This window comes from Bubalus kerabau, chromosome 19 (assembly GCF_029407905.1).
Source record: "Bubalus kerabau isolate K-KA32 ecotype Philippines breed swamp buffalo chromosome 19, PCC_UOA_SB_1v2, whole genome shotgun sequence".
In the NCBI taxonomy this organism is placed as follows: Eukaryota; Metazoa; Chordata; class Mammalia; order Artiodactyla; family Bovidae; genus Bubalus; species Bubalus kerabau.
In genome coordinates, this window is record NC_073642.1 from 13,051,741 (window position 1) to 13,195,919 (window position 144,179).

At 41.9% G+C, this 144,179-nt stretch overlaps 1 long non-coding RNA gene across 1 annotated transcript; it reads right to left on the minus strand.

Moving 5' to 3' along the window:
* Positions 1-54,348: 54,348 nt before the first annotated feature.
* On the minus strand, positions 54,349-89,853 carry LOC129634303 (uncharacterized). The gene is made up of 4 exons (XR_008705547.1): positions 89,566-89,853; positions 78,623-78,724; positions 56,257-56,298; positions 54,349-54,704 (listed from the first exon to the last, which is right to left on the minus strand). It is a non-coding gene; the product is annotated as an uncharacterized LOC129634303 (long non-coding RNA).
* Between the last annotated feature and the right edge of the window lie 54,326 nt (positions 89,854-144,179).

Here is a 144,179-nt window from a genome sequence, read left to right on the forward strand (position 1 = left end):
TTTAATATCTAAGTATTTTTCTTCTACAGATTCCAGGGGTGGGTGGGTGCCCTTTGCCCTTCGTATAGCAATTGGATGCAAGTGTGAAAAAACAACTAATGTTGTCAGTTTCTGTAGATATTTCATTTAGATATGATGGAAGATTCCTGAAGCTTATGAGAATTAAGCAAAAGGAGTATTGGGAATTTGCTTGCCACCTTATAATTCTACAGGCTTCCCTGGTGGCTCAAATGGTAAAGAATCCACCTCAATGCAGGATACCTGGGTTAGATCCTTGGGTTGGGAAGATCCCCTGGAGAAGGGAATGGCTACCCACTCCAGTATTCTTGCCTGGAGAATTTCATGGACAGGGGAGCCTGGCAGGTTACAGTCCATGGGGTTACAAAGAGTCAGGCACGACTGAGCTACTAACACTTTATAGTTTTACATCCAGGCATCTTTACTGTGATCACATACTCTACACCCAGGAAGAGGGAGAGGTGAACATTAGTCTTCCCAGAGGGGACGACCCTGCTCCCATCCTGACTTCTCATTTTCCACATGGTCCCTATGACTGTCACTCTAATCCCTTGGCTAAGAAGACAGAGTCAGCTTGTTCTATTTACCCTCCCAGCCTTCTTTTCAGACATTGCTTAGTACTCACAGTTTCTAAAAATATTTGCTTGTTTCCGGCTATGTCTTCCTTGCCGTGTGCAGGTTTTCTCTGGCTGTGATGAGCGGGGACAGTGCTCCAGTTGCAGTTCTCAGGTTTCTCTTGGGGGTGGCCTCTCTTGTGTGTGTGGGCCCAGGAGCTGTGGCCCACCAGCCTAGATGCCCCTCTGCATGTGGAATCTTCAAGGACCAGAATTGAACCCTTGTCCCTGCACTGGCAGGCAGATTCTTAACCACTGGATCATCAGGCTAGTCCAGGACTCACATTTTAACCCTTTTTGTGCCTATAGATGACTCAGAGCAGCACCAGACTCTATATGCTCAATTTGCTGCAGCTGGGGCATTCTGCTGACCTCCCTGAAGTACCTACTGCTGGTAACTGCTCACCTTAATTTATTGTTTGCTTTATTTGTTTTGGCATATTTATTTGAAATACTGTTTCCCTTAGAGTGATTAACAAACAGATATACCATATGAAAGATTCTTCATCAGCTTGTGCTTTTACATGAATTTAACTCCAGCTCTGAGATGGTTGAATGACATCACTGACTTAATGGACATGGGTTTGGGTGGACTCCAGGAGTTGGTAATGGACAGGGAGGCCTGGTGTGCTGCGGTTCATGGGGTTGCAAAGAGTCGGACACAACTGAGTGACTGAACTGAACTCCAGTTCTGTTTTTTATTTTTTTCTCACACTTATATTGTAATAGGAGGGAAGAAAAGTAATCCATCTTTAGGTTAGTAACAGCAAGCTTCCCCCTTCTGGTTTGTCGTAGGGCCAATACAGAAGTTTGCTAAAGTGTATTTTAGAAGTACGAAAAGAACTTCAATATTCTGGCAGCTATTAGTAGGGTGCCCTTTGCTGAGATTCCCTGCACAGGTTTGAGTCAGGGAACAGCCTTGTGTACCCCTATTGCTGTTGCTCATTTACAGAGTACTGGTGCTTACGGGTTTGCTATTGTTCAGTTGCTAAGTTGTGTCCGACTCTTTGTGAACCCATGGACTGCAACACGCCAGGCCTCCCTGTCCTTCACTGTCTCCTGGAGTTTGTTCAAACTCATGCCCATTGAGTCAGTGATGCCATCCAACCATCTCATCCTTTGTCGCTCCCTTCTCCTCCTTAGGTGTTTAGCGTTCAATACTTTTCAAAGCACCTTCACAACTTTATTTTTTTTTTTTTTTTTTTTTAATTTTATTTTATTTTTAAACTTTACATAACTGTATTAGTTTTGCCAAATATCAAAATGAATCCGCCACAGGTATACATGTGTTCCCCATCCTGAACCCTCCTCCCTCCTCCCTCCCCATTCCATCCCTCTGGGTCGTCCCAGTGCACCAGCCCCAAGCATCCAGTATCGTGCGTCGAACCTGGACTGGCAACTCATTTCATACATGATATTTTACATGTTTCAATGCCATTCTCCCAAATCTTCCCACCCTCTCCCTCTCCCACAGAGTCCATAAGACTGTTCTATACATCAGTGTCTCTTTTGCTGTCTCGTACACAGGGTTATTGTTACCATCTTTCTAAATTCCATATATATGCGTTAGTATACTGTATTGGTGTTTTTCTTTCTGGCTTACTTCACTCTGTATAATAGGCTCCAGTTTCATCCACCTCATTAGAACTGATTCAAATGTATTCTTTTTAATGGCTGAGTAATACTCCATTGTGTATATGTACCACAGCTTTCTTATCCATTCATCTGCTGATGGACATCTAGGTTGCTTCCATGTCCTGGCTATTATAAACAGTGCTGCGATAAACATTGGGGTACTCGTGTCTCTTTCCCTTCTGGTTTTCTCAGTGTGTATGCCCAGCAGTGGGATTGCTGGATCATAAGGCATGTCTATTTCCAGTTTTTTAAGGAATCTCCACACTGTTCTCCATAGTGGCTGTACAAGTTTGCATTCCCACCAACAGTGCAAGAGGGTTCCCTTTTCTCCACACCCTCTCCAGCATTTATTACTTGTAGACTTTTGGATCGCAGCCATTCTGACTGGTGTGAAATGGTACCTCATAGTGGTTTTGATTTGCATTTCTCTGATAATGAGTGATGTTGAGCATCTTTTCATGTGTTTGTTAGCCATCTGTATGTCTTCTTTGGAGAAATGTCTATTTAGTTCTTTGGCCCATTTTTTGATTGGGTCATTGATTTTTCTGGAGTTGAGCTGTAGGAGTTGCTTGTATATTCTCGAGATTAGTTGTTTGTCAGTTGCTTCATTTGCTATTATCTTCTCCCATTCTGAAGGCTGTCTTTTCACCTTGCTAATAGTTTCCTTTGATGTGCAGAAGCTTTTAAGGTTAATTAGGTCCCATTTGTTTATTTTTGCTTTTATTTCCAATATTCTGGGAGGTGGGCCATAGAGCATCCTGCTGTGATGTATGTCAGAGAGTGTTTTGCCTATGTTCTCCTCTAGGAGTTTTATAGTTTCTGGTCTTACGTTTAGATCTTTAATCCATTTTGAGTTTATTTTTGTGTATGGTGTTAGAAAGTGTTCTAGTTTCATTCTTTTACAAGTGGTTGACCAGAGTTCCCAGCACCACTTGTTAAAGAGATTGTCTTTAATCCATTGTATATTCTTGCCTCCTTTGTCAAAGATAAGGTGTCCATATGTGCGTGGATTTATCTCTGGGCTTTCTATTTTGTTCCATTGATCTATATTTCTGTCTTTGTGCCAGTACCATACTGTCTTGATAACTGTGGCTTTGTAGTAGAGCCTGAAGTCAGGTAGATTGATTCCTCCAGTTCCATTCTTCTTTCTCAAGATCGCTTTGGCTATTCGAGGTTTTTTGTTTTTCCATACAAATTGTGAAATTATTTGTTCTAGCTCTGTGAAGAATGCTGTTGGTAGCTTGATAGGGATTGCATTGAATCTATAGATTGCTTTGGGTAGTATACTCATTTTCACTATATTGATTCTTCCAATCCATGAACATGGTATATTTCTCCATCTGTTAGTGTCCTCTTTGATTTCTTTCACCAGTGTTTTATAGTTTTCTATATATAGGTCTTTAGATTCTTTAGGTAGATATATTCCTAAGTATTTTATTCTTTCTGTTGCAATGGTGAATGGAATTGTTTCCTTAATTTCTCTTTCTGTTTTCTCATTATTAGTGTATAGGAATGCAAGGGATTTCTGTGTGTTGATTTTATATCCTGCAACTTTACTATAGTCATTGATTAGTTCTAGTAATTTTCTGGTGGAGTCTTTAGGGTTTTCTATGTAGAGGATCATGTCATCTGCAAACAGTGAGAGCTTGACTTCTTCTTTTCCAATTTGGATTCCTTTTATTTCTTTTTCTGCTCTGATTGCTGTGGCCAAAACTTCCAAAACTATGTTGAATAGTAATGGTGAAAGTGGGCACCCTTGTCTTGTTCCTGACTTTAGAGGAAATGCTTTCAATTTTTCACCATTGAGGATAATGTTTGCTGTGGGTTTGTCATATATAGCTTTTATTATGTTGAGGTATGTTCCTTCTATTCCTGCTTTCTGGAGAGTTTTTATCATAAATGGATGTTGAATTTTGTCAAAGGCTTTCTCTGCATCTATTGAGATAATCATATGGTTTTTATTTTTCAATTTGTTAATGTGGTGTATTACATTGATTGATTTGCGGATATTGAAGAATCCTTGCATCCCTGGGATAAAGCCCACTTGGTCATGGTGTATGATCTTTTTAATGTGTTGTTGGATTCTGATTGCTAGAATTTTGTTAAGGATTTTTGCATCTATGTTCATCAGTGATATTGGCCTGTAGTTTTCTTTTTTTGTGGGATCTTTGTCAGGTTTTGGTATTAGGGTGATGGTGGCCTCATAGAATGAGTTTGGAAGTTTACCATCCTCTGCAATTTTCTGGAAGAGTTTGAGCAGGATAGGTGTTAGCTCTTCTCTAAATTTTTGGTAGAATTCAGCTGTGAAGCCGTCTGGACCTGGGCTTTTGTTTGCTGGAAGATTTTTTATTACAGTTTCAATTTCCGTGCTTGTGATGGGTCTGTTAAGATTGTCTATTTCTTCCTGATCAAGTTTTGGAAAGTTGTACTTTTCTAAGAATTTGTCCATTTCTTCCTCGTTGTCCATTTTATTGGCATATAGTTGTTGATAGTAGTCTCTTATGATCCTTTGTATTTCTGTGTTGTCTGTTGTGATCTCTCCATTTTCATTTCTAATTTTATTGATTTGATTTTTCTCCCTTTGTTTCTTGATGAGTCTGGCTAATGGTTTGTCAATTTTATTTATCCTTTCAAAGAACCAGCTTTTGGCTTTGTTGATTTTTGCTATGGTCTCTTTTGTTTCTTTTGCATTTATTTCTGCTCTAATTTTTAAGATTTCTTTCCTTCTACTAACCCTGGGGTTCTTCATTTCTTCCTTTTCTAGTTGCTTTAGGTGTAGAGTTAGGTTATTTATTTGACTTTTTTCTTGTTTCTTGAGGTGTGCCTGTATTGCTATGAACTTTCCCCTTAGGACTGCTTTTACCGTGTCCCACAGGTTTTGGGTTGTTGTGTTTTCATTTTCATTCGTTTCTATGCAAATTTTGATTTCTTTTTTGATTTCTTCTGTGATTTGTTGGTTATTCAGCAGCGTGTTGTTCAGCCTCCATATGTTGGATTTTTTAATAGTTTTTCTCCTGTAATTGAGATCTAATCTTACTGCATTGTGGTCAGAAAAGATGCTTGGAATGATTTCTATGTTTTTGAATTTACCAAGGCTAGCTTTATGGCCCAGGATGTGATCTATCCTGGAGAAGGTTCCATGTGCGCTTGAGAAGAAGGTGAAATTCATTGTTTTGGGATGAAATGTCCTATAGATATCAATTAGGTCTAACTGGTCTATTGTATCGTTTAAAGTTTGTGTTTCCTTGTTAATTTTCTGTTTAGTTGATCTATCCATAGGTGTGAGTGGGGTATTAAAGTCTCCCACTATTATTGTGTTATTGTTAATTTCTTCTTTCATACTTGTTAGCATTTGTCTTACATACTGCGGTGCTCCCGTGTTGGGTGCATATATATTTATAATTGTTATATCTTCTTCTTGGATTGATCCTTTGATCATTATGTAGTGACCATCTTTGTCTCTTTTCACAGTCTTTGTTTTAAAGTCTATTTTATCTGATATGAGTATTGCTACTCCTGCTTTCTTTTGGTCCCTATTCGCATGGAAAATCTTTTTCCAGCCCTTCACTTTCAGTCTGTATGTGTCCCCTGTTTTGAGGTGGGTCTCTTGTAGACAACATAAGCAGGGGTCTTGTTTTTGTATCCATTCAGCCAGTCTTTGTCTTTTGGTTGGGGCATTCAACCCATTTACGTTTAAGGTAATTACTGATAAGTATGACCCCGTTGCCATTTACTTTATTGTTTTGGGTTCGAATTTATACACCATTTTTGTGTTTCCTGTCTAGAGAATATCCTTTAGTATTTGTTGGAGAGCTGGTTTGGTGGTGCAGAATTCTCTCAGCTTTTGCTTGTCTGAAAAGCTTTTGATTTCTCCTTCATACTTGAATGAGATCCTTGCTGGGTACAATAATCTGGGCTGTAGGTTATTTTCTTTCATCATTTTAAGTATGTCTTGCCATTCCCTCCTGGCCTGAAGAGTTTCTATTGAAAGATCAGCTGTTATCCTTATGGGAATTCCCTTGTGTGTTATTTGTTGTTTTTCCCTTGCTGCTTTTAATATTTGTTCTTTGTGTTTGATCTTTGTTAATTTGATTACTATGTGTCTTGGGGTGTTTCGCCTTGGGTTTATCCTGTTTGGGACTCTCTGGGTTTCTTGGACTTGGGTGATTATTTCCTTCCCCATTTTAGGGAAGTTTTCAACTATTATCTCCTCAAGTATTTTCTCATGGTCTTTCTTTTTGTCTTCTTCTTCTGGGACCCCTATGATTCGAATGTTGTAGCGTTTAATATTGTCCTGGAGGTCTCTGAGATTGTCCTCATTTCTTTTAATTCGTTTTTCTTTTATCCTCTCTGATTCATTTATTTCTACCATTCTATCTTCTAATTCACTAATCCTATCTTCTGCCTCTGTTATTCTACTATTTGTTGCCTCCAGAGTGTTTTTAATTTCACTTATTGCATTATTCAATATATATTGACTCTTTTTTATTTCTTCTAAGTCCTTGTTAAACCTTTCTTGCATCTTCTCAATCCTTGCCTCCAGGCTATTTATCTGTGATTCCATTTTAATTTCAAGATTTTGGATCAATTTCACTATCATTATTCGGAATTCTTTATCAGGTAGATTCCCTATCTCTTCCTCTTTGGTTTGGTTTGGTGGGCATTTATCCTGTTCCTTTATCTGCTGGCTATTCCTCTGTCTCTTCATCTTGTTTATTTTTTTTTTTTTTTTTTTTTTTTTTTTTTTAATTTTATTTTATTTTTAAACTTTACATAACTGTATTAGATTTGCCAAATATCAAAATGAATCCGCCACAGGTATACATGTGTTCCCCATCCTGAACCCTCCTCCCTCCTCCCTCCCCATTCCATCCCTCTGGGTCGTCCCAGTGCACCAGCCCCAAGCATCCAGTATCGTGCATCGAACCTGGACTGGCATCTCATTTCATACATGATATTTACATGTTTCAATGCCATTCTCCCAAATCTTCCCACCCTCTCCCTCTCCCACAGAGTCCATAAGACTGTTCTATACATCAGTGTCTCTTTTGCTGTCTCGTACACAGGGTTACTGTTACCATCTTTCTAAATTCCATATATATGCGTTAGTATACTGTATTGGTGTTTTTCTTTCTGGCTTACTTCACTCTGTATAATAGGCTCCAGTTTCATCCACCTCATTAGAACTGATTCAAATGTATTCTTTTTAATGGCTGAATTGCTGAGTTTGGGGTGTCCTTTCTGTATTCTGGCAGTTTGTGGAGTTCTCTTTATTGTGGCGTTTCCTCGCTGTGTGTGGGTTTGTACAGGTGGCTTGTCAAGGTTTCCTGGTTAGGGAAGCTTGTGTCGATGTTCTGGTGGATGGAGCTGTATTTCTTCTCTCTAGAGTGTAATGAAATGTCCAGTAATGAGTTATGAGATGTCTATGGTTTTGGGGTGACTTTGGGCAGCCTGTATCTTGAAGCTCAGGGCTGTGTTCCTTTGTTGCTGGAGAATTTGCTTGTTATGTCTTTCCCTGGAACTTGTTGGCCCTTGTGTGGTGCTTGGTTTCAGTGTCGGTATGGAGGCGTTTGATGAGCTCCTGTCAATTAATGTTCCTTGGAGTCAGGAGTTCCCTGGAGTCAGGGTTTGGGCTTAAGCCTCCTACTTCCAGTTATCGGTCTTAATTTTACAGTAGTTTCAAAACTTCTCCTTCTATACAGCACCACTGATAAGCCATCTACGTTAAAGATGAAAAGTTTCTCTACTGTGTGGGTCACTCAGAGAGGTTCACAGCGTTACATGGAGAAGAGAAGAGGGGGGAGGGAGTTAGAGGTGACCCAAATGAGATGAGGTGGAATCAATAGTGGAGAGAGTGGGCTAGCCAGTAGTCACTTCCTTATGTGCACTCCACAACTGGACCGCTCAGAGATGTTCACGGAGTTATACAGGGAAGAGAAGAAGGAGGCAGGAGACAGAGGTGGCCAGAAGGATAAAAGGGGGAAATGAAAAGGAGGGAGACAGATCCAGCCAGTAATCAGTTCCTTAAGTGTTCTCCACCGTCTGGAACACACAGAAATTCACAGAGTTGGGTAGAGTAGAGAGGGGTTAGGGAGGAGATACAGGTGACCTGGTGGAGAAAATGGAGAGTCCAAAGGGAGAGAGAGCAGTCAAGCCAGTAATCTCGTACACTAGTGAAAAATGGGTCCTGAAGATTGGGTTCTTAAAGGTACAAAATTGGTAACAAATACATAAAAACAAAAATTAGAAATCTAGAGTAGAGTTTGGAATTTCAAAAATGCGATGTTAATGAAAAGAAGAAGGAAAAGAAAGAGAGAAAAAACAAACAAAGAATAACAAAACAAGGTCGTGAAAATTATAAAGAAACTACAGGTACAAAATTGATAACTAATACCAAAAAGCAAAAATTAAAAATCTAGAGTAGAGTTTGGAGTTTCAAAAATACAACGTTAAAAAAAAAAAAAAAGAAGAAGAAGAAGAAAAATAAAGAGAGAAAACAAACAAACCAACAAAAACAATGTCGCAAAAATTATAAAGAAAATACAGGTACAAAATTGATATCAAATACCAAAAAGCATAAATTAAAAATCTTGAGTAGAGTTTGGAATTGCAGATATACGATGTTATATAAAAGAAGAAGAGAAAGAAACAGAGGGAAAAAAAAGTCACAGAAATAATGAAAAAAACTATAGGTACAAAATTGATAACATATATCAAAAGGCTAAAATTAAAAATCTAGAGTAGAGTTTGGAATTTCAAAAATACAATGTTAAAGAAAATAAGAAAAAGAAAAAAGAAAAAAAAAAAAAAAACACGGTCAAAAAATTATAAAATATATATATGAAGTTTGCTGAAGAAGAAAAAAAAATAGCGTGTTTTTTTTTTTTTGCAAAGTAATAGTTATAAAAGTGAAAATTAAAGGACAATAGAGGACTTAAAAAAGATTTTTTTTTTAATTAAAAAAAGAAAGAAAGATTGATCGTAAAAATAGTAAAAATATATCTAGGTCTTTCTCTGGTTTTGTTGTGAGTATTGTGGGTTCAGTTCATTTTTGGCAGTTCCTTAGTCCGACTTATATTTCTCAAGATCTATAGGCCCCTTCCTATGTAATCCGTAGTAACCACAGGGTTTTAATCTATGGCCTGTAGCTTCCAAGGCGTTTCCCTCTGTTATAGCTTCTTCTGTTTGCTGGTCTCTTCAGTGTCTGGTTCCCGCCCTGACACAAAGGGGATGGTTGAGGACACTATTTTTTTTTTTTTTTTTTTTTAATTTAGGCTCACTTGTTCAGCCGCGCTGTGGGGAGGGAGGGAGGGATGCTGCAAACAGATAACACTGGCCTGCGCTCGCAGTGCCTCAGCCACACTGGGTCTGCCCCCGCTCACGGCGCGTGTAGCCTCCCTGCCCACGCTGCTTGGGCTCTAGGTTGTTCCGCCGGGAACAATCAGAGGCCGGCCCTGGGCTGAGCTCCCAGGTCCAAGCCGCTCAGGTTCAGGCACTCGGGTAGTCCTCAGAGGTGCAGACTCGGTTGGGCCTGCATTTTGTGTTCTTCCCAGATCCGAGCAGCTCAGGTGATGAGGTGTTTGGCGGGCGCCAATGCTGCGACTTATCGCCTCCCCGCCACTCGGTTATCTGGGTGTAAAACCGGCGCACCTTCTCAGGCAGATGACCGTCCAGACCCCCAAGAAGTTTTAGTTAGCAAAGAAGCCTGCTTACAGTTGTATAGATAGGGTCTCTGGGGCTGCGATTGCCCCCTTCCGGCTCTGGCTGCCTGTCACCGGAGGGGGAAGGTCTGCAGCCGGCTATCTCTGTTCAGTCCTTTGTTCTGTGCGCGGGCCTGGCGGTGTCTTAGGTTAGGGCTGGCTTTTCGCGTGGTAGATATCCCACAGTCTGGTTTGCTAGCCCAAATTATTTCGCTCAGATAGCGCTCAGGACATTCGGCCCGATTCTTAATCTAAGGGACACAGCCCGCGCCGCACTTCCCTGCCCAGCCCCCGCTTGCTAATGCCGTGTGCAGGCGTCTGCGCTGCTTCTCCGCTGGGGGAGTTCCCGTAGGGCTCACAATCCGCGATTTTTGATTGTTTATTTATTTTTTTTTTCCCTCCCTTTTATGTTGCCCTCTGTGCTTCCAAAGCTCGGCACAGATTCGGCAGTGAGAGGGTTTCCTGGTGTTTGGAAACTTCTCTCTTTTTAAGACTCCCTTCCCGGGACGGAACTCCGTCCCTCCCTCTTTTGTCTCTTTTTTTGTCTTTTATATTTTTTCCTACCTCCTTTGGAAGAGTTGGGCTGCTTTTCTGGGTGCCTGATGTCCTCTGCCGGCATTTAGAAGTTGTTTTGTGGAATTTACTCGACGTTTAAATGCTCTTTTGATGAATTTGTGGGGGAGAAAGTGTTCTCCCCGTCCTACTCCTCCGCCATCTTGGCTCCTCCTCCCCACCTTCACAACTTTAATATTGTCTGGTTTTTGTGCCCAAAGTCAATATATGTCGCAATAAGGAGGGACTCCTAGGATGGATTGGTAGGAGAACATGATTGACATAAAATGAGAAGTTCTAAGTTCAAATCGTGGTACAGGTACAGTAAGTGAGAAACTGGACCTACCTGGCTTAGGTTTCATGTGTAAAATGAGAGTATTCAAGTTCTCTCAAGTTGCATTCAGCTCCAACATTCTTTTCTCACTTGAGATCATGTAACCAAGGGTAGGCAGAGTCCCCATCGGGGATCTGGTGTCTTCATTCCTTGCACCCATCCTTGCTATGTTAGACAGTATTGTCAAGATCAGGGTGGAGTATGCCAGCACCTCTGATGATGTTTGAGGATTAAAAGTTTCAAAAATGTCAGATCAGAGGAGGGAGAGAAGAAGGAAGGGGAGGGCAGAAAATGGATTATAGACCAGGGTTTTGAGACAAGGTTATAAAGGCTGCATATAGTTGATGAGGACACAGAGAAGGAAAAAGCATTTTGCCTGTGGGTGAGGGAGAGGAAAACCAAAAGAGCTGGGGAAGGAAAAGAATAATTGAACAGAATCATGCTAACTAGACAGAAGGGAAAGAATAAGTTGAAATTAAACCATGAAATAGTTGATCTGAGCATAACCAACAAATGTCTATGAACTTCTTCCTTTATTCTTTGATTTACTCTAAGGAGAACAGTCACCCTTAATGGAAAAAGAAAAACTATAGACTTATGCACATAGAAAAAAAAATCAGAGAAACCCCTCTCTGTTCTTAACTTCCTACATAGTCTATGTTTATAGTAGTAAGTATCAAGATTTCATATTCAGAAAATGGACCCTGGAGAACGGTAAGAATCCAAACCATCAAATAAAGCACAAGGCAAGTTCAGCTCACTATGATTTGCTGAAGCAGGGAAGTGGATTTATCTCTTTTGAGGGAAAAATGTGGATAATAGTGACAATGAAAACAAGATATTTTGAGGCTTTGTGTTTTTTCTTTTTTTTTATCATCAATAAACAACAACAAAAATCCCAATTTACCCAGAGGTCCCCATTTCCTAAGCATTCAGGTTAATGGACATTTTCCACTGTTTGAGCAAAAGGCATGCTACTAAGGAGACGCAGGGCATTGTAAAATTATATCCACCCACTTAATCACATGTGAATTTTATGAGGTAGATTTTACTACTGCTTTCTACCTCAGTGTGAAAAGCTCTCTCGTTCTAAGTGAATTTGGTGGAACATTTTCCTGATCCCTGTAGAGAGATGTTATTCACTGAAAGGAATACAAAAATGTAGGTATGGTGGATGGTCAGACTGGGATACTGGCCAGGCCACATGGCACTGGGTCCAGGTCCAAGGGGCTGAAACCCAAGCAGAAGATAAAGGCTATTGAGGGTGAGGACTTCCTTCTTGAGTCTACAAGGAAGACAGAGTGAGAACTTCAGGTGTGCAGTTCACTCACCAAGTCCATCCGTGATCTTGGGGACAGAAATAAGAACAAGACTGACTGAGAGCTTCAGCACTGACATTAGACGCCTGGAATCAAACCCCATAACAGTGCATTCTCGAGGTACAGCTTGGTCCTTACCTCTAGATTTTTTACAGAGCTCGGTTTCCTCATCTGTAAAATGAGAAAAAGAATAGTACTTACTTCATAAGTTTTGAGGGAAATTCTCATCATAAATGCGATGATGCACATTTAAACATCCAGCCCATGGTGGAGTGTGATAAATGTTAATAGTCACATTAATATTTATAAAATGTTACATTCACAAATGAGACAAGAGACCAAGGATTTCAATAAGACTTGACCTAGAAAGGGATAGAGAGATGGAAGTAAGAACAGGATAAAGCAATGAAAACTTAACGACATCCCATCAAACAGAGTGGGAATATACATGGCAGCCTAATTTATCATCCAACTGACTTGCTGGGTGGATAAATAAGAGTAATAATAGTATTATTATTAACAACAGCTATCATTCTGTAGCCTTTACTATGTGCCAAGCACTGTTCTTAGCCCTTTACATATATTAATCCATTTTATCCTCACAACTTTATGAAGTCAGTGGAAATAACAGGGCTGCCATTCCTTAGATTTCAATTAAAGTCTACTTATATAGTAGGAAAACTTCAGGGAGAATGTTCTATAACTATTATCTTAATTTAGACATGTATCTTGAAACCAGAACCTTAAAGTAAATAATCACATCAGGATGGAGACTGAAAAGGTCAACTTAAAGTTCACATGAACCACTTGATATTAAAAAAAAGAAAATTAGGAAACTTTCCATAAGCACACCTCTCCCTGATCAATGTCCTCAGCTGGAGAAGCAATGAGGCTTCTGACAGTAGCTGAACTGGGACAAAAGATAGGAGCAGAGCCAAATCTGGAATTGACTTCAAGTTCTGTTCCTCAGATGCTGTGATGCTTGCCAGTCTGGGCATTTTATTTCATCTGATGTGGCTGCCAGAGTTGCCCAGATTTGATGCCAAGGCAAAGAGAAAGCTTTTAAAAGAGATTTGTTGAAATTCTATTACAAGGTCCTATAAACAATTCCTGTCTCCTTCCTGTCTCCTGTTATAAATTGGAATCTATATTTTACCTACTGTACAAATATCATTATTCTTTTGTATAATACTCTCAACATCTTCACTTGATTGCTTTTAAATACTTTCAGCTTATTATGATGTCTTATCTATTTTTTGGTTTTGCTTATTTGGTTTGGTGGCACCTTCCCCTTTTAAGAATCAGATAACCTTTTTTAGCTTTTAGTCACCTCCCTCTTAACTCAAATCTCAACAAGGACCCTCTTTTTTAATATATATATTTTTATTGTGGACCATTTTAAAAGTCTTCATTGAATTTGTTACAATATTGCTTCTGTTGTTTATGTTCTGATTTTTCAGCTGTGAGGCAAGTGGGCTCTTAGCTGCCCGACCAGGGATCAAACCTGTACCCCCTGCCCTGGCAGGCAAAGTCTTAATCATTGGACTGCCAGGGAAGTCCTCCAAAGACCCTCTTTTAATAAGCAAAGTGTGTGGATTGGTTCCAGGTTGTGTTTTAAGGTTTCAATAAAAATCAGGAAAACAATAACAACAAAAATCCCCTCCTCCTTGATAAAGGTGATATATTCAATGTAACGATTGCTTTAGTCTTCTATCAATTTCTAAAATTATCCCATTGTATAACATTACACTCTTTTAGGACAGTAAGAATAATAATTATACTTTGCAGTTATGAAAAGAAATATATGGCAGGGAGAAAAAAAGAGATTCAGTTGCTCTTATACACTTAGTGTTTCAGCTTCTGTACTTTAACCTCTTTTCCAAGTGTCACCAATATATTACTTTCTCACTCATCATATGCTAACATACTGACCTCAAATTAAATGATTATTAGGATATATCTCTCAGGATGTTTACATATCTAGATGAAAAGTGAATCATCTCAAGGTATTGTCTAAATGATGACAAACACGGAAATGTTTGGAAACAACCCTGCTGTTTGGTGTCATAGAAACAAAACAACCAGTTGACAATTGAACTGTTCATTTTTCCGTGAAATATTTTGGCATCACAAGGACCCCCCTCAAATCACCTCTTCCTCTAGTGGGCCTTGAGCTGTGATTTCAGTGTCAATTATTGTTCAAGTCGACCTCGAGAAGTTTGCAAAGCCAGAGTTCTTTTTGGATGACTTTAGAAGTTAAATAGCAGTACAGCTTTTCTTGGTCTTATTCAGGAATTTTGCCTGGTTTTAAGATAATGTAAAGCTCACCAGCTGTTGGGTATCTTTCTTTCTCTTTCTCTCTCTCACACACAAGTCATTTCTTTCCTTTGCTGCTTGTTCATTCATTCATTAGGGGAACCAGTCCATTGATTTCAAGGTTCAGGGGTCCATTGTAGTGAAGGTCCCTTAGAGAATTCTGAAATAGATGCCGGTTTGGATTGGATAAGCCCAACCTACGTTTTTTATGGATAATTTTTAATTATTAAATTAATAATTAGTACCTGCACACAGGCTTTCTCTAGTTGCAGCGAGTGGGCACTCTCATCACTGGGGTGCTCAGGCTCTAGGCTCATGGCTCAGTGGTTGTGGCTTCCATGCTTCATTGCTCCATGGCATGTGAAATCTTCCCGGGCCAGGGGTCAAACCTGCGTCCCCTGCATTGGCAGGCAGATTCTTAGCCACTGTGCTACCAGGGAAGTCCCCAAGTTACTTAATAGATATGTCTGGAAGGATCCCAAAGCTGACCACCAAGTGATTCTCCAGTGCTGCAGGAGGTGCCAAGGAAGTAGGGACCAGAGTCTTCACACTGCCCTGCCTTTATCCAGGCAGTCTCGTCCTCCAGGAGCACCCTTGACTCTTATCCATCTGGCCAGAGCTTCAGTTTCTCCCTGCAGACTTAGCCTCACTTTTTCTGTCAAACCTCCTCGAAGTCTCAGCACATGGTCGGCCTCTGCTCTCCCATCACTCTCTGGTCCCAACCTCTATGGCTGTGGATTCACGACTGCTCCTGCCAGCCTGCAGACACTCTGTGGCACCAGGGAAGCTCTTACCATCTTTGGAGCCCTGAAATTTAGCTCAGGACGTGACCACTAGGCAGTCTTGAAAGTGAAAGTGTTAGTCGCTCAGTCTGCCTGACTTTTTGCAACCCCATGGACTATACAGCCCACCAGGCTCTTCTGTCCATGGGATTTTCCAAGAAAGGATACTGGAATGGTTTGCCATTTCCTCCTCCAGGGGATCTTTCCAACCCAGGTATCGAACCTGGGTCTCATGCACTACAGGCAGATTCTTCACCCACTGAACTACCAGGGAAGCTAGGCAGTCTTAGTAAGTGCTAACTAAATGCTCCTCTTACCCCAAGCTGACACTCTTCCTTTGTGGATAAATTTCAGCAGCTGATGACAGTTGGTTTGTATATGTGCTTGTACATTATACACACTTCCAGTCTCAAGTTCATAAGGTGTGCCTCACTTTAAGAGGGAAGTGTTCACCTAAAGTGGCTGGATGAGTGTGAAGGGGAAGAAAAAAGAGTCCGTGCCAGAGCCGCTGAGCATCGTCCAGGAAAGCCGCTCACAAAATTGCCACCCTGCAACTCCTTCCAGAATCCCTAAGGAAGAGCTTTAATGGTGTCTCTTGTTCATTCACTCAACAAATCATTTGAAGGGCTCCTGTGAGCTGAGACAACAGTGATGAGCGAGACAGGGAGAAGATTACAGTCTTGGGAGATAACGTAATAAGCTACGAAAATTAATACTGTGGTACAACTGTGGTCAGCCCCATGGAGAAAAGGTGGCCATGCAAGGTACAGGGGAGGACGAGGAGGGCAAGTGTGAGCTGCCCTGATGGGGTGGTGGGAGGCATGGTGGGAGGAGAGGGGCTCAGCTGTTTGGCCACAGGGAGGAAGGGAAGCTGGTAGAGACCAAATATAAACATGTGGGCAGGAAGAGGGAGGCTGAGGAGAATGTAGGAGAAATCTACTTTTAAACAAAAAAATTTTAGCACAGGGAACTCTACTCAATACTCTGTAATGGCCTATACAAGAAAAGAATCCAGAAAAGGGTGGCTATGCGTGTGTGTATAACTGATTCATGTCGCTGTACAGCAGACATGAACACAGCATTGCAAATCAACTATACTTCAAAAAAAAATTTTTTAAGGGAAAACACATTTTTAAAATTCTATTTATTTTATTAACAAGAATTTTTCACTGAAGTATGGTTGATTTACAATGTTTCAGGGGCACAACAAAGTGATTCAGGTATACATAAATATATTCTTTTTCAGATTCTTTTCCATTCTAGGTTATTACAAGATTATCAAATATAGTTTCCTGTGCTATACAGTAAGCCCTTGTTCCTTATCTCTTGTACTTATAGTAGGGTGTATCTGTTAATCCCAAACCCCTACTTTATCCCTCCCTCCCCTATGTCTCTGCTTTGGTAACCAGAAGTTTGTTTTCTGTGTGTAATTTTAAAACCAGAGTTCTGACTCTTCTTCACAGAAGGAAATATACAGTCAAGGGTACTGGTTTAAAAATAGCTAGCATGAGGGCAAAACTGGCCACGAGGGAAGGTCACAATAACTATTTATTGCAGCTAACCTATTCTTAAAACTTTTGCAAATGCTTCAGCCCAAGTTTCCATGAACTGCTGAGCCCTTGGGGGTGAGGCCCACTGAGATCAGGGGCTGCTACCTGGTGGCCCCTGGTCCCAGGTCTTTTACAGTAAACTGCAGAGAAAAAAGTTTTCAGGGCCAAGTTCAAATCCCACCTGGCTTAGACGATGGCATGAAAGGAGGACTCTCCTTTGGAAGAGCGTGCTTTGCAAGAAGGACATGGAGTGGCTCCGGTCCGTGTGGCAGGGGGCCAGTTAGGGCTCCAAATGTTCGCATCCTGCCCAGGATGCCGTCTGCTTGGAAACAAAGCCAGGTTGGTGCTGACTTTAATGGCCTTTTCCGTTTTTCTCTCGACAAAGATGAAAGTTTATAGTGGTGCATTCCGATCTTATTAAACACCGAATGGTCCCCATCAGAAACCGCAGGAAATGAGGGACACAGCGTTCAACACAACACGCCTTCTTCTGTGTTTCTTCTCCTGCAAAGGGGTGAGTTAGACCTTCAAAAAGGGGATGAGGCAGCTTTAATAATAAGGGAAAAAAATGAAAGGAGAAGGGAAGAAAGGTGCCTCAGTTGTCTCGGCAGCTGATCAACAAAGGAGCAGTCGTGAGCTGTAACCTCTCGGAGCCGCAGTCTGGAACATGACACATGTCAGCCTATGATAAATGGTGCAGAGTGTGTGCAATTTCAAGCGCAATGCCCTTGAGATGCGCAGGACCTCGATCGCAAATGTTATTGTTAAATTAAACCTTAAAGGAAGGATTGGAAAGAGGAGAGGGGGTGGGGTGGGAGATATTTTATATATATATATATATATGAAATAAGCAAAAGGAAAAAGAAGAGAAGAAATAATAGATAGGAAGGTGAAGAAATAAAACTTTCTCTCCTCACCTAACAGAATTAAAAAAAAAAAAATCATACCCTGAGACCTAATTCAAGGTATGAGGCGTCCGTTTGTTTTTTCCCTCTTATTCTATGGGCATAGCTAACTCACACCTGTAGTTTGTATGTTTGCCGTGTTCTTTTTTCTCATCTTTGGTCATTTTGACAGCGCTGGTTATCCATCCTGTTTTCAGTTCTCTGTGTGTACATGTGCAGGTGTGATGTACCTGAGTGTGTGTGGGTGTGGTGTGCTTTTATCTAGCACTAAAGGCTAAAAATCTCTCTCCATCCCTTTTTGACACAGTTCCAACACCTGAGCTAATTAATTTAATGCAGGAAACGTGGGATGGGATGGGACTGGGTAAAGGAGGCAGAAGAATGTTGGAGAAAGAGGGAAGGGAGAAAGGAAAGGGGCATGAATCTGAAACTTGTTCAGCTACAAAGGTTCAAAGTCATTGATGACACACGAGGGACATGAAAAATTAGCTAGAGAGAGAACAATGGAAAAGCCACAGAAGTCAACAGGAATCAGGATGGCAAAACTGCAGAGTTGTTGTCATGTAGAATTTAGAGTAAAAAGAGATGTAGGATAAACCACTGAGTATCTTTATCACATGACCACACCTGCCAATCACAACCCAGAATTCCTCTCTCATGGATTCAAAAGTCTCATGATTGGTCTAGAAGGGATTGAAGCTCACGGATTGGGTAGTGAAGAGAGGCATGTAATTGCCTTCTGGAGAAAGTCCATGCTGAAGGGATTTATTTATTTTCCCCTCCCTGCAACACATTTGGATGAAAGAATGTTTAATAGAGGGGAAAAAACCCAAATCACAGAAAAAAGGGTACCCAAGGCTTGTTTTGTACATTTTGGCCAGCGGTTGCCTAGCATCTTTAAAAACTAGAATCTTTTTTTGGTCTTTTGGAAAAGTTCACCCAGGTTTCTTGTTATGAAAGAAAATAAACATCAGACAAAACAGGACTTTATCAAACCTATAAATAATTCAATGCAGATGGATTTAAAAAGCAAGCAGATTTTCAGAGTGTGGAGCATGGCAGGCTTTGGGTAGAAACCGAGGGGGAATATAAACAGAAAAAAAGAAATGAAATTATGAACTTGTTGAGGAAAATAAATAGACACATAAAACTAATTGAAAAGAAAATAAAGAGGGAACACTCTGAAAACAAGGCAAGCTTTCCAGAGTTTGTGTGGTGGCACGCTGCCTGGGGCCAACGACTAAAGGCATCCCATCTGAGAGCCGCCATTGAGGGCAGGCTGCTGAGCCCTGGAGCAAAAAGAGGCAGCAGAGAACGAAGTCCAGTGACATTTTCTCTGCCTCAAGTTAGTGTCAAACTGCAGCTAGAACCCAATGGTCTGGGGGTCCCTGTCCAGAGCTTTTTCTACCACATTGCACCAGAAGTGATGTTAACCTCTATGGAGCATCTCAGCTGAACACAAACCCAGCTCACCCTGGACCCAGGACCAATCTGTCAAGCAATCAAATGGTCTCAAGTCTGCAGCTCCTTGATTCCCCAAAACAACACTACGGGAAATGCCAGGAGCTAAAGGAAACTGAATCATGCATTTAATCAATACTTCTGGAAAGATTCTAAGGGGAGCCTGAAAGTCTGATGATCTTGGAAAATGTCCTAATTCTTTGAATTGGGAGGAGAGATTGCACTTTCTGAATTACTCAAAAAAAAAAGCTTTAGCCTCTACAAGGTTGGGAATTTCCTTCATCAAGCCACTTCCATTCTACTTTGTAGACAGAAAGAGAATAAAAGAAAGTAACCTGATGGAGCTGTCCTGAGTGAAACAGAAAGCAGCCTTCAACTGTTGCCATGTTAGTTGACTTATTTCACTGGTGGTTTCCTCCCTGCCTCCCTTGCATGAGCCTTTGTGAATGTATAAAACTTACTGACAGTCCTTTACTGATTTATTAAAGGTGAATTTATCAAGTCTCACTTTGAGTTATTTGTGCCAGGTAACCACAGAGAAGAATTCTGCTTCCAAACAACGTGAGTAAATCTTTAAGGAAAGTCATGAATTGGATGTAAACAAGTTTGCAAGAAATGTGGAATCAGTTTTTAATCAGTCAACAAACACTTCCCACACAATTATTGGTGTCTTCCTTTGGTGGCTCCTGGAGACAGAAAATGAAAAATTCCAGTTGAGATCATACAACTGGATCCCACAGTTTGGCTGGTGATTACCTAGTATGCTCACAACCGTAAGGGTTCTCCCCTGATAATCATGACTGTCTCCAAAGAAGTTACCATCTGGGTTAGCAACTGAGCCAAGAGGTGTCTACTGAAACTAAGACAGTATCTTTCTCTCTCCTTTGGAAAGTTATGGGCTCAAATATGGGAAAGACTGTGAGACATAATCAACAATGTGGAAGAGTTGCTTTTGCATCTCTGTTCATTGTTGTTCAGTCACTAACCAACTCTTTGGGACCCCATGGACTGCAGCACACCAGGCTTATCTGTCCTCCACTACCTCCCAGAGTTTGATCAAATTCATGTCCATTTAATCAGTGGTGCTATCTAACCATCTTGCCCTCTGCCACCCCCTTCCCCTTTTGCCTTCAGTCTTTCCCATCATCTGGATCTCTTCCAATGAGCTGACTCTTTGCATCAGGTGACCAAAGTTTCGAAGCTTCAGCTTACAGCCTCAGTCCTTCCAATGAATATTCAAGGTTGATCTCCTTTAGGATTGACTGGTTGGATCTCCTTGCCATCCAAGGTACTCTGAAGAGTCTTCTCCAGCACCACAGTTCGAAAGCATCAATTCTTTGGCACTCAGCTTTCTCTGTCTTTATCTTTGCATCTTTAAGGGGAGACATAAGTCTTTTCTCCACCAGGTTAATCATGTCATTTTCCTTTATTTCATACACAAGTCTTTTCTTTTCCAGTATCGTAAAGGTAAGCTACCTAAATATGGTTGATACAGAAACAGTAGAATCTATATCATAATTCCTATTCATATGGCACAAGCTTCCTCCCAGGGAGCTTCCTACATCTGGAATCTCAGATCCAGCCTTTCAGGGAAGAAAGTGCCTTGGGAGTGCATCCTTTCTTCAAAATAAATGACTAGGGTAATTGCTACTAGAGTGTTTTGAAATTACATATTTGCAATCAAACTCCAATTTCAAATTACCCCAACAAACAACCCCACCTTATAACAATTTAGAAAGCCTAGTATTACTGACATGTGTATGCATCATTTGAAAGAGAATGAGTAAGGGGACTTCACCAAGAGCAGCTTTTACATGGCCAAGACTTGATTATCGTTCACCCTAGCTACCTGCCTCTATTTTAAAGTTTTATTTTTGCCATGTTCTTTGTTCCCTCTTTCTCTCTTACAGCCACTATGGAGAACAGTGTGGAGATTCCTTAAAAAACTGGAAATAGACCTGCCTTATGATCCAGCAATCCCACTGCTGGGCATACACACTGAGGAAACCAGAAGGGAAAGAGACACGTGTACCCCAATGTTCATCGCAGCACTGTTTATAATAGCCAGGACATGGAAGCAACCTAGATGTCCATCAGCAGATGAATGGATAAGAAAGCTATGGTACATATACACAATGGAGTATTACTCAGCCACTAAAAAGAATACATTTGAATCAGTTCTAATGAGGTGGATGAAACTGGAGCCTATTATACAGAGTGAAGTAAGCCAGAAAGAAAAACACCAATACAGTATACTAACGCATATATATGGAATTTAGAAAGATGGTAACAAAAACCCTGTATACAAGACAGCAAAAGAGACACTGATGTATAGAACAGTCTTATGGACTCTGTGAGAGAGGGAGAGGGTGGGAAGATTTGGGAGAATGGCATTGAAACATGTAAAATATCATGTAAAAAAAAAAATCTGTTTATTAGCTTCAGCCTGGTCTTGTGCATTGTCAGACTGACCCTAAATCTAAGGCCAATCTGAATTCTACCCACTTGTCTTGAGCCACCTAAAATTTGACTCTTGCTTCCCTGGTGGCTCAGATAGTGAAGAATCTGCCTGCAGCGTAGGAGGCCTTGGTTCAGTCCCTGAGTTGGGAAGATCCCCTGGAAAAGGGAATGGCAGCCCCCTCCAGTATTCTTGCCTGGGAAATCCTATGGACAGAGGAACTTGGCAGGCTACATTCCATGGGGTCACAAAGAGTCAGACACCACTGAACGACTAACACTTTCACTTTCTCAGGTTAAGGGAAACTCATCCTAGCAAGTTAAAGAGTCAACTTTGACAGATGAGAGAGCTGCTCAGAATGGCCTTGAGCTTGATTGTTATTCTTGTTTTCTATAAGTTAATGTTCTGAATCTTAGCACGGCTTATAAGGACCTTCATTCTCTAGTTTTTACAATTTCATCTACTAGTTTGCATTGCCAACTCCACCCTCTGGTCATGGTGAACTTCTTACTTTACAAACTCTCCTTACTTCTTAACACAAATTGTTTTCTCCAGAATGATCTTTCCTTCTGCTCCTCATGTTCCAGGAGAAATCCAAGGTGCTTGGAACTTTTTGAGCTTTGACCACCCTTCCTCCCATTCTCATTCTTCCTCCCACCCTGTTTACTGAGCATCTGCTATGACCCAGGCATAGTGTTGGGTACTGGCTACAATGGTTAACAGACATGACCATTATTCTGATGGAAACTCTAGTCACCTTTGGTTCCCTCTTCCCTCCATACTGCTACTGTATCTGGATCACATCACATCGAATTAAAGTTGTTTATAGTCCCATGTTTATAGTCAAAGGACCCAGTGGACACTGCCTCGCCCAAGTCCTGCTTGATTCAATGCCATAGCTTCTGTACCTGGCACAACACCTAAGTTTGTTGAATAGTTACTTTTTAAATCTATAATGTCAAGATAGAGAATAAAGTCTTGTCTTGAATTAATTAAAAAAAAAAAGAATGTAATTCATAAGCAAGAGAATAAACAAGAAGGTTGAAAAAAAATTGGCTTAAACACTGTATACCAGACTCTCTTCCCAGGATCCAGGCCTGGGTCTCTGATTGAAGGAACCAGAGAAGGGTTCCAGATGCTTTGGCTCATCTCTATAAACTCTGCTTCTTCCTATCACTGTTCTGCTGATGATGGCCTTATATTACTAGGGTTGACTTTCAATTACTGTCAGTTTTCCAAAAATAATATTTTCAGGAAGCTTCTATTCAGATTCCAAACCAACTTACCACTGAGATGAAAATGCTTGGAGAGATTCCCACCACCCTCAAAGGAAAAGCTTTGATAAAAGTAAACAAGAAAGCAATAAACATACTTTTTAGTTTTTTTTTAATTAATTGTAGGACTTTTCCTTTCATATTGGAAATATGAAGCTGATGTTGGTTTATTTACTCAAGTCTATAGAGATGGCTGGATGGCATCAATGACTCAATGGACATGAGTTTGGGTGAACTCTGGGAGTTGGTGATGGACAGGGAGGCCTGGCGTGCTGTAATTCATGGGGTTGCAAAGAGTCAGACAGGACTGAGCAACTGAACTGAACTGAACTGATATGCTGATTTTATAAAGTCTGCATATTACAGTGCAAAATGACAGTCCCATTCTGACAAAAGAAATTCCATCTAAATTGGATCAAGAATGAAGCATAGATTTATTGTGATTAGAGAAGAAATAACCAAGAAATTGCTTTTCACTTAGAGTATAAAATCATTGTTAAAAATTTAAGGGAAATTCAAGTGAGGATCCATATGGAGGAAAAGTAAAAGAGAAAAAGGGTGTGTGTGATATGTGTGTATATACATGTATATACACACAGGGCTTCCCTGGTAGCTCAGCTGGAAAAGAATCCGCCTGCAATGCAGGAGACCCCAGTTCAATTCCTGGTTCAGAAAGATCCCCTGGAGAAGGGCATCGCAACCCACTCCAGTATTCTTGCCTGGAGAATTCCCATGGACGGAGGAGCCTTGTGAGCTATAGTCCATGGGGTTACGAACAGCCAGACACAACTGAGCGTCTGAGCACAACACAGGACAGCATACACACACACACACACACACACACACATAGTGTGTGTGTATATATATATATAAATATATTCATATATACAAATTAATATATATTCCCAAGCTACAATAGAATATGAATGCTTCTGTCAAATTACATTTATAAACTTTTAAGTGAATTTAAAGTTCTTGATAAGTCAAGAAGTAACTTATTTCATGTTCCTGATGCTTCTAAATTTGTACCTCATTTTTAGTCATAATATTAATTTGTAATGAAAGCTGATGATCCATGAGTAATCTTTAAATTTAAATAGCTAAAAACTCAAATTTTACCTACTCTACCATAATATAGATTTTCAATGATCAATTTTATATAAACCTCTAAAAAGTTCACTTTGTAGGCATTATGCTGCTAAGCTGCTAAGTCACTTCAGTCGTGTCCGACTCTGTGCGACCCCATAGATGGCAGCCAACCAGGCTCCCTCGTCTCTGGGATTCTCCAGGCAAGAACACTGGAGTGGGTTGTCATTTCCTTCTCCAATGCATGAAAGTGAAAAGTGAAAGTGAAGTCACTCAGTCGTATCCGACTATTAGCATCCCCATGGACTGCAGCCCACCAGGGTCCTCCGTCCATGGGATTTTCCAGGCAAGAGTACTGGAGTGGGGTGCCATTGCCTTCTCTGTAGGCATTATACATACATAATATATATAATACATATAACTGTAAAGTGGAATATATATATATATATACACACACACATATAAATATGTATATTTAAGACTGTATTTTAAATGGGTTTTTTTTTTAAACAATTAAGTTTGACTTGCACCTGCTTTTTGATCTTAAGTGGCTCTTTTCAACTCGCCAACCTTCCATTTCCTCTTTTGTGAGATAAGCTAGTCATCTCAGTCTATTCTCTTCACTGAGTTATATGAAGGTAAAAACAGTAGTTAACATATATGAGGTGGCTCATATATGTACCATATATGGAGGCTCATATATGTACCATATATGGAGGCTCATATATGGTACCACTTCCTGGTGGCTCAGTGGTAAAGAATCTGCCTGCCAATACAGGAGACACGGGTTCCATCCTTGCTCTCTGAAGATTCCCACACGCTAAGGAGCAACTAAGCCCGCGTGCCACAACTACTGAGCCTGTGCTCTACAGCTCAGAGCCACAAGTACTGAGTCCACACACCACAACTACTGAATCCGTGCCCGTCCACCCTAGAACCTGTGCTCTTCAACAAGAGAAGCCACCACAATGAGAAGCTTGCCCATTGCAACTAGAGAAAGGCCCGTGCAGCAAAGAAGGCCCAGCACCATCAAAAATAAATACAATTACTTTTTAAAAAGCACATATGAACACTTTCTGCGCCAGGTCCTTTCGTTGCATTTCTCTCTTCCTCTTGCCCTCTCCCCATAAGCAGGTATTTTTATTACCATCTGCATTTCCCAGGTGAACTTAGGGGATAGTGAGGTAAAGTAGTTTGCTCTGGGTAACACAATTTGAGAAAAGCAGATGTAAACCTTGACATGAGGCCTGTTTGTTTGTAGAGCCTGGACTCTGAATCATTACCTCAGCCTAGTTTGCAAAGAAAAACATATCCATTAAAGAGGTGAATGACTAATCAATGTGCATGATAAGTTGGCAGCAAACCCTGTACCCACCATTAGGTCAGTGCCAACAGAAGACAAAACTAATGTTAAACATTTTTCTTTCACAGGGAAAAAGTTTCTCCATTAGATAGAGACATACTTGGAAGCACCCATCATCTGCTCTATGGCTAAAGGTTTACATGAGATGTTTATCCTTGCTTTAGAAAGCACAACTAAAATGCAAAAGCTGATGGAGGCTGCATGTTAGATAATCTTGATTTCATGCATTTAAGATATCTTATAAATAAATTGATTGTGACTCTGGGATTTAATTCTGAAGTCTGGGGCTTTCTTTTTGAGACGAATGACAGAGGAGGGAATTAAGTGCTGCCTTTTAAGAATTCTAAAGGACAGAAATCCATGATGTATGATTCTGGGTATGAGTGCAGTTTACAAAGAAATTAGACATTTCTTACCCTGGGTAGATCCTGTGATTCTAAGCTACCAATTTCAACTGACCACAGAAGACACAGTTTCATGGATGTCCAGAATAGTGCTAGTGGTAAAGAACCCACCTGCCAATGCAGGAGACGTAAAGGACGTAGGATCGATCTCTGGGTTGGGAAGATCCCCTGGAGGAGGAAATGGCAACCCACTTCAGTATTCTTGCCTGGAGAATCCCATGGCCAGAGGAGCCTGGTGGGCTACAGTCCATATGGTATAAAAGAATCAGACTCAACTGAAGCAACTTAGCACACAGATTTACAAAGCATCTTCTCATCTTATAAGAACTTCTGTGGTTCTCTCTGAAGAGTGTGTTCCTTTAGCTAGAAAGCATAATTCTGGAGAATATACGATAAAGAAACCTCATGGGATATGTAGGGGAAGAAGGGAAAGGGTGTGATATTTGAGTGCAAAGAACAGCAGCATTCTATGATGAACATTCCTTTAAGAAGAGTTTTTCAGTGTGAAAGTTTCTTTCTGAAATGATAGAGAACCCAAATGCCTAACATCAAAGGAAGAGATGCTTAGCCAGGGAATATGTAGTAAACTGCACACCATTACTATGACTGGTGCAGTGTGAGAGTGGACCTTTAGCATTGTCTTTCTGGTCTACCATCTGTCAGCCATGGTGCTGCAGAGGTCACTTCTGTCTTTGCATTATTGTACCCCAGTCTCCCTGTTCCAGGAATTTGTGGGATGAGGACCAAAAAGTACCTGAGTCTGAGATTCTCCTTTGGTTTTTATCATTTTGTCATTGTGCCTATGACCTTTCATCATTATCAAAGATCATGAGAGATGTACGTGTTTTCAAGGGAAAATAAATTTCTGAGAACTAAAGGAGGACTATGGTACTCATTCCCAGCATTACAGGAAGCTGACTCACTTCTAGGGATCCAGACTTGTGAATCCTGTGAAGAAACTAGTTCACTCTTCTTCTTCTTTCTTAACCTATCATTTGCAAATCTCAGAAATAGAAAAGCTGAACTAGAACTTCAGACTTTGAAATGTATGAAGTCCAACTTCAAAATCAGTGCCTCTGGGATTCTTTCCTGGTTTCCTGAAAATTTAGTTTTTTTCCCCCTCTGTTTCTGAAGCACTTTGTGCTTCAGTTCAGTTCAGTTCAGTTTAGTCGCTCAGTTGTGTCCAACTCTTTGCGACCCCATGAATCACAGCATGCCAGGCCTCCCTGTCCATCACCATCTCCCGGAGTTCACTCAAACTCACGTCCATCGAGTCGGTGATGCCATCCAGCCATCTCATCCTCTGTCATCTCCTTTTCCTCCTGCCCCCAATCCCTTCCAGCATCAGAGTCTTTTCCAATGAGTCAACTCTTCACATGAGGTGGCCAAAGTACTGGAGTTTCAGCTTTTAGCATCATTCCTTCCAAAGAACACCCAGGGCTGATCTCCTTCAGAATGGACTGGTTGGATCTCCTCACAGTCCAAGGGACTCTCAAGAGTCTTCTCCAACACCACAGTTCAAAAGCATCAATTCTTTGGCGCTCAGCTTTCTTCACAGTCCAACTCTCACATCCATACATGACCACTGGGAAAACCATAGCCTTGACTAGATGGACCTTTGTTGGCCAAGTAATGTCTCTGCTTTTCTATATGCTATCTAGGTTGGTCATAACTTTTCTTCCAAGGACTAAGTATCTTTTAATTTCATAGAACCCCTAAAAAGCATCTCATATTAAGTTAGGATTTTTGTTTATTTTTTGTCTGTCCATCTCTTCCGTCAGATCATGAGTGACTTTATGGGCATAAGCAAAGTCATATTCACTATTGTGGATCCATTTCCTAACATGTGTCCATCATATAGTAAAAATCCAATAACACTTTGGTGAATAAGTGCATTTATTAATCAATCTGTATATGAATAGTTTAATTTTTTGAGGGGTTATGTCAAGGCTCATTCCTTCATTTGAATGTCTGCCATACAAGAAAAGTCAAGTGCTAGATCTGTAAAACTGATAGCATAACATTCATCAAATGAATAAATGTTCTTAAAGTGCTGACTTTTCAGTGGTGTATTGTTTTCCATTTCTACAGTCTATTCTGAAAGGTCGCATTCTTGCAGCCCAGCACCATCTGTTCCAGTTCCTTTCGCAATGCCACTGTCATTCACTGAATTCCCACATTCAACTCTAATTTACCTTTGATGTGGATTTAAGGATGACACAGGCTTTATCTGTTTTAGTCTAATGATTATTGTGAACAATCATGAAAGTGTTTTAAAAATCTCCCTTTCCCGAGAGTGCAGATATTTATCTAATTATAGGAAAAGTGAGCATCAGAATATAATCGCTGAGTTGGTGTCTCAGCCTATCAAATGAGTCAGTATGCTAATGAACCCCTTTAGACATTCTTCTGTATAGGTTCAAGCAATTGTTATTTGAAAAAACAGACTCTCGAACCAGGATTTCTACATTTTCATTAGTAAAGAATCCACCTGCAATGCAGGAGACCCCAGTTCGATTTCTGGGTTGGAAAGATCCCCTGGAGAAGGGATAGGCTATCCACTCCAGTATTCTTGGGCTTCCCTTGTGGCTCAACTGGTAAAGAATCTACCTGCAATGCAGGAGACCTAGGTTTGGCACCTGGCTTTGGAAGATCTCTTGGAGAAGGGAAAGTCTACCCACTCTAGTATTCTCATCTGGAGAATACTAGACTGTATAGTCCACGTGGTCACAAAGAGTAGGACATAACTGAGCAATTTTCACTCACTCATTTATTTGTAAAGTAGAGGAGATGGGGGAAAGCATGTAATTCCATAAAATCAATGTGCAATGAAAATCTCTTTATAAAATAAAATACTGGGGATTTTCACACAAAAGGTAAACTAACTCCAGACATAAGACATTCAAATTAATTGAATTTTGTATGAAGTTTCTATTATTTGGGAAAATAATCAGATTCATAAAATTTTGTATAAATGTATGGCATAATGAAAGGAGGATTGTCTTGGGGAGCAGAAGGGGGTGTTTTAAATTCCTAGTTCTGTCTCCAAAATGGAAGGAATTTTATTATTCTGAGCTTTATTTTCTTCATTATCAGATGAATTAAGCTACCTTTCAGTAAGGTTGAGTGAATCAAGAGTAAAAATATCTCTGAGAATGTCTAGTATAGGTTTTCTTTACCCTTTCCCACTCTTTCCTTTGAAAGAAAGTAATTACTTTAAAGTTTTTCAAAACATCATGATAGGTATTCACCTATAGGGTGACATAGCTGACCGTTTTCACAGTGATTAAGTAGAAGGAAAATTAGAGAATGAAACTGAAATTTAAAGATTATCAACTCCAGGGATTTTTCAGATACTTTATTTAACCAGGAAAACTAAATACTAACTAAATGTTAAGTATTGTACATAACCTCACATCACACAGAACAAATGGAGTGGGGCTTCCATGATGGAGATCCACCTCTGGGCTTCTGCATAAGCTCTAAGTCTGTCCATTCATTGAGAAAGCTCCTCCACAGAGCCCTCAGGCACTAGAACCACTGTCTTTTTTTTTTTTTTTCATGTAATACGTGTTTCAGTTTACTCCACCCCACCACCCATAAATTTTGAGAGTAGATGAATGATTCAATACTTTGGCCACCTGATGCGAAGAACTGACTCAGTGGAAAAGACCCTGATGCTGCGAAATATTGAACACAGTAGGAGAGGGGACAACAGAGGATGAGACGGTTGGATGGCATCACCACTCAATGGACATGAGTTTGAGCAAGCTCCAGGAGTTGGTAATGGACAGGGAAGCCTGGAGTGCTGCAGTCCATGGAATCACAAAGAGTTGGACATGACTGAGTGACTGGACTGAATAATTCAAGTGGATTAGATGATTTACCCAAGGCCACTTAGCTTATTAGTGACAGAATATAAAATAAACTCAATTCTTTTAACTACCAATCTTGCCCTCTTTCAATTATGCCTTACTATACTAGTCAGGATAGGTTAAGTTTTGCTCCAGTACGAACAATACATTTCAGTGGCTGCTGCTGCTGCTAAGTCGCATCAGTCGTGTCTGACTCTGTGTGACCCCATAGACAGAAGCCCACCAGGCTCCCCCGTCCCTGGGATTCTCCACAATGGAGTGGGTTGCCATTTCCTTCTCCAATGCATAAAAGTGAAAATGAAAGTGAAGTCGTTCAGTCATGTCCAACTCTTAGCGACCCCATGGACTGTAGCCTACCAGGCTCCTCTGTCCATGGGATTTTCCAGGCAAGAGTACTGGAGTGGAGTGTCATTGCCTTCTCTGATTTCAGTGGCTAATAACCATGATTTCTCATTCACATAACACGTCCAACTTTAGATTAGTGAGGGGTCCTTCTCTACAAAGTCCCAGCTCAGGCTGATGAAGTCTCCATCACTGGGAACTGCCCATTGTTACAGGGAGGGGAATAAAGAGCTAGAGAGTTAAGTACTAGCATTTAGATGCTTTTATACAAAGAAGAAACACATCTCTTCCCCCATATGTCATTGGTCAGTGCAAGTAGGTGGACACATCTAAATATAAGCAGCTGGGAAATTACAGTTCTGGAAGGAGAAGAAAAAGGAAAGGTCCACGATTCTGCCATACTTACTGATGATGTATGTCTTTTCTTTTAATTTTGTATTCTAAAACTGGTTTAGAATCAGTTATATTAAAGATTCATATAATAGTGCTTAATTACTCAGTTGTGTCTGACTCTTTGCAACTCTGAACTGTAGCCCATCAGGCTCCTCTCCATAGGATTTTTCAGGCAAGAATACTGAAATTGATTGCCATTTCCTTCTCCATCATATTATAGTAAGAATATAAAACAATTTTTAAGTTGCATCATGACAAGGATGAGATTATATATATATATATATACATCTTACTATTATAGTAGCAACAATTAATGTTCAAATCACCTGATGAGTCTCTGTTGACCCTAACCCATTGAGGGCCCAGAAGTACAGTATAACTTGGATATTTAAGATAAAAAAAAGCATAATAAGTGGACTTTGAAAAAACTATGCACAATTGCACAGTGTCATTTGTAAGGTGCTTTAGTTTCAAGGAAGTGAAGCTGATTCTAGTTAATCCAAGGGAAGGAGTTTATTGAAAGACCATCAAGGATTCAAAAGAAGGTTGGAGAGGCTAGTATTCCTCAGATGCTGTCGTTGTTGTTCAGTTGCTAAGTCATGTCCAACTCTTTGTGACCCCATGGACTGCAGCACACCAGGCTTCCCTGCCCTTCACTATCTCCCAGAGTTTGCTCAAACTCATGTCCATTGAGTCAATGATACCACCCAACCATCTCATCTTCTGTCATCCCCTCCTCCTCTTGCCCTCAGTCTTTCCCAGCAGCAGGGTCTTTTCTAATGAGTTGGCTCTTTTAATCAGGTGGCTGAAGTATTGGAGATTCAGCTTCAGTCCTTCCAATGAATATTCAGGGTTGGTTTCCTTTAGGATTAACTGGTTTGATCTCATAATCCAAGGGACCTCATATGTGGCTGCTGTTAGAAGGTGTAGGTATTTTTGTGACATAAGGCAGTCTCAAAAGCTAGGAAGCATGAGCCACACTCAGAGTTCTGAAGCTCACACAGTATGATCAGGATGCAATGAAGCCCAATTACTTTCAGTTTCTGTATCCCTCTACCCAAGATTCACAGTCTAGGACAAGAGCCTCCATTTAATCTAATCATGCCCTTCGGCTAAGAGAAGACTGTTTCCATAGAGGAAGAAGAGGAAATAAAAGAGTTCTTCAGAAGTGGAAAATGATATTGGGAAATCCCAAACAATAAATGCTAAGAAAAAAATGTGCTGGGGCATTCAGGGGCACATGCCCACCCTCCCTAGAAGTGGGCTCATCTCCCGCCTACTCAGCAGATGTACTGGGCTATTCTATGGTGGTACTGTACTTCATCTCAGCTTCTGGCTCCACTGCTATTATTTTATTTCAAAAGCACTACTACAGCTTCAACATCTACTTTTCTTCTCTTATTGCAAGCCTCCAAATTCCCATCTTTATACCTGTAGTCACATGATCCTGCTGCTACTGCTAAGTCGCTTCAGTCGTGTCCGACTCTGTGCGACCCCATGGACGGCAGCCCACCCGGTTCTCCCAACCCTGGGATTCTCCAGGGAAGAAATGGAGTGTGTTGCCATTTCCTTCTCCAAAGCATGAAAGTGAAAAGTGAAAGTGAAGTCTCTCAGTCATGTCCGACTCCTAGCGATCCCGTGGACTGCAGCCTACCAGGCTCCTCCATCCATGGGACCTTCCCGGCAAGAGTAGTGGAGTGGGGTGCCATTGCCTTCTCTGTCCAGTTGCCAACTCAGCCATGATCCTTGAATCTATTAATAGAAAAGGAAAGATACAGACTCAAAGGCCTTTTGAAGGATTAACCTATAATTCATTAACCTATAATTCATTATTAATGGATGCTTCTTCACTGTTTTTATTCCATGAAATAAAACTCCATAGCACAGATGTTTCTCTAGAACAGACCTCTTTACAAAATTAAAAGAATAAGAATATCTTCACCAAATGCAAGTCCCATAATATTATTGAGCATTTTCTTGTTTAGATTTAACATATTATCCCACAACGGAGAAGTCACAGACAGCTGTTTTGGAGTTTTGGCATGTCAATATGTCAAATCACTTATGCTGATTTTCAGCTCTTTTATAATGCATATTCTTGTCTAAATAAGAAATTTACTTGAGTACAAACTTTCCCCCTTGAAGTTTCCCATAAAATGTTTTATCTTATGAAAAAAGTTCTTAACCTTGTGGCGGGGCGAGGGGAACTTTCATGCTTTTAAGATCATCCCTCTCATGATTGGAATTCTAATACAAATAAAACTGTTTTTAAAATACTAGTTCTTAATACAAAAATAAAAATAGAAATAACTAGAGGCTTTTATGGAAATGTCTATCTTTTAAAATCTGGAGACGATTTCAAGTTCAAATTCCTCTCCTAAATCTCAATCAACATAACACATTTGTTGGTCTAATTATTTGATGTACTATTCTGAGAAGAACTTAGAAAAAGAACTGCAGGGCCAATATCCAAAATTCTCTGGAATAATCTTTAAAAGTTAAAGTCAGATATTATTGAAACCAACTAGATTAAATGTTAAAGCAAACAAAATTTCATCTGTCTACCTGTCCATTTATTTACGCTACGTGTATTGTTTTCTTTCTTTTCACCAACAATGAAAACTTTGATTGTGCTCCATAATGTTGCAAGAAAAACTTCCCTGCTGCCAACAGTTTCTTCTAAGTCAGGGAACCTCTATTGTCTTTGCTCTGGTAATAAATGATAATAATTAAAGGCAAATACACAATAATTAGTCACACTAGGTTTATCCATCTGGTCTACCTGTATCCTATCACTGTGTCTTTGAAACAGATGACAAGCAACATATTGCAGCACATCCCACTAATGGGTCTAAGTGGAAAATGAGGAGGTAAAGAGGTCATTGGAAAAAAAGGTCAGCAGCAAAGAATAAGAGCATTATTCCTTTTTCAAAATTTAAAGTGGTCATTGTTCATTTAGCTCTGTATCCTCCCAAAACACATATGATTCCACAAGATGGTAGTAAACTATTAAGACACTTACCAAGCCTGAGGAGGTCTATAGATTCTATTGATTTCATTGTTGTTTAAATGTTAAATTTCATTGTTGCTTAAATCACAAGAACCATGAACATGATCATGGCTACTATTTATTGCTTGCTTGCTATCAGGTACTGTGTTCATTTAAAATATATTTTTCTCTGCTTCTGAGAATCTCGCAAGGTAGATACTAAGATCATCTCCATTTATAGGTGAGAAATTGAGATAAGGAGAGATTAAATAAATTCTTCCAAGACTACTTTATTCATCAGTACTGAACCAAAGTTTAAAGAAAAGACATTTCTGGAAGGTTTAACAAAGTATATGGAGCTGCTTGTCAATTATCTTAGTTGGAGGCTGACTTTAAAATAGCTTAAAATATTTTTGTCCAAGCTTTTATACATGATATATACTTTCAGAGCTTCAGTTAACATGGTCATCAAACTCTTCTGAGGAATATGATGCCAAAAATAAACATAAGAACTAAGTTTTATATGTGAGAAAAGCACATCTTGGATAGACTATTAAAAGTGAACTACAAATGAATTCTTCTTCCCCTACAAATCCAAGAGAGATGGTCCTTCTCGAGAGTTATTGTATTTCACATGCATTCTTCAAGGAAGAGGAACAATATTACTCTATTTAGGAGCTGCCCCTATAAACTAACAAAAGCCTGATATCTCTCTTTAAATCATCTAGCATATTCTGTACTCGGTTCATATAACTTCAACCTCTATTCACATTTTTAAAGCTTAAAATGCTCTCAATAGACACATTCATATATACAAGATGGGCCATTACTTGTCACTTCATCTTTTTGCACTCTCTGAATTTGTCATTAGCTTCCTACAAGTAAAAATATAGACATTTCTATTGGCCTTTTTTTGTCCCCAAAGTGGAAAATTAGGCACTTCCAGATTATTAAAGATAACCATCTCATGTTGCCAGTGTTTCTCTGGGAAAATATTCTTTCTTCATTGTTGTTAGAACTGCACATTATCAGGCCCATCAGATGAGAAGAGAGTAAAAAGATATCGTGGGAGATAGAACCTTCAGTGCAGAAAAAAATTCACAAGTGCATGTGTAAAATAGGTTGAGTAAGAAATAGTACCTCCACTTGCTCAACAAAAGAGGGAAATTTGAGAAAAACAAGATGAGGGTTTTGCAATCAGTGTGAATTGTTGCTCACCAACCGTTCTGGAGTCTCAGCTTCTCTTTGGAAGCTCACAGTCCTACAGAAGCAGCAGCACCTGTTGCTGACTGTGCAGCCACAGCCTCACCAAGCAATCAAGACACTCCCATCTGTGGAGAAATTTCCCAATTTTTCTCGTAAAGAACAGATCCTTCGCTGCTAATGAGCTAACTGGAGGCATGCAACATCGGATTCTAGTCTATGGCAGTGGTATAAAGCAGTGGGAATTAAAAATTAAAATCAGCTGAGGTTTTCCCCAACGTCTAAGGCTGATGTTCCCCTTTTTCCAAAATTCCCTACTTTGCACAGATTTTTCAAGCTTTTATTTAAATTAGGACATTAGGCATGTTGGCTTGATTACATTTCTTACTCAATGTGTATCTGGTGTGTCTTTGCAGGACAGAGGCCACTCATGATCTAAGGTTGGAACGTTATCCTGGTCTCTTCCTTTCCTCTTAAATCCACATCCAACTTGATAACCAAGAACTGGAAATTTTGCAGCTTTAATGCAAATTTAAATCTATTCTCTCCTCAGGGGTTTCATTCTCATGACCAATGTCTTAGGATATCTATTTATAGATATTTATTTCTCATGGATTTATTTCAACAGCTTTTAAACAATCTCTCCTTGCCTCCCACTTCCCTCAACTTTCCCTTTCAACCCAGAATTCATGTCACTATTGTGGAGCCCTATGCCAAGGGCACAGGTGTGGAGTCCTATACTAAAGTCAAAGGACAGAAATCTCTGGAACTGATCAACCCCCACAGCAACTGTTGCCATGAGCCTCCAGATCTAAAGTGAAACCCCATATTATGTAAAGGCTTCCCAGGGGGCACCAGTGGTAAAGAATCCACCTGTAGGAGACACAAGAGACACAAGTTCAATCCCTGGGTCAGGAAGAACCCCTGGAGTAGGAAATGGCAACTCACTCCAGTATTCTTGCCTGGAAATTCTATGGACAGAGGAGCCTGGTGGGCTACACTCACAGGGTCTCAAAGAGTCAGACACAACTGAGCACACACACATACACACACACACATTAGGTAAAATACCCATCCTACTGCATCCTAACTAATCACCTAATGCCACCCTTCCAGTAGGAATTTTCTCTGCTTTGAGGCTATAAAGAGGTTCCCAGGTGGCAGAGTTTATAAAAGTTGGCTGCTAACCTATGAAAGGGGTCAGCTCTCCCTTGAGCTGACCCACTGTTCTAACAGCATCTCCCATTTTAATAAGCTTTATTCCCCTCTCAATATCATATCTCAGATATGATATTCTGCCTCATATCTAGAAAATTTTTTCCAACCCATGCACAGACCATGATGGATATTCTAAAATATAAGTCGGACCACAACACTACCTTGATGAAATACATCAGAAGCCTGAGTGTGACTCTGAGATTCCTCATGACCTGATTGCAGCCCCCAAGTTCACCTTTCCCTTCAGCCCCTTCTCTCCTCTGAATTCCTTGCCCCCTTTTCAATGAATCTTTGCTCTTCTTTTGAACACTGTGCCTGTCCTTGCCTTGTATTCCTCTTTACAATGTCCCTGTCCCTCTGTCTTATCTAGTACCTTGCTTTTTTGCAGGAGAGTAGAGAGGTGGCAGAACAATTCATCCTTTAAGAAAGGCATGAAAACAGATTACATTTCACATGGTAAAAGCAATGTCATTCAGTAGTGTTAATTTCTGAGCTTCTGTGTTCAGTGGGGGTAAAGATGCTCTGTCTGGAATTGGTGCAGATATAGGTTAAAGATGTCTTTCCAGGATTAGGAAAGGAGTAAGGGTTGGTCTGGATAAAATGATACCCCCTCTGAGAAACCTTCTCCAACTTCCCCAAGAGGATTTATCATCCCACTCACTTGCATTCCTACAGCATCCTGAACATCATTGTATTTAGTTTCTTCTGTATCCGTTCTCTAGTTAGACTGTGAACTTCCCTGGGGCATGTACTAGACACTGAGCACTGACTAAGTACTTGTTGAGTGAATGGCTAATTCTTTTCTGATCCCACCATAATGTGGTCTAGAGCTGAGTTTGGGAAACAACCATGGACTGCCTGCAAGGTAAATCCTGCTGACCAGGTGTTTGAGTCAAGTATTGTTGGAATACATCCTGGGCCATCCTTTTATGTAGGACGTATGGCTGCTTTGATGCTACAACAGCAGACAGAACTGAGTGGTCACACCAGGGACCCGGTGGACTGCAAAAGCTGAAACATGCACTCCCTGGCCACTTGCAGAAAAGGTCTGCGGACCCAGTTCTAGAGCCTAAAAATAAAAGCTAAGATTTCACACGTTGCACCTCATTTCTTTAATTGAGGGCAGGAGGAGCAGGGGACAACAGAGGATGAGATGGTTGGATGGCATCACCGACTCAATGGACATGGGTTTGGGTGGACTCCGGGAGTTGGTGATGGACAGGGAGGCCCGGCGTGCTGTGGTTCATGGGGTTGCAAAGAGTCGGACACGACCAAGCGACTGAACTGAACTGAACTGAAGGGAAATTCTACACCATGGAATCTAATTCAGCCCAAATGAGAGACCCTCAAGGTCAAAGTTGCCTCCTGAATTTCATTTGCGTTCTGCAGCAGATTCCTAAATGATTTTTCAACACTTTTAAAAGTTTTGCCAAAAGGACACTTTACTAATTCTGGAAAGAACTCTGATCATTAGTATGGTATTTTATGGCTTTTATGAAAATGTTCTGGATTCTGTGGCTGTGCACAGCACTGCTCTTTGAAATCATTCCAGCCTTTTGCCTTGTATCCATTTGTCAATATAATTATGCTTAATGAAGAGCAGGAAATGTTCCTCCAATAGTCATATCCTTGATTCCCCTTCTACCATCCCTAAGTCTCATCTCCTGATATAGTTCAACTAGCTACAACCCAAGCAATATAACAGTTTCCTACACATTAGAGGGCAACTTGCTCTTATAACCTAACTGTGGTAGAGTCAGATCATCAGAGTCCTAATCCTGGCTCTTCAGATAAACTACAGGAATGATCATGTATTTTTACCATCTTCAGTATCCTCCGCTGTAAGGAAAAAAAAAAAAAATATTATAGCAGCAAAAATCTCTGCAGATTGTTGTGAAAAATCAATTCAATTATCCCTGAAAAGCATTTGACAGTCTTGTTATCAGAAGCATACCATTTGCTTTCTATTTTGCTTCCATCCTTCACATCAATTCAGCTTACCAACTCCATATGAGGAACTAGGTCTTTTAAAGTACATGTATCAACCTCCAGGTGTCAAGGTCACAATCACGGCCCTTTTACTTTTGATGTTGCATCTAAGCAGGACACTATGGGGCTCCTGGGCACAAAAGCCTTTCTGTGTCCCCAGTTTCCTGACCCTCTCTGAGTTCCAAAGGGCAGGTTCAAACACTTGGTGATCAGGGAAGTGAGGGGATGCAGAGCAAGGGAGGAGCAGTAAGGAAACAATAAGGCAGCCTTGGGGCAGGGTCGTAGTTTCACCTCAAGGGCTATACAGAGCAAAACTAAAATTCCAACAAAGGGAAGATGTTGGCTGCTTGAAGAAACAGTCTTCATTCCAGAGAAGGTCACAGTTTGATAACCTTGAGAAGCAGAGAAGCATCAGGAGACCATCTAAGGCCAGATTAAAGGAGTGTGGGCCCAGGACACACCCTGACCCTTATCAACAACCCTCAACCCCAGCCTTGAGCCCTTGCTGTTAAACTCCTCACCAAAGCCCCCCAGGTTGCAACACATGAATCTGAGAGGCGCAAGTCCACTGTGTCCACCTTTGCCTGGCAAAACAATAAAGCTATTGTTTTCTACTTCACTCAAAGCTCTGTGTCTGAAATTCGGTTCAGCACCTATGCACAGAGGCCAAGTTTTTGGCATAAGTGTCAAGAAATCATGGTTTACAGAAGCCTGAGGGGGCCAGGTCATTCTAAGTATTCTAATCTGCATCAAGGTGAACCTAGAATCATTCTAACAAGTTGGAATCAGCTTCAAAGCAGTATATGTCTTGAAAAGTAAGACAATTCTCAAGATACCTGTCTTGTCAAGTCTCTTCAGGAATGTTTTCTAGCTCTCAGAGTGGAAGAAGATTACCCCCTTTTTCTAACAGCCAAGGGTGTTCCTAATTGTAACCTATGTGGCCAGTCTGGCCTGATATATCTGTGCTTTTTCCTGGCTCAAGGCCTTGGGGAATGAAAATGGCTGCATAATTTCCCTCTGGTGTTTTGATTCTAAGTTCATTGGCCCAGAAGCATAAAAAAGAACAAATTTTTTTTTTCCCCCTTGAGCATTATTTTTCTGATTCTATCTTGGAAACCAAAGAAAAACATGTTTTGATTATATTTACAAATTTATCTAATCATCCTGGAATGTTGAACTACATTTTCTCTTTGGAAAAGGCCACTGATAGAGTGCCTCTGGGCATGGAGCTTATTGGCCTTCAGGGACTTCCTCTGTGGGACACCAGGCACAAAGGGGGAACCAGGGCAAAGACGTAAACCCCACACGACTCGCATGGCTCCACCCTCAGGGGACTCAGTGCACAGTGGGGTCTTCTGACATTTATTTAACAACAAACGTGTTTTGGAAGCCTGGACAATTGGAACCACCTTCAAACTGCTATGACTGCTGTGAGTTTCTCTCCCCCACCCCATCCATCTCTGCCACCGGAGCCATCGATCCAAAACACAAATCTGATCATGTCGTTTCCCCTCTTAGAAATCATCAGTGTCTCCCCCTTGCTCAAAGGATCATGTCTTAACACCTTTAGTAAGACCCACTAGCATTCACCATCTGGCCTTTCAGGTCTCCAAGGCAAATCCATTGTTTCTGTAAAAACTCAGATATATTTCTTCATTCTTTTTTTTTTTTTTTTTTTAATTTTGGTATTTTAGCACAACAGTTGCATGTGTTCAGGACTAAAATATTTTACATATCATTAAGTAACGTGGACATAGCTACCTATCTCTTCTCTATTGTACACACCAGAAAGTCAGAGACTATGCCGAACTTTCTGGAAAGCACCCATGATTGGCTAAACATAGGATCTTTGGTTGGAGAAGGAAATGGCAACCCACTCCAGTGTTCTTGCCTGGAGAATCCCAGCGACGGCGGAGACTGGTGGACTGCCGTCTATGGGGTCGCACAGAGTCAGACACGACTGAAGCGACCTAGCAGCAGCAGCAGCAGGATCTTTGGTGGGCTTCCTGAGTTGTTCAGGGGATAAAGAATCCTTCTGCAATGCAGGAGACGCAGGAGATGTGGGTTTGATCCCTGGGTCAGGAGAATTCCCTGGAGGAGGGCATGGCAACCCACCCCAGTATTCTTGCCTGGAGAATCCCATGGACAGAGGAGCCTGCCGCAAAGAGTTGGACAACACTGAAGCAACTGAGCACACACACAGGCTCTGTGGAAATACTGGATGAACGAAGGCAAGACTTGGTTCTCCCGCAGATTCCTAACTGCATCTCACTCTCGGAACTTTCATTTTCTACTGCAGCCAGGTCTCTTCTAGCAGATTTTATAGTCCTTGAGGGCTAGAATGCTGTGTCTATCTTATTTTCCACTGTCTTGGGCTTCTCTATACTTCTGATGTGTGTGGAAAGCTTCATAATGATCTGTTGGGGAAAAGGTTAAGATTTTCATGTTAAAAAGTAAATAGTGGTCCAGTGGTTGAGAATATGCCTGCCAATGCAGGAGACATGGGTTTGATCCCTGGTCCAGGAGCATCCCACATGCTGTGAGGTTAGCAGGCCTGTGAGCCACAACTCCTGAAGCCTACATGCCCTAGAGTCTGTGCCCCATAAGAGAAGCCATCACAACGAGAAGCCCTTGCACTAGAGCTAGAGGGTAGCCCTGGCTTGTGGCAACTAGAGAAAAGCCCCCGTGCAATAGCAAAGAGCCTGTGTTGCAACCAAGAGCTGCAACAGAGTCTCAATGCAGCCAATAATTAATTATTTATTTTTAAAAGTAAATAGACCTGGAATCTACTCCCAGGCAACTTTCTCTCCATGTGTATGTAGAAGACAGGATTCTGATACCAGGCAGACAAAAGTCTGATAATCTGTTTTAAATGTCTAAGATTTAAGAAAGAGGCAGAACGGGGAAGCATGACAGTGTGAGAGAAAGAAGAGATTACCTTTGGTTGCAAGGATTTATTTTTTCAGCAAACATATATTGAGCGTCTTGCATATGCATGGCATGCAATTGGCTCTGGAGAAAAGAGGAAGAGACATGAGAATAAGACTTCGCTTCCTGATTTTCCAAACTCAGGACTAAGACAGGCCATTTCCCTTTCATGGGGCAAGGGTGATGACAGAGGAGAGCACTGTGGGGGCAGAGGCATAGTCCCCAAATCTCCCAGGAATTGGGAGGAGGAAGGGGGATGGGAAGCATAATAAACTATGCTGTGAAAGGTCAGCCAGCTCCTTAGTGCTGTCTGGAATCTAATGGGGGAATGTGGGAAAGATGACTAGCTTAAGAGTCCCTTGATCAGTCTGATAAGCAACTCTAGGTTAGTTGCTGTTTCTCGTATTGTCCTCTCCTGGCTCCAAGATAGCCAAACAAACCATGGACACAAGGACACTGAGGCTCTGAGAAAGACACAGAAAGGCCAAAGTCAGAAAGAAAGGCTGGTTCCAAACCAATGTCCCCAAAGTACCCAGCACAGAAGCACAGAGAGGGTCAGGTCAAACGCTAATATCTCCTGGAAGGTCATTCCAAACCTGGAACTATTAAGATGGGCTTGGTGGAGATAGAAGGTAGCAAGTTTCCCTTTGACCAGTTTTGTGCTGAGTGTCGTCTTTGGCTTGATATAGAGGAGGTGATTAATCCATAGCCTTTCATATTTTATTTTTGAGAAACTGAAAATTAAATTATGATTTAGTTTTCTAAAACTAAAAACTAATTTCCTATGGAATTCAGGAAACTCTCAAACTTCTTCTTATGAATGCTCTATTTCTGAAAAGATCTCTGTGTAGCCTCAGAGACACTATTTCCACTCTACTAGAACAGAACTGAGCAGATTTCAGGGTCTTGACAACTGTTCTTAAAAATGTACTCAATTGACTAATTTGACACATAATCCCATTATGTGTCTGGCAGTAAAGATATAGAAAAATGAGATAGATGGTTATCTCTTTTCAAACAACCAAAAATCAAATGGGAAGGAAGCTTCGGAAAAGGTAAAATAAGAATATACCAAGTACAGATTTTTTTAATTGCTATGGAAAGTCAAAAAAGGAAGAAATAAGATTTTTAAGTCAATTAGGAAGAGTTTAAAGAGAAGGTAGCACTTGAAGATGATTGGTTTTCCTGACCTAGATTTGGGGTTTGTTTTTGTTCAGTTGCTAAGTTGTGTTGGACTCTTTTGATGCCATGAACTGCAGCACACCAGCTTCCTTGTCCTTCACTATTTCCCAGAGTTTGCTCAAACTCATGTCCACTGAGTCAGTAATGCCATCCAACCATTTCATCCTCTGTCACTCCCTTCTCCTCTTACCCTTAATCTTTCCCAGAATCAGAGTCTTTCCCAGTGAGTCATCTCTTCTCATCAGGTGGCCAAAGAATTGGAGCTTCAGGATCAGTCCTTCCAATGAAGTTTTGGGATTGAACATCTCTTATTCATCAGCTTACAAAATGCTTTCAGTTCAGTTCAGTCACTCAGTTGTGTCTGACTCTTTGTGACCCCATGAATCGCAGCACGCCAGGCCTCCCTGTCCATCACCATCTCCTGGAGTTCACTCAAACTCACATCCATCGAGTTGGTGATGCCATCCAGCCATCTCATCCTCTGTCGTCCCCTTGTCCTCCTGCCCCCAATCCCTCCCAGCATCAGAGTCTTTTCCAATGAGTCAACTCTTCGCATGAGGTGGCCAAAGAACTGGAGTTTCAGCTTTAGCATCATTCCTTCCAAAGAAATCCCAGGGCTGATCTCCTTTAGAATGGACTGGTTGGATCTCCCCACAGTCCAAGGGACTCTCAAGAGTCTTCTCCAACACCACAGTTCAAAACATCAATTCTTCGGCACTCAGCTTTCTTCACAGTCCAACTCTCACATCCATACATGACCACAGGAAAAACCATAGCCTTGACTAGACAAACCTTTGTTGGCAAAGTAATGTCTCTGCTTTTCAATATGCTATCTAGATTGGTCACAACAAAATGCTCTAATGAGATATAAAAACTGGTACTATCCCACAACAATAATCAAACAATTTAACTTGGAAATTAAACTAAGAATAAGAAGGAGTACGGGAAGAAAGAAAGAAGAAACAATTTATCAGTACTTATTCTTTGACAGCCCACCATTCTGTATCACAAGTTTTGAGATTTCCAATAATAGCCATTGTTGCCTAAAGCTCTGACTACACGTCACATTTATATTTACTTCATAGGGTTTACAAAGTCCTTTATTACAACTTGTTTCATTTGATCCTCCTATTAACACTGTAAGATAGATAACCTGGGTAGTGGCAGCCCCAACTTACTTCACATACTGTGAAGCTCAAAACAAAACAAAACAAAAACTCATCTTCCAAGTTTCTTCAAGAAGCAGAATAGAACCAGGTTTCGACTCTGTTCTCCCAGCTCCCTCAACTCTACTCTGCTGTTTCCCATAGAGTTTTGAAAAGTTCTTCAGCTATATTTATTTGAATAAAAATAATTGCCAAAGCCTTCCTGAAAGCAGTCTATTTTTAGCTAGCCAAAATTGGCATCTCTTGCTTTCATCTACCATCACCCCACGTCATTTACAGGGCACTGTTCTTTAGTGTTTCCATTCCCATCTGAAAAACAAGCCTTTGTGTTAGAAGGAATTAAGTCCCTGAGAACAGATATGATAAAATAGGATATATAAGCTGCTGCAGGAAACAGGAAAGGTAAGGTATTTTGCTAGTGTGACTCTAACATCTCAAATGGAAGAAGACTAAGGCTTGTTAACAAGAACTGTGGTTTCCCAACTTCAGTAATGATAGATAAATGCCGTCTTGTGTGCGGGTGTGCTCAGTCATGTCTGACTCTTTGCAACTCCATGGAATTCAGCCTGCTAGGCTCCTCTTGTCCATGGGATTTTCAGGTAAGAATACTGGAGTGGCTTGCCATTTCCTACTCCAGGCAATCTTCACGACCCAGGAATCGAGCCCACATCTCCTGTGCCTCCTGCACCGGCAGGGGGACTCTTTACCACAGTGCCGCCTGGGGAGCCCAAATGCCCTCTTAGTTCAGTTCAGTTCAGTTCAGTCGCTCAGTCCTGTCCGACTCTTTGCGACCCCATGAATCGCAGCACGCCAGGCCTCTCTGTCCATCACCAACTCCCGGAGTTCACTCAAACTCACGTCCATCGAGTCAGTGATACCATCCATCATCTCTTCCTCTGTCGTCCCCTTTTCCTCCTGCCCCCAATCCCTCCCAGCATCAGAGTCTTTTCCAATGAGTCAACTCTTCGCATGAGGTGGCCAAAGTACTGGAATTTCAGCTTTAGCATCATTCCTTCCAAAGAACACCCAAGGCTGATTTCCTTCAGAATGGACTGGTTGGATCTCCTTGCAGTCCAAGGGACTCTCAAGAGTCTTCTCCAACACCACAGTTCAAAAGCATCAATTCTTCAGCACTCAGCTTTCTTCACAGTCCAACTCTCATATCCATACATGACCACTGGAAACATCATAGCCTTGAGTAGACAGACCTTTGCTGGCAAAGTAATGTCTCTGCTTTTCAATGTGCTATCTAGGTTGGTCATAACTTTCCTTCCAAGGAGTAAGCGTCTTTTAATTTCATGGCTGCAATCACCATCTGCAATGATTTTGGAGCCCCAAAAAATAAAGTCTGACACTGTTTCCACTGTTTCCCCATCTATTTCCTATGAAGTGATGGGACCAGATGCCATGATCTTCGTTTTCTGAATGTTGAGCTTTAAGCCAAAGTTTTCACTCTCCTCTTTCACTTTCATCAAGAGGCTTTTTAGTTCCTCTTCACTTTCTGCCATAAGGGTGGTGTCATCTGCATATCTGAGGTTGTTGATATTTCTCCCGGCAATCTTGATTCCAGCTGGTGCTTCTTCCAGCCCAGCGTTTCTCATGATGTACTCTGCATATAAGTTAAATAAGCAGGGTCACAGTATACAGCCTTGACGTACTCCTTTTCCTATTTGGAACCAGTCTGTTGTTCCATGTCCAGTTCTAACTGTTGCTTCCTGACCTGCATATAGGTTTCTCAAGAGGCAGGTCAGGTGGTCTGGGATTCCCATCTCTTTCAGAATTTTCCACAGTTTATTGTGATCCACACAGTCAAAGGCTTTGGCATAGTCAATAAAGCAGAAATAGATGTTTTTCTGGAACTCTCTTGCTTTTTCCATGATCCAGTGAATGCTGGCAATTTGATCTCTGGTTCCTCTGCCTTTTCTAAAACCAGCTTGAACATCTGGAAGTTCACTGTTCACATATTGCTGAAGCCTGGCTTGGAGAATTTGGAGCATTACTTTACTAGCGTGTGAGATGAGTGCAATTGTGTGGTACTTTGAGCATTCTTTGGCATTGCCTTTCTTTGGGATTGGAATGAAAACTGACCTTTTCCAGTCCTGTGGCCACTGCTGAGTTTTCCAAATTTGCTGGCATATTGAGTGCAGCACTTACACAGCATCAACTTTCAGGATTTGAAATAGTTCAACTGGAATTCCATCACCTCCACTAGCTTTGTTCATAGTGATCCTTTCTAAGGCCCACTTGACTTCACATTCCAGGATGTCTGGCTCTAGGTGAGTGAGCCAGACATGCCCTCTTATGGATCCAATTAATAATGGCTGCCTGGAGCAGTGTTAAGAAGGCTGTGAGCTCAGCTTCAGGAGCCCTGTATCAACTATCAGTGCATCCTTGCTCTAACAGCCATGGGGTCATGTGGTTCTATCCCAGGAGATCCTGATTCTGCCTTATTCAAGATTTCCCTGGTGGGTAGCACGTTTATGGATGATAATGGTGACAGAACTTATAGCCTTACTAGCCTCTGATGTTTCTCTAGAGCATCATGCTGACTTCAGGTCTCTCCAATAGTAGCTTTCAGAACATCTCTCTCATATGTGACTCATTCATTATATAGTATAACTACTCACTGTCTATTTCTTTATCTTTCAGGTTTGTTTTGTCAATATATTCCCTAGAAAAGGGTCTAAAGCCAAATGAAACCAATTAAAAGTCAGATAGTGAAGCTAAATTATCTTCTGTGATGACAAACATTTTTTGCCTCATAAAATTAATACTGCTTAATGTAAAAGAAAAAATGTGAGTACAGAGAATGTACTGAAGAGTGTATTTGCTATGCTGCTGGCTGCTGCTAAGTCGCTTCAGTCGTGTCCGACTCTGTGCAACCCCATAGACAGCAGCCCACCAGGCTCCCCCGTCGCTGGGATTCTCCAGGCAAGAACACTGGAGTGGGTTGCCATTTCCTTCTCCAATGCATGAAAGTGAAAAGTGAAAGTGAAGTTGCTCAGTCATGTCTGACCCTCAGCGACCCCGTGGACTGCAGACTTCCAGGCTTCTCGGCCCATGGGATTTTCCAGGCAAGAGTACTGGAGTGGGGTGCCATTGCCTTCTCTGGTATTTGTTATAGTCATCTACAAAAATAAGAATAATATCCTTTAATAATGTTCCCTTTATCTTTTCTATTAATATATATTATTGAAGGGATACTTCATAGGTAATTTCATTTTGTACCTTTTTACAAAAAAAAAAAAGGAAAGGCTTGCCAGGTGCCTCAGTGGTGAAGAATCCACCTCCCACTGCAGGAGATGCAAAAGATGTGTATTTGATCCCTGGGTGGGAGAAGATCCCCTGGAGTAGGAAATGGCAACCCACTTCAATACTCTTGCCTGGAAAATTCCATGGACAGAGGATCCTGGTGGACTACAGTTCATGGAGTTGCAAAGAGCTGGACACAACTGAGCACACATAATAAAAATAACTCCTATGCGTTATATTATGAAGTCTTTATAGGTAGTTTTTACAGCCAGATTTCACATATTCGTACAATTTCAAGTCACTCCACTAAAAATGTACTTCTTCCAAGTCTGCCAATCTAATAAATTGATACCACAATCCACTCAATAACACTTGCCCCAAATTGAGGCATCTTTCATGATTCTTTTTTCCACTTATATCCTGAATGGTGTTGCTTTTATCTTGAGTGGTGTTTTATATTATCTAGAGCTAATCCTCATCCCACACATCTGCATGCATCCACACCCCTCAGTCTCTGGCCTGGACCATTTCCCTCAGTTGGCTTCCCACCTCTGTCTTTCCCCTCAACCCCTCCAAAGGATCATTTTTTGGTAAATTGCATCATGTCCCTCCTCTGTTTAACACCCCCAACCACTCTCCTTTAAATGGAGATAAACTTCACGTGCCTCATTGCTGCTGAGAAGGCCCACCGCCCTCTGTACCTGTTGCTCTGCACATGTCCTGCAACTCTTGCCTACTCATTATCTGAAATGGCCACACTGTTTGCTGATTTGCTGCCCATTGGCTTCGTTGTGTGTGTATTGCCTGTTTCTCATCAACAGATTATCAGCTCCATCTCATGCCTGGGCCTATCTGCTCATGGCCTATCATCTGAGCCTTGAATGGTGGCTGGCATATGGCTGGCGTTCAACCAGCATTTATTAAATGGATGAATAATATTCCATGACAAATTGTTTTAGCTCTCCCTCAGTTTTAAAACATTTATTGTCTCAATACATTCCTTTGGCTTCAAAAACATGACATGGAGCTTTATTCCCCCTAATCCAAATTCTCACCCACCTGACCTCTGCAGCCCCGGCACATGGAACTCCAATATTTAAGCCCACAGGGACATCCCTGGCACCAGCCAAAAGTCTCCTTCATGTTATGCCCTGCCAGACAGACAGACATCTCCCTCTTCCTACTCCTAGGTATTTTCACTCTCTGCTCCCTTCCTTAAAACACTGACTTTCCCTCCGAGACCCAAGTTTCCACCTCTTTCCGAGGAAGCCTTGTGGTGACACGTGCCCTCTGAGGACTTATATCCTCAGAATACAGGATAGAAGGGGCAGACAGTAAACAAATAATCTGAATAAAAACCCAGCATCAAAAGGTGATAAAGAGCTATGAAGGCCTAGGTCTAGTAAGAGATCAAAGAAGGCCTCGTGGAGAAAGTGATGATTAAGCTGAAACCCCAAGGCAAACCATCACGATGCTTGAGTTTCACTTTCCCTGCTATGTCTCAGCATATGTGGGTGCCAGTTCTGCTTTTCCTCTTAGGTTTTAAACTGCCAAAAGACTGATTTCTCGTGTGATTGACAGCACTTATGCCCTGCACACATCCCCTTAAATAGGGGAGAAGAATTAGGGAGAGAGAGGTGAGGTTTGGGGTGAGCAGGAGGGCAGAGGGGAAACGGAGCAGAGTCAAAGGGGAAGGGGAAAGGGGGGGCAGGGAAACTGAGAATCTGCCTCTGAGTATTACAACATCAAGGTGGCACCTGGCTTATCACTGGCTCTGAAACTCAAGCGAGGGCCTTTGTGCCAGCGCACTACAGTATTTTCTTGACGTGAAGTACCCTTAGCATCACCTTAGAATGGAACCAAGCCTATGTATTTTGCATTCTCTTTGCTTCCTTGGGATTCCCTGGTGGCTCAGACGGTAAAGTGTCTGCCTGCATTGTGGGAGACCCGGGTTCGATCCCTGGATTGGGAAGATCCCCTGGAGAAGGAAATGGCAACCCACTCCAGTATTCGTGCCTAGAAAATCCCATGGATAGAGGAGCCTCGTGGGCTACAGTCCATGGAGTCGCATAGAGTCAGACACGACTGAGCGACTTCACTTTTCTTCCTTAATTTGCTTGCACCCTATTAAAGTGAAATTAGTGACCCATTGTGCTTTTCTTTTTTCTTAAATGGAGCCTTTGCCTTTTAGTTCATGCAATTTTGTCAGGTCCTTCAAGACCAGCTCCAATTTGGATGTATAAGCCCAGTTAAGTCGGAGCTGGCTTTAAACCTCGCCCTGTGCAGGGCAGCGTGGATGAGCTTCAAGTCTGAGCCTGTGCAGAGGGTGAGCAAGGGACCACCCTGGGCTTGTAGGTGACACCCAGGGCTGATGAGAGGGGAGGTGGAGAGAGCAAAGTTACCAGCCCATCTCCTCCTTTGGGACAGCTTCCATAAAGTCTCTAGAAAGCAGATCACCCTCTTCTGTTTGCTCCCATCCCTGTTGCCCTGCAAGCCTTTCTCCAGCCCGCTGGAGAGGACTAGGGCTTTAATAAGGGGATCTGACTGCCCAGAAGCTGATGCAGCTTAGAAAAAAGAGCCATTGGCCAGAGAGCAGGGAGGCCACCGGGCTGACCCCGGGCACAGAGGAGAACACCATGGCAGTGGTGAGAAGGAGGCCAGGAATGAAAAGAGGATAAAAGTTAATATTTACTGAACATCCACTTGCATGAGGGCTTCCCAGGTGGCACTAATGGTAAAGAACCCGTGTACCAAAGCAGGAGATGTAAGAGATGTGGGAAGATCCCCTGGAGGAGGGCGTGGCAACACATTCCAGGGGTTACCTGGAGAACTCCACAGACAGAGGAGCCTGGTGGGCTACAGTCCATGGGGTCGCATGGAGTCAGACACGACTGAAGCAATTTGGCACAAACACACACTTGCATGAACCTGGAACTCTTTTAAGCAGCTCTTTGAACGCTCACTCAGCCCTTGAGATAAATATTAATGGCATTTCACAGGACAGAAAGTCAAAGCTCAGACCTGCTGAATTTCTTATCCAAGTTCACTCTGCTGGAATTCAAGCCACTCCACCCCCGTTTCTAGGAGAATAGTGTCTGTATCTTGCTATGTTTTTCAAGTATCTAGAATTGTACTGAAAACTCAGCAGGCTGCAGATAGTTTCATTGCAATTAAATGAACAAACTACAGAGAAAAAGCACAAACTCCCGTCTTTGGAAGTGAATTTATTATTCATGCATCTGAATGATATTAACAAGTCTGAAGAGAAAGTTCACCTGGGGCGTGGATGGAAAGTTCACCTGGGCACATCACTTAGCCCTCCTGAACTTTATTTTCTTAATCTGTAAAACAGAGATCAAACTGTCCACCTCAGGAAGATCCCTGCAAGGATCAGAGGCAAGAAGGTACAACAGCACCTAACCCAGTGGCTGGCACCCATGCGCCCTCTGTCATGACAAGTTCATGGTTTCCCTGTTTACCAGCAAGTGTGTGGGGTAAAGGGCCGTTGGAGAAATGCGCTGGAGGTTTGAGTCGCCATGCTCCAAGGTCATGGAAATTCCTTCCTGCCCCGGCCCAGGCTACCCCTGCAGGGTTTACTCTGGCCTTCCTAGCACATTTGTCATTTGGATTTCCTTTTTCCTCTTTCCTCTTTGACATTCATGGAGTGGGATAGGATCAAGAAGTTCTTTGCAAACAAGCTTGGAAAAGGTGAAAGGTGTCATGCGCTCAAGTTTGGGGTCCTGGACACCAGATTTCAATATCAGGACCAGATTCTCTCTCTCTCTCTCTCTCTGTTTTTTTTTTTTAATTGGAGGAAAATTGCTTTACAATGTTGTGTTGGTTTCTGCCGTACAACATCGCAAATCAGCCGTTACTATACACATCTCCCCTCCTTCTCGAGCCTCCCTCCCTTCCCCCCAAACCCCTCTGGGTCATCACAGAGCCAGGCTGGGCTCCCTGTGTTACACAGCAGCGTCTCACCAGCGACCTATTTACACATGGTAGTGTATATATGTCGATGCTACTTTCTCTGTTCGTCCCGCTCTTTCCTTCCCTCACTGCATCCACAAGCCCATTCTCTCTTTATGAAGGCTTTGGACTACCGGAACACAGTGGGTGGATGCTGACTGAAAGACAGATTCCCTCAGGGTGGGGCTCACATGATCTTACTGGTGTAATTCAAGATCCTCTGGCTATAGATGAGGGTTAGTTAGGATGGGCTTCATCCCAAACAAACAAAACCCCACACAGACCTGCATGAGGTCAGCACTCTGGGCCAGACCATTTAGAAGTAATATTTGAATACTTACATTTTTAAAAAGACATCATTGTTTTCATACATCCGGTAACATCCTCGAATGGCGGGGCGGGGGGAGCCAAGTCAGGGGGAGAAACTTCCCTGCCATTATCACCTGCCTTCATCTGCTCCTGGCCCGAGCTGTGTGGGTTGCCATGGTGACACAAGGCTGCCCTCTCACTTTTTACTCTTCCAGGAGTGAAAAAGGTAAAAATGAGCCATTTGGTCTCAAATGAAAATCAACCTCTCCCAGTTAAAAGATGTTAAATCGCTTTCCCTTCATCAAACCTAATGTTCCGTAGCCAAGTTTTTTGGAAAAAAAAAAAAGGAAGAAGGAGGGGGTGGGGATAGGGATAGGAGAAAGGGGGTAAGAAAGCCAGCCAGAGGTCTCAGAAGCAGAGATGTGGGGCTAAGGCAGCCGGCAAAGAAACAGACACAACTCCTCCAGGGAGCGGCAACTTTCCCTGAGCTCACGTTGGCCGCTATGGCGATTCCTCAACTTCTCCTGGCCCCGTGAAGCTGGCTCCAGCGTTCTCTCCGCCTCCCTCTTCCACTTGCTTTGCAGCGGTCCCTGATGCGGCTGGTCTCTTGCTTTTATTTATTTATTTATTTTTATGTGGAGGGATGTTGGTTCAGGAAATCAAAATATTGATTGAATCGTATCACACTTGCGCAAGCCTCTTATTAGCACCGGGCCCCATACGAGAACCAGAGCTGGTCGGGCTCACACATTTGCTGTGATCAATAGGCCAAGGAGGCTTTCTGCAGCAAGCCAGGCCGCTCTGCCAGGCTGCCAGGAACTCCATCACTAGGAGCCTCGAGTGCAGGAACACCCAGGCCGGGGACATCTCCTGCTGGATGAAAAGTACCAGCTGGGCAGTGGGAGAGGTGTGCCATGTGTCTCTGGGCAGCAGGACTGACTGTGCTTGGGAGCTGGAAGCATTTTGCTGCCCGTTCCTGGCTTTCTGATGCGTGGTAGGGCAGCTGGAAAATTTCCCTTCCTCTTCTGTCCTCGCCCTCTCGGTCTGTGGAAGAGCAGACTGCAGCCTGTCTGCCTGCAAAACTTCTGCAAGGGCGGCGAGGCTGTGCTTTGGCTTCAGCCGACTCATTGGTTCCATTCTGATGCAAGTTTCTGAGCAAGTGGGCTAGAGCTGCCAAACCATCTTCTACATGTGAATTACCCTTAATTATAAACTAGGCAAGAACCACCGATTTATTCCTACCAGACTTGTTTTATAATCCTTTAACTTCTTGAGAGTGGTAACATTGACAAAAATTGGAAAAAGTAAGTGGATGTAGGGAATGGGTCTAATTCTTATCAAAAAGATTTCTTCACAGTATTTGGGAGCAAAATCCTCAGTTTTTCAGGAATTACTGTTAGGAACCTCAGGGGTCAAACATACAGAAACAATTAAGTGACCAATCTCACTAAGCCCAACATCAGAATAAACAAAAGCAAGTTATAAATGATAACCTGAAGAGGGAGAAAATGATGCCCGTTTGCTCGTTCATCCATTCAAAGGATACACATTCTTGAGTCATATTTCTCCCAACACTGAGAGCATTTGGCAAAGATCTGCTAGTTTAACAGTCCTAGGCTTTATTTATACCATCAACTTCCTGTGGCAATAAAACTTACAGAAAGATCCTTTCTCTGCTGCATTCATGACATCTCTTGGATTCTACCTGAAATAAGCTGTCTCTGAAGCATGAGCAGTCTTTTTCATGTTACACATACACACACACACATACACAGCCACCCTTGGGCACACACACACACATACACAGTCCATATTCCTAATGAGATCTCTGTGGTCATCTTATTCTCAGGGGCCATTGCTAAGCCCATGCTCTGAAGGCAGCTTAGTCGCACTGGACTCTTTAATTGGCTGGCATTTGAGAAGTTGAAAGGGTTAATGCTTATAAGAGAGAAAGAGAAAATACTCTACCGCGCGTGCGTTTTGATCTGAGGTTCAAAACATACATGGAGATGAAAATGCCAGCCTCATCGCAACACGCAGTCCCTTTCTCTGCCTCCCGGTCCTTCTCTTCCTGCCTCTTCACAGTCTTACAGATCTGGTGCGATGAGAGTGGCCGATAAGTGAATGGCCAGTGGTATTCTATGGTTTCAATGTAGCCTGAAGATTAAATCCCTATGAAAATAATATATCTCTTCTCCTCTCCCCTACCCCTGGCCCATTAGAAGCAGCCGCTTTTCACATTTAAATGTAGCAGGGGTAACAAGAGCCTCTTTTATCAGCTACTCCTATTCATAACGCATTAAAATACATGCCTTCTTAATCCCTAGCACAGCTCTAACTGGGCTTTAGCTTTGTACTGAAATAGTACGTATCTTTTTAAAGTGGCTGATGGAAATCATCTTCTAAACCAAATCAGTCTCTTAAAAGCAGCTCTCCCCAAGGTTTACACAAAACACAAATGGAGTCCCGGACACAGTGTGTGTCTGACCAGAAAGGGTTTGAGAAACAAAGCCAAAGTTTGTTTATAAGTAGCCCGAGCGACTTGGCAAGCCGCTTCCTCCTTTCTCCCCTCCTTCCCACCCCATTCCATACCCATCTTTGCAGCAGCAAAACTTGGCATGGTACAGCACCTCTTCTGGGAAAGGCCTTTCTGCATGAGCCAATCAGCATGCTCCATGCAAGGTCACTTTCAGAGGCAGCTCTTTTTGAAGGCAGAATCTCCAGGAATGGAGGCAGAGGGAGTGGGGGCATGGATCAGGTAGAAAATCACCTGGATTCCCAGTTAATCCTCAAGCCTCAGAGGAGCGTGTGCAGGACTGGTGAATTTCACAGCCACTGAGAAAGCTCCCTTATAGGCAGGTGGCCGATAGAAACTAACACAACACCATGCTGTATGTATAACATATACACACCTACATAGCTGTATCAGTGGCGCAGCTGATAAAAAATCCACCTGCAATTCAGGAGACACAAGAGGCTCGGGTTCGATCTCTAAGTAGGGAAGATCCCCTGGAGGAGGAAATGGCATCCCACTCCAGTAATTTTGCCTGGAAAATTCCATGAACAGAGGAACCTGGTGGGCTACAGTCCATGGAGTTGCGAAGAGTCAGACACAACTGAGAGCACGCACACACACACCCTTACAGATTCACACACAAGCGAACACTTTCTGCATCAGAAAATAGCATTGGTTTCATGCACAATCATCTAAAAATAGCATTAGAAGCACCATTAGTACAGAGGGAACATTTAAAACATAGACAAAAACAAATACTCAAAATTACAGTTAATTATTGCAGCTATATTTCTTTGACATTAGTTCCCTAAAACCAACTCTTTCTTACATTTTAATTAAGACTGCCCTTTAAAATGAATTCATGCTGGGAAAGATTGAAGGCAAAAGAAGAGGGTGGCAGAGGATGAGATGGTTAGATAACAACACCAATTCAATGGACATGAATTTGAGCAAACTCAGGGAGACAGTGAGTGAAGGACAGGGAAGCCCGGTGTGCTGCAGTCCAAGGGGTTGCCAAGAGTCAGCAGAGACTTAGCAGTTGAATAACAAACGACATATATATGCTTTTATGTACATAAATTTTAAGGATTTATTTTAAATGAATATATTTTATATATTTATAACTAAATTATTTCATATCAATTTTATTTTAAATAAATGTATTACATAGATACTTAAATATTCACACTTTCTTCACAAATATATCTTATCTTTGGTAAAATTAATGGCTTCTTAGGCTTTGGCATTATTGTTAATGAAGAAGACAAAAAGGTGGCAGAAATATTTGTGATATTTTGTCTTCAGCTCTAGCTTACTTCCACTTAGAAGCTTATAGAAGATATTTCTATAAAAAGTATAGAGGGGAAAAAGTGTTACATTCTTCTAACATTGTTTAACGCAAAGCTCCAGTAAAAGTGTAATTATCTCTTTCTTCAAAGCAAGTAAATGCTGCTAGAAATGTTTTGGATTCGAACTTCCTGGGCAGATACCTGTTTTTTCAATGGCTGCGAATCTTCTATTTTCTAATTCTCTCTCTTTTCTTGAATTACAGCCAAAGTGCTGATGAGGGCTCTTTTCCTTGTGCAATGTGTTTCTTTTTTACCTATAAAACGTCACAAAGTTATAAAGTAGAAAAACCGTCTACAGTGTAAGATTCGCCCCCTCCCCCAGTCGAACACTGAAGATGGCCGATAGGAACAGAAAAAAAGAGAAAGAAATGCACGCAGCAGCAGAACGTACACATAAATATGTACCAGCATTTCACCCCTTTTGTGAAAGTATCCATCTCACAAAGGTGGTAAGGTTTTTAATAAAAAGCGGAACATCTTCGGATAATTCTAAATACCCTTTAAAAGCATTAAAGGAAAACTTAATTCAGATCACTGAAATTTATTGAAAAAAATCTCTTTCTGGGGTAATGGTGATTACTTCTCAATCGTGTAACCTGACTGCCCTCTTCTGGATATAAAGAGAAATAGTAACACCCTGAAAGTATGTGGAGACCTATACGTTGACTATTCTTTCACTGATTATTCCTTTACTGCTAGAGAATCTGTAATAAAGAAATTTCTACTTGCCTATTAAAATTTGAGCAGGACTGTAATTACAGACTAAATAATCTGACTTCCCCATCACTCTGAGTGAGATGATCCCTAATTTTTTGGACAGCATTTCTGACTTGTGTCCTATTTTATGTTTGAGACCCTCTAGCCAGACTCGTGTTCAAAAAAGGCTAAATTGAAGAACAAGCGATTCCTCTGATATTTCCACAACTCTCTGAAAAACCAATATTGAAGTAAGCCAAGCTCTCTTAAACCTTGCATTCACTTTATAGGAGGGACTTAATATTTCTGGAAACTTCTCCAAGTAGCTTGTCAATAACTAACTAGACCACATTTTAGAAATTTTAAAAAGTGAAATAAAACTTTTCACAAATAAAATAAAAACTTGAGAAAATAACTTATGCTGTACCATAATTAGGTAAGACTTCACTTGGTATTTGGTAGAAGAATTATCAAGTGAATAATCCTAGATCCACTTGTTTTTTCCTCTGTTAGGTGATACAATCTTACATACCACTATCACAATTAAAGAGCTTTATGTTTCTCTCTTTTTTGCATTTTACATCTGAAAAATGGTATAACAAATTCAAGTGGATTGATAATTCTGGATGGAAAGTCATTAAATGCCAACAGGAAAAAAAAAATTACCCTCAATTATAATTGTGATACTATGTCAAACAGAGAGAAGAAATTCTAATTTTGAGCTCTATTAAAATGCACTTATTTCAATTTCCAGTTGCTATGTATGTCCTGTTAGCAGCCTGACATTTTGAGTAGTACACTAATTCATATGAATTGGGTTTTAAATGAAAGCTTTCAAGTCAACCTTTATGGAACACTGAATATGCGATAAGCCCAGAATTAGCCCGAGAATGAGGTGATACTTTTTCACCAAGCAAGCTTCTTGAGAAGGCGCAAAACTCGAACACTCTGAATTATAAAATGCTTTCATTTCAAGCGCCTCACTCCTAAGTAAAGTGCAAGCTGATTTCATCATATTTTTCTCTGGAGACCTCTGAAGTAGTTAGGAGTGGATATAACTGTGGCCTGCAGCTAGAAAATTAAAGGTCAGAGGTTAAGTGCATGTCTTACCAGGTAGGTTGCAGCCAGATCGTCACCTGTCAGGCATCGGAGCTGGGAACAAATTCCAAAACATCAGGCAAAGTGGGCTAAGAACACACAACTGGGCAATGCTTATATAGGTCAAGCAGGAGTCGAGCAAGAGGGACCCCCTGATTGTTAATTATCCTCTAGAAAGGCTGTTGAACTTCCAGTGGGGTTCTGCATTTGCCTGGAGAGACCTTTCCTTTCTGCGGGACTCTTCTGATAGAAGGCTGGTTTGGAGAGGCGCAAGTGGACTGCTCATCCTCAGGCCATCTGGCTCTAAGGTGCTCATCCTCAGGCCGTCTGGCTCTAAGGTGCCCACACTTGGCAGTTTTCAGGGAAGTCTGACTGTGCACACACGGAGAACTTGGTCTCCAAGCTCTGGCAAAGATCCCGCTCTGGCTAGGAAAATGTGAGCTGCCCTCTTCAGCCTGCTTGTGGTCAGGGGACCCAGAATGGATGGCAAAGATCACTTTTAGCCAACTTCGCTCCAGCACCTCACTGAAGAGCATGGACACCAGGAGTCAACATCATCCAAACTCTGACATCTACTGATCACCATTTCCATCGCAGGACCATTTTTTCTCTCTACCTCAGTTTGCTCAGTGGCTCAGGAGTGTCTGACTCTTTGTGACCTCATGGACTGTTGCTCACCAGGCTCCTGTCCACGGAATTCTCCAGGCAAGAATACTGGAGTGGGTTGCCATTTCCTCCTCCAGGGGATCTTCCTGACGCAGAGATTGAACCCTCCTCTCTTGCTGCTTCTGCGCTGGCAGGCCGACTCTTTACTACTCGGCCACCTGGGCTCAATTTAGCCATGTATAAAATAAGGGGCCTGGATCTGGCGCTTCCTAAGACACCTTCTGGTTCCCAATCCATATATTCTTAGGAGGTCACTTTTTTGCATTAAACTACATCACTATTTGGGTACTCAGTTACCTCCATGAGCAAAGGATACCACTTAATCAGAGGAAAAAAAAATCTAAAGTTTTATAAAAAATGTTATGTCAATTTTTCTCCTTTGATACTCAGTAAGTCAGAAAGTGTAAGTCACTCAGTCGTGCCTGACTCTTTGCAACCCTATGGGCTGCAGCCCTCCAGGCTCCTGTGTCCATGAGATTTTCCAGGCAAGGATACCGGAGTGGGTTGCCATTTCCTTCTCCAGGGGATCTTCCCGACCCAGGGATCAAACCCAGGTCTCCTGCATTGCAGGCAGATTCTTTACCAACTGAGCTACAAGGGAAGCCTTTGATACTAGATGAAACAAAATAAGTATGAGACATCTGACTTTTTATCGCTTGCTCACTTATGTGATAAATCTGCCCTTACCTGAGACTCTCTTTTTTCAAGTAAATAAGGTCACTGATTTCTCTTCTCACAGAAATCCTCCTCTGAGAGAGAAAAGTCATTGTGGTCCAGGGTCTCGGGGGAGAAGCGGAGAGGCCTGACAGCAGCTTTAGGTAGAACATTTGTGGGGCAGCAGGAATATTTGGTCCTCTTTTCTGGGGAGGATGCTAGGGTGGAATTGATGCTGAATCCTTTGGAAGGAGTCCTTTCAGGTGTAGCTTCCTCCTGCTCTGCTGGGCGAAGATTTGTGACAACAAAGGCGGCCGACTCAGCTGTTAGATGTCTTGTGCCAATGAAAACCCCCCAAGCAATGACAGATGTGGGGAAACGGGGCCAGAGATACGGAAGCAGAGAAAGGGAGAAATAAATACAGATAAAGGATAATGTAAACCAAATAGTCAAGGCTTGACTCCCAAAGAACACACCCATCACCACTTAAAATACTTGACTTCATCCACTTGAATCCATGTGACTTCCTTGATGGAATTACAAGAACATGGACTACGCTTCCTTACTGGGTAAGTTCTGTGTGGGCAGATATTTTTATCTCCTTTGTTCTTTGCTAGACCTACATCATCTTGAGCAGTGCTTGGCATCTAGTTGGAATGCATTACAGATATGGGAAAGAGGTGGAGATGTGGAGGTGAAGGGGAAGTTGGTAATGGAGGTTTGGATGGTGGCAGAGGGAGAGTTGATGAAGGTGAAGGTCATGGCAATGAAAGTGATAGTGGTGGAGGTGGTGATGATGATAGAGGTGGAGATGGAGGAAGCCATGGAGGGGAAGTCGTGGTAGGTGCTGCTGGAAGATGATGGAAGTGGTCCTGGAGGTGATGAAGGTGGTTCTGAAGGTGGGGAGGTTGGAGGTGCAGTGGTGGCCATCATGGACCGTGAAAACTTTCTGAGATGGATATTACGGACTCAGATGCAAAGGGGTCAAAAGAAATGCAGAAATTCAGACAGAGTGACAGAACACCTCCTAGGAGGCAGCTTGTGTCCCTGCTTTCAGCTGAGTCTATTGACGGAGGACTTCTTCAGGTTTGAATGACAAGGGTCAACAAATGCTCTTGGCTTTCTTACACAAGTCTGAATTCCTGAGAGTGCATCCTGTGGGATCTGAAACTTCAGGCCTCAGCCTCCCAAAGCCTGTCAAGCCAGCTCTGGTCCTTACTGAATTCAATCACCACCATGGATTGTCACTACCTGAACAGGCTCACTGCAAGCTTCAGACCCTCCAGAGCTCTGTTGGAGAAGTCCAGCAAATGTTGGATGCATCCTGGACCTTCCCCTTGGCTTCCTGAATATTAAAGGCTAAACTCCTGCCTTGTGTCGTAGCCACTGTCCTCTCCTCCCTTCACCTGGTCTAAACCCCCTTCAGAGCCTTATCTACCCACCCTGTCCGCTTATGTGCACCTCAATATGTCTATCAACCCATCCCACATTCTCACCTATCCTTTTTTGTATCCTTCACTCTGTGCTTTTCCTGAAAAATCTTTGTACCTTCTTTGCCATCCCTTCAAGGCCCCTTCAAATGCATTCCTGAAATTCCATCCTTCAAACCCAAGTTTTCCTCTCATTACCTGAAATGAAGGGAACTTATGAGAAAAACAAGTATTGATAGACCAAAGGGGACTCTGATCACAGAATACAGCTGTGTCCCCTGGAAGGAAATATAAACCGACTTCATACTTAAGAGTGAAGAGAAACTAATAGAGACTTCAGAATCTAAACACAGAGTGGAGTAGGACAGTTAGGTCCTGCAGTTTATTGGCTGGGTGTGCAGGTGGGTTGGGAGCTGTTAGGAGACTTGTTCAGAGGTTTATTTCCTCTACAAGGATACTCTTGTTGTTTAGAAGGCATTTTATTTGTGTGTTTGTGGGGAGTGGAGACTGGAGGGTTCTAATGTACCCTCTAAAGCTACTCTCTGCAGTGCTACCTATAGAGAGACAATAGGAATGAGTTAGGATGTAGGTGTTTACCACAGAAGCATCCCAGGTGGCGCTAGTGGTAAAGAACCCACCTGCCAATACAGGAGAAACGAGACGGGTTTGATTCCTGGATCGGGAAGATCCTCCGGAGAAGAAAAGGGCAACCCACTCCAATATTCTTGCCTGGAAAATTCCATGGACAGAGGAATCTTGTTGGCTACAGTCCATGAGTCAAAAAGACCCCGCGCGCATGCACACACTCACACACACTCATTGTGGTTTAATATTTTCTATATACACGGCTCTGCAGGTATATTTGGAAAGAAAGGGACACCGGGAACATGGGAGAGATTCTTTGGTTACCTGAGTTCCCAAAGCACTGACCAATGAGGGTTCTGACCTCAAAAGTCATAGAGAAATGGTACTCGGAGAGGCAAGAACTACCACAAAGTCATTCAAGGGCATCCAAGAAGCCCTCTACCATCTGTGTCAATAGACACAATGATAGAACGCCACGTTTTTTAAAACAGAGAGAAAAACAGTAGATTTAGATGTCTATAAGGGACCAGATAATAAGGGGCAGGAAATAAGAGTGCCGTGTCCAATTATACCACACAGCAGGGACAGAAGCCCTTTTCAAGATGACAAGCCACTTTTCATTTCCCTGAAGCCTTGAGATCAACAAGGTGGTGGGGGCTGAGGGAGAGAGGGAAGGATCTGAGATAGCAGAGTCCTTGGTCAAGGCCGCTGGGGATGGAGTTTGAGGTGGAGAGGGGGAAAGAAGACAGCGGCGCTGAGAATCAAGTCTTCAGGCAAGTGGGTGTGGGGTGGGGTGGGGTTTCGCTGCTGTTCTTTTTTGATTCCCTCTCTATTTTCTTCGTGGAGATTCTTGGCTCGCATCAGGCATGAAGCAACCAATCCATAAATGTTAGTTCTTGTTATTGTTATTATTAAAAATATTGTTACCATTATTGAGCAATTTATTGATTAAAGAAGCATTAATATATCTTTTGAAAATTTATTTTTAATTGGAGGATAATTGCTTTGCAATGTTGTATTGGTTTCTGCTGTACAACAACATGAATCAGCCATAAATATACATATATCTCCTCCCCCTTGAACCTCCCTCCCACCTCTCCCCCTACCATCCTACTCCTCTGGGTCATCAAAGAGCACCGGGCTGAGCTCCCTGGCTTATCCAGCAACTTCTCACTAGCTATCTGTTTTACACATGGTAATGTATATGTTTCAACGCTACTCTCCCAATTCATTGTCCCACCCTCGCCTTCCCCTGCCATGTCTACAAGTCCATTCTCTGCATCTGCGTCTCTATTCCTGCCTTGTAAACAGGTTCATCAGTACCATTTTTCTAGATTCCATATATATGTATTAATATATATTCGTTTTTCTCTTTCTGATTTACCTCACTCTATACTTCTTTTATTACCTGAACATTATTGACCGAAAATGTTTCAATATTCACTGACATAACAAATTGCCGGCCACAGGCCTTAATTTCTGCAAAAATTTCCTGGTCGGTAATGTGTTAATAAAAAGTTTCAAACATGTAGAAAAATATCAAATCAGTGTGTTATATAACTGGAACTCACAGAGTGCTCTAGATCAATTATACTTCAAACAAACTCACAGAAAAGAAGATCAGATTTGTGATTATCGGGGGGAGGGGGGGTGCAAGTGGAGATGTTGGGAATTAGATGAAGGTACCAACTTATAGTTATAAGATAAATAAGTACTAGGAATATAATGTAAAACATGATAATATAATGAACATTGCTGTATGTTATAGATGAAAGTTAAGAGTAAATCTTGAGTTATCACAATTAAAAAATTTTACAATTTCTTTAATTTTGCATTTAAAAAATAGAGGCACATGGAACTTGTAGTAAAGTTTACAAAGTAAAATGACTGAAGAAGTGAAGCCAAAATATCAACTCTAGATACATGTGTAGTGATGGAACAAGATAGATAAATAATGAGAACCTACTCAGTGTTCTGTGGTGACCTAAATAGAAAGAAAATCCAAGGAAGAGGGGACATGTGTATATGTGTAATTGATTCATTTCACTGTACCATAGAAACACAACACTGAAAAGCAAGTAGACTTCAATAACGATTAATTTTTTAAAAAAGAACAAGAAGGACCCAGCAATACCAAAGACCAAGGGCTAATATATCAGGCAAGATGTGTAAAGCCAGCGAAGTTGTTACACATGGTCAAAGCATTGGGAATACATTCATCTTCCTCTCGTGCTACAGCAATTTGGAAAAATGAGCTCTGACAATGAGCTGTCATAAAAATCACATACAAAATCTTCGCTATTGGAGATTATAGTCATCAAGGGCTTGTGGGATTAACAAAGAGGGGAGCCAGAGAAACTTCAGTAAGAAGAAAAATTATGCTTACTTACATTATTCCTTTATAGCATTGTTTGAACATTTTTAATTTAATGTGAATTTCAGAAGAATGGTTTGGCTGCTTGAATAAGAATGGAGTGTATGTAAAATTCTGAGTTTTGCACTAACCCAGAACATTTTTCTAGGCAAAAACCCGAGGAACCACATGTGGAAAAAACTTCATTAAAAAGTCTTATGAGAGCGTCCCAGGTGGCTCAGGAATGCAGGAAACAGAGGAGACTCAGGTTCAATCCATGGGTCAGGAAGATCCCCTGGAGAAGGAAATGGCAACTCACCCCAGGATTTTTGCCTAGAGAATCCCATGGACAGAGGAGCCTAGCAGGCTACAGTCCATGGGGTCACAAAGAGTCAGACACGACTCGGCAAGCACTCACATGAGAGCAGTAATGCATGAATACGTGTGTGCTGGCTACTGTTCCTTCGTCTGTCATCACAGAGCCACGCAAGCCCTGCTCTGTGCCAGGGCACATAACCAGTGCTAAGGAAAGGACGTTAGCCAGACATAATCCCCGACATCCTAGAAACTCCTGAAAGAAGTGTGTTTATTCCTAAGGGAGAGTTCTTATTGTTTGAAAATGATCATGATTTGTTAGTCCAAGTAGAACTTTCTGCTTATGTTTCCCCAACCGTCCATGAAAGGTCAGCTGAGCTAACCTGTCCTTCAGAGCTCATCTCATGGAGGCAGGGTCTAGACCCTGCCACATGCCATCGCCGGGTCTCCAGGAAGAAAGCCTAGTACGGACGCCGCCAGCTACTTTCTCTTTGTTTCCATATGTTTTCCTAGGGGCTCCCTCATCACAACATGTTACACAACCCATATCAACATCACGTCCCATTTGGTCACAAGGCATTTCCAATCCAGTGCTTCCTAACCCCTTTCAGGGGAAGTATTACATGCAAGTTAACATTACCATGCTCTGACAGATCAAATGAGAAGATCCAGCCAGAAAGCACTGAAAGTTCATGACAAACCAGGTCACTTTCTATTATATTTACATTTTAGTAATAGGGTCCTTTAAGGACTCCTCTTAAAGATGGGTTGCAATATCCCATGTCAGCTTTTTTCTTGAATTCCACTCTGCTCATATCAGGATTATTCTGTGCATGGCTGAGTGGACCTTGCTCAGTTATATACAGCAGGATGGCAGGTAATTGTGGGTGAGTGTGGGGAAGATCAAGACATAGAACCAGACCCAACCAGAGGACAGGACAGGAGCTGAGGGGTGCAGAAATGTGATGGAGGCCAATACAGCCATGGGAGGAAACAGTGAAGATTAGACAAGGAGGCTGACCATCCTCCCCCTCAACCAGTAAGCCTGAGTAAGGCAGGTGGGTTCTAGAATTTGAGAGGAATCCGGGAAGAACCATAGCGAGTCACAGAATTTTGAAGAGGAATACTGAAAAGTAGGTAGGCCTCTGCGAGTGGTAAAGAACATACCTGTCAATGCAGGGGATTCAAGAAATGGGGGTTTCACCCCTGAGCTGGGAAGATCCCCTGGTGGGGGACATGGCAACCCACTTCAGTGTTCTTGCCTGGAGCATCCCATGGACACAGGAGCCTGGCAGGCTACAGTCCATGGGGTCCCGAATGTTCAGTTGTGGGGGCACAAATGAAGTGACTTAGCACACACACACACACATTGAGAAGTAGGTATATCAGTGTGTTTTGCCTTAGAAAGCAGCTTCCCAGGTGGCTCAGTAGTCAAGAATCTGCCTGCCATTGCAGGAGACTCGGGTTCAATCCCTGGATCAGGAAATGGCAACTCCCTGCAGTATTCTCACCCAAAAATCACACAGAGAGAGGAGCCTGGTAGGCTACAATCCATGGGGTCACAAAGTCAGACACGACTGACTGAGTGTGCACACACACAAACACACACACACACAGCTTCAGGATAAATATTTTGTCCATCATAGGAAATAGGGCTAACAATAAAGAAGAGTGAGGGACGGCCACATGGGTCTAGCCACCGGGAAAGAAATGTTCATTGTCCAGACTGGCCGTCAGAGACCTCGGAGAGAGAAGCTGAGTCTTGGGGATGAACAAGAAAGCCAGTGGTCAGCGCAGGGCTTTGTGAGGGAAGCCTTGTGTGACAGATCAGGAAGTGAGGTTCACCCATGAAGACATGTTACTGTGTGTCTACATGTGTATGGGGCATGTGATAGTGATGGTGAGGAAATGACAGTGAAATCACTTAGATACCCCTTGCTGTGGGCGAGGATTCATCTGGAGCTGGGATGAGGCTGAGCTTGGAGGTGGCAATTTCATTGTCAAGGTGATCCTGGGGACAGAGTTGAAGGAATTTGACAGACTTAACTCTTCTTGGGTTCTTTTCTTGAAGAGTCAGACCTTACAAAGCATCACTACGAACAAAGCTAGTGGAGGTGATGGAATTCCAGTTGAGCTATTTCAAATCCTGAAAAATGATGCTGTGAAAGTGTTGCACTCAATATGCCAGCAAATTTGGAAAATTCAGCAGTGGCCACAGGACTGGAAAAAGTCAGTTTTCATTTCAATCCCAAAGAAAGGCAATGCTAAAGAATGTTCAAACTACCACACAATTGCACTCATCTCACACGCTAGTAAAATAATGCTCAAAATTCTCCAAGCCAGGCTTCAACAGTATGTGAACCTTGAACTTCCAGCTGTTCAAGGTGAATTTAGAAAAGGCAGAGGAACCAGAAATCAAATTGCCAACATCTGTTGGATCATCAGAAAAAGCAAGAGAGTTCCAGGAAAACATCTACTTCTGTCTTATTGACTATGCTAAGGCCTTTGACTGTGTGGATCACAACAAACTAGAAAATTCTTAAAGAGATGGGAATATCAGACCACCTGACCTGCCTCCTAAAAAATCTGTATGCAGGTCAAGAAGCAACAGTTAGAATTGTATATGGAACAACAGATTGGTTCCAAATCAGGAAAGGAGTACGTCAAGGCTGTTTATTGTCACCCTACTTATTTAACTTATATGCAGAATACATCATGAGAAATGCTGGGCTGGATGAAGCACAAGCTGGAATCAAGATTGCCAGGAGAAATATCAATAACCTCAGATATTCAGATGACACCACCCTTATGGCATAAAGCGAAGAGAAACTTAAGAGCCTCTTGATGAAAGTGAAAGAGGAGAGTGAAAACTTTGGCTTAAAGCTCAACATTCAGAAAACAAAGATCATGGCATCTCGTCCCATCACTTTATGGCAAATAGATGGCGAAACAGCAGAAACAGTGACAGACTTTATTTTGGGAGGTTCCAAAATCACTGAAGATGGTAACTGAAGCCATGAAATTGAAAGACACTTGCTCCTTGGAAGAAAAGCTATGACCAACCTAGACAGCATATTAAAAAGCACAGACATTACTTTGCCAACAAAGGTCTATCCTAGTCAAAGCTATGGTTTTTTTGGACCATGGATGTGAGAGTTGGGCCATAAAGAAAGCGGAGTGTTGAAGAATTGATGCTTTTGAACTGTGGTGTTGAAGAAGACTCTTGAGAGTCTGTTGGACTGCAAGGTGATCCAACCAGCGCATCCTAAAGGAAATCAGTCCTAAATATTCATTGGAAGAACTGATGCTGAAGCTGAAATTCCAATACTTCAGCAACCTGATGTGAAGAACTGACTCATTGAAAAAGACCCTGATGCTGGGAAAGATTGAAAGCAGGAGGAGAAGGGGACCACAGAGGATGAGATGGTTGGATGACATCACCAACTTAACGGACATGAGTTTGAGCAAGCTCCAGGAATTGGTGATGGACAGGGAAGCCTGGTGTGCTGCAGTCCATGGGGTCGCAAAGAGTCAGACACAACTGAGTGACTGAACTGGACTGAACTGAAGGAGTCAGAATCCTCTTTAGCCCCTGGCTCCTTCTTGAGTAACCCTGCAAGCAAACATCTTCCACTGTTCCAGGTTCAAAACAATCTCTACTCAGTCCGCCTGTCACTTTCCCACAGCAAATGATTGCCTTACAGGTTATTTTCACTTCACTTTGGTCAAGCTCAGTTCTTTCATGCATGAAGTGTTGACTGAATTGTATTCTGTGCCCTACACGGTCCTAAATGCCTCATGTCCTCTGCCCTTATGCAGTTTCCAGGTTAGCTGTTGCTGTGCATTGCTCAGTGTGCCGATTCTTTGTGACCCCCTGGACTGCAGAGTCAAGGGTGACTTGACATTTTCACAGTGTCAAGGTCTTTTCCAATGAGTCAGCTCTTCACATCAGGTAGCCAAAGTGCTGGAGCTATAGCTTCAGCATCAGTCCTTCCAGTGAATATTCACGGTTGATTTCCAGGTTAGAGGAAGAGGCAAAAAATAATAACAAATCAGTTCAGTCACTCAGCCATGTCCAACTCTTTGTGACCCCATGGACTGCAATACACAAGGCTTCTCTGTCCATCACCAACTCCCAGAGCTTGCTCAAACTCATGTCCATGGAGTCAGTGACGCCATCCAACCATCTCATCCTCTGTAATAACAAATGGGTGGTCTCAATTTAGTGTGACTGTGAATGGGGTTGGGTCCCCTTGGAGTCTTGGAAGAGATTTGTTCAGGGACAGCTTTGCAGAAGGAGTCAGAACAAACCAAGAGCTTTGCAAGTACAGTGGCCTTATTGTGGAAGGGCCCTGTGCCTCCATGGAACCATGATCTATTTGACATGTCGATTTTTCTATTCTTTCAGTATGATGATACTTAATAGGTAGTCATCAGGAGCATAATAGGATGTAGAAAACTCATGTTACCTGATAAATGTAAAATGAAAATCAGATTAATGTTCTGATATTTGTGACGACTATGAATATAGCTCTCAGAAAAGGAGACATGAGTCTGCAGTTATTTAGGCTATCTAAGAGAATGATTCCCGAAGAGCTCCAGTTAGATATAAAATTTTACTGTACTCATAAAATCTATGTCAAGCTTAATGTAGTCAAGTGGTGAGAGAATTGGATCAGAAGCTAGGATTTTCAATTTGCCTTTTCCAGTTTTGTCCCTAAACATCCCTCTGTGCAGTGCTAAGTCTTGTCAGTTGTATCTGACTCTTTGCAACCCCATGGACTATAGCCCACCAAGCTTCCCTGTCCAGGCAAGAATACTGGAATGGGTTGCTATGCCGTCCTCCAGGAGACATTCCCAACCCAGGGATTGACCCCACATCTCTTACATCTCCTGCACTGGCAGGCAGGTTCTTCACCCCTAGCACCACCTGGGAAGCTCTAAACATCCCTCAGCTATGGGAAAATCATGTCTGTGGCTTCTGTATCCTTATTTCTAAAATGAAAGAATCAAACCCAGTTTCTTACTAATTGTAAGGAACTATGATCCTGTCCTAAAATTATTCTGAGAATGGTGCTATAACCATTCATTACTATCTATGAAAAAGATGACTTAGAACCTAATGTTCTTTTTGAGTAAATTAGTTCAAGACAATAGACAGGATGTAATAAATTATCTGCCTTGGGGTAAAAATAAACTCCAGTCAAGTGTATGTGCTTAATACCTGGGTAAAAAAGTGTTTAGCTATTTGTCTGTTCAGACTAAATACATAATGACCAGACTTATACAAGCAAGGATGTTAAAATCATGCTGTGTAGTCTGCCTGTCACTTCATGGGTAAAGCAGACACATGTGGTAACAAGACAGATCTATGGACTGCTTTGAGGAACAAGAATGAAGCTTTCCTCTGGTCAAAAAGATCTCTCTGACTGTCCCACTATAGTCCCCGAAACCATGGTTTCTTGGGGATTAAAGATGAATTCTAAACTTCGTATCTTCCTTCACTCTCTGAACCTCACAGGACCATGAAGATTAACTCAACTGTTTTATGGAGGGACTTCCCTGGTGGTCCAATGGTTAAGACTTTGAGGAGGCGCAGGTTGGATCCCTTGTTGGAGAGCTGAGATCCAGCATGCCTCTAGGGGAAAAAAAAACACAAGCAATACTGTAAGATCATGGTCATCCAGTCCCATCACTTAATGACAAACAGAAGGAGGAAAAGTGGAAGCAGTGACAGATTTCCTCTTCTTGGGCTCTAAAATCACTATGGATGGTGACTGCAGCCATGGAATTAGAAGTTGATTGCTTCTTGGCAGGAAAGCTATGACAAACCTAGACAGCATGTTAAAAAGCAAAGACATCACTTTGCCAACAAAAGGTCAGTATAGTCAAGGCCATGGTCTTTCCAGTAATCAGGTACTGATGTGAGAGCTGGACCATAAAGAAGGCAGAACACTGAAGAATTGATGATTTCAAACTGTAGTGCTGAATAAGACTCTTGAGAGTCCCTTGGAAAGCAAGGAGATCAAACCAGTCAATCTTAAAGGAAATCAACCCTGAATACTCTTTGGAAGGACTAATGTTGAAGCTGAAAGTCCAAGACTTTGGCCACCTGATGTGAAGAGCTGACTCATTGGAAAAGACCCTGGTGGTGGGAAAGATTAACATCAGAAGGAGAAGAGGGTGACAGAGGATGAGATGATTGGATGGCATCACCAATTCAATGGACATGAACTTGGGCAATCTCCAGAAAATGGTGAGGGACAGAGAAACCTGGCATGCTGTACTCCATGGAGTCAAGAAGAGTCAGACACGACTTGGTGACTGAACAACAGCAACAACAACAAAAAGATTGTAACAAATTCAATAATGACTTTAAAGTGTAACTTCATGCAGCCACTATGGACAACAGTATGGAGGTTCCTTTAAAAACTAAAAATAGAACTGGCATATGACCCTGCAATCCCAATCCTGGGCGTATAGCCAGCATAAAATATGATCCAAAAGGATACATGCACCCCAATTTCATTGCAGCACTGTTTACAATAGCCAAGACATGGAAGTAACCTAAATGTCCTTTGACAGAGGAATGGATAGAGAGGCGGCACATATACACAAGGGAATACCACTCAGCCATAAGAAAGAATAAAATAATGCCATTTGCAGCAACATGGTTGGATCTAGGGATCATCATGCTGAGTGAAGTAAGTCAGACAGAGAAGAAGAAATATCGTATGACATCCCTTCTATGTGGAATCTAAAAGGAAACCAAACAAATGAACTTACAAAACAGGAGGAGACTCACTGACTTAGAGCTGGACTTGGGACGGATGCTGCTCCATTTAAAATGGATAACCAACGAGGACATACTGTCTAGCACAGGGAACTCTGATCAGCGTTATGTGGCAGGCTGGATGGGAGGAGAGTTTGTGGAAGAATGGTATAAATGACTAAGTTCCTTCACAGTTCACATGAAACTATCACAACACTGTTAACCAGCTGTGCCCCAATACAAAATATGAAGTTAAAAACTGGACCATATCGAAAAATCTTTCAAAAGAAACACCTTATGGAAATGTGACTGGCATACAACAGTCAATCAAGAAGCATGAGCTCCATGTGCACCTTCTGTGGCTGTAGCCCCCTCCACAGACAGCCCTTCCCCTGCTCTCTCTCCCCTGAGCCCCGTACTTGGTGCTGCCTTGCAGGTGCTGTTTCCTCGACCTGGAATGTTCTTCCCCCTTCTCTGAATTCACCCAAGTCCAGTGTGTGTCAGTCAGTCGAGGCTCTCGCTTGCAAACAAAAAAGCCGTATCTGCCTCTCTCGAGCTCAAAGAGGAAAGTTCCCAGGGGCTCTGACATTGACAAGGGGCCGGGAGGCTGGCCGTGGAAAATGAGATGGAAGCCAGGGATCTCCAGAGGGCCTGGGGCCACACCTCAGGAACAATCTGGTGGGCATGCCTCCACCACAGCTGCGACCTCCCTGACCGCCAAGTGGCCCCCGTTTGGGGGCACTGCGTCCATAGTCAGAGCCTGTTTGCGGAGACTTTGGCTGGCCTTCTGGCTACTCCCAGTCAAGGTGCAACTGGAGACAATCCCTTAGCTCTAGCAGAGGAAAGCTACAATGAGAAGCAGCATCTGGCATTAGCTTTCCAACCAAAGAGTGTGCTCGAGGAGGAAGCCCACCAAGGCAAATTCAGGGCAGGAGTAAGAAAAGGGATTGGACGTCAAAGAACCCCTCAACTTTCTGCAGTGCCCACAGAGCCCATTCCCCAGAGCTCTTAGCCAAGCCTCTCCCCCCAAGCAAGGTTTCCCTAACTCTTTCCTTGGCCTTAGCATCACTTCTCTGAGCTCCTTCCAGTATCATCGCTGCCACACATTTCAGGAAAAGCATCACACTACCCTGAACACACCATCTGACACTTCAGTGTCTCCACGAACAGTTTCCCACTGTCTAACTCTGCCTATGCGTTCTCCTTGCAGGGAACATGCCAGGTTTCTCAAGAGTCTCTTGTTGGATGAGGGAGAGAGTGGAGTGTACTTCTGATAAAATTTGAATTAACAGAAGAAATCAGTAATGTCCAGAGTGTGGTCCTGTCAAGGAGCATTGAGGGGCATACCACGGGGCTGCAAACTCTCGGTGCAAAACCTTACCTTGAGCGTGTTTTTCTATCAGTGAGACACTGCCTTGACAGAAAGATCTGAGTCTGACTTCTTCCTGCCTGTGCTTGAATTCTGGAAATAAAAACCAGGAAACACCAAATGGGCTTCCCTGATGGTTCAGATGGTACAGAACCTGATTGCAATGCGGGAGACCTGGGTTCTATCCTTGGATCAGGAAGATCCGCTGGAGAAGGAAACGGCAACCACTCCAGTGTTCTTGTCTGGAGAATCCCATGGACAGAGGAGTCTGGTGGGCTACAGTCCATGAGGTCACAAAGAGTCAGACGGGACTGAGTAGCTTTCACTTTCACTTTCTTTCAACTCCAAATGGAACTTAGCAGAAACCATGCAAGTATGTCTGAAAAAAAAAAAAAAAAAAAAAAAACTCCTTTGATCAATAAGATGCCTCGAGAAATAAGACTCCCAAAGAAGAAAGTATTCTCTGATTAAATGAAGATTTATTTCAAACCAAAAGCCAACATCTCCATAAAATTTTAAATCAAACCAAAGATGATTACTGACTGCAGTATCACTCAGCATTAACTTTTTAGCATTAAGCAATACCATAAGAAAATATTTTAAGCTGCTTCTAAATGATGTGGTTGTACACTTACAAAGCTGAAATGATGGTGAGATCAAGAAAATCATAAAGGTCTACTACTTGCTTTCTTCTATAACTAGCTTCTAAAAATATGTCTTTAAAATGTTAAACAATAGATTCACATGTTCTAAAGATTGTTTAATTCCAAGGGAGCTTACAATTTTTAAAAATTAACTTAAACTAGTTTAAATTATGTGAAGTGATATATAGCCATGTGTGTTCTAGAATGTATACATTCTAAAACATTCTGGCATCTATACAGGTTGTGAAAAATGCTATTCAAAAGGAATTTTTACCCCAAATTATAAGTTTGTTCATTTGCTTGAAGTAATATTTTTAATTGCAAGGGACTGATTTTATTGTTGAAAAAAAGTTTTGATATTTTAATCTACTTTTCCCATTTTCTACTTTGATTCAGGCATTCTTCAATGTTTACTTGTGCATATTTCTAAACACGTGCACTAAAATCATTGGCACTCTAAGTCACATTTGCTACGTCTATTTAAACTTTCAGTTCAGTTCAGTCACTCAGTCGTGTCCGACTCTTTGCGACTCCATGAACCGCAGCATGCCAGGCCTCCCTGTCCATCACCAACTCCCAGAGTCCACCCAAACCCAAGTCCTCTGAGTCGATGATGCCATCCAACCATATCACCCTCTGTCGTCCCCTTCTCCTCCTGCCCTCAATCTTTCCCAGCATCAGAGTCTTTTCCAATGAGTCAGCTCTTCACATCAGGTGGCCAAAGTATTGGAGTTTCAGCTTTAGCATCAGTCCTTCTAATGAACACCCAGGACTGATCTCCTTTAGGATGGACTGGTTGGATCTCCTTGCAGTCCAGGGGACTCTCAAGAGTCTTTTCCAACACCACAGTTCAAAAGCATCAATTCTTCAGCCCTCAGCTTTCTTTCGGAGAAGGCAGTGGCACCCCACCCCAGTACTCTTGCCTGGAAAATCCCATGGATGGAGGAGCCTGGGGGGCTGCAGTAGCAGCAGCAGCTTTCTTTATAGCCCAACTCTCACATCCATACATGAGCACTGAAAAAAACCATAGCCTTGACTAGACGGACCTTTTACACTTTCAGAAATAACCTTATAAACATAATTTTTACTGGCCCAAATAACAGTTCAGTCTCAGCAATACTGCCATCAATTTAGCAAAGGGGTGTTTGTGCAATTAGTTCAATATGTTATTGCATTTTGGCATACAATTTGTAAAAGTATAGCAGAGTGCAGAACAATGAGTTAAATATCAAACGAAGTAAAATCAAGAATAATTTAAGAATCTCTGGTCTATCCATACAATGGAATACTATGTGGGCATTAAAACCATGATATCTAAGAATATCTGCTCACAGTTGGAAATCTTCATGACACATCTTTAAGAGAAAATGCCAGAATAAATCTGCACATACATATGACCTTCATTTTGTATATCAGCCTTCTTTTTCTCTCCTTAAAGCTATCTTTCCTGCCATTCTTACAACACCTGTACAGACATGTGAACTCTGTGTGTGGGTGCCTCGTCTTAGCAGCAGAAGCAGTGTTATGCCTGAAAGAAGTCAAAAGGGAACCCAGGCAAAGGCACTTTTTGGTCTAACTTTGCAGAGAGTTGTCTAGAGTTGCCTTTGTAAAAAAGGAAGCACTAATAATAGCAGTAGTTACAGGCAGCAGTAGGAGTAAAAAACAATATACATAAAAGAATGCAGGTATAACAGGTAACTTTTCACTACAAAGGTGAAAAAAAAAAAAGGCAAAAACATCTAGAATAAGTAAGAAGACTGAGTGTGTGCTAAGTTGCTTCAGTCGTGTCTGACTCTGCGACCCTCTGCACTGTAGCCCCCCAGACTCCTCTGTCCACGGGATCCTCCAGATGAGAACACTGGAGTGGGCTGCCATGCCCTCCTCCAGGGGATCTTCCCCCCCACAGGGATCGAAGGCACCTCTCTTATGTCTCCTGCATTGGCAGGCAATTTCTTTACCACAAGCACCGCCTGGGACGCCCAAGTAAGAAGATTAATAATCTATTAACTACAAAGCTACAAGGTTATTTTGGGAACCAAGGACCCATGAGTTGGAATCAGAGGCATTCTTTGACCTTGAAATCAGGTCAGAAGAAAGCTGGCTTGGGGACACTAACTAAAAACTATTTAGGTGGGTCTCAGGAGTGGGAACCATGTCAGGTGAGTGAGTCATTCAGAGCAAGAGGAAGAAATGGACCAGGAAGACTGCTTTGGTCACTTACAGTAGATTCCTAGAGATCTGAGCTACTCATCTTAAAAGTTCTATCACACAGTTACATATCATTTTTACTGACAAAGTAAAATTTTGTTTCCCAGTATCCCTCTAATGCGGGCAAACTTTTGACAGCTGCTATGTTTCTGTGTTTGTTCTCTTGTGCTCAGTCATGTCTGACTCTTTGCAACCCCATGGACTGTAGCCCACCAGGTTCCTCTGTCCATGGGATTTCCCAGACAAGAATACTGGAGTGGGTTGCCATTTCCTTCTCTAGGGGATCTTCCCAACCCAGGGATCAAACCCACATCTATTTGTATCTCCTGCATTGGTAGGCAGATTCTTGACCACTAATGCCACCTCAGAAGCCCTGCTGTGTTTACAACAGTACAGCATTAGCAATCTTGCTCAGTGGAATCTTTGCTTTTAACTTTTCAGCAGTTCTTAATTTCAGTTTACATCAGCAGTCCCCAACCGTTTTGGTACCAGGGACCAATTGTGTGGAAGACGATTTTTCCATGGACCAGGGAGGTGGGCCGATGGTTTCTGGATGCTTCTCATAAGGAGCATGCAGCCTAGGCCCCTGGTATGCACAGTTCACAGTAGGGTTGGCATTCCTAGGAGCATCTAATGCTGCTGATCTGTCAGAAGGCCGAGCTCAGGCAGTAAAGCCAGTGATGGGGAGGGGCTGTAAATACAGATGAAGGTTTGCTCACTTGCTCACTGCTCACCTCCTGCTGTCCAGTCTGGTTCCTAACAGGCCACAGACTGGTACCGGACCATGCCCCAGAGGTTGGGGACCCCTTGGTTTATGTCATTTCAAATTTCCTTAGAAGCCCAAGTTTATTAATAGGAGCTCACATTTATTAAGCTTGCTACTAAGTACTTTGCGTGTGTTATCTCATGCAATCCTATTGTTTTGTATTATTATTAACCCCTTTTTGGCCCCTTTTTGCAAGGTCTGGGAGGCCCCCAAGTGCTGCTTCATAGGAGACCACCCATGGTTGTTAGCTGCATTTCCAAAGTCCACACTCTATTCTAGTGTCTCCTGCATGTGTCTCATCATCTATCACCCAAGTTACTGCTTGAAAGAGCATCCTGCCTGCTTCTAATGGTACAACCAAGAGTACTGACCCCAGTGTCTGTGCTGAGAGCAGGACACTCACAAAGCTGGTGGTCCCTGAGTTGGCAGATCCAGGTCAGGTTCGGGGCCCGGGCAGGGTGACTGGTCCTCTCACTGTCCCCACCCTGTATTTTGTTACAGGGACTGAAGCTCATCTAGAACAGTCTTACTGTGTCATTTGGCTAAACAGCTGCCAGGCTCTGTCCCAAGCTTAAACAGAAGGGCTCCAAAGGCAGTGGGGGAGAGGATGGAAGTCAAGGCTCAGCAGGCCCCTGCATGCCCTTCCTACACATCTCCAGCAACAGTTGATTGGCCTCTGGGTGACCCTGACTCTTCCACAGAAATCTTCTCTTTTCTACTTTGAAGCTTTATTTATTTTTTCAAACCCTCAAGCCATGTCTTCATCTTAAGAAAGGAGTTTGGCTTTGTGCTTGTATAACTAAATAGCTCGTGTAGGTGGTTTTTATAGGAAAGAAGTCTCCCTGGTGATAACTCAAGCATGCAAGTCTAAAGAAACAAATTGCTCAGTGCTTTTAAAAATATCATTATCTTATTTTTTTTAACTTCTATTGGAGGAGAGTTGCTTTATAATGTGTTAGTTTCTGCTATATAAAGTGAATCAGCTATATGTACACATATATCCCCTCTTTTTGGACTTCCTTCCCATTTAGGTCACAACAGTGCATTAAGTAGAGTTCCCTGTGTTATACAGTAGGTTCTCATCAGTTGTCTGTTTTATACATACCAATGTATACATCAATTCCAGTCTCCCAATTCATCCCACACCTCTTTTCCCCCTCAGTATGCATACATTTGTCCTCTACATCTGTGTCTCTGTTTAGCTTTGCAAATAAGATCACCTGCACCATTTTTCTAGATTCCACATAAATTTGTTAATATATTTGTTTTTGTCTTTCGAACTTACTTTCAGTCTGTATAAAAGTCTCTAGGTCCATCCACATCTCTGCAAATGACACTATTTCATTCTTTTCTATGGCCGAGTAATATTCCATTGTACATAGTATATGTGCCATTAGAATTCTTGCCTCCCACGCGGGAGACCTGAGTTCATCTCCCTGCCAGTGCATCATGCTCACATTTGTTTTGGGGCTTCCCAGGCACCATATCTTCTTTGTGCGTTCTTCTGTTGATGGACTGCTCTCTGCCTTTGATTGAAAGTTGTGCAGGCATGGTGGGTTGTCATGGTTACTGCTCGGTTTTACTTTCTTCATGTTTGCCCACCAGGTCTTTGAAGTCCATAGAGAAAGATTTGGCCCCAGCCCTCGTTTCTCTGAATGACTTCACCAGCTCAACTCCATCCCACCTGACCTCCCAAGAGGTCCCAATGTTGTCAAAGCTTGCATTCCTGTGCCTCATCACTTCTGGGATCATTTCCAGCTTGATCTCTGAAGCAGGTAGCTCAAACTTCCTGGCCGCTAATGTTAACATTCTTTGAGAATTTGGGTTGTGTGTTGTTTGCTTCGTTTTGTGTTTTGCCACCTCCCTGTTCCCCTGGACTTGCCCCTTGCAATTACTTCAGTTTCTTAAATATACCTTCATAAAGATGGAGGCTTCAGCTTCCATTGACCTATGCTCAGCAGATGTCCATCTACACTCTCAGCAGACTCTCTCTTTACTCCACCTTTCAAGGGTCTCAGTTCAGATCAAAGCTTTGAGAAATCAATATCCAAGAGTAGAGTTTGGGTATCAAGAGCTAGGGGCATCTGCAACTACAGGGACTGTAAGTCAGCCAGCTGATAACTGTATCCTGGTGACAAGAATGAGCCAGAATCTGGGTCAGCTAATGAAATATCAAGGAGGCAGAAGGGAGCCACGTATACCTGAGTCTCCATGTACACTGTGGACAGGGTGTCAGGAACCTTATTCCAGTTTATGGAAGTGAGCCTATATCCAGTCACTCAGACTGTAAGCATCTCTGTTCCAATAAATATTAGGCAATGGAATTGTATATTAATCAGGTGCAAGGTTCCTTCTGAAGCTGAGCTTTTAGTTAGATGGGAGGTACTCCATCCCACAAGAGACCATCAATACTTGTATCCAATAGCAACTTTTTGATCTGTGTAAATACTAAAGCTTTTGATTAACATTTTAAATCTCCAAGTATGTGACATTCAGCACAAAAATAAATAAAAGGTGAAGTCCCTAAGGTGAAACTTTCATGAAAGAAAACCAATTGGACTATTTAAAACAGGTTTTCCCCATTACTAAGAAGTCAAATTTCCAAGCAGAAAACATCATGAACTGGGAACTCCAGGGTACCCTCCAGATAGTACATTGGGTATTGCTTATCTTATCAAAGTTAAATTTGCTTTCATTGAGGATAATTCCCATTTAAATGGGTGACCTAGACAAGCTGGTTTAAGCTGCTACAAATGAAAATGCAAATAAAACATCTGCTTCTAACTAATTTTCACTCATTATTTTAACTTTAGAAGAGGAACGGTTAGGAAGTTTTTAGAATCATTTGAATGCCAATTGCTTTGATCATCTATGCTGCTAGGATCCCATGAGGGAATAGGCTGAGTTTTTAAGAGATAAAATACTTCAGAGCTTTAAGACAAGTAGAATACAAACAAGATAACAAGCTTAAGAGACTGGACAGTCCAGGTAGAAATGTCTAGAAAGCAAATGAGAAATAGGGGAGATGTGATATATTGCAGCAGAGGGAGGAACGAATGTGAGGCATAACTCAATGTGAGAGAGGCCTGAGGAGGCAGAATCTCACTCGTGTCGAATATATCTTCTTTAGAGACTCAGCAGTCATGTTGAAATAAGTGAGTCAATGCAAGAAAGCCCGTTGATTTGGAGGGTGCTTGACAGGTACCAGAAGCCAAGGAAATATGGAAGGACAGCCCAACCTAATGATACGCACACAGAGAAAACGCAGCACTGTTCTGATGAGGTGGGTCACGTCAGACACTCACTGTTACTTCTTGGTCCTTTTGGCCCAGGTTTCCAAAATTTTCAAGTGACATATGAAAGTTTGGAATAATATGTTTGATTGTCATCTCTGGAACTGGCAACTGTTTTGTCCAGTGTAGTTATTCCACCAAAATAAGATTGGATGGAGCAGAGAATCAGATATATACGGGCTCCAACCTCAGGTCTGACATTCTTGTCCATATGACTCTGGGCAACTTACTTAAAGGCTCTAAACAATATTTGTCCCATTCCTTAGAAAGAAGCAAGTGTCTGAGAGGGGAGTTTTTCTATGCAAAGTGAGTGAAACATAGCATTTGATCATTAAACATGGCTATTGGCCTTATTATTAATTCTTCTACAAAGAGCTGGAAGATTTTCCTAAGAAGCCATGATATTGCCTTGAAGGAAAATATTTAAATATTGTAGGTATGTATGCATCCTTTAAGGCATGTTTCTGTTTGAAATCCCCCATGTGAAATCCAGGTATCCTCTTCCTTCAGGAAAGATTTTCAGATTTCGTCTCTAACATCTTATTTTATCTCATAATATTTTGCTTCTCCTACTCAATATACATGTACTTTTTTCTAAATATTGATTCACAGATCTTTCATTTTACTTTTCTTTCTTTGTATTGTGGTTTTAGAGATTCCACAGAAATCAAGAGGAAACTCTAATGCAGTGACTCTTGAATTCTTCTGGGGTCACACATCACTGTATTCTGACAAAAGCTGTGATTCTCATATCCCCTACTAAGCAGACATGTGCAATACAAAGATAATTATAGAAGCTCAGAGAGCTTCTCAAAGCCCCACGAAAGCATATTAGGTTAAGGAAGATTTTGTTGTTGTTGTTTAGTTGCTAAGTCATATCTAACTCTTTAGTGACACATGACTATAGCCCGCCAGGCTCCTCTGTCCGTAGCCGTAGGATTTCCCAGGCAAGAATACTGGAGCGGGTTGCCATTTTCTTATCCAGGGGTTCTTCCTGACCCAAGGATTGAACCCGTGTCTGTTGCATTGGCAAATGGGTTCTTTACCACTGAGTCATCGGGGAAACCTATTTTTCTAGGCATAAATAAAAGTTTTCAAAAATTTCCCCCACCCCCTAAAACAGTAAATTAAGAATTACTCAGAACCAGTTCTTTATCCCCAAGAAGAGTCATTTGTTTTGAAGTTTGGTTCTAAGTCCTAATTCCTGGATATTCATGGGGAACATAAAGGATTCACGGCCCATATATGATTATGGATAGATTTAAGGCTACCAACCTCTAGATATTCATCTTACATATAACCTCTTTCAGAAAATGAATTTACCTGAGAACTCACTTGAATGTCCATTAGCTCTTCTTCTTTGTAAAAGTAAGGCATTCATCTCAACCATCCTCAAACTTGGTGCTAAGTTTGAGGCCCAATGTCCTAAGGAATGAAAAGCTTTGTGTCAATCAGAAGGGAAACCGCTGATGATTATGGTCAAGCTACTATAACCCCATAAACTCTACTGAAGATTTTGGACACTTCCGTTCCACACCAATGGTCAAAGCAGCCCAAGCAAAGTAAACAGAGTGCTGGTAAGAAAAGGGGAATGCTAAAAAAAAAGCATTGTATTTTTCATATTTAATGTATCACATATCTAAATTCTCTTCAGTTGGGCTTAGCACTTAACCTTAGGGCAATTCAAGAGCAGAAACCAAAGCACTGTCAAAACAACAAAAGCAAAGAAGGTATCTGGCTGAAATTTCTAACTGTAACTAGATCCCCTGGAGAAGGGAATGGCGGCCCACTGCAGTATTCTTGCCCGGAGAACTCCATGGACAGAGGAGCCTGGCGGGCTACTGTCCATGGGGCATGAAGAGTCAGACATGACTGAGTAACTAACACTTTCACTTTCATACTCTTCAGAATATTTTATGGGACTACCAAATTTTTCAATAGACACTGGATAAAATTTCAGATAAAACTTTTAAGTGTTATATTTCATATTATCTGTTATTCAAGGAGTTATTAAAACCTAATTTTTAACAATTTTCATTAAATATTTATATGGATTGCAATCAATTATCATTTTATTTCATCCTATAAAAGGTTTAATCATTCTTACTTCATATTTTTATAAAAATAATATGCTGATTTCCAGATGAATTTGTTCTTGCCAGCATTTCCCTTTCTCTTCCATTGTTGCATAGAAAAAGTCTGGGCATAATTTATCTTATCAAAATTTTATTAAAATTTCATTTATCTTTAATAATTGTCAGAATTTGTAATCTAATTTTTTTTATAGTTCATCTGGGTACTAACAATAATGTAGCAATATCCCAATCAGAAAAATTGCTTTTAATAGCTATGCTCACAGGAAACAAAGCATATTAAAATATTTTATATGTGTATAAATACCACACATAATGTATGTATATCTTGTTGGATATATGCATGATAGTGTGATTAGTAGCAGATTTTTAAATATATAACTATACCATATTAGATAACTGTGGAAAAATAATAAAACTTTGAAGTAAAAAGAAAGACAAAATCATTGAGTTTTTCTTAAGAAGTGTTTGTGAATTTTTTTTAAACTGTGTTCATGAGTTTCAAACTATTATATTTTGATTTTATTAAATGTATATAAAATTGCAATATGACTATTTTATCTATAAACAGCTACGAGAAGTTTATTCTTTGAATTTATTTAAACTTATAATAAAAAGTTTTACATGCCATTACTTGTATGGAGAAAGCACATTGTTTGTTCAAATTATTTTAGGGAGGGGCTATGCAAATAAAGAATTCTGAAGACCAGTGCTTTCAATTATGTATTTGATATGTGATAAAATGTTAATAATAGTGAGACTAACCCAAACATATATTAAATTAAACACACATTTATATGTCTGTATATATCTCTGATATTATTGTCATGTCCTCTTTTGCTATTCATTTTCTTCATTTTTAGCATGACTTATTATATGAAGAATGGATTTATAGGCATTATTTGAGAAATCTTTCCAATTTGCCTAGGGATTTTTGTCAATAATAACAATAGAATTGTGCTCATCCTACTCATATTTAGTATCCTGTATGACCCAAATTTGGAACGTTAGTGCTCTTAGAGTTAAGAGTCTGTGGTAAAACAATCTCAACACAGTCATTTTGGCTTATTTTGCTCCATTGGAACAAGATATGATTAGTTTTCCAATCCTATTAATAATACTTTGTTTCAAGTGTCTTTCTTCCGCACTGACTGCCCTAACAGTGTTTACTAGAAGCCATCAAAGACACACAGAGCAGCCTATCATGGTTCTTTCAGGCTGTGGAAAGTGCGCTGAGGATGGAGAGAGGAGAACCACATCACAAGGATTTCAGGATTTCACATGAGGAAGCAATCACTTTCCAATCATTTCCACAGACCATAGGAATCTTATGGAAGAGACAGCACTTGGGTCTGGAAATACGTGTAGGATCTGGACATTTGGAAATGGGAGAAAGCCAGTTAAAGGGGTGTAGTATGTATGCAAATAAAAGGGATAAAGAATATCATTAAAAGTTCAATGAAGAGTAATCTAGGATCTAGCATGTTCTACATATTTTAGCAAAGGCTTTGTCTGTATTTCCTTATGTGATTTTCCTCTTGGCTATGTTGTTCAAACTGCAGGTTGCAATCCATTAGTGAGCTGTGATATCAGTTTAGTGGAACACAGTATACATGTAAAAGAGTGAAATAGAACAGAACAGAATAGAACAGTAGATTAGTAGTAGGTACACATAATGATCTGTTGTTATAAAAGGAGTTGTTTTGTGAATGTTTTATTTCACATGTGTGTATATATGATGTGATGTGAAACATAATTCTTGTAGGTGTTTGAACAAATTTGGGGGAAAAGTCTGGGATAAACACAAACCCAGGTAACGCTAGTGGTAACAAACCTGCCTGCCAATGCAGGAGATGTAAGAGACGAGGGTTCAATCCCTGGTGCAGGCGGAAGATCCCCTAGAGGAGGGCATGGCAACCCACTCCAGTATTCTTGCCTGGAGAATCCCATGGACAGAGGAGCCTGGAGAGTTATAGTCCATAGGGTTGCAAAGAGTCGGACATGACTGAAGTGACTTGGCACTCACGCAGAGAAAAATCAGGTTGTAGTGGAAGTTTGCATCCCATTTTCTGCTTTGAGTGATTAGAAGGGTGGTGCTGCATTAACCAAATTGAAGAAAACAAGAGGAGTGGGACATTTGGGGAGAAACTGGTTTGTGGAAGAGGTCTGAGATGTGTTACTCTGAGATGCCTTACTGACTCTAAGTGGAAATATCAAGTAAACTGCTGACTATCAGGAGAGAGGTATTACCCAAAGTCATAAATTTGGAAAATACGAGCAAAAAAAGATGGTAGTTGAGGCTGTATCTTTAAGTAAGGTTACCCTGTATTTTCCTAAATGTTAAAGAAAGTTGAAAAAATTGAGACTAGTGGCCCAGAGAAAACATTAGATTTTCATTAGGATGAAAAATGTCACATAGAGTCAGTTCCTTTGAGTGACTATATTCAAGGACCCATCAAGGGAATGGAAATGGTGCCGTTCCAGTTTCTTTCAGCGTTATATCCAAGTGGTGCTGCACTGCAGGTGTGCTAGACCAGAGAAGGGCTCATTGTCTTCGTATCTTGCAGCATCTCAAAGTCTCTGAGGTTTTTTCCCATTGAGGATATCATTGAATAGGGTGGGGAAATGAGTGTGGAGTGAAGCGTCAATTTCCTCAGAAATGTCAGTCTCACCGATTGTCCTTTCCCCCTGGACGATCTCTCCAGATCAGTGACAAACAAGCTACACTGAGATTCCCTGGCACACACAAATGTCCCCTTAGTAGGAGACAAGTAGCACCCAGTCTCCAGACCATTCCAGCTGACCTGCTACTCCCATGCAGGCACACTTTGCCCCTGGAGATGAACTGGTACCCACACAGTATGTCTCTGAAAGGAGACACAGAAAACTGCGAAGCTGGGGATGTAAACTCACATCTGCATTTCAAAGTGACAATGTTAATAGTAAATTCTAGTTGGACTATAAAGAAAGCCAAGCACCGAAGAATTGAAGCTTTTGAACTGTGGTGTTGGAGAAGACTCTTGAGAGTCCCTTGGACTGCAAGGAGGTCCAACCAGTCCATCCTAAAGGAGATCAGTCCTGGGTGTTCATTGCAAGGACTGATGTTGAAGCTGAAACTCCAATAGTTTGGCCACCTGAGCTGACTCATTTGAAAAGACCCTGATGCTGGGAAAGATAGAGGGCAGGAGAAGAAGGGGAAGACAGAGGATGAGATGGTTGGATGGCATCACTGACACAATGGACATGAGTTTGGGTAAACTCTGGGAGTTAGTGATGGACAGGGAGGCCTGGCATGCTGCAGTCTATGGGGTCACAAGGAGTCAGACATGACTGAGTGACTGAATTGAACTGAACTGAAGTCTTTGAAGACCTTTATCTTTACTTCCCTTCTTCTCCTGAGCTTAAAGGACCACTGCAATGTAACTTCAAAAATTGGTTTGAGGTTGAAATCCATAGCTATCCCCTTGTTCAGGTTGTTTAATAAATGTTGTGGATTTTGGTACAAAAGTAGCTGAGATGATGTGATTTAATAATTTTGGGGAGATTTTTTTTCATTACTATTTTTCTCTCTGAATTTTCTCTCTTCTTTGGTTCATTCACTCAGATCACAGCCTCCAGGTTTCTCTGTCCTAGTTGAAGTATGGGATGGGGAGAAATCATTCCAGCATTTTCTTTTCAAGACAGATCGGGGGCGGTGGGGGCAGACACAGCTTCAGGCTGAGAGGAAAAGATTTTATTTATCAAAAAGAGTCTTTCAAAGGCTGGGGAAATAAAAAAGAGGCCTGTGGGTTCTGGAGAATAACCTGCATTTCTTACCCTCACCAAGGTGACTGGCACCCTGAACAACATGTGAAGGTTATCAGGGAGCCGGTGAACCTAAAGAGATGATTCAGGCAGGAGTAGAAAGGTTCTTGACAACAGCAACAGAGGGTTTGGAGCATGTCGCTGATGAATGAACATCACTGATATGTGGGCGGTACAGTAGATTGTGGAAACATGCCTGTATTTGAAAAGAATCCCTAAGAATGATTAACTTTCAATCTCTCACAGTCCAGGAGGATAGGAGCTTATGGTGGAAATAAGGTTGATTTACCTGAATAAACAGATCTCCCCTATCTGGTCAATCCTGATCTAGGGACTCACATTATTACCCATTGCACTAATGTGTGGTTGTTGGGATGTTGGAATATCCCTTGATTCTACTTATTCTTTCACAAACACACACACACACACACTCATGCACACACACTTTAGAATTGCAGGTGAAACTTTCCTCAAGAAAAATCCTGACCACTCGGGATACATGAGAATAAAAATATGAAAAAGGAAACAAAAGTTGAATGTGTTACAAATCATGCAGATAATAAGGACCACCATCTTCCCCAATTCCTTAGAGTCCATCAACAATCATTTGCTTATGCAAGATTAGTTTCCTTCTAGAAATCCCTGTGCATACCCCTAGGACTTATGAAGTTGGGAGCACACTCAGTTTGGCAGAAGAGGGGAAGCTATCTGCCAGCTGTGGCTTTGAGGGGCTGCCTGTCTCTTGATGGCATGATTTTAGACAGTTGTGTAGGACATCACTTCCCTGGTCTATTTCTCCCCAACGAGATCATGCTAATATGACGAAGACCTAAGCCACTTCCTCTGTGGTTTAATCTCTACCGTTTAGAGCTCAGATACCACTTGAGCACACATTCAGGACTCAGTTTCTGCCTGTTGGCCAATGTATTAATTTCTGTGGCTAACATAATAACTAACCACAAACTGAAAGCTTACAACAAAAATGTGTACTTTCCCGCTTCTAGAGGCCATAAGTCTGAAATCAAGAGGTCTGCCTGGCCCTGTCCTGTACAGAGGCTCTAGATTCTGTTCCTCACCCCTTCCCAGCTTCTGGTGGCTGTTGATGGTCCTTGATTTATGGATGATTTATGGATTATGGCTACATCACTACACTCTCTGCCTTCATTTTCACATGACCTTCTCCTGTTCTACTCTGTGTCTCTCTTATGAGGACACATCATTAGATGGAGTGACCTCATCTCAAGATCCTTTACTAAATCTTCAAAGGCAAAGCTCTTCTTCTAAAAAAGGTAACATTTACAAATACCAAGAACTTGACATGAATATCTTTTTAAAGGAGGAGATAATTTTTTTAGCCTACGACAGCCAGCATTAATTTCAATTTCTATAGAAGAATATTCTCAATCAGTGTCCTCCATATGACATGGCAATTGTTATTTAGTCGCTCAGTCATGTCCAACTCTGCGACCCCATGGATTGTAGCATGCCAGGCCTCCCTGTCCTTCACTAGCTCTCTGAGTTTGCTCAAACTCATGTTCATTGAGTTGATGATGCCATCCAACCCTCTCACCCTCTGTCGTCCCCTTCTCCTCCTGGCAATAAGCTGCACTGAAGGCTGGTTTTCATAAGCCTGCCCCTTAATTGTCCCTGTCTGGGCAAGGCTCATGCTTTCCCTAAGTTGCTCTCACCATGAAGAAATAGCTATCTTAGATCAGTAGTTACCAACTACACCAGATATAAAGAAACTCGTACTTGAAAAATGCCTTATTGTTTTTGTTATGAAAATAATTGTGCAATCTATAAGATCAGAAAATATGCATGTGCAGACACAAATAGAATGGAATTTAACAGTAATTACACTAATTGTGTATCATTTTAAATATTTAGGGCCTGTGTGTTTTATTTATCTAGTAGTTCATGCAATAGGTTACAAAATAATGTCATTAAATCCCTTCAATGCTTGAAATAGTCGCTTATATACATAAATCATAATTCATAGTTTACGTCTTTCCTTACTCATGGGCACTTAACTTACTATTTCAAATCTTGCTTTTTTAAAAAGATATCTTGGTGCTTATGTCTCTGATCTGAGAGTCTCTCTACTGTAGACACCTAAATTAGGACTGTTTGGTCACAGGCTGTGTGCATCTTAAACTTCCCTGGACTTCGCCATTTGTTCCCCATGGACGTTGTGCATGTATAACTTTCTATCATCACGCTTGGAAGAGTCCATTCTTTCTTCCCCAATTTAACCCATTTTTGCCATATATCAAGTTTTAATACATGTGAAATAAATTGTCAATGTACAAATGTATATTGGTTCCATGTTCTCTATTTTATTCTCCTAATTTAATAGTCTGGATTATTATAATACCCTAATTGCTTTATAAAATGTCTTCATATTTGATTATGGGAGTTTCTTTATATTCTTCTTCAAAATGTTCTTGTTATCCTCTCTTTTTTACTCTTCCATATACACTTTAAAATCAGATTATTCAATTTTATAAAACTCTTCCAATGTACTGAATAGAATCACATACTTTTAATTTGTGGAGAATTCCCACCATTACCATAGTTTTACTATTCATATCCTTGGTATATTTATTTAGGTATTCTATTTATTTTTAAGGAATTATATAATTTACCTCATAAAGGCCTTAAGTATATATTCTGCTAGGCTTATATATGGTATTTATGATTTTTAATGCTATTATAATGTTACTTTTAAAGCAATTTTATTTTTGAATAATTGCTTATGCAAAATTAATATTAGTGATTTTTGTATGTCTACAGCATATCCCAGCAAGCTTGCTGAATTCTCTGTTGAGTTATAATATTTTATGTCCTTTATTGTTTGGCATTTAGGTTGATTTCAGTTTTTCATTGTTAAAAACAATAATGCAATGAATGTCCTTGCTGAGTAAATCAATAAATGTACAGTTTAATTACTTTCTTGTAATAAATTTTGGAATCAATTTGTTGGGATAAATTTTATTGAGAATTTCTAATTCTGTTATTGTAAACATATTAAAGATTTTGTTACATATTGCCAAATTGACTTCCAGAAAGTTTGAAACCATCGTTAATGGCTATGTTATCATTCATTCAGGGGACATGCTAAAATTCATTCAACTGGAGTTTCAGTAATTTATCACTCTGGGCATCTCTGTAGCTTTGCATAAATTCTTAATTATGTTAGTTAAAAATATTCTAAGAAGCAAAGTTCTCTAGTCAAGAGGCATTTCAAAAAATAGTATTATAACAATAGCTATTTTGTTGACCTCTTATTATGTACTATATTTATACTATACTATCCTTATTTATTGGAGGAGGAAATGGCAACCCACTCCAGTATTCTTGCCTGGAGAATCCCCATGGACAGAGGAGCCTTGAGGGCTACAGTCCATGGGGTTGCAAAAAGTTGGACGTGACTGAAGTGACTTAGCATGCATGCGTGCATACTTATTTATACTATACTATAAGTAAAGAAGTCTACTTCTTTACTTACATTATTTTAAGCCTCACAATAACTTCCATAAAAGAATATTCTAATTTTGTTATGAGGAAAAGAGAAGGCCAGATTGGTTAGGTAAATTACCAAATTAACCCAGCAAGTGAATGGCAGAACTAGGATTCAAAGTCACATCTCTGTGACACTTTTAGCCCTACTCTTACACTGCATCTCAGTACTAAATGGCCCTCTAGACAGGGTAGAACAGAGGGCCTACTTAATTGTATGCACTGATATTAAATGAAACTTCACTTCGTCACATGGTCACATAACACATCAGTGATATTAACCTCCTATTGTTCATTTAAACTATAAATATTTTTGTAGATTATCTTTTTGCCTTTAAAGTTTTTTCTGAAGGTAGTTCTTTTTTTAATATAGTCCTTATCAGGTTTTGTGTACCTGGCTCTATGCATGTATATTGCTCTTTGTTGATTTAGGCTTTGTAGTCATGCTTGGAAAGTTCTTAACACAAGGATATTATTTTGTCTTTTATTTTGTTTTTTCATTTTTATTTTATATTGGAGCATAACCAATTAACAATGTTGTGATAGTTTCAGGTAAACAGCAAAGGGATTCAGCCATACATGTACATGTATCCATTCTCCCCCCCAAACTCCCCTCCCATCCAGGCTGCCACATAACACTGAGCAGAGTTCCCTGTGCTGTCCTGTAGGTCCTTGCTGATTATCCATTTAAATATAGCAGTGTGTACATGTCCAACCCAAACTCCCTAACTATCCCTTCCCATCATCTTTTCCCCCAGCAATCATAAGTTCATTCTCTAAGTCTATATATTTTATTACCACTTAATTGAGACACAGGGCTTTCCTGGTGGCTCAGTGGTAAAGAGTCTGCCTCGGTGCCCCAGGTTCGATCCCTGGGTGGGGAAGATCCCCTGGAGATGGGAATGGCAACCCACTCCAGTATTCTTGCCTGGAGAATTCTATGGACAGAGGAGCTTGGCAGGCTACAGTCCATGGGGTCTCAAAAAACTGGACACAACTGAGCAACAAGCACACACAATTGAGATATAATTCACAAACCATACACTTCACCCGTTTAAAATATACACTTCAGTGATTTTAGTCTTTTCAGAATTGTAGGGTCATCACCAGAAACAACTTCACAACAATTTTACTACCCCCAAGGGAAGTCCTATGTCCTTTCCCTATCACTCCCTCCCACCACTTCTCCCCCGTGCTTGAAAAACATGGTGACCATTTATGTATTTGTCTCTATAAGTTTACCTACTCTAGACATTTCATTAAAATGCAATTATATAAAATGCAGTCTTATGTGGTTGACTTCTTTCACTTAGCATATTCTCAAGATTCATCCATTTCGTGGTCTATATCACTATTTCATTCCTTTTATGGTTGAATAATATTCCACTGTATGATTATACCACATTTTGTTTATATATTCATAACTTGGGCATTTGAGTTATTTCTACCTTTTGGCTATTCTGAAAAATATGCTTGGTAATATAAATATTTACCTACAAGATTTTATATGAAAATGTTTTCATTTCATTCCTTCATTCTTTCATTTCATTTCCAATATACCTATGAGTGAAATGCCTGGTTCAAATGGTAATTGTAGGAGTAATTTTTTGAGGAAATGCCAGACTGTTTTCTAGCAATCTTAAATTTTAATCAATATGTAATTGATATAGTATGAAGTAATATAGTAATATAGGGGACATAGTATATATAACTTAATATATATAAATAAAGGAATTCCTAAAATAATTTTCACTCAATTATTGCTATCTTTATTCCTTGACATGTAAAATATTTATCTTTAATTTTTTTAATTTTTTATGATTTTTCTAGGTATTATTAAATGACAAAATATTTCTTATAACTTTAATGGGAAAATCCAAGTTTCCATCAACATCTGTAACAATCATAGTTGATTTCAGATATTTTTTATCATATCAGGAAAGAATTTTTCTAGAATAAGTTAGAGAATTCTTATGAGAAATGGATGTCAGATATCAAATAAATTGCTGAATACACTGTGATAATCATGTTTTTCTCTTTTGTTTATTCATGTAATAAATTATTTTAGCTTCCTTAATGTTGAAACAGTCTTGATTTCAACTTAATCTCGTTCACATTTAATTTAGAACATTTGTAACTATACTGATAGCAAATGAGAAAAGTATGCAACTTTTTTTTAGCAGCAATGTTATGCTAATGTAACAAAATCCTCCTCTTTTCTTACCCAGATATTTTAAGTACAAGAAGAATTCTCTGCTCCTTGAAATTTTTCTGGAATTCATCTAACAAACCATCTGGGCTCGGTGCCTTATTCTTTAATGATAAATAAGTACTACCTGGACAAGTTCATACATTTTTTGGAATCAATTTTGGTCATTTTTGCTTTCCCTAATAATCATCTATGTTATGAGACTATATAGAGAATTGTTAATTTTATAATATCCTATGTAGTTGCATTTGCACTCCCTTTTTTAATCCTAACATTGTGCATAATGACTTTAATTCTAGATAAAATTTTATTTATTTTTAAAATATAAATTTATTTATTTTAATTGGAGGTTAATTACTTTACAATATTGTATTGGTTTTGCCATACATCAACATGCATCCGCCACGGGTGGACACGTGTTCCCCATCCTGGCCCCCCTCCTGCCTCCCTCCCTGTACCGTCCCTCTGGGTCATCCCAGTGCACCAGCCCCAAGCATCCTGTATCCTGCAGTGAACCTGGACTGGCGATTCATTTCATATATGATATTATACATGTTTCAATGACATTCTCCCAAATCATCCCACCCTCTCCCTCTCCCACAAATAAATTCTAAAAAATTCAGCAGAAATGTGTCACTTACTGTGTGTCCAGAATCAGCTTGTTACCGTGTCCAAACTCACAGTGCTTGCCTCACAACAGGCCAATCAATCCTAGAGACAAGGAGTTAAGGCTAGGAAGAGACTTAATTGGGGAGCTGGCAGACCCAGAAGATGGCAGGCTTGCACCTCAAAATACCATCTTATTGGGGTCTGGATGCCAGGTTCTTTTATAGATCAGAGAGAAAGAAGCAATGAGGAACTCAAGTCCACAGGCAGAATAGAGAGGGAGATGCAGCGAGGAAGTGCAGTAGAAGGGTCTCCAGTCTTGTGAAGCGTCACCAAGGGAATGTCCAGCCTTCAGAAGGGGTGTGTTAATCTCTTCTATTCACAGGTGGGCAGGGACAAACTCTCTCTCCTTGAGCTGAACAAAGGCACTTTATAGTCAAGCAGAGGGGCAGGGTCCTCTAGGCAAGACATTGAGTATGATTATAGTAATAAAAGCAAGTCAAAGAAACAGTTTCCAACGTGGAGTCAGAATTGGCTTCCTCCCTGCAGCAAGCTTAGTAGTGTGTCCCCCAATCAGCTCTGAAATTTATCAATTATACCGAATAATTTTTTCCTCTTTTTTCCTTTTCTAATTTTCACTACTTTTAGCTTAGTCATCAAGTCTTTTGATGTGACTTTCAAAAATGTCATGGAGTCCACTTAATAACAGTGGTGCTCTTAGCATCTGTTGAAATAGTAAATAATAATTAGCAATATCCATCATTCACTATATACCAGGAACTTTTCTAGATACATTATACGTATTATCTTGTTTAATCCTCATAGTTATAAAGAGATAACACTTTTTTTCCAACTTACGTATGAGAAAAATGAGGCTCAAGAAGAGTCTACCTGCCCAAAATTGCATATGAATTAAGATCCCGTGGAATCTTAAAGCATCTTTAATTGATGACATGATTCGTGAATGTGACAAACGCCGTGTTGACATTTCATCTTCTAAGTGAAGAATGCCAAAAAGGGAAAGTCTACTGAGCATGTGGTATTGAAAGAGATGGGGAGAGCTTTGCAAAAGCTCTTAGAGCTCCTTCGCGTCTGCGTCTTGTGGTTAACCTCAGACAAACACCATGTTCACAGATGCCAAGTGCTGTCGGATCCTTGGGGTGTGAGTGGCGGAGAGCAGGGTTCACGGGATTAGATTATAAGGAAGTTGTTTAACAAATTATAGCTATAATATATGATCCCTCACCATGAAAAAATATTCATTTATGTGTGGTAATATTTCTTTGATCTCAAAGAGTCGGACATGACTGAGCACGTGCATGCATGCATACACACACACACACACATTTCTCTACCACTGTAAGTAGGGATCTAATAGAGCTAATGGTTTGGATTTAAATTAATGAAGCATACATGATGTAACTAGGATTTCATATACTTAGTTCTTGAAATATTTGTCAATATTTGCTAGAGGTTTTTGCACACACTGCATCACATCAGCCTTTGAGGTGGTGGAGGGTGCCTAGACATATTTAGCAGAGGAATAATGAAGAAATAAAGGCACTTAATTTATTTGGGATTTTTAACAATTAAATAGCATTCCAATTTGCTGTTGCTGGCTTTAAAATAGGAACAGCTTTTGAGATTACTTAAATGCCTCTATTCACCCAGCACATGCTGAAATGAGAAAACAGAACATTTGATATGTATGAAGTGCTGTTTTTCAACACACATTAATATTTGTTGATTAACAGTAAGAATAATTATGAATGTTAACTAATGAGATGTCATTTCTTAGTTCATATCTTTTTCAGTAGCAAGATGAAATCTGGCAGAAAGTTTCGTGAATAGGATAGAGGTGGGAGGCGAGTTATAGACAAAACCACTGTGGTGCCGACAGAAAGATATCATATTTAGGGTATTAAGGAATCCTCAGAAATTCACAACTAGCTTCCCACATCCCAGGAAAGTGTACATTTCCAGGTTTCAATACCAGTCTCATTCTCATAACTCAGTCCAAATTACCATTATCTTTAGAGGGAACCTTAAAATTATAGACTAAAGTTAAGAAAGTTTAGGGAGTCTAAATCAATTTGTCTCCTTCAAATGAAGATACTGGAACCCAGAGAGGGAAAGTGGCTTGTCTAAAGTCACACAGCAAATTCCTGGCAGTTGTACAACTGTCACTTACCTTCCCTTGCCCCTGCTGCATTAACTCTCCAGTATAATCAGGACTAGCATTCTGTTTATACAATTTGTACAGTCATGCTGTCTGTATCTATAAGGAAAAAAGTTCACGTCATGCCTACTGTTAAATATTTTTGATTTCACAATGACAACACCACATGTTAAAGAAAACTTCCAATACGATTTGGAATTAAAAATAAATCAATTCAACCTGTATTTTAAGATTCATGAAACATTGCTCTTGATGATTTCAGAAACCTGTACCATATTCTTTCATGACCACACACGCACTTCTCCAAATCAAAATGACTAGTCACATTTTTCATCACTTTCAGAACAGCTCCACTCCTGTTCTTGTGAATGGGCCAGTGAGGCTCATTAAGGAACATACGTGTGTGTTAGTCATTTCAGTTGTGTCTGACACTGTGTGACCCTATGGACTGTAGCCTGCCAGGGTCTTCTGTCCATAGGATTCTCCAGGCAAGAATACTGGAGTGGTTTGCCTTGCCCTCCTTCAGGGGATCTTTCCGAATCAGGGATTGAACCCCAGTGTTTCTGCTGTTCCTGCATTGCAGGTGGATTCTTTACTGCTGATCTACTGGGAGTGTCCCTTAATGAATCGATCTCTATCTAAATACCCAGCTGACTACTAAATGGGAGGTAGAGCTTTAGGTATCTATGACATTTAGCCATCCTACATCTATTCTTCAATGCAATCCAAAAATTACTGTAATTGTTGCTGTCTTTTTATGCAAACATGACCGCTGAGACTGACAGAGGATAGAGGGGAATCCTATCACTGTAGGCCATCAGAGTAGCCCACCAGAAAGAGACTGGGTTGGGATCATGAGATGGCAGCCAGGGAAGGACTCACTGGTGGCACTTCCCTTACTTGTAAATTCAATCAGTGACTTCAAATGCTTGACTGAGATGTGTAAACAAAAATGATTCTTGGTTGAAGTGAAAAATGAATATGCCACCCTAGTCTCTTGCTCACCCTCAAACTGGAGTACCGCTCAGGACTCTACGCACTGGAAATCCTTGAACTGGAGTCTTTACAAGGTCTATAAGACACTAACAATTTATGATTCAGACCCAGGCTGTTACCATGCATGGTGGCTTAGGAAAGGAATAGAATAACTGCCTTAAGCCAATAGTTCTTAAAGTGTGGTCCCAGGACCAGAAGCATAAGCTTCTCCTGGGAACTTGTTAACAATGCAGGCTTTCAGCCCCACCCTAAGCCTGCTGAGTAAGAAATTCTGGAGGTAGAGCCCAGACATCTGTATTTTTCAAGCCCTCTGAATGATTCAGATGCATGCTAAGCTCTAAAAACCATTGGATTAAATACGAGTAAGAATATTTACTAAAAATGGGAGGAAAATGAAATGCAGAAGTGTATTTATCTCACTCCCAAGAAGTTTAGGTGCAGGTAGACTAGGCCTGATATGGAAGCTCAATAATAGTATAAGACTCACGTTGTTGTTGTTCAGTGGCTCAGTCGTGTCCGACTCTTTGCATCCCCGTGGACTGCAGCATGCCAGGCTTCCCCTTCACTATCTCCCTGAGTTTGCACAAACTCATGCCCATTGATTCAATGATGCTATTTCAACCATCTCATCCTCTCTTGCCCCCTTCTCCTCTTGCCCTCCATCTTTTCCAGCATTGGGGTCTTTTTCCAATGAGTTGTCTCTTCGCATCAGGTGGCCAAAGTAATGGAGTTTCAACTTCAGCAACAGTCCTTCCAGTGACTATTCAGGGTTGGTTTCCCTGAGGGTAGTTGAGTTATACTATTCCTGAGTCCAACCCCATACTGATCATCACAGGAAAGGCCAGGAAATTGAGAGACTTGTTAGGGCAAGGAATAGCAACCGTATTCTGAAAGCTAGTGGACTGAGAAGACGGTGAAGTAGTGTCCCAAAGAACCATGATGTCTCCCCAGTTAGAATTCAGACTTCCTTTATCCTAAAAGGAAAGGGAGTGAGGTTGGTTGCTGCCAAACCTCTTGGTGCCAAAATCCTTTGTTCTTGCAATTGCCCACATAGATCTGGTTACAATGTTCCAATAGATTTCCAACAAGACGAATGTTAGTTTCTGTTGTATGATTTTTTTTGTCTCTGTTTGGATAGAAAAGTGTTATGCCTTCAAAGGTCAGAGTCTTGGGAATGGGCTATCCTGTGTACTTTAAGCTGTAGACAACATTGTTAACGTCTAGCAAAAGCAATAGAATACGAAGGTTAAAGTAAAAGAAACATCCAGTATGGAGGCCGATTTGTTCTCCCCTAACACACAGCTGCCCATTCAGCCTCTTTCTGTCGTAATAGCACCTGGCCCGCCCCAGCGTCCCCTCCAGCAGTCTTCTGAGATTGTGCAGGGTCTTCAGAGCAAGAGGTCACTGACAATCTCAGCCCTGGCTCCCAGAGACAGACACCATTTCAGAAATGCTGAGAAGCCTGCACCACCACGCCTATAATTCTACCGCAGATATCAAACCTGTCACAGGAGATGTCAGTGCCGTGCCCCCTGTTTTTTCTGACAATAGTAACACCACTGGGGAGAGAACTCATGAAGTCTCTGACTCCAAGGTGAAGTGGAAGTGAGAGGACATGGAGATGACATGAGAGCTCGGTGGCAAGATGACCCCCAGGTCAGCCGAGGCAGTCTGAGAGCCTGGGTTGCAAGCACACAGGCGGATGGCCTTCAGACCCCAAGCAAAATGTCGCATGTTGTGGGATGTGAACAGAGACGAGTCTGGAAAGCACGGCTCTGGAAGCGGGTCATGGAATTCATGTTTCATTTGTTAATTCGTTTGTATAACCCAGGCTCTGAGGTCTGGGAGCAGAGCAGGGGAGATGGGCTGGGAAGTCACCCAAAGGTGCAAAGTGTGGGGTGGGCGGGGTTTGAGGGGCGGTGGGCAGATTGTAGAGAGAGACAGAAAATGAGGCTGGCCAGTAAAGGACTGTGTGGGTAAATAAGGAGCCAAAGTGTGGTGTGTGTGTGTGTGTGTGTGTGTAAAACAGGAGTGACAATCAAATCACCACATCTGTCAGTGTGGTAGATGGGAAGACCAGAGAGAAGGTGTGTTTAAAGACTAGAAGGAAGACAATTCCAATAGTCCCGCAAAGACCTAGGATGTTAAAAGCAGCAGACACAGTGGGGATCACGAGGGGCTGCCAGATTCAGCAGAAATCTGACGGAGTCTCTTGCTCACCTTGGTTTTAGTCTGCACAGTGGCGGTAATCAGGCTAAAATACATGCAGTAACCCATAGTGTGGCCCCAGGTTGGGAGAGGCATATAGAAGGTCCACAGAAGGCAAGAGAGGCCCTTTGCTTGCCTGGGTCACAGCTGGTCGACTTGCCCAAAGGTCTGCAGGATGCTGTGGAAATCCCCGGCTGCCTTACAAGCTCTGAAAGGCATAGGGTCAGGTTCTGGAAGGTTCTTCTACTTAGTGCAGAGATCAGTGAACAGATTTTAGTCTCTTTGAGGAAGAGGACTTGGAAAATGCTCTTTTGATGTTTTTAAATGTGCCCCTTTTATTTTCATTTTTTTTGGCCACAACTTCTAACACGTGGGATCTTAGTTCCCTGACTGGGGTTTGAACCCAAGCCCCACTGTATTGGCAGCTCAGAGTTTTAACCACTGGACCAACAGGGAAGTCCCTCTCTTGATATTTTTAAAGGCATCTGTGAGAGGAAGTATTTGCTGTCTGTCAAGATGGTAGTTTCAACTGCAGGAAAAGAACACTATAGCTTGGGAAAAGCTATTAGAAAGAAAAATAATGTGATTTTCCCACAGTGAGAGAGAAACGCTTTCGATCACTGTCAGTTTTTTTTTAAGTTGAATATTTCCTATTCCTGTTAATATATTTGTTAACTTTGGAAATATTCAAAATGGTGGATTCTGTCAAGCCTTAAGAATCATTTATTTCAGGATGTTTTAAAATTGAATTTGGAAAAATTAATATTTTCTGCTTAATTTGCTCTTGAGAGGAAAAAGTAAAGAATATCCATCTTACAAAAAATATTTTTCCCTGGGGCACTTTAAAGGGAAAAATTAATATCATCCTCAAAATATAAAATCAGAAATGGCCCGCATAAGGATTTCCATGTGTCCTAATGCAAAATATTCGAGGAATATAATAAGTTTAAAGTCTTTTTGGAGGCCCTCAACCAGTTTATTTTGTGGAAGGCTTGAAGAACAAAATAGATGCGCTAGGATGTGAAACTGTCTTTCGAGACCTGTGCAAATTTGTGCGACATATTGCAACTTATTTTAATGAGTAGCCACCATTTAAAAATGACATTTCACATGAAAATCCAAATTCTTTTGGGTCCATGTCTCCTAGAGGGAACAAGTTCTTCCTCTGTTAGTCTTATGTTGTAGCTGTTTTTAATTGGAGGATATTTGCTTTACAAGGTTGTGTTGTTTCTGCCATACAACAATGAAAATCAGTCATAATTACATATATGTGCGTATATATTCCCTCCCTTTTGAGCCTCCCTCCCTCCTCCCTAGCCCACCCCTTTAAGTTGCCATAGAGCACTAGACTAGACTCCTTGTATTATATAGCAGATTCCAACTCTCTATCTGTTGTACACATGAGAGTGTATATATGTCAAAGCGTCTTAATTCGTCCCACCCTCTCCTTCCCCCACTGTGTCCAGAAGTCCATTTTCCATGTCTGTCTCCATTTCTTCCCTGTAAATAGGTCCATCGGTACTCTTTTTCTAGCTCCCATATGTATGTGTTAATATGGGGTATTTGTTTTTCTAACATACTTCATGCCCCTGTTTTGTCTGCCACCTCACCCAGCAGCTTGACCCATCTGTATTACCTGCCGGGCCCCGTCACATGTTCTCTGTGTAACCCTTTCCCTTGACCGTCCTTCATCCTTTGAGTGGCCTTAGGTTTATCCTTTCCTTTTCCACCGTTTCTGGGATTTAGTGGCAAATGGGAGAAGGGAAGTTGGAAGGTGAAAGTCATTTTTGCTTAATTCTTTTTGTCTTCTCTCCTCCTACTAACACTCACAAGCCCTATCTTCCCACACGCTCCTCACTCCTCATCACAAGCTTTGTAGTCATTAAAGATGATAATTACACATGGACAGGAATGAGCAACAAGAATCACAGTCAAACCTACCATTTGTAGAGGATGGAATTTTTTTTTAAATCATGTGGCAAATGTAACATGGACAGATCTAGAAATCATCATACTAAGTGAAGTAAGCCAGACAGAGAAAAGCAAATGTCATAGGATATTCGAAAACAGAATAGAAATGGACTTATTTATAAAACAGAAACAGACTCACAGAGTGAGAGAGTGAAGTCGCTCAGTCGCGTCTGACTCTTTGCAACCCCATGGACTGCAGCCTACCAGGCTCCTCCTTCCATGGGATTCTCCAGGCAAGAGTACTGGAGTGGGTGGCCATTTCCTTCTTCAGGGGATCTTCCCAACCCAGCGATCGAACCCATGTCTTCTGCATTGCACTGGCAGACGCTTTACCGTCTGAGCTACCAGGGAAGACAAAGAAATAAACTTATGGCTACCAAAGTGGGAAAAGTGATAAACTAGGAGTTTGAGGACAATACTATATATAAACTAGATGACAAGGACCTACCGTATAGAACAGAGAACTATACTCAATATTTTATGATAAGTTATAAGGGGAAATAATCTGAAAAAGAATATATATATATGTATACACACACACACACACACACACATATACATATCTTCGAGGAGGAAATGGCAACCCACTCCAGGATTCTTGTCCTGGAGAATCCCATGGACAGAGGAGCCTGACGGGCTACAGTCCATGGGGTTGCAAAGAGTTGGATACAACTGAGCGACCGAGCACAAGCACGTCTATGTCTATGCACAACTGAATCACTTTGCGCCACGCCTGAAACTAACACAACACTGTAAATACACTGCATTTCAGTTTTTAAAAGAAATTTTTAAAAACCTAAATAACACTGCCTCACAAGAATTCTCAAGCAAGAGAAAGCGGTCAAGGGACTAAGCCCTCTATTCTATCCCGAGAAAGCTGAAGCCGGAGGCAGGAAGAGCTTGTGGAGGTGACTAAGCTGGTCAGATTCAGGGCTTCTGTCCCTGATCCTTCCTAACTAGAAGGCCAAAGAAAGTGATTGCTCATGTTTTGTCCTCTTGCATACTAGAAACTTTATAAGGTTACCCTGCCCTTTTCTTCTTTCTTTGTACCACCATGTTGATTATGGATATATGCATGCATGTATGCGAAGATCCCCAGGAGAAGGGAATGGCAATCCACTCCAGTATTCCTGCATGGAGAATCCCATGGACAGAGGAGTCTGGCAGGCTATAGTCCCTGGGGTCACAAAGAGTCAGACACCACTGAGCAACTAACATACACACACACACACACACACACTTGTATGCATAGAGCTTATTTTTGTATTTTCTGTTTATCTTCTGGGAAACCCCCACTTTCAGAAAAACACTGTATTTGTTGAATGAGGGTGCCAAAAAGCTTCCCCATTTCTATAGGCATTCTGACATCTCTGTATCTTATTCTGGCTGCAAATTCTCAAGAAAATAACTCAAGGTGATATTAGCATTAATTTACCAAGAATTGAATTGTTAGGAATGGGCTGCTTTTTAATTCTATTCCATCACTGCATGTTCCTACTCTAACTATTCCTAGGGGTCGGCCAGGAACATTTTTCTCTCACCTGAACACAGAGACGTTGAGATTCTGCCGCACATCAAGGGCTAATTATATAATGAAACCTAGTCTCCGAACCCTCCCATTCGATCCCTGATGCTTAATGGAAACTGCATCACCTAGCAACAGTCAGCAACAAACTGCAGGAAAAATAATAGAGATTGTGGGCAGCATCTTTCCACGGAGGCAAAATTGACAGCAAATTGTATTTGCCCTTTCTTTTCACGTGGAAAATATACTGTTTATGGGCAAAAGGTGTAACAACGGCACACCTGAGTGAACGGACACTGTGACCCTTGGTTAAAAGTCATCTCTAAAGCAATGAGCTAAAAGTTAAGAACTCTAATATCTGCTACCCAACTGCTATAGACCGAACCCACATTCAGGTGGGATATGGATATTAGAAAATACTACTTTTGAACGTCACGTGTCTACCCTCTGGGTATTTGAGGTCCAGATGCTTAGTTTCTCTGCAAAATAAACCTTGCAAATGCTCCTGTCTCACAGACTGGAGACACCAGAGCTCTTTGTACACCATGTTGCTGCTAAGTCGCTTTAGTCGTGTCCAACTCTGTGTGACCCCATAGATGGCAGCCCACCAGGCTCCCCCATCCCTGGGATTCTCCAGGCAAGAACACTGAAGTGGGTTACTATTTCCTTCTCCAATGCGTGAAAGTGAAGTCGCTCAGTTGTGTCCGACTCTTAGCGACCCCATGGACTGCAGCCCATCAGGCTCCTCCATCCATGGGATTTTCCAGGCAAGAGTAAAGGAGTGGGGTGCCATTGCCTTCTCAATACACAGATGCAAACTTGTCAATCCCCTGCTGATTACACAGCCACTGTTACTGGTAACCAGTGGGGAACATCTCAGCTCAAACATAGCTAAATTTTTCCAGCTCTGGGCTGAAGGTAAGGGTCCTTGTAGCATAGGCATTTAGTAAAATTAACTTTGGTGTGATCACTAAACAAAGGTTTTATGGAAATCTAGAGGGAGGGATTTAAAAGTGCTTGTTTGGATGACAGCTCAAGTAAGGCAAGTTTCTTCTACTTCGGAAGAAAAACACCCAAAACGAATGTACTAATATAGATATAATTTTTCTAATGAGTGTGATGCACTCATTGAGAAAAATTGTGGCTGTCATTCTAAATAAAAATAATGGAATAAATAAATTTTATACATCCAATGGACTTCTTTGCTCAAAAGGGGGAAATTGTGAGTATACATTGTTCAGTCATAAAACTGTTGTTAAAGATAATCATGTCTAGTAAAGAAAGTGCTCTTATATTTTGACAGCATTCAATAACTATATGTAGTGACATCTATTCAAGAGCTTACTTCATGGAAATCATGCACTTCAGTGACTTTATTTCTAAGAAAATATCACACTTCCTTTCCTTGCTAGAAATAAGACATGAACTTTCAGATAGAGGATAAAATATTTCTTCCCTTTGTAGTAAATGATGATAAATGCACACTTTTTTTGTCTGCTAATTATTCAAAACACGACTAATTTCTTAAATAAAACAGTTCTATACATTTGCGTGAGCAAACATTTCTGATTTTGAGTTTAGCTTGATAAATGCATACACACATGTGTAGATACATACAGATCCATATACATAGGCATTTGGTGCTCTTAACACTTTGGAGCTTTTTTTTTTTTTAATTTTTAAATAAGAAGGTTAATCTGATGTTCTTAAACTGATGGCATTCTAACCTTCAAAAGCATGTGTTTATCATGAGTTTCCACCACCCCAAATAGTTTTGACCTGAGGTTACAATGCAGGCTCAGACTATTTCAAAGGGGGTTAAAATGGATGATAAGCAAACACTTCATTCTGGACTCTCTCTGGATGTATAAATCCCCAAGAAGATTTTTCAGCATTTCCAGAGAGTGGTGGGGGAGTTCAAACCCAGAGGGTACAGTCAATCTGAGTCCTGCCGTCGATTAACACAGAGCTCAGCCCAGGGTCTCTTGTATTATCATTTTGTTGCCCCTGTGGCTGGCTGGGGTCATTAGAATACTCGGGATTTCACTCCACCTGATGCCTCATCGAAGGTAAGATTTTTTTTCTCTTTTCTTTCAAGATGTTAAGTCTTAATTGAAAGTGCTCTCCTCTCACAAAAGTCTGTGCCCTTTCTACCCAGGATGCCAAGGAAGAGGGAGAGAGAGAGACAAGGGGGGAAGGCAAAGATACTTCATAAAACCACCTTCTTAGAACATGAAAGAAACAGCATAACTTCAGCTCGGAGTAAAGTCTAATTTTTTATCGTCATGGAATTTGTGATTTCAGAGAAAGATGGGGGAAAAATCAAGAAGAGCAAGTACTTTGCATCATCGTTGCAGCTCACATACAAGTAAGGTGAGGACAGCAAATGGAAACAAGAGGGTCCCCTTCCGATCGTGGTTCCCTATTTCCCTTGCACAAATTACCCTGCATTGCAGCACCAACACCATGCCTCTGTGGCCAGTCTTCCCCGGGACAGGCCCTTTCTACATCAGGATTAAACTGAAAGGAGGACTCAGCCACCATCAGTATGGACTAAATGAGGGTCATTTATCATACACACCCATTTGCACAGCACACTTCAACTGTTCTCCATGCCCTTCAACTTTTCCTTCTCCTGAAGGCCAGCTTCCTGCCCCATTAAATTGTTAACCCTTGGATCCCTGGCATTTTCTGGATTGACAATCAAATGAACACAGGCTGTATCTACACCCTGGCTCCCCCACCCCTACCCACCCTTCCACCCCACCCCACCTTCCAGGAGATCCGTGGAGAAAACTAATTATGTTTCCCTAAGTAGGCATAGTACTTCTATTTAGCAGAAGCTGGGACCCTATGTTGACCTAACACTGAGCGTTTCAAGTAAACTGCCAGAAGCCCCATCAAATTGCTGAGAGTAATTTAGAGTATGAAATGTGTTAAATTATTCAAAGGGCTGAATAAGCATAAACAGTACCGCGGGAGAGATACGCACACCCGGAGATGCCGATCTGACATTTAATACATCATATTAGCACTCCTGTTAGTGCAAAGCACCCCCTCCCGGCACACAGCCCCGCACATTCAAACTACCAGACACAGAGGCAACACCCTCCTCCCTCAAAATTTCTGCCAACTATCTCCATTTTCAATAATTTGCCCCAATCTCCACGGAGGCCTGTATCTATCCTGTAGCAAGTTCTGTTTATAATTCAGTCCCCCAAAGTCAAGAAACATTCATGTTGAATAACACAGGACGTGGTTATCGCTCTCCTTTGCAAGTCAATATGTCATCTATCACTAAAACTGAAGGGAATTGTTCAAAGTAAGAAGACTACATTCTGAGGCCCTCCTTACTCAGAGGTGGCCAGGTGACTGGGTCCAGCTGAAAGATTGTGATTGGAAGCGAGTTTCCACTGCAAGGCATCTGCTCAAAAGAAGTAAGTAGGTATTAGAATCTCTTGATGTCCTAGTTCCCCTTCTTCCAGCAGGAGGCACGGGACTTCCCACAGCATCTTAGAGCCACATGGAAGGAGCCTGGTTTCCTGAATCAGCTGGTGGCAAAAAGCTGCCTCTTAACTTGGAATACGGGGCTTCCCTGGTGGCTCAGTGGTAAAGAACCTGCATGTAGGAGACGAGGGTTTGATCCCTGGGTCATGAAGATCCCCTGGAGAAGGAAATGGCAACTCACTCCAGGATTCTTGCCTGGGAAATCCCGTGGACAGAGGAGCCTGGCAAAGGAGTCCATGGGGTCTCAAGAATCAGACACAGTTCAGTGACTGCACCACCACCACCAACAAATGGGAATACAGGAAGGAATAAGAAATAATCTTTATTTTGTTAAGTCACTGCAATATGAGTTTTTTTTTTTTTATTGAAGTATATCTACAGCGTTTCAGATATACAGCAAAGTGATTCAGATACACACACACACACACACACACACGTATGTATTACCCCTGCAGTGCAGGAGATGTAGGAGATGTAGATTTGATCCCTGGGTCAGGAAAATCCCCTGGGGGAGGAAACAGCAAACCCACTCCAGTATTCTTGCCTGGGAAATCCCATGGACAGAGAAGCCTGGAGGGCTACAGTCCAAGGGGTTGCAGAGAGTTGGACACAACTGAGCATGCAGAGCAGGTATGTCAGCCAAAAAGGTTCATTAGGGTTTTTCTGTAACATCTTACATATCTGTGTGTGTATATGTATCTGTTGTGTGCTAAGTCACTTCAGTCGTGTCCAGCTATTTGCAACCCTATGGACTGGAGCCCTCCAGGCTCCTCTGTCTATGAGATTCTCCAAGCAAGAATACAAGAGTGGGTTGCCATGCCCTTCTCCAAAGGATCTCCCCAACCCAGGGATCAAACCTGCATCTCTTATATCTCAAGCGTTAGCAGGCAGATTCTTTGCCACTAGCCTGACCTGGGAAATCCAGTGTGTGTATGTATATGTGTGTATATATATACATATACATATGTGCACACATTCTTTTTTTCAGATTCTTTTTCATTCTAGGTTATTACAGATCTGAACATAGCTCCCTGTTTTATACATTATGTCCTTGTGGTTTATTTATTTTATATTTAGCAGTGTGTCTCTGTTAAGCTCAAATTCCCAATATATTCCTTGCTCCTCCAAGGTTTGTTTTTTAAAGCTGTAATAGCTACCTTAACTAGAACTTTAGGTCATTTACTTATTTATTGTAACCAGTTGATACAATCCTCTCCTTTCTCCCAGTCTGCCTCTCTGAATACTTCTGTCTTCACCCTGGTGACCTGCCCCAAAAGAAACACTGGTTAAGATGGTTTCAAAAAGCAAGCTAAGAAAATGTCATTTTGACAGTGGCAGGTCCTTCTCCCTCAAGGGCAGCATCTTGTGAAGTGTGTAATGTTATCCTTCCTTACCTGCTGAAGATAAGAAGATCCAAGAAGTGAAGCAACTCATCCGAGTTCTCACTGTCAGTGAGAAGGCATATAGGAGAACTGGTTGGCCAATGAACATGTGAAAGCCTCACTGGCAATTAGGGAAGTGGAAGCAAAAATCCCCAGATATACCTTTATACCAGCCAAAAGAGCAAAAATTAAAAATCAGACAAATGTTCATAAGGATGGTGTAGAATGACAGTGTACAAATCGGACCCACTGATTAACAACAATTGGGCATCAAAATAAAAAGTGGAGCATGTAGATACGAGTGATCCAGCAGTTCTCTTAGTGGACAGATTATCTAGAGAAATTCTTGTACATTTGCATTATGAAACATGCACCAGAAATGTTTATAGCAACATTGTTTCTCCTCACAAAACAGTGAAAGCAGCACAAATGTCCATCAACAGTAGAAATGGATGAACAAAATAGGGCACGTTCACATGACAGAAAGTAAACAGCAGCAAAATGAATGAACTTCAGTTCCGTGCATCAACATGAATGTGTCTCTAAAAGAGAAAGCTGAGTGAAATAAGGAAGTCACAATGGAACGCACTCAGTATTATTCCACTTGTATAAAATTTTAAAACAGGCCGAGTCAACAATTATAATGCTTAGAAATTCAGTCACAGATGGTTAAACTGTTTAAAATAAAGCAAGAGAAAACAATAATTGTGCCCCCTTCACACCTCTGTTTGGATGAGTGATTGCCAGAAGATTTAACTTTTGATGATTTATCAGTCTCACCTTAATGCTGGGAAAGATTGAAGGCAAAAGGAAAAGAGGTGGGCAGAGGATGAGATGACTGGATACCATTACCAATTCAATGGACATGAACTTGGGCAAATTCCAGGAGATGGTGAGGGACAGGGAGGCCTGGGTTGCTGCAGTCCATGGGGTCGCAAAGTCCTCACAGACATGACTTCGAGACTGAACAAGAACAGCCTCAAATGCTTTATTCAGCTCTCTTCCAAATGTCTCATCTGCTCCCAAATGTCAGCCACACTTCTCTGAAAGCAACAATTTCTTCATTATCTTCTTTAACTGTTTCTTCAAACGATGGACCTGGGTCTCTGACCTTCTTGAGCCCCACTGCCTTTTTTACACCATTATGCCTCCTAACTCCAGCTTGTAGTACCCTCCTCTCAAATCTGTGTCTTCTGACTTCACTGTTCCTGAGTCCTCTTTGTTACTTCCAGGCTCCGCCCTCCCAGTGACTCTTCAGTGCCCTGAAGGTGTCAGCTCCTGGCTCACACTTATGCTCTCTCTCAACTCAGTTATCATTTCTGATGCCTTTAGCATGCACATACAATCTGCAGGCTTCCCAGTTTTTAGACCTCCTTATCCCTAAAGACAGTCTTCTCTCATTCCAATTTAATCTTTCACTCCTATGCCATACCATATCATCATCAGAACTGACCCTACTTCAAAAATAAAGAATAAAAATGCACATCCTTCTCCAATCATATCCTCAAGTTTATCTGCTCAAAAACACTCATAAAATCAATTTTTAAACCACAGTGAGATGTCTTCACTATTGACCTCATCACTCTCTCACTGTGTATCAACACCTTCTGTTTTAAACTTCTTTTTAAAAGTTCCATATGAAGATTTATTTTAATGGGGTATAATCAACATACAATAAATCATGCTTCCCTGGTGGCTCAGACAGTAAAGAATCCACCAACAATGCGAGAGACCTGGGGTTGATCCCTGGTTTGGGAAGATCCCCTGGAGAAGGGAACAGCTACCCACTCCAGTATTCTGCCTGGAGAATTCCACTGACAGAGGAGCCTGGCGGGCTACAATCCATGGGGTGGCGAAGAGCTGGACATAACTAAGCGACTTTCACTTTTTTTCAGTTGAAATGTATAATTTGATAAATTGCAAGTAAAGTTGCAATGAACAATCACATATAAGCCCTAGAACATGAATGACTGGATCACACCATAGACATATGTTTAACCTTTCAAGAAACTGATAAACTTTTTTACAACAACGTGGTGCTATGTTACATTGTTACATTCCCATTACCAGTGTACAGGAGTCCCAGTTTCCCCATATCTTCCCTGAGATTTGGAATGGCCATTTGTTGTTATTGTTTAGCCATTCTACTAGGTGTGTAGGGTACCCTCCCCTTTCCTCTTGTCTTCATATCCAGCTGAGACTCCATAGCTCTTTTTATATTATTCCTTTTCAGTTCAGTTCAGTCGCTCATTCATGTCCGACTCTTTATGTCCCCATGAACCGCAGCACGCCAGGCCTCCCTGTCCATCACCAACTCCCGGAGTTTGCCCAAACTCATGTCCATTGAGTCGGTGATGCTATCCAGCCATATCATCCTCTGTCGTCCTCTTCTCCTCCTGCCCTCAATCTTTCCCAGAATCAAGGTCTTTTCCAATGATCAGCTCTTCACATCAGGTGGCCAATGTATTGGAGTTTCAGCTTCAACATCAATCCTTCCAATGAACACCCAGGACTGATCTCCTTTAGGATGGACTGGTTGGATCTCCATGCAGCCCAAGGAACTCTCAAGAGTCTTCTCCAACACCACAGTTCAAAAGCATCAATTCTTCAGTGCTCAGCTTTCTTTATAGTCCAACTCTCACATCCATACATGACCACTGGAAAAAACATAGCCTTGACTAGATGGACCTTTGTTGGCAAAGTAATGTCTCTGCTTTTTAATGTGTTGTCTAGATTGGTCATAACTTTCCTTCCAAGGAGTAAGCGTCTTTTAATTTCATGGCTGCAGTCACCATCTGCAGTGATTTTGGAGCCCAGAAAAATAAAGTCAGCCACTTTTTCCACTGTTTCCCCATCTATTTCCCATGAAGTGATGGGACAAGATGCTATGAACTTAGTTTTCTGAATGTTGAGCTTTAAGCTAACTTTTTCACTCTCCTATTTCACTTTCTTCAAGAGGCTCTTTAGTTCTTCACTTTCTGCCATAAGTGTGGTGTCATCTGCATATCTGAGGTTATTGATATTATTGATATTATTCTCCTGACAATCTTGATTCCAGCTTGTGCTTCCTCCAGCCCAGCATTTCTCATGATGTACTCTGCATATAAGTTAAATAAGCAGGGTGACAATATACAGCTTTGACACAGTCCTTTTCCTATTTGGAACCAGTCTGTTGTTTCATGTCCAGTTCTAACTGTTGCTTCCTGACCTGTATACAGGTTTCTCAGGAGGCAGGTCAGGTGGTCTGGGATTCCCATCTCTTTCAGAATTTTCCACAGTTTATTGTGATCCACACAGTCAAAGGCTTTGGCATAGTCAATAAGGCAGAAATAGATGTTTTTCTGGAACTCTCTTTTCTTTTTCAATGATCCAGCAGATGTTGGCAATTTGATCTCTGGTTCCTCTTCTTATACTAAAACCAGCTTGAACATCTGGAAGTTCACGGTTCATGTACTGCTGAAGCCTGGCTTGGAGAATGTTAAGCATTACTTTACTAGTGTGTGAGATGAGTGCAATTGTGCAGTAGTTTGAGCTCTCAAAATTCCTTGCCCTTTTCTCCCCTCGTTGCACTCACACAAAAAGAACTACAGTATCTGTTATACACCTATTCGCTTTATTTGTGCCTATATCATTGCACCCGAGTGTATTTGTATAGAAATCACTCTGAAAGGCAAAGAGTTGCCTTTGTAAGTGGATGAGCTCTGACCTTAAAAAGTGGTGATGCACGCTGCCTGATATCTCCTTCATGGGTCTCTATTCCTGAGACTTTTCCACTTCCCATAATTACATCACACCTCTACCTTACCAAGAGATCTAATTTTTCCCACCCCAGCTCACCTTATCTTGCACTGACGATCCTGTACCTTGTCATTGTGTGAACGAAACCCGTCAGTGGATATTCTCTCATCTCTCCAGCACAAGTCCACACGGGCCTATGTCCTCCTTCCCTTCCTCCCCGCTGAATTCTGAAAGTTCTCTGATCACATGGCCTCTCAAGAGCATATCCTGAGGACTTCCCTAGTGAGGCTAAGGCTCCATGCTCCCAATGCCTGGGTTCAATCCTTGGTCAGGGAACTAGATCCTGCCTGCCACATGCCATCAAAATCCTACATGCCACAATTAAAACCTGGGGCAGCCAAATAAATAATTTACAAAAAAGAACAGACATTGCAATTACACTCTGCCTCTTTCCCATACTCCACCCCCCCCTCCTTTAGTTAAGCATTTTCATTAGTTCACATATTCTAGCTTCTCTCATTCCTTAAAAATTTCTCCTTGAATCCCAGAATCTCCTCCAGCTACTATCTCATTGCTGTAACAAGAAGCTTCTTGCAACTATCCCCAGAAACTGTCCTCTATTTCTCTCATTTTATCTATGATTTACTCCATTGCTGTGTCTTCCAATCATCAATCCACTGAATTTTCTCCTATTAGCATCACTAATGATCCCCAGATCATCAAAATCAATAGACCCTCTTCTGTCTTCCCCCTCACTGAAATTGAGAGATATTTAAAAAGTTGACTGCTCTGTCCTTCTTGAAACACTGCCCTCCTGTGACTTCTGTGTCCAAAACAAAAAAGACATCAACTCTGCTCATTACCAAAGATGACTGTAGAAATAATTCAAAGTCATGTAAGTCTAGGTCAATACCAGCATATCTGTTATGCCTGGCCCAGGTTTGAAATGTTTTAGAAGTATATTCATTCTAGCAAATCTCATGAAAACCAATGCAAATGAAAGTAAGAAAATGTATAAACAAAATATTAGGCTAAAAAGTTAACGAAGCAGAAATACTTTGGTATCTAAGGTTAAAGTTTCAAAAAGTGTCAATAAATTACATAATTGTAATATAATAAATTAAAACTTAATTATATTATTTGCTTTACATACTATTATAAAATTATTTAAAATTAATAGGACTGGAAAAGATCAGTTTTCATTCCAATCCCAAAGAAAGGCAATGCCAAAGAATGCTCAAACTACCATACAATTGCACTCATCTCACATGCTAGTAAAGTAATGCTCAAAATTCTCCAAGCCAGGCTTCAGCAATACGTGAACCATGAACTTCCTGATGTTCAAGCTGGTTTTAGAAAACCCAGAGGAACCAGAGATCAAATTGCCAACATCCGCTGGATCATGGAAAAAGCAAGAGAGTTCCAGAAAAACATCTATTTCTGCCTTATTGACTATGCCAAAGCCTTTGACTGTGTGGATCACAATAAACTGTGGAAAATTCTGAAAGAGATGGGAATCCCAGACCACCTGACCTGCCTCTTGGGAAACCTGTATACAGGTCAGGAAGCAACAGTTAGAACTGGACATGAAACAACAGACTGGTTCCAAATAGGAAAAGGACTGTGTCAAAGCTGTATATTGTCACCCTGCTTATTTAACTTATATGCAGAGTACATCATGAGAAATGCTGGGCTGGAGGAAGCACAAGCTGGAATCAAGATTGCTGGCAGAAATATCAATAACCTCAGATATGCAGATGACACTACCTTTATGGCACAAAGTGAAGAGGAACTAAAAAGCCTCTTGATACAAGTGAAAGAGGAGAGTGAAAAAGTTGGGTTAAAGCTCAACATTCAGAAAATAAAGATCATGGCATCCGGTCCCATCACTTCATGGGAAATAGATGGGGAAACAGTGGAAACAGTGTCAGACTTTATTTTGGGGGGCTCCAATATCACTGCAGATGGTGACTGCAGCCATGAAATTAAAAGACGCTTACTCCTTGGAAGGAAAGTTATGACCAACCTAGATAGCATATTCAAAAGCAGAGACATTACTTTGCCAACAAAGGTCCATCTAGTCAAGGCTATGTTTTTTCCAGTGGTCATGTATGGATGTGAGAGTTGGACTGTGAAGAAGGCTGAGCACTGAAGAATTGATGCTTTTGAACTGTGGTGTTGGAGAAGACTCTTGAGAGTCCCTTGGACTGCAAGGAGATCCAACCAGTCCATTCTGAAGGAGATCAGCCCTGGGATTTCTTTGGAAGGAATGATGCTAAAGCTGAAAGTCCAGTACTTTGGCCACCTCATGCGAAGAGTTGACTCATTGGAAAAGACTCTGATGCTGGGAGGGATTGGGGGCAAGAGGAGAAGGGGACGACAGAGGATGAGATGGCTGGATGGCATCACTGACTCGATGGACGTGAGTCTCAGTGAACTCTGGGAGTTGGTGATGTACAGGGAGGCCTGGTGTGCTGCGATTCATGGGATCACAAAGAGTCGGACATGACTGAGCGACTGAACTGAACTGAATCTAGTACAAAATAATCAGAGTGGATCAAGTTGATGCATTGAAATTCTATGATCTTTACATGCCACATAGCTAGTTAATAGTGAAACGTATTATAAAATATTTTGTAAATTATTAAAACTTTGAATTTTATAGAAAAACATAGTCTAAGTCACGGGATATCATTTCAGTGAAGAAGCTGGATAATGAAATTTTTGAGCCACCAAGCATAGTAATGAGCTAATATCAAGGATAAGCAAGTAATCACAGAGCACATGTAAGCCAGAAACAGTATTGAAATGCAAGGGGTACAGTGAGAACGTGTGACACCTCAGGGGAGCAAGGCAGTGAGGGGGCAAAGACAGGAGTGGGGATGGATGCGTTTCTGCCACTGTGACAGAGCAACAGAAAGAAGTTAGAAAGAGAAGACTGCAAAAGCAAGGCAGTAAGAGGAGAAAAGGGGAAAGAGAATCATAGATTTTAAATAGTATAAAGATTAACCCTATTGAGTTTAAGTTGGACTTTTGTCAATATGCATTAAGTTCTTTGGACCTTGTTAATAATATTTAAGTCAGCAGGAAACATTTCCTTTCCAGTGAGTTGGACTAGAATTCAGAATTCAGCTGATAAGCTTTCACCTTTTTGGCCTAACCTTTTATTTTTTTTGCATGCTAAGGGCTGGGCTCTGTGTTTGCTTGTTTTCATCAAATCAACATCATAAAAATGATACAATATGTATAAAAATTTGTAATTTTGGTACAATATGTATAAAAATTTTTGATACAATATGTATAAATTTTTTTTATTTTTTCTTTTCTCTTTCACAATGCCAATTTTTGAAGATAAGACCTTGAAAGTGAAAGTGAAAGTAAGTCGCTCAGTCATGTCTGACTCTTTGCAACACCATGAGCTATACAGTCCATGGAATTCTCCAGGCCAGAATACTGGAGTGGGTAGCCATTCCCTTCTCCAAAGGATCTTCCCAACCCTTATTTAATGCTATTGAAGGATATACCAAAGAATATTCTTTATGTTCCTTTAATAACCATTATATAAAGTGATGTTGGGGCTTCCCTGGTGGCTCAAACAGTAAAAAATTTGTCTGCAATGCAGGAGATCTGGGTTTGATCCTTGGGTCGGGAAGATCTCCTGGAGAAGGGATGGCAACCCACTCCAGTATTCTTGCCTGGAGAATCCCCATGGACACAGGAGCCTGGAGGGCTGCAGTCCAGGGGGTTGCAAAGAGGCAGACATGATTGGGTGATTAACACTTTCACTTTCACAGTGATATTATCTAAACATGGAGATAGGAAATATCCTGTAATCATTGTTGAGCAAAAGTTTTGATAAAAGAACAGAATAGGTTTGTTTTAGGAATCTAAGGTCAAATAGTGATGGTAAGCAGGGCAGAGTGGGGGATGATGGTAAGCAAAGAGCGTGATGAATGAAAGAGCCAGCCGTGGTTAGAGGAGGACCAGTCCACTGTTGAGAGTTTCTTCTTTTCTTTTAGTATAGTTGACTTACAATGCTGTGTTAATTTCTGCTGTTCAGCAGAGTAATTCAGTTTTACATATCATACATTCTTTTCATATTCTTTCTCGTTGTGATTGATCTCAGGATATTGAATATAGTTCTCTGTGCTATGTGGTAGGGCTTTGTTTATCCATTCTAAGGATAATAGTTTGCATCTGCTAATGCCAAACTCTGAATCCATTTGTTCCCCATCCCCCCTCGCTCTTGGCAACCACAAGTCTATTTTCTATGTCTGTGAATCTATTTTATAGGTAAGTTCATTTGTGTCATAATTTAGATTCTACCCGTAACTGATACCATATGAACTTTTCTGACTTATTTCATTTAGTATGACCATCTCTAGGTCCATCCACATTGCTGCAAATGGCATGATTTCATTTTTTTTAATGGCTGAGTAGTATTCCCTTGTATATACGTACCATATCTTCTTTATTCATTCACCTGTGGATGGACATTTAGCTTCTTTCCATGTCTTGATTGTTGTGAATAATGCTGCTACAAACATTGGGGTGTATGTATCTTTTTGAATGAGAATTGTTTTTTCTCTTTTCCCGGATATATGCCCAGGAGTGGGATTGCTAGATCGTATAGCAGCTCTACTTTTAGTTTTTTGAGGAACCTCCACACTCTTTTCTATAGAGGCTGCACCAGTTTACATTTCCATCACACTCTTGCAGGTTTCTATGTTGTTAACCTGCTGAAATGGTGGAAGGGCAATTGGAATAATGGACAGGAGCATGCAGATTCTGGGGGATGAGAGATGACCATTGGAGCATGTTGAGCAAGGAAATGGTATGACAGGATGGTCTGTACTTGAGAAAAATAGCTTTGGCAGCATGTGGAGGATCAGAAGCTGGAGAAGCTGAATGGTGAGGATTTTATCTGAGTCAGAAACCAAGGGATGAAAGCAGGGGTCAGAGTTGAAAGCCATGTTGACTGAATACATCAAAATCAATATATTTTGATAAACCTCAATTCCTGCCTTTCAGTTAGAAAAAGACTCCATTATCCTTATTCTTTAGAAAGAAAATACTCAGATCACCCTGTATTTTTGAAATCTAGTGGGAATAAGTGTCAGAGATCAAATGAGACTGTAGCTAGGCATAGATTTGTGATCTTCCTGCTCCCCGTCTCTGCTTCCTCCTTTACCTCCTGGGTTGGATATTTTTATAATTTTGGAACAATCTCAGATTCTACTAAGGCTGGGCGGGCAGACAATTCTCTGTTGCTTGACTGCTCAATTAAAATAACAACTTCTAAAATCCATACAGTGAGTTCATAACACTGAAATAGAAGGGAAAAAAAAACACCCCAAGAGAAATGGTAGAAACTCCTATTACTGGACTTATTAAAAAGAGGACAGACGAATCCTTTGCGGCATCCTGCAGGGACCAGGCCAGCACTAAAGGAGGAGGGCATCAGGGCCTTTCTGATGTGATGTGATAGCCACCAGAGAGGAAAGTGGAGAGATTTCCTCTCAGAGAAAAGTTATTAACCACTCTGGCGTCCACGTGGACAGGGCTGCCTTCTCTAAATTATAAACATGAGATCTGAGGGTCGGAATCCCTACCAGTTCATAGCCATGCAAACGCAAGTTCTGGCTCCCCTCCCCGATGCTCTTTCACAAATATACCAGCAAACATCCACACACTTGAGTGATCAGCCTCCTCGGGTTTTGGAGGCAGGGGCGGAACGGATGTTCCGCTCAGATCTTTCTACATGGTTCACATTGCAATATGCTTAGCTGCTGTGGTCTAGTTAATTACCAGCATCTCCCCAAGCATCCTCTCCTCAAGGATTCCCTTTTCCTTGCCCCCATGCACAGAGAGTCTGCTTCCTCTTCCCTACTCATTACAAAAAGCATCATTACAAGGCTAGCTGTGTGACCTAGTGAGGGTCAGGGCACGAGACAGAGAGGCAGAAACAAACATGAATTTGAAGACTCCGTCCTGCAAAGCTCCCTGAACTTTCTGGCTACTCTTTCTCTTGGAGTGCTCCCTGCCGCTGCAATGGACAGGATATTCTATTAGGTTTCTTTCCCTCTTCTTATCACTCTCCTGCTGCTGCTGCTGCTAAGTTGCTTCAGTCGTGTCCGACTCTGTGCGACCTCATAGACGGCAGCCCACCAGGCTCCCCCATCCCTGGGATTCTCCAGGCAAGAACACTGGAGGGGGTTGCCATTTCCTTCTCCAATGCATGAAAGTGAAAAGTGAAAGTGAAGTCGCTTAGTCGTGTCTAACTCTTAGCGACCCCATGGACTGCAGCCTACCAGGCTCCTCCATCCATGGGATTTTCCAGGCAAGAGTCCTGGAGTGGGGTGCCATTGCCTTCTCTGTTATCACTCTCCAGTCATTCTGAAATCCAAACTGAGTCACCAAGAGACAGATTTCACATAGTTATATAATTTTACTAAGCTGATAAATTCAACTATCTTCCTTAGAACTTTCTCTGTCAACTTTTTAGCAGGAGAGAATAGACTGGGTTAGCATGCGTATGTGTGTGCTCAGTCCTGTCTGACTCTTTGCAGCCCCATGGACTGTAGCCCATCAGGTTCCCCAGTCCATGGGATTCTCCAGGCAAGAATACTGGAGTGGGTTGCCATTTCCTTCTCCAGGGTATCTTACCAAAACAGGGATCAAACTAGCATCTCTTGCATTGGCAGGTGGATTCTTAACCAGCTGAACCTCGGGGGAAGCCTGGAGTGGGTTGGAGGAGCTGGCAAAGGGTCTACCAGCTGGTATGCCTAAATATAAAAGAGCCATAAAAGGTGCCTGGGAGGAAGGCTGCTCCCCTCTCCCCTGCACAGAATGCCATAGTCTTTTTCTTCATTAAAAAATAAGTATTGATTTTAATTCTTCACTTATTGATTCTCCCAACCCAGTCCTATATGGCCAACAGAAAGCAAGAAAATCATTCCTGTTCACTACAGCTGGAAAGCATGGTCTTTCCTCTGGTCAATGACACTTGCCTGAAACTTCTTGCCTCTAGGATCTATGCTCTCTGCACCACTAGTTTGGGCTCATAGTTCCTGATAAGTTAAACAGCACTTAATCAAGTTTTTGATCACCCATCACATTATTGATGGGATGAGCTATGATCACTCATTCATTTACCAGGTGGTCTTCTCACTTTCTCCTGGCAGAATGCATTTGCATCCTTGAGGGCAGACCATACACCTTTTTTCTCTCATGTATTATCTCAACTACTTGCAAGAGTCAAAGAAAATGCTAATTCACTGTGGTGCTGAACTTCTAACATCCATCTCTGACTATATTAAAATACAAGAAAGGGACTTCAGATCTTCAAAAATTAAATGCAAAAATACTTAAGGTAAATATTTTGTTTGAAAAGTTAGTTTTGCAAAGGTCACATTTCAACACAAAACTCTGTCTGTGTTGTGTAGATAAATTGGCAGTGTAATTATTCCTAGACTGTAAATTAGGCATCTGTGACCTGTACTCTAAATAACATTTCTATGACTTGAAACCAAGTGGAAGCTTAGTGACTGGGAGATTCTGACTCATTATGAATTAGAGAGAGAATGCATATATTGATGGTTATAACCCCACCAGGTTTTAACAATTTGTCTGTTGGTTAAATGTGGTGTCAAACTTACATGGCAGTTTCTTTTAAGTCTCTCTTTAATTTTAACAATAAAAGAAATTGGAGTTTTGATCCAATATTTCCAGATATAAAAGTGCAATGTTTTCAGAAGTCATTTGATCATTTATTTTGTAGTGCATTTTTTGGATTCCCTTTGATGTCTCAGGTTGATTCTTCAAACAGAAATTCAAATTAAATTTAAATGAGACAATCTGATTTCCCAGACCTGAGAGAGTATTCACAAATATGAAAGAGACAGTGGAGCAGCAGCCCCGTTGTTGAGCTGGAAGTGGGGTGGGGAAAGGGTTTGGGGAACAAGATAAAAAAAAAATAATAATAATATCAGCTACACTTAATAGGGGCCTCAACCTAAAGACTTGAGTACAAGGTTCTGAGGCATATCCACCCATTGAATTCTGGAGTCTGCTCTCAATGAAGATAAGTCGCTATAAATTCTTAACCACCTCCTGTTACTCCATCGCCAGCTACAATCTACCATGCTTTAAAAAACTAAAAATCAACTTGTTTTGTTCACTCTTTAAAATTACCAAGACCTACTGCTAGGGCTCACATAGTATAAAGAAAAGTCTATGTTCCTGGCCTGGCCATTAGACTTCCTAGCTGTGTTTTTTTCAAGCAACCACTTTGCGGTAGGTTACAGATGACTGAAGACCTTTAGCTACTTCTCCTGATGAGATGTGGAGTTCGGTTCTCTACCCCTTAAATCTGGATTGTCCTCAGTGAATTGTGAAAGAAGTGTGACTTCCAAGGCTATTTGATTTCTTGGAACCCTCTTTCTGAAGGAAGCCAGTTGCCACTGGGAGAAGTCCAGCTCCCAAAGACTGCCATACTGTGAGGAAGCCCAAGCTAGCACTGTGGAAAAGCTCCATGGGAGAGATGCCAGGTCAGCCCCCACCTATCTAGCCATCCCAGCCAAGGTGCCAGGCCCAAGAGTAAATATGCCATCTAGGATATAACATCAGAGAAGGCAATGGCAACCCACTCCAGTACTCTTGCCTGGAAAATCCCATGGACAGAGGAGGCTAGTAGGCTGCAGTCCATGGGGTCACTAAGAGTCAGACACAACTGAGCAACTTCACTTTCACTTTTCACTTTCATGCATTGGAGAAGGAAATGGCAACCCACTCCAGTGTTCTTGCCTGGAGAATCCCAGAGATGGAGGAGCCTAGTGGGCTGCCATCTATGGAATCACACAGATTCGAACATAACCAAAGCGACTTAGCAGCAGCAGCAGCAGGATACAACATAGAAGAGAACTGAGGAATTCAACTAATGCCAGAAATGAGTCCTCAGACATTCGTTCCCCGTCTGGTCCTCCAGCCACTTCTCTCGCTTCAAGCCATTCCTGATGAAGCTACAATCATGGTACAGAGAGCAGCCATCTTTGTTGAGCTCCACCCACATTCCTGACTATAAAATTTTGAGCATAATAAAATGTTGACTGTTTCAGGTCATTAAATAATAGATAACCGGAATATAATTGGCAACAGATAACCAATAGATAACCCGAACTCTCAGACTTACCAGGCCTCTGAAAAGTGGTGGTGGTGGCGGGGGGAGGGGGCAAGTGCCTACTTCCTCCAGCAGGCACTCATAGCTGCTCATAATGTCTTTTTCATTTAGGACACACACAGCAGTTAAGTGGCAGCTTGCAGCAAGCAGCAGTGAGCAGTAGCTGGAAGCAGCTTCTTAGTTTCCCAGATGAGGAATCCTAACCACTGGACCACAGAAGCCAGCAGTTAGGGCTAAGGTCCCTAGTCTTGCCTGCCTCCTCAAGAATGAATTCAAGAGAGGAGGCAGAAAGTAAAGAGTAAAGTAAAAAGTTTACTGAGAAAAAAAGTACATGCAGAAAAGGGACAGTTGAACTCAGAGAGTCACATCTTTGGCAAATTGAAGTCCTTTCTAGGGGGGCAGGTTTCTGGGTCTCTGTCTCCCTCAGGCCAGTCATCTTGCTCTGTGCCCCCTCCTCTGATTAATTTGTCTCAGAACCTGAGCTGCACATCCACACTTTAGACAAGAAGGATCTCGAAGCGAAGGCCTCTGGAAGGAGCAAGACTCATTATGGTCTGGAATTATCCCATGACTTTTGACTCCGAGGAGCTTTTTGTGTACTGTCTCCCTTTCCGTTTGTTCAGACAGGGTTTTTGCCTCTTTTTCCTTGCCAAGATTATTCCCTTGAGGTGTGTACAAGAGACAAACGCTGGCTATTTACCCTTGTTTCTGTTGTTGCTTCCATTTCTGAGAACAAACAGGGCTGATTGTGCGTTTCCAACTCGAAGCCCGTCTATCTCGCACCTCACTTTCTCCCTGTGTGAGTACAGGTTGACCAGCTAAAGGACGGCAGTTTTCAGACTGCCTTTCAGCCAGAGGAGACTGTGAGACTAAGTTCTGGCAAAAGAGATATAAGAGGAAACCATAGCAGCTGAGCAATAACTCTTCTTTTTTTTTTTTATTTATTTTTTATTGAAGGATAATTGCTTTACAGAATTTTGTTGTTTTCTGTCAAACCTCAACATGAATCAGTCATAGGTATACATATATCCCCTCCCTTTTGAACCTTGCTCCCATGTCCCGCCCCATCCCACCCCTCTAGGTTGGTACAGAGCCCCTGTTTGAGTTTCCTGAGCCATACAGCAAATTCCCATTGGCTATCTATTTTACATATGGTAATGTAAGTTTCCAAGTTACTCTTTCCACACATCTCACCCTCTCCTGCCCTCTCCACATGTCCATAAGTCTATTCTCTATGTCTCTTTCTCCATTGCCGCCCTGGTAATAAATTCTTCAGTACCACTTTTCTAGATTCCGTATATGTGTGTAAGAATGTGATATTTATCTTTCTCTTTCTGACTCACTTCACTCTGTGTAATAGGTTCTAAGTTCATCCACCTCATTAGAACTGACTCAAATGCATTCCTTTTTATGGCTGAGTAATATTCCATTTCCAAAATATACAAGCAGCTCATATAACTCAATGCTAGAAAAACAGACAACCAAAAAGTTGAATCAAAAAGTGAGGAAAAGACCTAAACAGACATTTCTCCAAAGAAGACATACTGATGGCTAACAAGCATTTGAAAAGATGCTCAACATTGTTCATTATCAGAGAAATGCAAATAAAAAGCACAGTGAGATATCACCTCACACTGGTCAGAATGGCCATCATCAAAAAATCTACAAAGAATAAATGCTGGAGAGGGTGTGGAGAAAGGGAACACTCTTGCACTGTTGGTGGAAATGTAAATTGATACAGCCACTCTGGAAGACGGTATAGAGGTTCCTTAAAAAGCTAGGGATAAAACCACCATATGACCCAGCAATCCCACTCATAGGCATATACCCTGAGGAAACCAGGGTTGAAAAAGACATATGTATCCCATTGTTCATTGCAGCACTATTTACAATAGCTAGAACATGGAAGCAACCTAGATGTCCATCGACAGATGAATGGAAAAAGAAGTTGTGGTACATATACACAATGGAATATTACTCAACCATAAAAATGAACAATAACTCTTAAAAGAGAGAAGACACAGCTTTTATTTTTCTCCATTCATCCTGTTTAGAATATGCACATGATAGCCAGCATTCAAGCAGCTACCTTGAACCAAGTGGAAAATAGTCTAAGGACCGTGGAACATCAAGATGGAAGGATGCCCACAGAACCATCATATTTACTGCCTTTCTGAATTCTTTTACATGAGTGAGAAATTTTAATCTTGTTTCAGCCACTGATATTTGAGGGGGGGAAAGACTCCGTTATGTTGCACTTAATACTAAGGCTGTACCTACCTCACAGGGTTTATAAGAGGGTCCAAGTGTAAAATTTGTGGAAAAACATTCTGATTCATAATTTATATGCAACAAATGTCATTTCCTTCCCCGCCTTCCTCCCATATACTTGACTAGCCAGTGCCTACAACAATGTACTCCAGTCTTTCTCAAATTATTTAATGTTCTGCAACCTTCTTGGTAACAAATATTTGGAAAAGCAAGTGGCAGCATGGTCTCATCTCTGAGGGTGAAGGACCACCACTGTGTGGATTAGGACAACCTCAAGCACAGGAAAGGGAGATGCACCTTGGGATAGCCCGTCTTCACAATAAAGGTAATTCAAGAGGAGGATGTGCTTGTGGAAAAGTTAAGCAACTACAGACACAGGAAGCAGTTGAGTTACAGTGGGATCCATTACATACCCATCGGGTTTCCCGGGGGCACTAGTGGTAGAGAGCCAGCCTGCCAAGGCAGGAGACTCAGACTCAAGTTCGACCCCTGGGTCCGGAAGATCCCCTGGAGGAGGAAATGGCACCCCACTCCAGTACTCTTGCCTGGAGAATCCCATGGACAGAGGAGCCTGGCAGGCTACAGTCCATGGGGCTACAAAGAGTCAGACACAACCGATGCGACTTAGCGCAAATACCCATTGGTGCTTTCAGCTGGAAGGTTCAGACAGGGAGTTTCCTTTCTCAATGGAATATGAAGCAAGAATGAAGCTATTACACTATGTCAGGAGTTCTGGATTTTTCATAACATTCAACCCTTAGAGCAACAAAACAGATCAGGTTGTGATTCCCCACTTGTTAGTAAATGAGGCTCACCCAAGACAAGTAAGTGAGCTAAGATAACAGGTGATGTACATCAAGTTGCAAATCAGGAATGCAGGATTCCTAAATCCATGCTATTTCTTCTATATCCTATTCTTAACAAGGACCCTATATGAGCAAAATTAGAACAGCTAAACAGCAGCATCACTGTGAACCCACCAAACAGCCTCTGATGGAATCTGAGAGGCACTTGCCACTCAGAAACCTCTGCATCCTTGGCATCCCCCTTTTCCAGGGCTGGAGGTGTTGGTGCCCCAGGCTGGACTCTGCACTGCAGGCACTTGGACCCTGCCCACTGAGAGAGAAGGCGGTGTGCCACCTTACTACCCAAGCAACACCTACAACAGGATAAGGAAGAAGGGGCAGGGAAGCCTATCATTTCAGAGGAAATACTTAGGCAGGGGGTGGTTTATCTATGAAGCCACCCTGAGTAGAAGAGGACAGTGTCCTGCCTCCTTGCCTCCTTGATTTGCTGTGAGCATGCAGCCACCGGCATATGTCACTCAGCTCAAAGCAAACCTGTTTCCCCATCTCTGGTTCAGTGAAGGCTGCTCTCGGACCATGACGTGGACTCACTGTGGGGAGCAGTTAACTGAAATACCTCTCCCACCCTCCCTCACCTCCAGGCTCACTGACTCCAAGCAGCTCTGACTTGCTGTTCTGGACTCACGCACACACTTGGGGACTGCTTGTCTCTCTTTCACTCTCATCCTCCAAACTTCTTGTCCTCTTTGCACCGAGTTTTCATGGCAAGCTTCCCAAAGCTCATATCCAGCCGGGTCTCTCACGGGCTTAAAAACATTCCCAGCCATCACGCTCCCCAGGAATGTCAGCATGACATTTACGGTCTGTCCCTGATTCTCACAGCTCCCCTTGTCCCCAGCTCTCCACTGCCCCACTCTCCCTGAGAATGGGTGGGCCTTGCATATCCCATCACTTTACAAGCTTCTTTCCCAATCCTCCTGAGCATTCCTGCTCATCTCTTGTCTTCTGGGAGTGCTGCCTTTTCTACGGCATCTTCTAGAATTCTCCAGTGGGAGTTTCTGTTCCCTTCTCTCATCCCACCTTCTGGGGGTCCTTGATTATAGCACAAATCCCTTCATGTGGGTTGTACAGATGTTCTTGGGCTTTTTTCACTAGCCCTCCATGCTGATGTCCTTCTAGTCAAAGCTATGGTTTTTCCAGTAGTCATGTATGGATGTGAGAGTTGGACTATAAAGAAAGCTGAGCACCAAAGAATTGATGCTTTTGAACTGTGGTGTTGGAGAAGACTCTTGAGACTCCCTTGGACTGCAAGAAGATCCAACCAGTCCATCCTAAAGGAGAGCAGTCCTGAATAATCGTTGGAAGGACTGATGTTGAAGCTGAAACTCCAATACTTTTGCCACCTGATATGAAGAACTGACTCATTGGAACAGACTCTGATGCTGGTAAAGATTAAAGGTGGGACGAGAGGGGGATGACAGAGGATGAGATCATTGGATGGCATCACTGACTCAATGGACATGAGTTTGAATAAACTCCAGGAGTTGGTAATGGACAGGGAGGCCTGGCGTGCTATAGTCCATGGGGTCACAAAGAGTTGGACACGACTGAGCGATTGAACTGAACTGAACTGAACTCCAGGCTGATGGTTTTTTATGTCTCAACATCAGCCCAATGTTGTGAGAAAATGGGTGCTCAGTAAATTTTTGTTAAAGTCAGTAAATTGGAAAGCACTTGTGTGTGTGTGTGTGTGTGTGTGTATTCAGTTGTTCAATCATGTCCGACTGTTTGCAACCCCACAGACTGTAGCTTGCCAGTCTCCTCTGTCCATGGGATTTTCCAAGCAAGAATACTGGAGTGAGTTGCCATTTCCTCCTCCAGGGGATCTTCCCAACCCAGGGATCGAACCTGCATTGGCTGCTGGGCTCTTTATCTCTTTACCACCTGGGAAGCCCAGAAAGCATGTGAGTCGATTTCTTGTCAGTCTGCATACTTCTTATAATTGCTATATATTTACTATCTAATAGTTGGGAATAAATATGCATAATATCATTTCTCTAAACAAAATAACTAAATCAGGTCAGTTTAATACAATCTATAAATGACAAATTTGAAAAGTGCCTCTCTCTTTATAACCTAATTTGAGACAACTACTGGCATAAACGCAATGAAGTTTGAAAATAACTTCAAAGTGGCCTGCTTTCCCCATAGGGGAAGTTACAGAATCACACATAATAATCTTTATTTTCTTCTAAGTGATGAATTTGAGCATCTTGACAACTTTGCAAAAAAAAAAAAATATTGAGAAAGGCAGAACCAGAGTAAGAAAGAATGAAGTGAAGTTGCTCAGTCATGTGCAACTCTTTGTGATCCCATGGACTATAGCTCACTAGGCTCCTCTGTCCATGGAATTTTTCAGGCAAGAGTACTGAAGTGGATTGCCATTTCCTTCTCCAGGGGATCTTCCCGACCCAGGGATTGAACCTGTGTCTCCTATATCTCGGGCAGATGCTTTACCCTCTGAGCCACAGGGAAGGCCAAGAAAGAATGGGCAATACTGAATTGCATGATTATGCCAGCCATGACAAGGCTAGCTCACTGCTACCTCCAGGAGAAACATTATCTTAATGAGACCTGGAGCTGTCGTTGTTCAATCACTAACTCGTGTCTGATTCTTTGTGACCCCATGGACTGTAGCACACCAGGTTCCTCTGTCCTCCACGATCTCCCTGAGTTTACTCAAATTCATGTCCATTGAGCCAGTGATGCTATCTAACCATCTCATCCTCTTCTTTTGCCCTCAATCTTTCCCAGAATCAGGGTCTTTTCCAATGAGTCGGCTCTTCTCATCAGGTGGCCAAAGTAGTGGAGCTTCAGCTACAGCATCAGTCCTTCCAGTGAATATTCAGGACTGATTTCCTTTAACAGGGACTGGTTTGATCTCCTTGCAGTCGAAGGGACTCTCAAAAGTCTTCTCCAACACCACAGTTCAAAAGCATCAATTCTTCAGGCTCAGCCTTCTTTATGGTTCCAACTCTCACATGCATACATGACCACTGGAAAAACCATAGCTTTGAGGACAGGGTTGTAACCATGAGAAAAACTATAAAAGAAGAAATGCATGTATTTTTTTTCATTTATAATTATACAAATGTTACAATTAATATTGCCTTTCTATTACTGCCAGTATGACAAAACAAAAACCTATACACCAGTTTATTTATAGAAATCTACACTGCATAAAAAATAAGTATGTCAAATAAGCATCCAGTATGTCAACTTTGCCTTTCTCCTTTTATTGTATAGACCACGTATTAAAAATGCCAGAGGGAAACTTGTAGAAATAGCATGGAACTTCTTGTCGTTAACAGCTCTCTAGGCAATGTATATGTAATTCCATCTCTGTATACCTTCCAAGGGGCGGAAACTCCTTTTGAAAAAATTCACACGATTAATGGCAGAATCTTTACTGAATTTACTCTAACCATGGGCTTTTAATTTAATCCTATCAAACTCTTCAAAATGGAACAAAAGTGCTGGTCTATTATCAGGAACTGTCCTTTTATTGTTTGCACTGAAACCCACCTTCTCCAATGTACAGCTCTTCTCTGGTGATACCTGTGAGATGCATATTATCATTTTACAGACAAAGAAACAGCAGGGCTGAAAGGGTACAACTCACAGCTTGTACATTTCGTACATTTCACAGCCGCTTGTATATTTCACAGCCACTAAACAGAGGGTTGAGGATCAAACCTAGGCAGTGAGTGTGAAAGTCGCTCAGTGGTGTCCAACCCTTTGCAACCCCATGGACTAAACAGTCCATGAAATTCTCCAGGCCAGAATACTGGAATGGGTAGCCTTTCCCTTCTCTAGGGGATCTTCTCAACCCAGGGATTGAACTCAGGTCTCCCATAATTGCAGACGGATTCTTTACCAGCTAAGCCACAGGGAAGCCCAGTGACTTGAAAGTCAAGTTCCATCAACGACTCCAGGTTTGACACCTACATGACATATGTCACAAGTCATCCGACACTCAATACACTCTGTGCAGCTCCCACTGCGGACCGAGCCTGTGCTAAGAAGGACACAGCTGTGAGCCCACACAAGGGTCCTCTCCTTTGTGGAGATTCCCCTCAGTCCCTGGCGTGCGTGTCTGCTCAGGCCCTCAGTCGTGTCCAACTCTTTTGTGACCACATGGACTGTAGCCCACCACGCTCCTCTGTCCATGGGTTTTCCCAGGCAAGGATACTGGCGTGGCTTGCCATTTCTTCCTCCAGGGGATCTTCCTGACCCAGGGATCGTGGATTCTTTACCACTGCACCTCCTGGGAAGCCCTTTGGTCCCTGGCAGACAGCCTTAATTAACAGTGAGCTTACTCCTAGCCAGGAAGCAGTTTCATCACACTCACCAAAGCAGCACTGTCAACCAGGCAGAGAGGGCACTGTGGCATACCCAGACCGCACTGTGCCACCTTCTGGGGCATGCGCAGATCAAGGACCCAAGTCATAGAAACAATTAGAAACGAATGTGACGGGGCTTCTGATCCATTTAGCAATGCCATCCTCAGTAGCGGCATGTTCACGTCCAGGAAGGGCAAAGACCAAAAGAAACATCTTTAGTTCAGGATATTTCTAGAAAATGTAGCACATCAATTCCACCTCTTCTACCCGCCGAACTTTTAGAGTTCCTTCAAAGTGATAGCTTACGGTGAACAGTGTCGGATTCGTGATCTCCGAAGAAGAAGGTTTAACTTCAGGACCAGGGACCAGGCTTGATCACTCAAGAGCTTTTCTGTAGCAGAGTTTTATTAAAGTATAAAAACGGACAGAGAAAGCGTCTGACACAGACATCGGAAGGGAGGCGGAAAGTGCCCCACTCGCTAGTCTTTAGCAAGCAGATTATATACTTTTTAATTAGTTATTACAGTAAATCAAAAGAATGTCTCAAGTTTGTGAAAATTTTACCAGACCCACTCCCACAATTTACATTTTAGGACAACAGGATTAGAACTTAACAATAGAAAGATTCTACCAGACTCACTCCAATAATTTACATTCTAAAATATCAGGATTAGTCAGAAGATTTTCAGGAAGGAGAAACTGTCCTCAAGCAGGATACAGTGTTGTTATATAATCCCTAGTACAGAGTTTAAACTGAGTTTGTTGTGTAATCATCAGTTCTGGGCTTAAAGAAAACCATTTTATGTGACTAAGACTAACGAATGTAGACAAAAAAATGTTTGTCCTTTCCTCTTCCTTGAGAATTCCATACCCCTATCTCCTCCTCGAGAACCCCAGACCCCTCTCTCCTCAGGGACCCCTGGACTTCTTATCAACCAGCCTATGAACTGATTCTCTCAAAAGCCCTTCCAGTCCAATGTCACTTCCTCCTGGAAGCCCTCCTGGATTCTCCAGCCAGTTTGTCTTCCACGATCCTGAAATACTTTGTCCCACTAAAGTGTTTTTCATAATTATCCCTAGTTAGTTAGCTGGATATATGGTGCCACTGTGAACACACTTAAATCTAAGGTTATCCTGGAATATGACCACTGCTGCTGATTCAGCTCTTGCTGCCGTGTTAGCCATGCCCTGGCCCTGCTCTGGGAACATCTAAACTATGGAAATGAAAGCAGACACTCTTACCAGCATTCTAATAACCCAGTTCTCACTAGTTCAGGGGGTGGTGTGTGAAGCTGAGTAGTCTTGCATCTCCACTGTTGCTATATTTTCTGTCTTGGGTGTATCTATCACCCCATCCTCCACAGTTAAGACCATGGGAAAGGGCCACTTCCCTATATTCAGTAGTCGCTGGGCACTGCTAGTGTGGCTCGACACTCTGAGCCCCTCACTCTATGCTCAGCTCTCAGAGCTTCTATAAGAGAAAGAGGGTTAACTTTCTTGCTCTCTGATCACTATTGTCTTCTTTTTGCCACTGGCCATTTTCTCTTCTTTTTGCAAGATTTTGCATCATTAAGCAAAAGATCTTTCCCATTTAAATTCATATTATTAAAAATCTCTGTCCCCTACTAGAAGGAAAGCTTGATGAGGGCACACATGTTCCTATTTTTCCTCCGTTATACCAGCATCTGGGTTCCCATCTGGGCTTCCCAGGTGGTGTAGTGGTAAAGAATTTGCCTGCCAGTGCAGGAAACGCAAGAGACTAGGGTTCGATGCCTGGGTCAGGAAGATCCCTGGAGAAGGAAATGACAGCCCACTCCAGTATTCTTGCCTGGAAAATTCCGTGGTCAGAGAAGCCTGTCAAGCCACAGTCCATAGGGTCACAAAGAGTCAGACATGACTGGGTATACACACACACACACACACACACACACACATACATACACCAGCATATGGTGTACAGTGAATGCTCAATAGATGTTTGTTGGATGGGGGGATGGAAGGCTGAATGGATGGATTTATCTGTCTACACCAACCCTTGACTTCCACGGACCAAAGTACTATGGAACATTTGTCTTGAATTGATTCTCGCTGTCAGAGGCTCAGATGTCCACTGGCCTTTATATTTAATTTCTGCTCCAGAATTCCAGTCCCACTTTGAAACTTTTGCCCAGGTTTTCCATTCCTCTAGTGACCTAGTCCTCTAGTTGCCTGTTCACCCTCTTTTCCAGGCCGTCCAGAAATTCCCTGGCAGTGGACAGACACTCTTTAAACAGCAAGATCACAGCATCTACATTTTAGTTAAACACACCCTCCTGCCCTCCATTTTCAACCACTCCAGGGACTAAACTAATCATTGGCAAACACCCTTAAGAGTGTGGTCTTCTTAAAACGAGTATTATCATCATTAGCCATCATCTGGTGGGTAAATTACAGTCAGAAGATACAAGTTTAAGAGGTTGAAAATATGGTTGCTTTCTAAGGGTTAAACTAATTAAATCAATACATAATAGGAGGTGACAGAAATGACTTTGAGGCTCAGGGGAAAGTCACTCCACCATGGCCTGGTTATAATATTAACACATCTAAAAGGAAGAGTGAGGTACAGATGGAAAACAGAGTCTGTGGGTGAGGGCTGTCTGCAAGCTCCCCCAGCCATGTCCAGCAGCAACCCTAATTACTATGCTTAATGCTTGATTTTTGCCAATCTGTTATTTATACTGATTTAGCACAGTGGTCCTCAGACTGATTAGGCATCAGAATCTTGGAAGGCTTTGTTAAAACTCAGATCTCTGGGCCCGCCCTGGCATTTTCCAGGCAGCACTGTCAGGGTGAGGGGTGGGGAGGGGCCCAAGAACTTGACACTTCTCCAAACTCCCAGGCTTTGTTGCTGTTGCTGGTCCAAGAATGCGCTTTGAGGACCACTGACTTAGGTCGATGTTTCACCAGTGCTTTGGCAAAACTCAGAGAGGCTGCCTGGCTGCATTCAGCTTTGAGTTTAAATGAAATCCTTTCCCAGCCACACCGGATACCTTAAGGATGACATAATCGATGTAAATCAAATACAAACTAGTTACAGGCCCTATAAAATGGGAAGTACTTACAGGCTTAGAATTTCAATTTCAACCCCTGTAAGGCTGATTATTTACCCCCAAGCCCTGATCCTCTCACTGTGATTACTGCCACCTGGTACCTAGTAAAATCTGGATATCGGCAAATTATTTAGAAGATTTCCTAGTACAAATAGGAAAAAGAGTAGTCCAGATTTTCAATTTATTTATTTAGTATTCATCTACTTTGTTGTTGTTGTTTAACGTCTGCAACCCCATGGACTGTAGCCCTCCAGGCTCCTCTGTCTACAGGATTCTCCAGGCAAGAATACTGGAGTGGGTTGCCATGCCCTCCTCCAGGGGATCTTCCTCATCCGGGAATCGAACCTGCGTTTCTTACATCTCCTGCATTAGCTGCCGGGTTCTTTACCGCTAGCACCAGCTGGGAAGCTCCAAATGAAGTGTTATATCCCATCAATAACTCTTCAACATCACTTTGATGCTTTTAACTGCCCAGCTTAACTTCTTTGCATTTTTTCAGAGAACATATTGACGCTAGATAAGTCAGCCTCTTACCAACCTAAGTATACCCTGCTCCTTAACAATAACGATGTTTTATTATTATAATGAAAGTAAACGGGTATTGTAGTGTGCTTCTATTAGGTAACGTCCTTAATGAATCCTCCCCAGAGCCCAAGAAGTAAGATACAATTTCCTTCCAGTTTACTGGTGGTAAATCTGAGACTTTCAGAGTTTAGAAAGACTTGCCAGATATCATGTGGCTACATGAGTGGCAGAGCTCAGATCTGCCCCATCCTCTCTTCTTAGTCAGAGCAGCAAGCCTCTCATTGTTGTATCACATGAGAATCACCCGCACAGACTTTACAGAAGCAAGAGCCAGAGGCAGAGTCTGGTTGAGGAGGACAGGGAGGGTATCAGCCCTGCTGGCGGCCCAGCTTGTTCCTGGGCCCCCTGTGACCTGGAGCCAGGCACGTCCTTCATAATTCATGGGGCCTGTAGTTAAGGAGGCGGCAGCCCACACGAATTCTAAGGTCTATTCCAAACCCGAAGCTTACATTTCCCCTTCTGGATTGTTATTAAAGAACTTCCCAGTTCACCCAGACAGAAGACCTTCACTCAGTGGGTTTTCCCTGCCTCACTCCCTTACCTTCCGTTCTCCAGCACAAGACACCTCACATCTCTTTACCATGCATTCCATCAAAATATAAAGGCATATATACAGTGATGCTCCACTATTTGGCAATGATTCAAAGATCGTTTTGTATCTTTCTCTACTTTTTTTTTTAAATCTATATACCTTTTCTTTTAAACGTATCACTAAATTTCTTCCACGAGTTGGACCTAGCCTTTTCCTTAATTTTTACCTCGCCCCCAAGGTCTCAGTGAAGGCATTGATCAATCAAATTGTGAATTTCTAAAGGAAGGATGACCACTTACTGTTCATTTCTTCTCCTACATTGAGTCTAATCATAGCCCGGTTTCTACCAAAGACTAGCTAAGACGCTGTTTGTTTCAAATGTACTGATTTCTCAAAGTAAGCTGAAAGAGGGGGGTGCCAACCATCGATTTCTACCTCCCAAAGATGGTTTCGGGACTTATTTCCAAACTAGATATCTGCCATTCTAAGTATTTTCACGGATTCGCTTTGCCATTTGGAAGCTCTGAACCTGAAATGCTTCTGTCACTTCTTCCCTAAGTGCTCGTCATCAAAGGTCAAAGTGAATACGGGACTGGAGGGAGGGGGTGCGGAGGAGGATGGAGAAAAGAACATTACATATCAACACTCAGATTTGATGTACAGTGTGTGTGGCAGGATCCAGGAGGTAAGGACGCTGCCAGCTGAGGTTCGCGATTCCAGAGGAAACAGCTGTTTGGAGATTAGAAGAACAAAGGAAGTTTCAGGCCGGAAGGAGAGCAGGAAGCCACTTCAGTTCCTCTGAGTGTCTGTTGTAACTACTCCTCCTACCAGGCCTGTGAGCCCTTCTCTCCATGTTCCCTGAGACAAATTAATGTGGGAGGAAAAAAAAATAAAGCAGCACACAAATTTTTTATTTGGCTAGGTTTAGGCTAATGGCCCCTGATTTTTGCAAGCTCAACTCACAACCCGGTTGCCTTGTGGAATGGGCCCCGCTGCCTTGGTAGCAGGTCATAAAACATTTTTTTAAAACAGCTCCCTATGGTGGGAATGAAATTTTTGTTCAGAGAAGACGTTGCATTTTAAACTCTCTGCCACCCACGTACAGCTTTAGACTTCACCTACACATGTCTCTCCCTCACATCTGTTTTTCTTCTCCCTCTTAATAGAATCAAGAATCCTCTTAAAATATCAAGTAATTAAAGCTCTTCATGGGTGAACTCACCCATTGAGAGGGATCCTTTAATATATGAAAAGGTGTTTCCATCAAATTCTAAATTTGTTTAAAAAACCCAACATATTAAAATATTATTTTTCTGAGTTTTGCTGTAAAAGAACTAATGTAATTTTGTTCCAACACTACATATATATAATATATATATTTTATATATATATATATATATTTTTTTTTTTTCCTCTTAACTTGATGGCTTTATATTTCCAAGCTTATCTGTGGGAAAATTCCAGTTGACCAGAACAAGTTAGTGAGTGCCGTAATAACTACCTATATTTATTTATTTTTCTTGGGTTCAACTGTAATTTGTGTTCGCAGATAAATAGACTGAGAAAGCAGGACTAGGAAAGTGAGAAGAAATGACGATGGAAACAAATGGAGTTGCCTTTTTTTTTTTAATTGCCTCCCTGTTACTTGGGTGGGTGGGTTGGGGGCGGGGTGGGGGGAACCTCCTAGACAAAACACTCAAGTCCATGTCTGCTAATCGGGCTGTGATGTGTTTGACTTTAATTTGTGCAACCAGCCCCCCTCTCAGACCCTGTGCAGATGCCATGTCCTTTTAACATCAGCAGCCACTGGCCTCATTCTCATCCTCTGAAACATGTTCCCTGGAAGAATCTTACAACCAGCCAGGACGGGGAAGCAACCCTGAAAAATTCAGGCACAAGCAAATTGGGCTTGTGTTGAAATATGTAGCCAATTTTACTTTCAATGAGACGCTTTCATTTTCCTCATTTGGGGGCTTACATGTAAACAGAGAGTATGTTTAAGAAATAACTGTGGAAGGGAACTATATTTAATACCCTATGATAAACCATGAAGGAAAAGCATATAAAAAAGAATGAATCACTCTGCCGTACCCCAGAAATTAACATGACATTGCAAGTCAACTGCACTTCAATTAAAAAAAAAATTAACAAGGTAAAAATAAAATAAATTAAAAGCAACAGTCAGGAGCGATTTAATACCTGATCCTGATGTGTGCGTGCACAGTGTGAAGTTTCCACTACCTGCAAAAGAAAATGGTAAGAAGGGGGACTGCCTCGGTGATCCAGTGGTTAAGACTCCGCGCTCCCAATGCGGGAAGCCCGGGGTCAATCCCTGGTCAGGGAACTAGATCCTGGGTGCCACAACTAAGACTGGTGCAACCAAATAAATAAATGAATATTTTTTAAAAAATGGTGAGAAGGACAATTCTTTCACTGCCTTTACTGATGAGGAACCCAGGTGGATATTTTAAGATAATTCCTCAATTACAGTCAAAAGAAGGATGAATACAGGGAAATTGATTTGGAGCTATCCATGAAAGAGCCCCAGAATAGAAGTTCATGTTGGTTTTCAGGCAATGACCAGCATATCAGAACCTGCATTTGTGAAATGAAAATATCTCCTGCCATATCAATAAGAAATGCCACAGCCATCAGTGATTTCTGGCCTCCAAATGTGAGTGAGGGCTCCCCAAACCGCAATCCAGCCGATGCTGCCACCCTCCACGCTGATTGCTGAGGAGCTGGGGGAATGCAAGAAGCAACCATCTGCCACTCCTTAAGGTAAACGTGGAAACAGGATTTGACCCCAGATGCCTAGAAAATCCCATGGGCAAGGGAGCCTGGTAGGCTGCAGTCCATGGGGTCGCTAAGAGTCAGACACGACTGAGCGACTTCACTTTCACTTTTCACTTTCATGCATTGGAGAAGGAAATGGCAACCCACTCCAGTGTTCTTGCCTGGAGAATCCCAGGGACGGGGGAGCCTGGTGGGCTGTCGTCTATGGGGTCGCACAGAGTCGGACACGACTGAAGTGACTTAGCAGTAGTAGCAGCAGCAGCTGAGGTGGCTAAGAAAGGAATGAATTCAGTGAGCCCAGAGGCTTGAATCCTCCGGTACACAGAATGCTAAATTCCTTAACTTGATATCTGATCTTTGGTGTTCAGACTGCTTGCTCCCTTTGCTGCAGACTTGTATATAGCCTGACTTCCCCACTTCCTCCTTGGAGCCGTTTTCTCCGAGCTACTGAGATGCTGTGTCCTGGGCTCAGAATTCTAAACATTACTACCAAATAAAATAACTCTCTACTTTCAGGTTGTGATTATATTTTTTTGTGAACATATTCTAAAGTCATCTTACTCCTCTCAGGTGGATTTGACTTTTCTCCTCTTCCAGTGACTTTTCTCTTTAAACGCAAGGCTAACTAGAGTCAGCCAATTGTTGGCAACTCTGATGCTGCGTCAAGGTTGTAGATTGCTTTGGTTCCTGTAAGAGGTTGAGCAAAAAAGCCAAAAAAGGCGGGAGCAGGGGCAACCCTATGAGCACTCGAAGGGACTTCACATGCCATCTGGTCCTACAGCAGCATCTCACAGAGGAAGGAAAGGAGCCAGGGAAGATGGAATGGCAAAGTCCCAGCGCTGGACCTCAGGGCCAGGCTGGACCCATGCAACTGGTGAATCTGCCTTTGCAGGGCTCAAAGTGCCTTTCTCAATGGGTTTCCACCTGTAGGTTCTCTCTGATGGGAAAGGAGGCTGAAACTGCCAAAGAGTCAGATGAAGGAGGGCAGGAGAGATTGGAGAGACGAGGTGAAAGAGACACCAGGATTGCAGAGAAGCCTGTGTCTGGAGTCAGAGCCAGAAGGTTAGGCAGGGAAATCTTTACGTTTCCACTCTCCCTACTCTTTTTCCCATGATTACTTACAACAGCGGGAATTGGTTAACCTACATTTTGAGGCTTTTTTTTTTCCTTTTTCCTTGGATAGCAATAATTAGTTGTGTCAAGATGACTACTCGAATGACAATGTGATTTCAATGAGAAAAAGTTGCAGAATAAACTGTAATTATTTGGACAGTCATTTGATCAGGTTTTATTTTCCTTGTCACATTTTAAATGATTTATGAAGTTACATGTGGATGTCTGCTGAAGAGGTTACTTAACACGTTTTAAAGTCATTTTTTCTTATTCTTTTCCATTTCAAGTGCATAACAGTTTGGTGGGGGGGGGGTGCTTTTTTTTCCCCCTTCACTTTCAGTTTGGTTTAGATAGAATAATAGGCCAGTTAAGCTAATTTAAACTCCGATGTCACTTGCTCCTGACATTAGCCATCTTAAAAAGTAGCATTTTTCTTTGTCAAGTATTCTGACATATGCGTTATTGCTCCTAGCAACACTTTCACTACAGTAAATTACTTGAAGTGTTAGACCAGTAAAGATAGTCTCAGAGAGACTCAATTCCTAGTTTAAAAAAAAAAAATAGTGAAAACAAAGTAAGTACACCCCCCTCTGAGAAGCAACATGCTACTTTGCATATTAAAGGTTCTGGGAAGTTCTGCATTTAATACAGCTTTGACAAAATTTAAATCAGCATTTCTCAAACTTTTTTGACCCAGAGTCTTTTGAGTTTCTTGGGCTTCCCTTGTGGCTCAGCTGGTAAAGAATCCACCGGCAATGCAGGAGACATGGGTTCCATCCCTGGGTTGGGAAGATGCCCTGGAGAAGGCAAAGGCTACCCACTCCAGTATTCTGGCCTGGAGAATCCCATGGACTGTACAGTCCATGGGGTCACACGACTTTCACTTTTCACTTTCTCTTCAGTTTCTTTAATCTTACTAACATTGTGAGGGATTATGTTGTACCAGAAACACTTTGGAAATATGCTGATATATTTAGCTGATATATTTAGCTGATATATACAAAATTCAGTTGTATAATGTTGATCCACTATCTTCCGCCAAACAAGAAAATCTAATGAGAAAGTGAGGACACCAGGGGTGAATGTTCCGAAAGCTGAAATACACATTTTGACCATGGGAGGAATCACAGCTTTAAAGGAGGGCTCTGAAAAAATTTTGCCTTGAACATATTTTAGAGAGGTGTGAATCTGACATAGTTTAATGGCAATTCTCAATACCCATCGAATCCATACTCTGCAGCTCCTAAGTCCTTGCTTTGTAACAGAGCATTCCTGGATTCAAACAGGTCCTGCTACAGTCGATTTTAAGTGGCAGCTAGAAGAGTCGTTGATAATCAGTACACTTGGAGTTCAGTACCTGAGATGCTTGTACTGGTTAGAAAGGTCAAGTAACAAGGTTGTGTGTATGAGCAAGCCGCAGTAAGGTCTTTGAATGGCAAGGGGATTGTTTCCCTTTTATCTTTTATTAAAGGGGATCAGGTGTTTGCCCATAAGAATTGCACTCCAAGCAACATGCAGTTCTATTCTGGAATATGCCCATAAACTAGAGATATGTCTGTTTAAATAAACATAAAATCATGAATATCCTACAGCCAAATGAAACAGTGGCTTTTAGGAGTAGGGGCAGACAAAAATCCACTTACTTTACTTACTTTTTTTCCCCTTCCGGAATGAATGAATTAACTTTGAGATTATCTAGATTTTCCCAGAAAAAAGAATGAATAATCACATACATCCTAATATTTACACATGTCGCTCGGTACATTTTCTAATTTGCATCCTGCAAAAAAGCACATAAAGAGAGGATTTTTTTTAATTGAAGATCTTAAATATTGTCCCTGAAATGATACAAAATTTATTGACGAATTCAAGTCAGCATTCTTGCTCGGATTACTATGTATTCTTCACTTTTCAGTCCTCAGTCTCACTCTCCTATTCTTCAAGCCAGACTAGAGGGGAATTATTCGTTGCACTAGCCTTGGAGTTCTTGTATCTACTTATTTTGAAACCTTTCATTTGTTGCGACAGCTGCAAGGTGTCCCTTCAAGGATTTTGCTTTTTTGATTTATACGTTTATACACTCAAATCTCAATTGAGATATCCACGCTTCATTCCATTTTCTGACCTTACACTATCAAGCCGGAGTGACCCCCAATCTCTTAGGACTGGGCTACATTCCAAACCAGGTTATGGAAGCACAAGGGCAGAGAATCAAAGCCACACATCACCCCGGGCCCCAAGGAGACACTTCGTGTGAAGCCAAGTGAAGGCCGGCCAATCAGCAGACCTCATTTATTCACCCACGTGAGAATTCTCAACTCTCCACCCTTTGAACTTTTGACATTATTTTTGAGTGTGTGTAAGTCCTGTTTATTCCAAACACAAAAGACAGACAGATGCTCAGTTTGGCATGGAAATTGGCTTCATGGAAATAAATGTTCTTTCTTTTCCGATCCCTCTTTTCTTTTTTCCTGGTGGGGATGGATACTGCCTGACACGCATGGTAGTTGCTGACATATTATTGACCCTCCCTGCATCTGTTTCTGGCTATTGTTCTCCTCACGACACACCTGTCATTGTGCCCACGCAGTGAGGCGTTTCAGATAATAAAAACCCCTCCGAGCCTGGTCACATGGACGTGGTAGACAATACGGCTGTGTGCTAACGTATCTGGAAATCAACTGAGCATGAGTGCCCGAGCACTCCCCTGCCCTCCCAGCCCCCGTGTCAGCAGGACCTTGTTCACTTAAATGCTGTCTTGGTCAGAGAGCGAATGAGACTAGAATCCACTTTCCAACAGAAACCTTTTCAAAATGCTTCTTTCTCCTGAACACCAGGTCTGATTTTCGGCAGTGGGAAGGTATTGCTGCTGCTGCTGCTCCTGCTAAGTCGCTTCAGTCGTGTCCGACTCTGTGCAACCCCATAGACGGCAGCCCAACAGGCTCCCCCGTCCCTGGGATTCTCCAGGCAAGAACACTGGAGTGGGTTGCCATTTCCTTCTCCAATGCATGAAAGTGAAAAAACAAAGTGAAGTTGCTCAGTCGTGTCTGACTCCTAGTGACCCCATGGACTGCAGCCCACCAGGCCCCTCCATTCATGGGATTTTCCAGGCAAGAGTACTGGAGTGGGGTGCCATCGCCTTCTTCGGGGAAGGTGTTAAACCTGCGTAAATACATATTTTAAAATATTACTTACATTGATGTAAAATATTCCTTACATTGATGTAAGAATGCAACTTTGAACTCTTCATGATGCATCCCTGTTTGTTATTGAGTCGCGGACATGAATGTTGAGCCCTGGGTACCATGCCTAGATGTGATGAACATTCAACACATTAAGTTGTTCTTTTTGTGATGGTCACAGTGAGTCTGATAACACCCCAGGGAACGAAACATCTGTTTATATTCATGGTTCACATGGCTCATGGGGACCAAGTGTTTTGCTCACTCACATCACACCTCCAGTAAATGGAAGAAGCTGCCGCCTCCCACGCATGACAGGTGGGAGGTGGTGATGACGTCTTTACAGTGGAGAAGCAGGGATGAGCACACTTCTTTGTAGTGTAAACCAGGTCCATGGTCTGTTTATGGCAGGCTAGCAAATGACTAAATGACCCCTAGCAGTTGTTTAAATAGCAACTCGAGTTTGGGGACAGGTTATGTCTAAACCCCAATTTGTATCCTATTGAAGAGCTACCCTCCTCTGTGAATGAGACCAAGATTGGGAACAAAGGAAAATAGCACCCTCTCTCTTTTTAGAAAGAGGTTTGTGAATGTTGTGTCAGTTGAATTGTTCCATTTATAAGGCCTTTGTTTTTCCTTAGTGTGAAACTCTTAAGGACACTCCATCGCCTGGTGCAATTCAATATGACTGGAGCTCTCAGGGGTCTTGATCTCCACGTACAGTACACCACAGGAGTGATTTATAAACCACAATCCCAAAGCATCCCAGGACCAGGAATGAATTGAGGCTTCTAAGTGAACACAAATGCTATGAATTCCAATGTTAGACCAGCACAAGAAGTGTCCCTAAACTCATTTCCTGCAAGTGAGAATGGGGATGTGGTTGGAGGGAATTAGGGGGAAAGGCAAACCCCATAAGGAATGAGGTTAGTACCCAATTAGCTTCTTTTCATATTATGGGTTTAGGGAGGCCAAGTAATCCCAAGATGGCTCCAGTCATTTTCACGTTGGCAAAGAGGAACAATATCTCTTTATAACAGTGTGAGGTCGGAGGGAGAAAGGGCAGAGGAAGGAAAGGAGGGAGCTATACACAAGAGGATTGCAAATGCTCGGAATTCCCTGGGCATGAACATTCTTGAAAACAAAAAAAAAAAAAAAAAAAAAGGAAGAAAGAAAAGATATTATAAAATTAATAACTTGAATGTGTGATCAATAAAAATAATTATCCTTGCACAGTCCATTTTTCATAAAGCACTCAGTGCCCTGAAAGTAATTTTTGACATGGATACAGGAGCAAAGCACTTGACATGCACAATTATCCCAAATTTTCTTTTTTTACAAAAGACTTTCCTGTTCAAATCTAAGTGTGTTTTTTCTTCCTGTCTTCTCCGCTCAACCGTTTGGTCTAAAGACAGTCAGGGAACTAAATATATATTAATTAGAACTCTTGGGGCTGGCATCAGTGAGATACAATTATACCAAACGGATGCCATTCCAGGCTCTGATAGCTTCATTTAAATTCCTGAATAAAACATGAAATATCTTTAATGAGAAATGAATATAGTTGTCAGTAGGGAGTAGTTCTGATACTGTTACTGGTTGAGATGGAGAAGATGAAGATGTAATGTGAATACCTCCCATTTTATATAAAAATGATGGTTGTTAGAAAAGACAGATCCCTCTTCGGAGACGTCATGTGTGCAACAACAACAAAAAAATTACAGAGCCTAACAGCACAATCTCCTCCCAAGGAGCTGCAGCTTCTGTGAATCTGCCGACAAAACCCGCTCTGTCACCAGGAGAAAGGATCACCTCCAGCAGCATCGGTGACAATGAAGACGTGCAGCTCCAAAGAGCAGGTCACTTCTTTCTCTCGAGAAAGAGTTGGGTGTGATCTCACAGCCATCAACATTCTGTTGAGAGCAAAAGAGCCCCAGGCACATGAGCATTTATCTACAATCTCTGTCTTCCAAGATAGCCACTGCTGGAAACAGAGGGAAGTGGGTTCTTGAAATCACAGTCCAGGAGATAAGCTCTGCATGGCCAGGCCTCCTGGATCACAGGCCCTCGGCAGCCCAGGCCTGAGCCCCGGGCTCCAGAGAAAGCATGTTCACCCGTTGGGCTGTGGCTTGTGTTTGCTTCTCTTCTTCCCAGGGGCTTCCCTTTATTCATCTTGTATTTGATCTTTCAAATAGCAACATGCTGCCTTCCATTCCATTTGGACTACACCTGTCTTAATTCCAGGTCAATTTCAAGCACCTTAGAAACATGACCAACAATGGTCGGTTCTTGGTCCACGTACCATTGAAATGGGAGGGTCAGTCTTCAGACTGGGAGACTGGGAGACAGGAGGGGCAGAACTGGCCAGCAGTTGGTCAGGAGCCATAGAGGAAGAGGAGGATCCATAGTGTCTCTGTATCACCGATCACAGTGCTGAGCTACTTTAAAGGACAAACAAAATGCCCCTCTGTTCTTTTTCTTTATAAGAGACAGACATGATACAACTCTGTCTTTACAAAGTAGATTGAGGCCAAGTGAAGCGGCTAGGATGGTAGGTTAATAAAGAGGTTGTCTTCCTGTTAATTTGTGCAGCGCCCACTGGACAAAATCAATGGGTACCCACGTATAAAGTGCTACAGGGACGTGCTGAGATGAACTGGGCTGGGTCATCGCCTTTGCAGGGCTTCTTGTTGTTGTTGTTTAGTTTCTAAGTTGTGTCCGACTCTTTGTGACCTCATGGACTGTAGCCCACCAGGCTCCTCTGTCCATGGGATTTCCCAGGAAAGAATACTGGGGTGGGTTGTCATTTCCTTCTTCAGGGGATCTTCCCGACCACGGATGGAACCCACGTCTCTTAAGTCTCCTGCATTAGCAGGTGAGTTCCTTTGCCACTAACACTCCCTGGGAAGCTCTGCAGTACTTATGGCAGCAATTTCCAAACAATGCTCTTGCATACGAAGGCTCTCCAAGATCTGCCCCTCCCATCTCTGTGATCCATCTCACCCCGTGAGAGTGGAGGCTGCGATGCTGCCTTTCTAGCCGAGTTCCCAGATGATGCTGGCATTGCTGGTCCCCATCCAGACTTTGAGTAGGAAGGATCTAGCTGGCTGAGCTCTCCAGACTCTTCCATGCCTCCAGGTCTTCAAGCCATCACTCTCTCTACCAAGATTGGCCTCCTCCCTTATCTGCCTCTCAGATGTTGCTGTGCTCTGTGCAGTTTTTGAACACTTCTCTTTCACTCCTGGGGACCCCAAGAGTCCTAAGGGCATCTTCTGCATCAAGTATGTATTACCATTTTTTTTTTCTACTTTTTGTCTTGACCATTACTGCCTCATCTGCTAGGTTGAAAACTATCATTGAAAGAAATTATACATGTTATGGGTCTAAGTTAGTGCCTGACACATAATAAGAGTTCAAGCATAAAAGCAAACTCATAGATACAGAGAATACAGTTGTAGTTGCCAGGGGGATGGGATGGGGAATGGAGTCAAATGGGTAAAGGAGATCAGAGAGTACAAAGTTCCAGTTACAAAATAAGTCATTCCTATGTAATGTGCAGCATGGCAACTATAGTCAATAATACTACACTGCATATTCAAAATTTCTGAGAATAGATCATAAAAGTTCTCATCACAAGAAAAAAAAATTCTGTAACTATGTATGGTGATGGACTTTAACTAGACTTATTGTGATTATTTTGTAATGGATACAAACATTGAATCATTATGTTGTACACCTGAAACTAATATAATGGTATAAATCAATTATAGATCCCAAAAAAGTGTTCAAATAAACATTTGTTGACTAAATGGATTAAAAAAAATAAATGACAGAAATAGATAATATAACCTGTTATACTTTCCTATGTAAAATACATCTAAAGATTTGTCCTATCTAGGTTTGCATGAAACCAAGAAATCTGGATAAGTAGAAAAAACACATTAAATTTTATTTTTGACTTCCCTGAGACCAAATAACAATTTGGCTAATATGCGTTTGCTTTTCAATAGTGACTTTTATTTTTCCAAAATTGATTGAATCTATCATTTGCTTTGATCTTGCCCTTTGTTTTTAAGCCTGTTCTGTATGTGTCTTTTTGTTCAGGGATGGATCAGTAGTAGTCATGACAGTCCTAGCTAACTTTTCCTGAGTTGTGCAGGAGTATTTCACGTGTGTTAGTGCAATTCATCCTCTCTAGTTTCCACACCCCCATGAACAAAGAAACAAGAGAACTGAGAGGTTATTGTTCCTACCCAAAGTGCACCAATCACTGTACATAGCTAATGGCCTAGTCATTATCTTGCACAAAACAAAGCAAGAAATATGAATGATAAAATTGCATAACATGAGATTGAATTGATGTGGGGACAAGTTCCTTTGTCCTGACTTGCTGAGGCAACAAGATAGAAGAACCTTGGCTTCAAAGAGTTCAACATAAAATAACATATATTTTAGGGCTTCCCTGGTAACTTTCTCAATAAAGAATTCATCTGCAATGCAGGAGACCCAGGTTCGATTCCTGGGTTGAGAAGATCCCCTGGAGAAGGAAATGGCAACCCACTCCAGTATTTTTGCCTGGAGATTTCCGTGGACAGAGAAGCCTGGTGGGCTACAGTCCATGGGGTGGCAAAGAGTCAGACATGACTTAGCAACTAAACAACAAAAATAACATAGGTTTTTAAGCATTTGTCAGCCTGGTCAGGAGATTGGGAAAGCTTGCATCTCATCCCAACATGTGACTCCATATTGTTGTCTCTCTCACAGGGTAAACACCGGGTAAGTGGGTGGGTCTGGTGGAAACTGCGCTTGTCTCACTACCGGTTGGTTTGGCCTTGATGTCTTAGAGTCACCCTGCTCCTGCCGTCCTGGCCTTCCTCCCCCAAGGCTCTCTCCTACGGCAGCCTCCCTGACTCCATCGGATGCAGCTGGGGGTTGGTTTGTGGGTGCAGACCAAGGGGTCCCTCTGCATCTGTGGAGTGCCCAAAAGTCGCAGCCGCCCCCACTGCTTGCCATGTTTAAGCCAACATGGCTTTAAGACCCCCGCGCATTCCCGTTACCTGCATACCCGCTGGGGCAGAAGCCGGCTCTGCGTGGCTCAGTATATTTGCGCATGCGTGCTCACTCGCTTCAATCGCATCTGACTCTTTGTGACCCCATGGGCTGTAGCCCACCAGACTCCTCTGTCCATGGGATTCTCCAGGCAGGAATGCTGGACTGGGTTGCCCTTATGCCTCTGCTGTACATAAATATCACCCAACTCCGTATCAGCAAGACCGTTGGTCATGTAGAAGTCTGACCATGGCAACAGCTGTCATATGCGTGCACCCTTTGTGATCAGCTGGATCCTGGTCATGGATTATCCTACTGGACCCTCAAGGAAATGAAAGACACCTTATGATCTGACACCACCAATTTCTATGGATTCCTGTCTCACTTTGTCTCCACTGAACTGTATTCCTCCAGCCACGCCAAACATACTCTTGCATGCTCACATGTGTCCTATTGAGGCACCATTTTACAGATGAGTAGACTGAGGTTTGGAGTGAGAAGATTGCACAGTGAGAAGGTGACCAAAGTGAAGATCAAAGGTTCACTTTTAACTACCCTTAATCTATAAATTATACTACCAGAGGACCAAAAAAAATTTTTTTTCCAATTTTTCCCTCTTCCAAACACTAGGAGAGAGCACGTTCAAGGCATTCAGTGTTTTGAAGGACTGGGTTTGTGTATCCTGGTTGTCTGTAAATACCTCCATTAAACAGGCACACTGGGGACCCTAGGGGCGGCTGCTGCTGTAAACAGTGGTCTAGACAGGAAGCAAGAACAATGTATGTCCCCCATTAGTGAACACTTAACCTTCCGATTTCAGCAGTTTGGGCTGGAGCACCATGAGCTGCGAAGTTGCCTGTTAGGGGTGTGCGACCTCTGACTACAAAACGGAAAGTCTTTGCAGGAAGCTGTTCCCCATCTTAAAGGTTTTCCCTATTTCCTCCTCCCCTACAGAATGGAAGCCTGTGGTAATGGGGTTGAATTGCAGAAAGTAGGGGTGAAGACAGGGCTGGGACTAGGGAGAGGTGAGGGAGGCACTTGTATTGGGCATAACATTCAATAGATGCCCCAAACCAAGGTAATCAAGATAAGTAGTATTTTCATGCAATATTTCAAAAATTCAAAATTAATGCAAAAATCCATGATGAACAATCAAAATTGTAACTAAACAGGATCAGTACTACTAATTTCCCCTTTTGTCTTGGGATCCAAAATGGCTCTGCATGGCCCTGGGTAGGGATGAAATTGGTGGAGGAAATTGAAATTTGAGGTACTTATAAAATCTTGACTAACGAGGCACTTTCTGACTCAGACTCAGTCAGAGAAGGCAGAAAATGCCATTATCTGAGTTTTTTATTATTATTATTATTTTCTTTTGAGGTGTCACTGTTTATAAGGAGGCAACTAATCTTTTCTCCCCAGAGCTCTGGCATAGACATTCTGGGACTGCAAACCTCCGCACCTGCCTGTAACCTTGAGCAGAACCTAAAGCTCCTCTAGTCATCACTCCTCAGTGAATAAAGCACCTGGTCACTTTCGAGTAATAAAATCTCTAGCCTAGGACCCCTTCAAACTTCCTTGCTCAGTGTACTGAACACCTCTCTGTCTGGCTGAGAAGTCAATCCCTGAGCAGGAGAACTTGCGTAGGAAAAGAAGTCAGTGTCAGATTTTCCTCTTCTCTGAGCCACTGTCTCCTTCCCTCGCTGTTTTTGGTTTTGGACTCTCCAGGGATAGAACACAGAGGGGAGGAGAGGGGAGGTGTGGGAGAAGGCTTCTAACTTGGGGACAGTTGAAAGCCAGCATCGATAGCTTTTAGGTGTGGCAGAAACCAGATAGTGAATCTTTTTCTCATGGAACCACTTGGGGTGGGGGTCTTTGGGCTCCTCCTTGTTGTTCATCATCATTTTTTAAAAAATTTAACTGCTCTGGGTCTTTGTTTGCAGCCCGTTGGCTTTCTCTAGTTGCCACAGGAAGGTTTAGTTGTTCCGAGGCATGTGGCATCTTAGGTCCCCTACCAGGAGTGGAACCACGTTCCCTGCATTGGAAAGCAGATTCTTAACCACTGGACAGCCAGGGAGGTTCCCTGTTCATGATCTTTAATCCCAGTTCCCTTGATATGGCCAAAGTTTCCTTCAGATGGACACTTAAGTCAACCGCAGCCCTGTTTCCATGGTTCCGCTCCCAAGACCCCTCCCATAGTCCTCTTGGTTGGAGCTCTCCCAATAAGACTCAATCCTGCTTCCTTACAAGAGACCCTCGCCATACCCTGAGGATTTAAAGCTCGTGGGAGCAGCCAACCAAAGAGCACAGGCACCTCCCAGTACACCCTGGTCTCTTAGCTCTAATGCTCCTCAAGAGAAGCACTACATGTGGAATCCATCTGAGGATCAAATATATGTCCCCACTTCTAACACCCACACATACCCGTCAGTGGGCACAGGACAGACTTTCCAAGTGGTTCTCCTAAGGTACCTGCCAATCAGTCCAAGTGAAAGGAGAAGACACGGGCTTCCCCAGTGGCTCAGCAGTAAAGAATCTACCTGCAATGCAGGAGACACAGGAGATGCAAGTTTGATCCTTGGGTGAGGAATATTCCTTGGAAGAGGGCATGGCGACACAGTCCAGTATTCTTGCATGCAGAATCCCATGGACAGAGAGGAGCCTGGAGGGATACAGCTCAGGGTTTCACCAAGAATCGAACATGACTGAATGAGCATGCACACACACAAAAGGAAAAGACGCACCCTCCTCTAAAACCGTGAGGTTGGGAATCACAGAGCAGACACCACTCTCTCTAAAGAAATTATTCAGTTTCCCAAATAATTCTTAGTTTTTTTCTTACATAGTCTAGAGCTGTTACCGTTATGTCACACCAAAAAGTCACATCAAAGATGTATTTTTAATTCTCCCTAAGCAATACAGGAGAACTCATATATGGCTGAATTGTTTGCTTTAAACATAAAGTATAGACTAAAAACAAGCACAATTCAATGTGGCATTATTAGAAATGGTGTCTTTCCTAGATATAGTGTGACCTTATACAGTGAAAATGATCATACGCACACACAAACCTGAATACAAATGGAAGATATAAAAAGTTTAACACCACGTCATGTTCTCAGATCATGTGAGGGTAGTTTCTCTCAGCCAGATTTATGGATTTTTCTCTCAAAGCTAACATCTATTTGTTAATTTCTGCTCCTATTGCCCTCAGGCAAGACTCTGTCAACTCATGCCTGATCCGCTAAACACTGAGCCTCCAGCCTAGTCTTCTTGAATGTAGGTCACCTCCCCTCTTCTAGACCACCCTGGATACCTCTGCCTACGAAATCGTCCTAAAATAAAAGGTGATCCTGCCTTTTCCTTCTGCAACCATCAATGGCTCCCTAGCACCTACTGAATAAATTTCGAATGTTTAGGTATGTTTTCCTTCCGTGACTTCATTTCTTGTTTCCTATATACAAAATAAACCTATCCAGTCCAAATTTACTGTGGTCCCAAACAGCCACAATTTCCAACCTACACACACAATAGGTATTTAGTAAATGTGTTGAAGAAGGTTCTAAGTGTTCATGTTATTAAAAGATTATTGAGAGGGTAGTACTTAATGTGCAAAGGGTATTTAACAATGTCCATGAGTATAACTATCAGCTCTGGGCTCAACAGAGGAGTCAGTCTGCTTTCAAGCTGACTCGGTGGCTATTGGTGGGATTCAGTTCCTTGTCAGATCTTACACTGAAGGCTCAGGTCCTTACTGGCTGTTGACCGGAGGCTGCTCTCTGATCCTTGATGAGTGAACTCTCCATAGAGCAGCTCCCAACACGGTAGCTCAGCTCATCCATGTGAGACACCCAAGAAAAGCCTGGAAGAGAAGGTGAGCAAGCCAGAAGTCACAGTCATTTCTAATCCAGTCTCACAAGGACACCTCATCACATTTGCCATCATCTGTCCATGGAGAGCAAGACAATAGGTCCAGCCAAACTCAAGGAAGGCAACTCCACAAGTGTGTGTGTATCAATAGATGGGGGATCACTGAGAACCTTTCTGGAAGTCTCCTAACACAGAGATCAAGGAAAAAAGACTACTCTAAATGCCTAAACTATAGGAATTGAGTGAGCAGGGCACTTAAGTCAAGATTT